Here is a 116,207-nt window from a genome sequence, read left to right on the forward strand (position 1 = left end):
ATTTATTTTATTTATGCATATACAAGAATGTACATAAGGAATGTGAGGATACAAATATGGTAATTACAGTCTTGTAAAGCCACTAGCACGCGCAGCGTTTCGGGCAGGTCCTTAATCTAAGAAAATTTTAAGGAGGTAAATACTTGCAAAAATTATAGACAAAATACTGATGGACAGATGATTGAGAAGCCTCAAGAGTCCCCTTACAGAGGCAGGCACTGGTCCTATCGCACTGGGTAGCAAAGCAAAAACGCGGCCCCCTTCTGAGACGCAAAAAGTCACCCAGTGCTTCCCAGCAGAGCAGAAGCCAGCCGCCCCTGAGGGCACACCGGGAAGCCGTCAAGACCCACCAATTCCCGGCACCTCTCGGCCAAGCCGGCGCCGGACACCGTCACCCCACCCGAAGAGCCGGCTAGAAAACGTTCGAAATTTATCATCTTTCTTGTGTCCCCAGGCGATATATGCGTGAGGCGTCGGACATTCTGGACCGTTGAATATAATGCCAGTCGGCAGTATTAAAACCCTTAGGGTAGAATCTCAAAACTGAACGTGATCCGGTGGCCATCAGGTGGAGCACATGTCTAGACGTCCGCTCGTCAAGGTCTTTGGCTGGACGGAACAGAGCGATGGTCTCGCTTCATGCAGGTCGGCGTTCAATCCCCGATCGTCTAAGTGGTTGGATGCCATTCCTCCCCCCCCCCCCGTCCCATCCCAAATCATTGTCCTGATCCCTTCCAAAGGGCTATATAGTCGTAATGGCTTGGCGCTTTCTCCTGCTAGTTTCCTTCCCTGCGTCGTCAAGATAGCACCAGAAGTCCTCGTGTCTGGTTGGACCTAGAATTTGTTCTCATTGCAGATTTGTAATTATGTGGCAAGTAGCTTTGCTGTCTCATTTTGTTTGGGGTGTTTACCGTGCTGTGTTCCGTTTGGATTTGCCTGCCTTTCTGGTGGGGCCTATTCTTGGTACTCACCTAGTTATGCTTCAGCTCTTTCGCTCTGCTTCTCAACCATCAATCAACTGATGTACAGGTTCCTGAGCCTATAATTGCCTTTTATCATATCTACATTTGAAAGTGTATTTTAATCTATGATCCCCTGCTTTCTACGCCTCTTAACAGAGAAGGGACTATAGGTTGTCACTAGTACCCGGTAGGATTACTGTGTATCAACATATGTCTAAGAAAGTCTCTAAGACAGTTGGTATACTCTCCAAAATCAGATATTATGTTCCTAACTCTGCTCTCCTCTCACTATATTATGCACTAATCTACCCCTATCTTAATTATGGTATCTGTGCATGGGGGTCTACCACTGCAAACCACCTTAAGCCCATCATCACACAGCAAAAATCTGCTATCAGAATAATAACTAACTGCTTTCTGACAACACTCAGTTCCCTTGTTTAAATCCCTAAACTTGCTAAATATTAACTCCATCCACACATTCTCTTGTGTCAACTACGTTTACAAAACCCTGTTCTTAAATGCAAACCATGCTCTGAAACTCTCCCTGGACAGATGTAATAGGACCCATTATCACCACACCAGAAATAAATATCTCTTTGATATCCCCAGGGTCAAACTTAATCTGTGTAAACACTATGCAAATTAAGGGACCTAGTCTATGGAACTCACTCCCTAGTGAATTGAAAAACTGTAAAACTTTTGCCTTATTTAAAAGCAAAACCAAAAAGTACCTAATTTCATCTTCTTAGTTTCCTACACTGAGCTTTAAATTTGCTCTGTACCTAGTGTTACCCAATCTCCTAATTTTTATGTAGTATCAAACAACCTTATCATTGTGTTCATTGCTGTCTTCTTTTATGTGCTAGCCATATGCTGTATTGTGACTACCAATTTTTGTCAACTACCATTCAAGCTGTCATTGCAATCAGTCTTAGCTACCTATGTGCTTTAATATACTGTACCTACAATTTTCTCTCATCTTTTTTTCATTCCAAGTAACTGTTATCATTTTTTTTGTCTATAAATTTTGCAAGTATTTACCTACTTAAAATTTTCTTAGATTAAGGACCTGCCCGAAACGCTGCGCGTACTAGTGGCTTTACAAGACTGTAATTACCATATTATGTATCCTCACATTCCCAATGTACCTTCTTGTATATGCATAAATAAATAAATAAATAAATAAATACATATATGACTCGTAATTAAGGGCCTATGTGGATTAAATTAAATGGAGCTTGCCAGGTAGAAAGAATCAACAGAAGCCACCATTAGGAGGCCTACCAGAACAAATATATTAATGCTGTATCATATATCAATACAATGTAATATAATCGGTGCATATTTGTCTTTATGCATATTATTAGTATTGAGAGAATTGGCGAGTGTGGGTAGACATAGGAAGCTGCAGGCAGCGGTGTCAGGTAATGTAAGAGCAGGAGTCTCAGTGATAGCAGGAGACACTGCTTGGGGAAGAGTAGTAGGGGTTGAATTTGAATTTGGGTGGAGGGTAATTTTTTTTTTTTTTTAATTATCAGGGGAAGTGCCAAACCATTGCAACTTATAGCACTGAGAAGGGATCAGGATAAGGATTTGGGATGGGACTGGGGTAAGGAATGGTGCTCAACCACTTGGATGGTTGGGGATTGAACACCGACCTGCACGAAGCGAGACCGTCTTCTACTGTCCAGTTAAAGTGGCTGGGTGGAGAGTAATTGATGCACAGTTAGAATAGAGGCAAGACAAGCTATACCAGTGCTGCTCCAAGACTAAACCAATTTAGAATCCAGCTTGCCCATATTTATTTCAGACATGATAATGGTGACCTACTAGCAGGCTGTTATTGATTTTCGTTCTTAGTCACCTGGCTGTAGACTGCCTGCACTGCATGTCTGAATTTCAGATGTTCACTGTTGGAGAGCTGGTCTTGTTAAAAGTCCTACATTATACAATCAATAACTTATCCTTGTTCTGGTAAATTGATATTTAAGGGTTCAGGTATAAAGAACATTTATGTGGTGCATATTGGTGACATGACTGCAGAGTCCTTGGTCACAACTCATTGGCTATATTTTGTGGTGCAAAGTGTAAATAATCACTTTCATTAGTTATAAATTAAATTTCAATAAAATTTAACTATTTCATTCATTGGGAAGGCACTATCTGCATATTAACTCTACCTCTTCATTCCTTTTACTGTACTCACCTCTCTCACATTGTCATTTTTGTCATAAATTTATGCCATGAAGTAAAGGGTATCATTCCACTTTTCATTTTCTAAATGTTCAGTTTAAATAAAGACTTCAAATGTCTCTTCCTTCAGCCCTAGGAGTTTTGTTTGTAAACGTGAAATATTAGTTGTGGCTATAACCACACATAACTAATTTATACAATTATTGGCACCAAATATTAAAAAAATACACAAGATGAATGATATCAGATATCCGATTCATGAAGGATTTTATTGAGAGGACATGCGACTCAAAAGAAACATTGGGAAGCAAGATTTCTGATCATCCTGAAAAATCAAAACATTCTACAGTACCAGTACAAGGAAATGCACGACTATTAGCGAGTCTTTATTCCAATCAGTGCCTGAGAGTTAATTTCGTGTGGCCAGTACATAACGTGGCCAGAGAGACTTCCTATTTCCTATTAGTGGCAGGAGTGGAAAGCCACAAGAATAAGTCACATTTAGCAATGTCCAAGTTGATATATTTTATTTTTACAAAAATATAGGATTAGAAGTGTAATTTATGTACAGAACATAGTACTGTATTCATGAAGCCATTTAGCACATGCAGCACTTCAGGCAAACAAGATTAAGGTGTTCATTTGGTTATTATATACAGTATTAGATACTGTACAGTATTAACTTCATATCTCTTAGTGTTTATATAAATGGAAAAAAAATTGTACTGTAGTTTTATAATTATATTATGCTACTTTTAGATTGCTTTTAGACTACTGTTAGATTGTATTATATAGCCTTAGTGTTATATACTATCACACAATTGTTCATTTACAGTATTTCACACTAATAACAACAGCAAACACAGTTGGGATGAAATATGAGACTTATGCTGCTCAGTGTTGTAGACATGTAAATGCCTACAAGACAATTATTACGATTATTAGACATTTCAGACATTCTCCCACACCAGTGCAAAGACCTTTCTCCCTTCCCACCCGTGTGTGGACATTTCGGGCATTCACCCACACCAGTGCAAAGACCCCTTTCTCCCTCTCACCCATGTGTGGACACCCAACCAATCACAATGAGCGGCCCCACATTTGCAACACCTCCAGCAGTTGGTTCATTTACTCGAATGGTAACTCTACATTTCTTCCATTTTGTATATACAACACCTGGAGAAGGGCAAGAGGCAACTTGAGGCAACCCTCTCATTACAACAAAGTGAAACTCTGGAGGGAGTGAGAAAACACTGATGACGGAGATATTTATAATCTAAGTAAGAGCCTCGAGATGCCTGGAACATGTACGATTTGAATATATGCCAATGGGTCACGTTAGTTAACAAGGATTCCAGTACCTAGAATTAATTGCTACAGTATATAGTTTTTAAATAAATTTCCTAGTTTTCATACTACAGTACTTTATCTGCCACCTCAAATTTTTAAGGACTGCCAGATGCCTTTCCTTTGCAATGGGGGTTGATCTTTGACACTAGTTTGTCCTGGTCAGACCATCTCTCACACCTCCAAGGCCCATATCTTACCTAGTCTTGTTCCATACTTCCTGGGGAGCACACACTTTTGCTGTCTAAACTATTATGACTGCTCTGCCTACTCTGCCTTTCCTTCGATTTCTTGGTGCTCTGCACCAAAGTGGGTTATACCTCGGCTATGGTGTCTTTCGTTTGTCCCTTACCCAGTTTTTATGTTAAAACTGGCATTGTCTACAGGATAGTCATGGTCATTAACTGCCTTTACTACCTACAAGGTCCCTGCAACATGCTCTTGCTTGTGCCATGCTTTGATGCCCCTCAGATGTACCCTATTCCTCTTTCACCACCTTTTTCTGTAAGGATGTCTCAAGATTCTGTCTCGATTCATATTTGCTTCCCTCTCCTAGTGTTGTTTCATCCTTGCCCCATAGAGGATTCTGCTCTCAAAGTTTTGCAAGACCTTGTCTCACTCATGCAGGGTATAAGCCCTTATTGATATGAAACTTTTTTTTTTCTTAAACACTTCTTTGCCCAAGTCACAACTGTCAAGGCTGCTGATGGTTTTTATTACTTCATTGTCTTTCCTTATCAAACCTTTGTGCTGCTCACTTCTGGAGACTAACATCTTCACAGGGAAACTTCATGCAATTTTGTTTGCCATTTGTCGACTGCTTTTCCAATGTCAATATTTCTTTAGTTGATTGTGATTGACACACTCTGCCCTCATGAATCTGAAGTCATTTAATCCTGTGGCCATTGAAATCCAATAATGGTCGTTTATCTCTAGCAGGTATAAGATAGTAGTTTAGCTGGGTTTCCAGTTAAGTGCAGTGATAAGCTCTGTACTCTTGGGTAATCCTTGCACCACTGCTCTCGCATCAGATATAGATGAAAATACTAGTTACAGCTTTGTCAATCTTTGAAGACTATAAAATTCAGCATGAAAATTACCTCTGTAGCAGATAATATACAGTAGTCTCTTTTTCAACAAGTTTTTGATTGGCCAATGGAAAATAACTTTCCTGAGGGCCACTAACACTATTGGCCTCGACGAGGACAGGAAACTGGCGGCTTGTCAATAGGTCCCCCTATTTGCCTTTAGAATGTTTTCCAGATAAACCTTGAAATGCAACAGTCTTGGTATTTACAGCTTCAGCAAGTAGGCAGTTCCATGGGTTTATAACACTGTGGGTGAAAAAACCTCTCCTGTTCTCAGTCCTACATTGTGGCTCGTCTAGCTTAAAACTGTTGCTACTTGTTTGCATTACATTTGACCTTTTGAAGAAATTTAATGGATCAACATCAACATCCATAACACATTTAACAGCAAGTTCCGGGTACTTAGGCATGGCACAAATTAAAATACAGGATACAAGATAATCAGACAAATTCATTGAAGGAAAATGTGCAAAAGACCTGGAACTCATGGTGTGACACCTGACATTTAGTAAACTAAGCAAGCAAACAGTGTCGGCCAGGAAAATTATGGGATAAATTTTGAAAACTTTCAGATTTAGGGATCCCAGTGCAGTGTTAATATTTAAATCACTGATGCTGCCCTGCCTCTAATATGGTTTGGTACTCTTGCTCTTTTAGACTAGGAGAGATGATAAAGAACCTAAATTGGGACTTTTCTCAAAGCTCTCAAAATTTATTTTTATGCCTTTAGTCTTTTTGAAAAAAAATGTATATGCAGAAGTCTCAATAACGTGGCTAAAGATATGATGACCAAACTACACCAGAAAATTTGGATATTTTAGTCCATCCTAGACCACTATCGAGTCGAAAATGCAACCTATCTTTCTGAAACGATTGTATTTATAGTAACTATTTGGTTGCAAGTACCATTATGTAGTAATTTACCACCAGTTAACATTGTTAAAAAGTTAATTTTTTGGATGCAAAACTATTCAAAAACTTAACTTTTTAGATGGCCCATTACTACATATAGTAATCATTGTCAAAAATACAAACAAGTATTTTCATTTTTAGGGGGACTGGATGCAAAAGTACTGGAAGGAAATGTCTCAAATTTCCACAGAACATACTGGAGCAAATGATACATAAGGAAATGTAGAATAAGACCAATGAGTAGTGGTGCCTATAGTACTGTATGAACATCAGAAGTCCATTGGCGTCTCATACAGCTATGAGAAATATTGGTACTGTATTACAAAGTGGACCTCAAAGAGCAATTGGATAAGTTCATTGAAGGAGTGCCAGACCAATCAGGTTGTACTGGATACATGGGTTGCTCCTAGCAACATCCTGTTAAACAGCCTGGCTCCAGGCTGGACTCCGATAAGAACTCCTGGTACAAGGCATTACCTTAAATGAACACAGACAACCACTAAGGAGGCCATCTGCTCTTTTTTTACAAGTTTCCCAAAACAGGCATTTTCTTCCAATTTTTACCCATCATTCTTCAATCCGAGAGCACTGGTAATCATTGGTCTGGTTTAGAATCTATTTGTAACAAACTGCACTCAAGTGCTGCAGGCTGTCTGTCTTCCCAATTTCTATTAGTGGTAGGAGGAACTGATCTGGCTAGGATTTTTAATGGCCAATGTATGTTTAACTTTCAGGCAGTTCATGTGTTCTGTACTGTCCAAACTGCATCATCCCATTTCTTTTTACCCTTCAGTGAACCCCGGTTTGGTGCCCTCTTTTGATAATTACTTTGGTGGATCTTGATTTTTCAGATCTATCTTTATGTCCCTCAAGATAGAGAAATCTGACGTTTTAATTAACTCCATGTTTGTTATCTTATTGGCATCCTTGGCAATATTTAGCTCCAATTACTATGGGCTTACCATAGCCTGTGCTTGCCTGGAACTTTGTTCCGGGTAGCGAATCTTAAACAACCTAGAGGGACATGGTGCTCCAGTCTTCCCAGCTTTATGCCTTTTGACAATTACAGTACTTTATTCAATTTTTGGGTTATACCTATAGAACTAGTCAACAATTCTGCAAATTACTTTTCTATTGTATCTTTAAAGCCATTTTATAAAGTTACAGTATATACAGCTGCCAATGTGAACGCTTCCAAACATTTAAACTATTCAACACAATATAAATATGCCTACATGATTTGTCCATTTCAATAAGAACTTTTTAGGCATCCTGATAAGTAATGGCCACACTGGAAACTCACATTTCTAGGAAAAACGTCATCTGAAATCTAACAAATTTACCAACACGTTGTAAAAGTTAATGTGAACGAGTAGAACTGCTATCCAAATCGGCCAGTCTAAAGGTATTGTAATGACACCAATGAATATGCAGTTTCTACAAAAGCTAACAAATCTTTGTATACGCACATTGTACCTACCTGTCCAAGTACTGCGGTAAAGTCATGGTAGCAACAGCTAGGCAAATTTATCAGGGCAGCACACTTCTGCCCTTCAGATAGTCTTTGTGGCTCAGAGGTGAACCCTATTCATTGAACTTTTTATTGTCTACTTAAAACCTTTTACCATCATTCTTACAAGTTCTAACAAAGCACACACTTATATGTATCATTTTTTACAAAAATGAGCATATCCATTAATGTACTGTTAAGTGGCAGTATGCTCAAGCTCATTTCCCCCCCCCCCAGCCTGGGATCTATTTAGGTTTTTGTATAAATGAACTAATTAATGGGCGTCTAAAACTACAACCAATTCCTTGCGTAAATATATGCTCATTTCCCCCCCCCCCCCAGCCTGGGATCTATTTAGGTTTTTCTATAAATGAACTAATTAATGGGCGTCTAAAATTACAACAGATTCCTCGCATCAATATACCATGGCAAAAACTTTCCTTAACACTCCAGTATGTATTGTTAACAATGAGACTTTCCCAGTACTTTATCAGGAATGACCAGGCTTCTGTACACTGATAAAAACAAATCTTCATTCTTTATGCTAGAATTTAAGACTGCTAATTTACACATCTAAGCACTAATGGAATGTCTTGACCCCAATGGAATCTTGTCATCACGTGCAAGAAACTAATGCAAGTTAAGAGTAGCAGCGCCAGAAAGTTTAAACTAATAGAACGTCAGGGTTTTTTTTATTTAAATTTAGAAACTAGATCATGCAATACAGTATATAGTTACACGAATGTAAATTCAGTTGGCCAAGTAGACCAAAATTTGTTAACATGGCAAACAAAAATAAAGACTGGGTAATAAACAATTTTATTATTCACCTGTATGAAATACAGAACCTGTTCCAGGATAATGCATTGCCTACAATATGTTATAAACTTTAAATCATTTAAAATCTTAATGCCTTCAAGCTTTATTTGTTCCCAAAAAATCCTTAAAATTATTTTTGGAAAATTCAGTAAATTTAAACCTGATCCTGAATGAACATTAAAATTTAATAGTTGTCTGCAATCTAATAATCTATCCCACATCCTGGATACAATTCAATACGATCTAAATTTAAATAAAATTTAAGAATCTAGAGTAACTGCAAGGGGATATTTTAAAGAAAAATACTAGATCCTATCCAATTGTGCCCATGAACATAAGTAGTGTTAGTTGCAAAACTTTATAGGCTGTATCTGCAAGAAATCAACACTGCATAATTGTATTAATGATGGCCAAATGATTTTATGCTCAGTATCTATACCTCCCTTAAAAACGGTATTGAAATGCTTCTCAGGAAATTAAAAAGACCAGGAGCCATAAAATTACCAACTCCAGCCTCAGTTATGCCATATGCAAGGAAAGAGCTTAGCGAATTCTTAATAATTATGCCTCGTCTATTCACGAATCCCAGTGCCGTAATTTGCACCTCCGGCCTTCACTAGTTCCTGAAGGAAAGCTTCATGATTCAGTTCACTGGCAGTCTCCACAGTCAGCTCCACTGCAAAGTTCTGTTTGAAGAAAGTTAAAATTTAAAAGAAGGCTAATCAAATTACTAGAGTTTTTTGGAGAGAGCCTCCTGGTGGCTTCCTGAAGCTATCTTGCCAATATTGCTCCATAATAAAGGGGTTACATCAGTCGCATTAGTTCAGTTTGGCTTACCAAGAACCAAAGACATCTACCCTACCTCAGAAGCACGATGAGTGGGTGGGTGACAATTTACAATGCCACAAAAAAAAAAAAAAAAAAAAAAAAAAATTGTGATCAAGAGTCGGGACAACTTTAGAAAACGGGAGGGGTCACAAACTTCAAAATGACTGCAAGCTAGCCACATAGAACAAGGGTTTCATCCAAACAAGTTTTTAGTACAGATTACCACTACCAGGCAGCTATTTCCAAGTTCTATCTACTCAGTTCTGGTGTTTGTCTCACCGTGTAGTGATGCTATTAGTCACTGCTATTCACATATCTCTGGTTCAATGCTGGGCCCCACCTGGTGCCTCTGATTAGTCATTTATCCAAGAGGTTTCCATCCTCCCACCCAGCACCTACTGTGGTCTCTGCCAATTTGCTCCAGAACCTCTTGCAGAGGACTGACTTCCATGATGAACCCAGCCTCCAAGTCCAGACCAGTTTCTGAAATCCAATGGTTCATTCGCCTGGTTCATCCTGGCTAGGCAACCACTTTTCCTTTGTCGGCCCCACAGGCTAGCTTGGCAAAAGGCAAGCTCAGTCTTTCAGGTATTCCTCAGCAGGGCTTTGTTCAGCTTAAGCCATCCATCTGCTCTGGCTTCTGGCACTTTCCAAGGATATGATCAAGTGGCAGCTCAATGTGCAGCTGCCTACATTGGTCATGAGTCTTTATTGTCAAAGACCACAGGGCACATTTGTGCCCGATAGTCATCTTTTATGGCTGGGTCCTCGTGGAGGAGCTCTGAACATCTCTACGAGGATATGGAATCACCGAGGGTCCATTGTTGGGGAGGGTTAGGTCATGTGGTTTACAATTCTGGCTGACTGCCTTGCCCAAATTGCATGCCCCCTTCTTTAGGCTACAGTGACCATTTTTTCAGCCTGTCATGTTAATGGACCTTGTTGACTTCTTACCATTATGGCTGCCTTCCTCTTTCCTCCTGTTTCTGGGTTAGGGGGGACCGGTCTGCTCAGGTTTCTGCAGCAGCTTTCTCCTGGTGCCCTATTTATCAGTTCTCCCTGTTGTGTCCCCATTCAGAGGCAGTCTGGTCGAGTTGGGAGCTTGCCCGTTGGTTGGGCTATGTTTGTGGATGGTTCAGATTCCCAGACTGTTGCTCGTCCTGAGGTAGCTTCCTCTGCTCGACATTGCAATTACACATTGTGGAAGGCTGGTTCTGCTCTGGGTTTGCATCAGTCCTTTTATGTTGCATTTAGGGGGGGGGCCCCCCCCTCTAGGTCTTGCTGGCTCCTAGTCAGGATTTTTTGGGCTTTCAAAGTACCCCTATCCCCCCCCCCCCCATGCCTTTCAGTGGAGCAGGGCAGTTTCTCCGCCCAAATTTGATGTTAGGTCTGTTGGGTCATTGTGGGTCAGATGGCCTCTAGCTTGATAAATGCGATTGTCCCTTTGGTCTGAACCAATCAAGTTTGAACAGCTTCATTCCTGTTTGACCTTACAACCACCTTGGCAAGTTTATCAAAACTAGTTTCGAGCTTTAATGGTGACCCTGGACCTCAAGGATGCAAATTGGCACTTTGCCATACAGCTAAAACTTAGGGATTGGTTAGGTTTTGTTCTGGGGCATCAGGCTTGCCACAAATGGGCTCTTTACTGCTTAAATTTTATCCCTATTTCCCTACATGCAAGTTTACCAAACTGGCACAGGTTATCGAGGCCTGGCTGCATCTGCTAGGTGTTTTTATGTTGGCCTAGCAGGGATCTGGTCCTTTCTCAGATCACTGGGGTCAGGTTTCCTGGCAAACTGTCAGAAGTCCCAATTGGTTTGGTGCCAGATTTGGACTTGGCTGGGCTAGTTTGAGAGACTGCATCCATTTGCCCACCTATGGTGGCTTTACTCTTAACAGTAGCTTCATCGTCATTTGGTGTTCAATCGGCTCCAGGTAGCTTGCCACTCTTACAGTAGTTGTGCAGGAGCCTGAAATTTGCTTGCATTTCCTTTCCCTGGGGATGATTTGGCTCCAGGCATTTGGCTAGTTTCTCTGGTTCTGCTGCTCCCAGGACTGGTAGGTTTGACCTACCACCAGGTAAGTGGTCAGGTTTCGTTCCTTCAGATGCACAAGTTTGTGGCCGTGTAGTACGCCCCAAAGAGCACACCCCTTCCTCTGACTTCGGTGCTCTGGCTTCATTGACTGTTCCCCAATGGTTCCTTGCCTGAACTCAAGAGATGGGTTGCTTTGTCAATTGCCCTGTGGAGCTGCTGCTAGATTCTCATGTTTGGTTCATGATTCACATGTAGATTGTCAAATAGTCATATGGGTTATTTCACTTTTCTCCAATTTCCACAGAGTTGACCACTGACAACACTTCTGTTGGCTCTGCGAGACATTTGATCTTCCCCAGGTGCCGTCCAATCTGTGTTGGTACTCGAGGGTGGTCCTGGGTCATTGGTGGCCAGCTCTGCCCATTTCTGGCACTGCTGGCCTGGTGTCTAAACCCTTACATTTTTTCCAAAGCTCCGCTTCTTCAAGCAGATTGGTCCAGTTGTACACGTCTCTACTTTCTCTGCTTTATACGTCTAGTTTTTATGCATGCCCACTATTTGTGTGGTGACTGGGTGGTTGGGTTGTTTCTGTCCTACCTGCATTTTTCTCTAGTAGCAAGCAGTAGACTTTTGCTCCATTTGCTACTAGATGCCTCTATCTTTAGTCTGTCAGGTCTTTTTATCTTTGTCATGGGCGGTTCCAACTTTACATCTCTTGCCGAATGCCGTTGCCTCTCATTCCGCAATGGAGCCACTTGCTTGTATTGTGTAAACATCGCCATGGCACCTTTTGCAAGTTTCCTTGTGCAACTTTTAATTTGCCACATCTGATTGAGGCTGTTTACCATTTCCTGCATGCCACCAGTTCTGTAGGACACCTTGTTGGTTGACCCTATTTCCTTTGTCCCCAAGGCTCATTTCTCAGGGATGTTTACAGTCATCATTTTGACCATGTCCTTCGCCAACTTCGGGGCCCATGGGAGTCCATTCTAACAGGGTTCAGAGGATCTGGTACTTAATATTCCTGGTCCAAGTTAATTATGTGTTGCTTCAAGCCATGTCTTCTAGCCTGGATTTTCATCAGTGTACCATTTCTCCATTAAGTGTTTTTGTTCCGTGGTTAATTAGCTTCAGGGAGCCACTAGTGCGCTGCAGCAACAAACTTTATCTTTCTGGAGGAACCCCAGTGGCTTCCCATTTCCTTCCCTCATGATTAGTCTCACTGTGGATTCTTCAGTTTTAGAAGAGATCGAGTATGTTGGGGCCAGGGCACCTGGTGGAAGTAATTTTTAAATAGTTTGGGCATACTTTGCAAAACTTTTGCAGAGGCATTTGGCAATTTTGAGGCTCAATATTGTTTATTAACCCTACAGTTTGGAAGGAAGACTTTCTGAAGGATTTTTCCAGCAAGGAGGCAGATTGTCACCTACTCCCTGCAACTTTGAGGAGAGGCGAGGTTCTGGCTCTGGAACCTGGTAGGGCAAACAACTTCAGTGACCAATGTGACCTTTTAGCAATTTTGGCAAAATGATTTCAGGGGGGTTACCAGGGCATCTCTAGAAAGAATTTTCATTACATTCAATAGGGTTTTTCTTTTACATGCCCTTAACATTGAGCATGTCAAGGCATCAGTTATTTTATTTACTACCATTTTCAGATACCAATATCTAGATTTAAGCACAAACATTAAACTTCAAAGTCATTAAATTTAAGCTGAATATCTTAAATTGGCTTTATATTTAACAGTTTCGCAAAGATGCACATATGGTTACAGTAGTTGTGCCAGTAAACACCTTTAGTACCAGTGCAAAATTAAAATTTAGATTTAAAAAATTGTACCTTAAATTAGTTTAAATCAAAAGTTCATTATAATAACTGCTTTATGTCTAAACCTTAATTTAAAATTTTAACTTAATCTATGCAATCTTTTCAACCAAATTAATCTTCTACAGAGTGAATTTGGGAACCATTGTGACAGATCAAATATTGCAAGTGGCAAAAGATTTAAATTTTAAGTTTTATACAAGATTTGTATCGTCTGCGAACACTTACCGACAAAATCTCTTTAACAAGAGCCTTGTCTGTCGACATCTTTGCCTTCTTAATTGGAGATACTCCCGTCCCTACCCAGGTTACCAACAGGAACTTTGACCGCTTGCTCATCTCATCTCCAGTCTTTGGGCAATTCAGACAAAGTATTTACAAATTAATATTGACCATGAACTGTATAGTAAACTATTTAAAAAGGTATCAAGCGAGCAAACCTATCATGCATACATTACTTTGATTATGTAGTTTACTCTTCATACAAATGTTTCAGACTAAATAATGGAACACTAACCTAGCTATTAGACTAAAGCAAAGACAATACTGTATCACTGATAATAGTTATACATTACAATTTCAGCATTATTGCAATGAATAAAAATCATGGAAATCATTCTGAACTATAACTCCCATATTTAAATTTCTCATGCATATACAAATAAAAGTAATCATGTTTCAAGTACTCAGGTTATTTAACAGGTCTCTAATCTATGCCACTTAACCACGACACTGCGCACCTAGTTGTAAAAAAATTCATAGTGCAATTGTCAAGGATATGGTTTTTATAAATCTTCAGGTAAAGTTAATGTCAAAACGTTTCTAAAACCATTTCATTTCAAAACAGCGATTAAAACATTAATATAGCCTAATTAAAATAAAAAAAAGCAACTGTGGTTAAAGGTTCATAGCAGAGGAAACTATAGTTAATTATCACTAAACTTTAAACCAAGACATTGTATATGGACAAAACCTTTTAAACATACCTGCAGGCGAAGATATGCAAAAGCTCTCTCGTCATCACCAAACTGTGCCTTGAAGTCATCAAATGTCTGGCCTTTGGCGGACACTATAACTTGACTCCCATCGTACTTGAAGACTGCCCTGATAACAGCAAGCGCCATTTAACATTATCATTTAAAATGGTAAAATTCAAATTCAAAATTTGTGTGTCATATGCATGGTCAGGTTACATTAACAGATTTACACATTAAATACCCACTAATTTCTCCCTTTAAGCCTACCTATTCCCATCCACTATCTTTACATCAACAGGCTTCCTTCTCTGTATGCAAGATACAGTCCCAAAGTACCCAGATTATTTAGGATCCATGCAAGATGGAGCCAGTAAATGCAGGTAAAGTATGACCTTCAATTTCACACATGATACTGTATTCTGAACTGCCAGATAAGGGGGGCAAGCAATAATAAGTACAGTGATGTTTATAAATTTGCAATTAAACAAAACAGACCAAAACTTTGTATAGGGCTGATGCAACATTACCCAAAATGGTTACAAATCTTTAGATTATATTTATGGAGCAAAACTTAATCAAGTACTGTACAACCAGCTCCATTTAGCCAACACAAGCAGGCCTAGACTTCATGGGGCTATGGGTCTAACTCAAAGCTTACACTACTGAAAGTGAAACGGAATACTGTACTGTACTTCAGCTTCCTACATTTCTAAATAGCATTAATTATTTGTTCTCGTTTGCAAGATGATAGTTTATAATTCCCATCAAGATAACGATCTGAAACAACGCTATTGTAGTTTATAGTGAATAGAGCTCATTAAAGCTAAAGCAGTATTAAAGTCAATCCTGATCAGCTCACTACAATTTAATAATTTTTAAAAAGAGATATGGGCATTATCCTATTTTCCAATGTAGGAAGAAACTCATTTCTGAGTGTTGTCTGTATAAATCTCAATTTGACATTTAAATGTGCTTTCATACCTACAAATACACTACAGTATCTTCTAACTATGCTTTTCTTGCATCATAATTTATTCAAACTTTTCTCTGCATGGGGTTCCACACCTTAAATGTAAAAATTGGATATAGGAATATCCATCATCACTGGAGTGTATTTAAATCCCCAGACAAATTCAAATAAATTTCTTATTCAGGAAAAGTACATGCATTTGCAAACAAAAACAAGATTTGCAAACAAAGTTGCATTTATAGATAGAGCTAGTACATACAATACCTAAAGCCATTAATACGCATAGTGTTTCAGGCAAACTAATCCGAGTACTGTACTAAATGCCATACAGAAACTGTACACTTCAGTGCCTTGTACCTGATGCCACTATATCAAGACCAACTACCATCCTAATTAAAAAAATGAAGTAGAACGCATGAACATTATGAGTGCCATCCTAGGTCTGAAGCTATACAAAAACTACAAATATTCAAGATAAGGAACACCATACCATATTAAAATAAAAACCATTTCCTCACTAGTATCCCACCATTACCAGTTCACTTAGTGCTGTACTATAAGAAAAATATCAATACTGCCACCTACTTAGTACTATGTTATACTACTTGCAAAGTCTTTAATAAGGTACCACATTAAAGACTAGCAAGGAAATTACAGGGTCATTGAATAAATGGTAGAATACTAGAATGGTTGAAATGGAAAAAGGGTCTTACTAAATGGGTCTGAATCTAAAAGCCTGTAGCGAGTAATCCTTATGCTCGCTCCATTATCTCAATAGCGTAACTAATTAGCACTACACAAGCTATAATCTTATCCCTAATTACAGGTAACAGTTCTCACATCCTCCTATCCTAGCAGAGTAAGGCGAGGGGTAGTCACCAAATATAAGGAAGTGATATGAGAATAGAAAACAGCACAATTTCCAGTCAAGAATGTTTTAGTACAGCAAGAAGAGAAGAGGCTCTTAATGTTTCTGCTGCAGAATAGGGAACACATCTGACTTCAGAGGTGTGCTCTGATGATCCAGTATCACAGGCTATATACAAAGCCTTAACATTTAAGCTCAGGGCCTCTTCTATTGCCACTGCACCCAGGTTTTACCATGTTCCTACAAACTTTAGTTGTAGGAGCAGCCGTCATGAAACCAATGTTAGAAAAAAATTATGCAAATTGAATCTTGCTTAAATTAAAAATGTAGGTACATTGCTAGCAGTGTTACTATCAGTCCTTTAATCTTTTGTATCTCTGGCATAATGCTTCCTAATTCATTATCAAGTAGGAGGCTAAATTTTTCCATCCAAGAGCTCCAATGGTCGACGATGATAACTGGCCAATGGGGCTCTGGCGACGTCATCACTTGACAGGTGATGTTGACAGGCGGAATATTTTGTTTAATTTACTAGATTTCATTAATACAAATTATATTTTCTATATTGCTTCACTAATATGTCATGCTCTAACACCGTTATGAACATTATAATTGTTATGTTCAACGAATGTTACCGACCGACATGAAACTGCTCTTTTAAAAAGAGACCAAATATTTCCATATAGTAACTCTTCAGTTATTCTTATTTGTAAATACAAATCAGTAAAAAATGAAGGCAAATTTTACAAGCGTTTCAATAACCTGAAAACCAATTTTTCAAACCAAGTCTTATTTAATTTGCAGCCTTTCATACATTTGTGAATCTTTTACAGGAATATTTTAAATTAACCAACAAGAAAATTCCAGAATTTTAAGAGAAAATTCGGCATCAAATTTAAAGAATAGCAAAATTTAAAGAGGAAAGCGGTTCAAACACCAGGCAATATTCTTCAAACTAGCAAGTTTGCTGCATTAAACCAAGCTTGCTAGCATCTCTAGTTATTTTCAAATTATAGCGTGTAAAGTTGTAATTATCAACTTTACCAGTTGTTCGAACGTTTTTCCATAACGTTTGTGACTACGGAAAGGAACCAATTTTGATAAATATTGCGCCTTTATTATAATCGTCTGTATAATCCTGCATAGACGACCATGCTTACAGAAAATTTCACTAAATTTTAATCTTTTATAGCCGTAGGCTATTACTCTACCGTGTCAAACAAGGCACTAACTACATTTCAAAGTTAATTCGCCAACGGAAAGTTTCATTTTAATCTTGCTTTGAAATATCAGGGCATCAAAATTAGTGAAGGTTGCGCCCTTAACTGTACCTCCACTGTGGAGATGGTGGATAGACAAAACCCAACAGGCTCATCGCCCATCCTAATTCTTAGGAAATGGGAGGAATGTGATAATTTAAATATACCAAGTCTGTATACAACAGACTTTAAAGAACCGAGCTTTAAATACCCTGGAACGAAGTTGCTAGCAATTATCTTTAGTGTCTTCATCTCGGGCGCACAATCTCTTTTCAAGCCTCTTTAATTTGGACTATTGTCCAGCTAAACTTCATCATCGTCACTTTGCAATTTACCATAATCAGTTACAAGCACAACTTAACTGAAAACGCCAATATATAAAATTACGAATCTTGCCAAGTTTAAGAAATTCACCGGCTCAATACGCCATTAAGAGCAAGTATGGAACAGCTGCTTACCAGTTGCATTCAGACTTGTCGTCGCGGACGTCACTGTAAGCATCCCTTAGTCCGTCCCGGTCGACTTGGGTCATAGCCATCACCTGTAACACCAACAATTTAAAATTTATAACATTTAAAAGTTTAATTACCATCCCCCCCCCCCTTTATTTGTCAAGAGCTAAACACTAACACTACATTAAACCAACACTAATATACTGCAGTTAATCCAAATTATAAATGTAAACAATTCCAATGACTAATTTTTAGATTAAATGTAATTTGCACCATACGCTAATACTTTGAGTACTGTACTAGACATGTTGCTAAGTATGAGTTTCCATTATATTTAAAAAAGGTCCGACAACCCATAATTACAGTGCAAGTAATAAAAGTGTGGGGAAGTTTATATTTAATTTCCGATCATTGTATTCATACGATTACCATCCTACCCCATGGTTGTGCTCCAAGAGACGCCACCAGAATGTGCCGTGGAGTGCCACTATAGTGGCACTCCAAGGCACATTCTCCCCCTGGCAAGGGGAGGGGGGGAAGCCCGAGAGGATATTACCTTTGCCTGAACTTTGGTTTCCCTTGAACTTAATCACAATTAATGAAAACCACTTTCCTTTATGAACAAGACTATTGAACTTTCAGATAATTTCCTAGATACAGCTCTTCAGCCCACGCCTGTAAACTAAAGGTCTTCAAGATAAAGTCGCCACCCTGCATGCAACTGACTATTGTTGCGTGCAGGGGCGGGTGGCGTGTCACCTCCCCCCCCCCTTGATCACCGTGACCTTACTAGTTCCGCACTGACCTACTTTACACTACATAACATTTAAAATCATTTGCGACCAGAGATTACCTATTAGTGATCAGAGCCTGGCCTCAAGCTGGGCTCGGTAGAAGAACTAAACCAAGGCATGCCAAATGAACTTACCAAATTCCCCCCATAGTATTTGCACACCAAGTTAACGAGGCTAACAATGTACGCTTGTCATGCTGTTGCAGCATATGTTCATTAATATAGGCACGATTAAACCTACGGGTTAATTATACATGAACCTTAATAGACTTCAACACCCATGTCAACCGCCCTCGCCTTCAACACCAAACGGGTATTTACTAACCAGCACCACAAACTAATATCCACGGGCTCACCATAGCCCGTGCTACTTTGAACTTTGTTCCAAGTAGCGAATCTTAAACAACAACTAATATCAGAATACCTCATTCAATCCTGGCAAGGTATATCAGGCTATGCATCTAACAGTCTTCACATTCAAGTGTAGACGTAAGGCCAATAGGTTCAGGATTCTTTACACTAGTTTACAGTTCAGAGGCGGGACCGAAGCTCACCCCCGCAAGCACAACTAGGCGAGGACAGGTTTTTTTGAGTCTGCAAGTTTTGGCGGCAAAAATAAGCGACGCTGCTGCTCAGCTAAGGGACGATGCAGACACCAGAGAGAGTACATGTTAACCTCAAATTCAGAGCCACTAAGCCACCCTTTTAATGCAGCAAGTATCCTTTAAAACCAAGGTGAACGGTTTATGCTACAGAGCCATCATTACCCAGTTTCCTACTTTGAACAATCTAAAACTAGGCTCGTGAGGGACTTTAAATTTGCGCCATGCCATTCATAAAATTTTTTACCGTTCTGCTAAATTTTGCATGGCTAATTCCATTTGACCAGAGGAAGGTTATGGGGATAATGTTTCTGGGATTCTCAATTTCTTAACTATCTTTTAATCATTCATTACCCTATAGTTTGTTTAACAACTTCTTAATACCACATAAGAAGAGTATCAAGAACGTCGTCTAACCATCTAAATACATCGGATTTTGAAGTAAAAAATCTCCAAAAGACTATGATTTACTATAAATCAGAGAACCACGTTTTCTGTGCGTGGGTCCCTCGTACAGGTCAGGGTCGGGATTTTTTCTCTCCCCCCCCCCCCCCCCCGTGGGGAAAGTTTATTGGACACGCAATATAGTAAATTTTTGTTACTACTTCAGGACTGGCAGCTAAACCCGTGGATTTCTGGTTATAGTAGTGATATTAGTGATCAATTTAAAACTTCATTAAACTTCCATAGAGGAAGTTCAGTGACCGTTTATGAGGATAAACCACGAAATTTGGCAGTGGGAAAAGTAGAAGAACCGGACGTTGGACCAGCCCTTCTGTCAGTCTTTCACAGTGAACACCAGTGTTTAGTTACGACAACCGTCTCTCCCGGACGACACCGGCATTTAGTTTTACACTATTCCCATGATCTAAACGTCACATCACATTTTCACATTACAGGGCTCGCCACAATTCTCGGTTACAAACTGCTGCTTCCAACCTTTTGCCTATCACATCCAGAAATCATCCCCCCCCCCCCGCCACTTTGCTTCATACACCAACATACCATCTTGCCATGCCTCAAATTACCACCGCCACCCTCATACATTTGTTCAACGTTACTTTTATATGCACATCACAGCCACGTTTTAAAATTGGTATAAATAACTATTTCCAATAGATTATATGCTATCCAAGACAGCCGGATCACCGAGTGTTCAAGTGTCGCCATCCATTTGTTTATAATGTGGCATGTCCAACTAATACCCTTCACCAATAAGGCAGCATTAACAACTATTAACGTTTCTTAATCTCTTGTTCAATATGTAGTAAACCAATCGGGGAAATGAGTTACTCTTAAACGCAGATTAACTGGTGCCCAATTCAAAATACCCTTCAGGCAGCTGCAAGGCGTCTTAAAGCCGCTTCAGTAGTCAAGCAAGATAGGCCCATTCAAGTAATGATTCGAGACATTATAATTTTCACCGTAATAAAGTCTTGCCTGCCGTTATTAAGTGCACCACACGACATGCATGGCTATATTTAGAAAATCACTTATTTGCATGTTCAGGGCTTAAGATACCTTAGAGGTTCAACTCCACCTGCCTAATGATTAGCATTCTAAATCATTTGCTCATGGCTTTAGGTCTACTGAATCTGTTACGTGTTCCTGTGCACTTAAGCCCATGGTCCATACAAGTCGTAATCTAGCATTGATTCAGCGATATAAAAACGCAGCCACTGGTAAATAGGGCTCCATAAGGCTTAACATTCGTGTTGTGCGCATTTATAATATTTCAATTCTTGTCATTTATCAAGATTAATCGTCACTACACTTGTTAAAATACGTTTAAGATTTACGTCTATACAGAAACTAGTAAATTATTAGTTTGCTTTAAAATGAACTCACACGAACCAATTTTACCTCTCCCCTCGCCAGAGGGGCACCCAGCCTGCGTCCCCTCACTCCCACCTACCAGACAGAACTCCCTCCCCCGCTGCCTGAGTTAAAGACTATCGACCCTATCAGATAGGCCTAAAGCAACCTGGAAAATGTTGCTTAACTAAGTTATATACTTTGTAGTAAATAATCCCACCATTGACGTTTTCATTAGAAGTACTCTACAGGTTATGCGAAGCTCTGCGACGAACGAATAGAAAACCGCCACAAATTTTGGTGTAGGTCTACACAAACATAGACCCAAAACCTTAAGCCAAATATGTACCATTTTATACATGAAGTGCTAAAAATGGCAAAACCTACTTGCTTGTCAAGAGAAGAAAGCTGAAGGCAGCGCCCTAGTTTCCGTGCAGATAACCCACGACAGGTACGGTCGCTTGCCTGGTAGGCGCCTCCTGACATTTCCCAAACATTTGACTTTTGTATGCAATGTTAACCCCTGCACTAGATTTAAGCCTGTTCTGTAGTTACATCTAAACTCGTGAATGCAAGCCAATACAAACGGGACTGTTCCCACAGTCCATATCACTCGGTCCTTTGTAGAAGGTAAAAAGTTCTTCCAAAAGTAAACTAGCAAACGGTACCTTCACCATATTTGCGAAGATCACAAGATTTCCACAAAACGTAACGAAATATCCGTAGATTAGGAACGACGAGGATCGCTTTCCGTGGCGAGCGTGGGGCGGGGCTGGTAGCTTTAGAGGAGCGGTAGTGTGGCGAGACGCGTGACGCTGGTAGAGCTCGGCGACTATGGCGACGACGCTGGGAGTAGCAGTGGAGGCGATGTGTCGGCGTGGCGGGACGATACTACACTGACTCATACCCGGCTCTCACTCACCCCTCCTTCACCACCTCCCCCAACCCCACATCCCCCCACCTCCTCCCCTCCCTCAACACTCTCTCTGGCCCAGCTCGTCGACAAGTTCTGACTGATCAATTCGACCTCCTCTAAGTACTAGTTTGCTCGTCAAGGTACAGTCGTCGTCTACCTTGTGTGCACTACCTCAAGGCTAATCTCGCAATCAAACACACGATATCAAGAAATTATATATTTATTTACGGCTGCAGAAAAAAAATAAAGGCAGGCTTCATTGATTTTCCGTGAATCCTACGGCTGTTCAGCCTATTGTAGCCGCGAGAACTTGAAATGGTGTATATTATTTTCTAATACCTATTCTATGGCGTCGGAAAAGGAGACAGCGAACCCAAAATAATACACTTTCCTACGAGAATAAGAAAAGAAAGCTGCCACCCCATAGCTACTAGCAATTCCATGTGTTGCACAGTACAGACACGTATGTGCTCACCTATCAGTGACTACGATGGAGACCTTGACGAGAATAGATAAAGTGGATAAAGGAAGCCTGTTTATGTTAAATATAGGATAAGGGGACATTGGTGAAAGCTGAACATACAAATGAGTAGAAGAGATGTAAGCGGGCTCTCGTCCCCTGTACGGGTGGTGGGTGGCCAGTGGAATGCGTTGCAAGAAGAGGTTGATGAAGCAAATGCCATTAAAAAAAATGATGAACACGCTATTATTGATCTCTAGAGGTAGCGCGCCAGATCTAAACGAATAGAAAGTGTGGCACACAGCTTGGGAGTAGTACACAGAGCATAGGTTCGAATCCTCCTTACGGCTCCTACAGATTTTCTCAATGATACATCACGTTAATGTGATTTCTTTGTGTATAGAGCTAGATCTCACTCCATCGTAGCTAGTGATAGGTAACCGCGCATATCTATGCAGCCCTTATCTTACTACTACAGTACTTGGCTCGGGTTCCGCGGTGACTATCTCTGGAAGCTTTACCACATACCTACATAGACAGCAAATCTATTCTCACATTATGTAACTGAATTATATGGGAATCCATGAATTTAGCGACAACTCTTATCACTAATGGTCAATTTGTTTATATTTCATCCAAACTAACATTAGCAAGTCTTAGCAAAGTACCTCATGCTTGCCTACTGTAAGTAGGGCATATACTAGTCTGTAAGCTCGCACTGCATGCAAATTAAATAACATTCTTACTTTGCTGTGTTTCATAACTACTGTATAAAAATTACAGTACTATAATTAGACAAATACCCTTGCAACTTGTATAGTAAATGAACTCACTATCTTCCACATTGTACACTACAAATGTACACCTCCTGCTGACGTGCTTACACCAAACTTTCTATCGTCACTGGGTTAAATGAACGTTTGTTGTTGTTTTAGATTCAGCTTCTCGGAACAAAAGTTGCAACTAGCACCGGCTATGGTGAGCCCGTAGTGGACTTACCTGGCACGGGAGCGGGGCTGTAACTGGGTGAATGAACACGGGTTCAGTTCTTGTGTCCCATTGCGTGACTGTAACCATCCCATCCCCGCCCATGGAAAGGGTGTGGGGTGCATGACACAAATAAAAATAAAATATAATTAGTTTAACATCAGTGTAATTCGTTTAGCTTCAAACCTATGAGGCCAGTCGCGAAACCAATGGATTTCATAATAAACTCAAATATATATTTGTCGAAATACCAACCGTATTATTATTACAACCTTGAGCGGGATCAGAGCTGTGGGAGGAGACTGGGGGGAACTGAATCTACTGCCATGGAAAGAAAGGAGAAACATACAAGATTCAAACATATAAAATGTTCAGGGGTATCGGTGAAATAGATAAGAGGGTATTTAAGTCGAGCAGTAACATAACGAGACGATAAGCATGGAAGCTAGACATTCAGGTGAGGCACAGGGAGGTAAGGAAGTCCTCCTTCCATCCCCCTAGAAGAACAGGACTTAGAGCAGCTATCTGGCTCAACATGCAGATATGGACTGTTGCAGCAAAATGTTCAGGTTTCCTACTTTTTAATTTTATAGAGGACACAAAAAATATGCCAAAATTCAAACTTAAAAATTCTTAGGCCTAATATAGCACATATATGTACCATGTTATGCCCACGATTGTGTATAATAGGCCTAGGATTGCTTGGAAAGGTTAGATTAGGTTGTTTAGTGTGTATTTTACTATTTGTATCTGCAGAATCGAGCTGTTTAGCCCTTGGACCCTTGCCTTTCTAACCAATCTATTTTTTCTCTATTATATCTACTACATATATTTCTCTCTAACACACACACACACACATCCCCAGGAAGCAGCCCGTAGCAGCTGTCTAACTCCCATATACCTATTTACTGCTAGGTGAACAGATACATCAGGGTGATAGAAACTCTGCCCATTTGTTTCCGCCTCCGCCGAGAATCGAACCCTGACTATTAGGACTACGGCCCCCCAAGTGCTGTCCACTCAGCCGTGAGGCCTCCAGGCCTCGTCTGGGGGCCTGTGTGTGTGTAAAACATATGTATTAGATATGATAAAGAAAATTAGATCAGGAGTCAGCATTTTAGACAACCGACGATTAGTAAGGCGAGGTCCAAGTGCTAACAGCTTGATCCTGCAGGCACAAATACTAAATAGGTAGAAAATGGGAAACAGATTCACAGAAAATGAAAATTAAATTTGCAAAACACCACATGAGCAATTCTAAAGTGTGTTTGTGGAAAGTGAGGTTTTCAGAGAGCCAGACACAATACGGATTTCAGAGAACAACATGTAATACATAGAAGTGTCAAGGGATAAAGCGATAAAAATGCTTAAGAGCTAGGTAGAAACAAAATTTTTGGCCCAGATGGAGTCTCACCTTGGGGTCTGAGAGAATGCGCACCCCGAGCCGAGCATTCAACATCAATTGATTTTTCAGGTCTCGTTACATACAGGAGAATCTTAGCAGATACATGGGAAACGGCAAACAGTTCCGATCTACAAAAATGATGGCAGAGAAGACCTTCTATAGACCTGCATCGTTGACAAACGTGGTAGTCAAAACACTAGAAAAATCATTACAAACAAATAGGTAGAATACCGGGAAAGAAATGGCATAATAATCTTACGCCCCTCACCCACACTCTCCCGCCAACACAACCCTCACCCTCCTTCCCACCCACACTCAACAGGCATCTCCGCTAAGGATACCTTATTGTTTTATAAATAATTGTCGTTTTCCAAACGTTTACGACGTTGGTGCAATATCTGGAGAGCGCCTGCGTGTATTCTCAAACATTCATGACGAGAAAGGTCTATTGTTATTGGGTCAATAACCAGTTTTATTGCAAAACTACAGATGGTTCGGTTTACACCCGAGAGTACTGGAGCATTCATCACCAAGACACGTATAAAGAATTTTTGAAACAGTTACTATGCTTATTTCCTTTCGAGATATCGCTTAATGAAACTACAGTAATTGGTGCAAGCCTAGTGCTTGAATTAAGAGGACTAGGCTGCGAGGACAAAGTTAAGGGTGTAACTTAACGAAGCTAGATAGAAGAGCAACAGAGGGGATATGATCACAAGATATCTGATATATTTTAGATAATAGAAAAGATGGTAGAGTCAGTCTCTTTAAAAATTGTAATGCACACTTCCATGGAAATAAACAGTTGATAGAGCGTCGGCCTCACATGCGTGGGGTCCAGGGTTCGAGACTCATACAGCCCAGGTGAATGGAACAGTCTCTTTAAATTGGGAGAAAATATGACGTTAACAATAGGTGGAAGCTGGAAACCTAAGTTAGTCTTACCAAACGTATGGAAGTACACTTATGATGAAAGGGTGGAAAATAAGTGGAATGAACTTACATAAGTTTGTGGAAGCAACTTCCACCCACACCTTCAAGAGTAAACATTATACAGATGAACTCTATCGTCAGGAGAATTAAAGAGCACCACCTCGCTGATAGGTAAGTACTTCACCACCAAACATAACCACATTACCCTAATTCCAACATGACATATCCACCCCACCAGCACCAGCACATGGTCACAACCACCACCACCTCACAATATCATTACCACATCGCCACACAGCCACCATTTCCCGACAACACGACCAAATACTACACCAAAACACCTATCACTCTCTCAAAAAGATCGTCACAACACATTAGAACCACTCACAACACTGCCCCGCTATACCTGGACTATATCTGCAGTGGGTTCTGTGAGTTCTAGTCTCCAAGCCCAGCCGTGATAACTTCGTCTCATAGTCAGTTACTTGGAGTAGCCCGCAGGCTCACATTTATCAAATACCTTTGCAAAGTCCGTGTATACTACATCTGCCTTTTGTTTTTCTTCTAATGCTTCCATGAATTTATCATAATGGTTAATTGCGAAAGACATGATTTTCCCCGCACTAAATCCATGCTGACCTGGGATGTGAAGTTCGTTGTTCTCAATAAAACTGGTTGTTTGACTCCTAAGCACTCTCTCAAGAACTTTAATTGTGTGTGATGTTAGTGCAACCGGCCTAAATTTTTAGCCAACACTTCGCTCCACTCTTTTGGGGTGGAGGTATATCTGCTGATGACTGCAGCAATACTATCACACCACCACAACTCCACTCAGAATATAACAACTTCTCACACTTGCTTGAGCTCATGACAGCATCCTGTACTCATGACAGCACCCTGTACTCATAATAGTACTCTATAATCATGACAGCATCCTGTACTCATGACAGCATCTTGTACTCATGATAGTATGCTCATGACATCACCCTGTACTCATGACAGTATGCTCATGACATCACCCAGTATTCATGACAACACCCTGTACTCATGACACCACTTTTCTCGTGCTCCTAGATATGCCGACCTGGGATTACCTCTTTTTAGTGTCTCTGTGGTTAGTGTCTCCTCCCATGTGTTTATATAGTTGCAAAATGAAACATATATCCTCCCTCCCCCCCCCCCTTGAAGGGTTTCTGTAGTCTCCCTTGTTGGTTAGTTTACCAGAACCTGTAGTTAATTTCAATTAGTTCTACTCTCTAAGCCCGTCCTGGAACTAGGCTTGCATGGTGACAAGTAGCCCCATTAGGCTGTTGCTTGCAACGGCCCGCAGGCCCACATATCCACTACAACCTGGCTGATCCGGCAGTTCCTGAATATTGATTGCGATTGTTATAGAGTATAGCGACCCCTTCTCAATTACGTGTGCTTGAGGTTGACGATAATGGAGGGGAAGTGATGACTGATTGATGATTGATGAAGATTAAACCACCCAAAAGGTGGCACGGGCATGAATAGCCCATAAATGGTGGCCCTTTTGAGCCATTACCAGTATCAATAGATGATACTGGAGATCTGTGGAGGTGCGACTGCACCCTGCGTGACGGGAGATGTCTCCCGTGAGGGGAAGTGTCAGATAGCCTAGTAAAGTATAGCTGATTTACTCTAAATTATGCTTAGCTGTTGCTCTTGACCAAGGAATAATTATATAAAATTGAGATTATGCGAGACATAATGAAGTACTGAATTGTGTTGAAAGTAAAACGAAGATTTTTTATGATTAAATCTACATCAAAATATTAAAAAAAAAATACAATACAAATAAGCCAACGTTTTGTGATGGCACATTCACATTTTTGCCAGGTGAATACAACGGTCCGTGCTGCTTGGAACAATATGTTCCTTGGAACTTTATGTTCCTTGGAACTTTATGTTCCTTGGAACTTTATGTTCCTAGTAGCTGAATCTAAAACAACAACATTTGTGATAGCAGTTATATCTTGTGTCTTTGTTCTCGGTGTCTGTCTCCGGTCTCCTTGATCTTGTTTATTATTATTATTATTATTATTATTATTATTATTATTATTATTATTATTTTGTTTACAAACGTGAGCACAAAAGCGGACTTATGACTCCTGATAGCAGGCTTAGAGCTTTCCCTTCCTACAACTCATCTTAAACCATATACTACTGTTTTCAGTTTTATTTAAAATACAAAAAATACAATATGTACATTACAACAAAGCAAGGAAATATCCTCACCTACAGCCTGACATTACCCTAGCACAACTAACCTCAAACAATAATTACATACAATCAACCTAAGCATCAGTGTACAAACATCGAACCTCGCCAATCATAATTAAAACAAAAAATGCACTGAAAGAGGTACCCATAGGAAGTATACTTTCATTACTGTATGTCCAAGACTCTCAACATTGTAAACGCCTTAATACTGTAAGTTGTGAAACTCTACATTACTCGGCTGCGCCAGCAACCGAGTAATGTAGAGTATATACTGTATATGGTTGACGTTATATATATGGTTCCACAAATTTGGAGAAATACAGGGGTTGAAAGCTAGGATACATAGTCTCCGGGATGGGTTTGTAGAGGGTATTAGGATTCGACTTTAAGCCTTATACTACTAGTTTTCCCCAAGAATACTACTACTACTATTATTATTATTATTATTAGTGCTATTGAGAAAATCAACTGGAGTACTGATAATTACTATAATTATCATAATTATTATTGACGAACGAAACATTCCATGTGTCAAACCAGGCTTACAATATCAACATGTCAGCAAACACATTATTAATAATTCCCTGCGAAACACCACGCCTTTTTAGCGCAAATAACCACGCTCATTTCAGATGAAAGCCACGCCCACATCTAGGACGTTGCCACTCACACGTCTTCATTAACGCCACACCCAGTTTTAGACCACACCCACTTCTAGACCGCGCCCTCTTCAAGACCACGCCTACTTCTGGACCACACCCACTTCTAGACCACGCCCACTTCTAGACCACGTCCACTTCGGAGACCACGCCGTCTTCTTAACCATGCCCACTTCGAGACCACGCCTACTTCTATTTAGACCACGCCCATTTCTAGTCCCTGCCCATTTCTAGACCCCGCCCATTTCTAGACCCCGCCCATTTCTAGATCACGCCCATTTCTAGACCCCGCCCTTTTTAAGACCACGTCCACACCTTGACCATGACAGGTATACACCTTGACCATGAGGTATACACCTTGACCATGACAGTTATACACCTTGACCATGACAGGTATACACCCTGACCATGACAGGTATACACATTGACCGTGACAGGTATACACCTTGACCGTGACAGGTATACACCTTGACCATGACAGGTATACACCATGACAGGTATACACCTTGACCGTGACAGGTATACACCTTGACCGTGACAGGTATACACCTTGACCATGACAGGTATACACCTTGACCGTGACAGGTATACACCTTGACCGTGACAGGTATACACCTTGACCATGACAGGTATACACCTTGACCATGACAGGTATACACATTGACCATGACAGGTATACACCTTGAAAATGACAGGTATACACCATGACCATGACAGGTATACACCTTGACCATGACAGGTATACACCTTGAAAATGACAGGTATACACCATGACCATGACAGGTATACACCTTGACCACCACAAGTATACAATTATGTGTTGTATTTTAGCAAATGTAATCACAAACATTTCTCAAGTGTCTTCAGATCAATTCTCAGTCCCATAACGAAAGCCAATTATTTACAATTATTAAAAACTTTTTTTTTCAGTTTAGAATAAATTTAATCGCGTTCTAATTAGTAAAATAGATTTTACATACAAAATTGCAATGGAATAAAATCAGCTTGCTTCTGGTGCACTGTTTGTTTAATATACAACAGCAATACAAACAGCAGCATTCTGTATGTATATTTCACTGTTTTGTTTTTCTTTAGTATCAACAGGTATCAGTGTAAGGTTCCTAACACTACTTGACAACAACTGGTGTCATCCAACACTTTAACTCTGCAACAATGTTAGAACCGTCGTCCAACACTTTATAACCTCCACTACAACGGACAAAACGTCATGGGCACTTTTGTACAGTAAGTGGGAAAGCCAGACTCAGGCCGGTAGCCTCGTCTAGGACTGGGCTCTCCACAGCTACATCCACTTAAGCGCATAAAAGAAACACGATATCAAAACAGTTACAAAAATAACAGCAAGTAGAAGTCGTGCAAAGGTGCTAAGCTGCTAGGCTAGGCTTGCATTTCGCTGCAAAACTTTGAGGTAAACTAGGTGTGTGTCACGGACAGGCATTAGGATACTCATTAGCTAATCTGGGAGTTGTCACTTGGAGATGTTCACAGTCCTCCACCGTCTTCGAACACTTCCTCGTGATCTTAACTGCTCTGCTAATCCGTTCCGGGAGAACACTTAAGAACAGATGTGCGGGCGTGGCCAGCTTCACCACTGTACCTACAGCCTAAGAGCAGAGAGATAGGTATATCCTAGCAGTAGAGCAAAATACAAGTGCTTTCGAATAATCCTGGGAGTTATACATTCCATACGACATATATCACGAGATAATAAGCGATAAACTAGCAAACACAAGAGCAAGATACGAGCAGGGAAGACAGCGGCGCCGGAGTCTAAGAGGTTTCAAGGCGACGAGTCGTTCGGTAATACTTACGCAAGTAGGCACGAGCACTAGCAGTATTTATAATGTGTAGTATAAGTGAAATATGACGCACGTTGGAGACGGTGGCAGGTGGTTGTGAGAGTTGGAGGCGTCAGGCGAGGAGCCGGAGTGTACGGGTCCAGCTGAGGGATGGTTGTGAAGCGACGCCTCCCGGCCCACCAGGCTCACACCATCACCTGCTGATAACACACACCTCACGCTACCACCGCTACCATCACCCTGGCCTCACGCTACCATCACCCTGGTCTCATCCTACCACCGCTACCATCACCCTAAAACCGCTACCATCACCCTACCACCGCTACCATCACCCTAAAACCGCTACCATCACCCTAACACCGCTACCATCACCCTACCACCTGCTAACATCACCCTACCACCGCTACCATCACCCTAACACCGCTACCATCACCCTACCACCGCTACCATCACCCTAACACCGCTACCATCACCCTGGCCTCACTCTACCACCGCTACCATCACCCTGGCCTTACCCTACCACCGCTACCATCACCCTGGCCTCACGCTACCATCACCCTGGCCTCACCCTACCACCGCTACCATCACCCTGGCCTCACGCTACCACCGCTACCATCACCCTGGCCGCACCCTACAACCAACACCTAGTGTACGAACAAGTAGAAAGTAGAGCATTAACACCTTCCAACTAATGTCTGAAGGAACAAGTTGTCTGAATTCTAATTTTTATATCAATTTTTCTACAGATATTCCTGGAATGAATTTCGGACATGACAACATTCCTGCACAACCGCGAGATAACAGACGGCATTACGTAAGAGGTCTCAGGATTGACATTTAGAATAATATTATAAAATGGGTGAGGTGGGTTGAGAAAACAAAGACCTTGGGCAATTCCAGACGTTTTCTAAAGTTTTATAATCAATTCCGTTGTGTGGTGGCAAGATACAGGGGATTGAGACTGGAGAAGTATCAGTGTCGTAACCGCTCCAGAGTATCACTGTCTAGTGTTATAACTGTCATAGGTGGCTGGGCGAGTACCAATGTTTTAACCGGTCCAGGGTTATATCTGTGTTGTAACCGCTCCAGGAGACTGGGAGAGTGCCAGTGTTATGACCGGTCCAGGGTTATATCAGTGTTGTAACCGCTCCAGGAGACTGGGAGAGTGCCAGTGTTATAACCGGTCCAGGGTTATATCAGTGTTGTAACCGCTCCAGGAGACTGGGAGAGTGCCAGTGTTATAACCGCTCCAGGGTTATATCAGTGTTGTAACCGCTCCAGGAGACTGGGAGAGTGCCAGTGTTATAACCGCTCCAGAGGATTAGGGATGTATCAGTATTGTAACCGCTCCATGGGACCGGAGGAGTACCAGTGTTGTAACCGCTCTAGAGCTAGTAGGGGTTTCGTAAGAACCCTGGAGCTAGTAGGATGCTTTAGGTGTTTCGTAACCGCTCCTGGGCTAGTAGGATGCTCAGAGGGATGGAGATAGGATGCTGGTACTGTATATACATCCGCTCAGCTGGCCCCTCGGCCACACTCACACACTCATCTATTCACTCAACCTCTCCTTGCCACACTTATCAAGTGCTCCTTGCGATTTTGGTAACTTGAAACCACGACATTTACAGAAGCCGGATCTGACATGACTAGTTTTAATATATTTACTAATAACAACTTGTTAATTACACTATGACTATATATATATATATATATATATATATATATATATATATATATATATATATATATATATATATATAATCTTTTACATAGAAGGTGATTTATTAATTTAACTGCCAGCTAAATAGGTAATTAGCATATACGAATAAAGAAGCATTATGCCGTAGTTTTTACTTTGCATGTTCATGGAAGTTGCGATTATCGTTGATTACACACACACACACACACACACACACACACACACACACACACACACACACACACACACACACACACACACACGAAATATGTGTAGCGGACATGGAGGAAACGTAAATTGGTTAGAAAGGCGGGGTCCAAGAACTAATAGCTCGATTCTGCAGATACAAATAGTAAATACAAATACACGCCACAACAACAGGTGTTTCAGACACGAATATTTAACTAATATGTAACGAAATGTGCCCCGTCCCCCTTCCCAGTATAACTGGGATGCAAATGTTTATAGACATGGGTGGGAATCTGACGCATGTAGATGATACCACTATTGAAACAACACGCCAACATGTATCACTGGTGCTACCACAATGCCACCACAAAATTATACATATTTTAAAATTTAAAATTAATGCTATACATGGAATTCCACACACTATACTGACAATACCAGCCAACGCGCCCGTCCTTACAGCAAATTCATTACCATGAGAAACCACATTCCCCTTTCAAACCACCTGGATACTTATCTAGATATTTGTGATGATCTGAAAGTATATTAAGGTTCCTGTAATAATGTACATGTAAATTGGCATGAACCTTTGTTGTAAGATTATTCTCAGGTTATAACGTTAATGTATTAAAAATCGTTGGTTTTAAATATAAAAAGTGTATGCTGAAAACATTTTCTTTGAAGAAATTGGTTTTCAATAAACGAAATTCTCGGGCACACTGAAATGGTTTCCGAAATTACATATTTCACATAAGTGGCAGTGTTATTATCAATAATACCCTGTATTAATGTAAACAAACTTAATGATACCTAACCTAATCAAACCTTAACCTAAAGTAACCTTTACCTAACCTAACCTAACACACCCACACTACACTGACATACATTTATGATGGAGTGAGGTGTGTGAGTGCGTATGTGTATACTAATTTTATACACATGTGTACTCACCTAGTTGTATATATGTATGTATTCACCTAGTTGTGCTTGCGGAGGTTGAGCTCTGCTTTTTCGGCCCACCTCTCAATTGTCAAACAATCAACTGTTACTAATTTAGTTTTTTTTCACAGACACACACACACACCCAAGAAACAGCCCGTAATAGCTGTCTAACGGGTACCTATTTACTGCTAGGTAACAGGGGCATCAGGGTGAAAGAAACTCTGCCCCTTGTTTCTCGCCGGGAATCGAACCTGGGCCACAGGATTACGTGTCCAGCGTGCTATCCACACAGCCACCGGCGCCCCTGGGTGGATAGCACAGGGGCATGTATGTGTGTATATGTGTGCATGTGTGTAATACCTGCTTGTGTCTGCAGGATAGAACTGTTAGCTCTTGGACCCCACCTTTCTGTAGCACCTCTTTGCTACGCCCCTTTCTCACTTAAAACCCCAGCTTAACACAGCTTGCAAGATCACTGTGACCCTCACTGAACTCCCAGGTAACTGTTAAACTGAAATATTAAATGGGGGAAGCAATAACAATAAAGTGTTAAATTTGAATATAATGAATAATAAATAAACTTACAGCTGCTTCCCGCAGGCCCTTTCAACTTCCTTCTCTCCGGAATTAAGAAATTCATGTGTAAAGTACTTTAAAGCACGAATTTCTTATCCTGCACCTACTATAACCATTAACACCCCCCCCCCACAATTTTTTTTTTAACCAAAACAATATTTTAACCCAATGCCTCGAAAAAGGAATTATCTAATCCAACTACTTCAATACAATCACCAATCCACATTAATGACACACAAAAATGCATGACAAACATAATATGAATGAATCACAAATGACAAAATAAAGGAGGATGGAAGACCGTCCCTTTGATCCCTGCTGTCCAACTTGGAGTAGCCTCGCATCCCTTCCAACTCCCTGGAAGACAAAACATCCTATACCTGCCTTGATACAGCAAAAATTACAAAAAAAATTAAAAAAAAATCCTTGCCTATAAACTTAAAACTAGCTAAAACATTGGATGGTCCTCAGCTATCAAATTATTCCTCCATGAATGAAAATCAGACACATAAACATCACATTAACTTAACAATGAAACAAATATCCAAAAACAAATCAAGAGGGGAACACTCCCCCACAAGGTCCTAGTGTACACAAAATTTATTTTTATTACAAAAAATCAATGTCCCCGGACATGTCTAATTTTCGAATCATCAGAAAGAATTGGGAGGAAAGAGTCTATTTCCTCTGGAAGATCGTGTGTGTGTGTGTGTGTGTGTGTGTGTGTGTGTGTGTGTGTGTGTGTGTGTGTGTGTGTGTGTGTGTGTGTGTGTGTGTGTGTGTGTGTGTGTGTGTGTGTGTGTGTGTGTGTGAGTGTGTGTGTGTGTGTGCGAGAGAGAGAGAGAGAGCCGTGCCACACACACCTGCACTTCTCGTCCATTAGAAAGAGATGGGCACACCTGAATACACACACAAACACACACACACATGGAGTACAGTTGGCTTCGTTCTCGACTCACAAGCAGGGATCCCGGATTCGATTCTCGGGCGAAACAGAAATGGTTGTGCACGTTTCCTTTCACCTGATACTTCTGTTCGCCTAACAGTAAATATGTACCTGGGAGTTAGACAGCCGCTACGGGCTGCTTCCTGGGGATGTGTGTGTGTGAGAGAGAGAGAAATATATGTAGATGTGAGAGAAAATTAGGTAGTGAGTCAGCACATTAGACAACCGACGGTTAGAAAGGCGGGGCCCAAGAGCTAAGAGCTCGATCCTGCAGGAACAGATAGTACGTACACACACACACACACACAGTTCATCAACCTCTTCTCCCTTATCACCAATTCACATTGTCCCATCACTCAACAAGGTGGTCCCCCCCCCTCCCTCCCCCCCACACACCCTCCACTCAGCAACAAGAAAACAACTCACAAGTAAAAACAAAAACAAGCCGCAATTACCTAGTAAAAATCAAGTTATATGCAAATATCATTATTAAACAACAGGTAACCAGGACTATGCAACAAGCTATTGAAAACAAAATATCAAATTCCAAATATAAACACGCAAAAAAAAAAAAAAAAAAAAAAAAAAAAAAAACAAGTAACACGTGAGAATATTAAGAAATAAATTATAACAAGTACAGTAACACAAACATCAAGAAGAGCAACAAATGAAAAGAACAAATAACAGAAGGGAATGAGAACAAAATAGAGGGAGGGAATTATTAGGGGAAAATGCCAAGGCATTACGACTATATATCACTGGGAAGGGGTCAGAATAAGGATTTGAGATGGGACTGGAGGAAAGGAATGGTGCCCAACCACTTGGACGGTCGGGGATTGAACGCCATCCTGCATGAAGCGAGACCGTCGCTCTACCGTTCACCCCCAATTGGTTGGGCAACAAAATGGAGAACAAACGTGTTGCAACGCACATAATGCACAACTAAGTAACAAATAAAAGATAGACAAGTAAACATGACACTTAGACCAAGAGATGCCACTAGATGATTGACGTGTGGTTGGGTGTCACCCGTGGAAGGTTGTGTCACCCGTGGCTGTCAGTCTACAGGTGACACAGACGGGATTGTATCAGTGGGTAACACTAACACCCTCACCCCATCCCCTACGTCATATGTAACGCAACCTACAACCACAGCCCATTCCTCCCCCTTACCTATGACGTTAAATCTACATATAACCGTTTGTAACGCGAATCAGTCCGGATACGTGGCAGGCAGCAAGCCTAAAACAGCGAAGAAAACATCTATTCCTGGAAGGCAAATAGAATGCGTCAGATCCTCCCTATCACGTTACGGGGGTCATGGAGGCAGTTCAAGGGGTCCTAGGGTATATAATACTGTGTATTGGTATGTACTGTTAACAAAATAAAAACTAGTTTGTTGAACTGAATGTTTCCTGTTATCATTTACATGCAGTTTTAACTGGGAGTAACAATGCAGGGCTTGTGGAATATGAATGAATGTATTTGTCGCAGCAGTGGTACTGTCAATGATCCTAGTTCTATTGATCTGGTTATCTGGGGTTCATAGGTGAGAATGTGGCTGTCTGGGGTCCACAGGTGAGTGTGGTTGTCTGGGGTCCACAGGTGAGAATGTGGTTGTATGGGGTCCACAGGTGAGAATGTGGTTGTATGGGGTCCACAGGTGAGAATGTGGTTGTATGGGGTCCACAGGTGAGAATGTGGTTGTGTGGGGTCCACATGTGAGAATGTGGTTGTATGGGGTCCACAGGTGAGAATGTGGCTGTCTGGGGTCCACAGGTGAGAATGTGGTTGTCTGGGGTCCACAGGTGAGAACATAAAGGTTGGGAACAGCTGGCTTGTAAACTTCCGTATCGCACAATCATTCTTCGAAAATTGTACAACTATATGCCACAAAGATTCAAGTTGAAAACATAACAATATTTCCATTTTCAATTTAATTAGCCGTATTAACTATGACTGACATATCACCTTAACACGATATAGATAGCCTAAGAAAAAAAGTTTAGGCTTCCCCATCAAAATAAAAATCGTCCGGGGGGCTGTATACCGTTCAATAAATTTCCTTACAAGGCCTCTCCACTCCCAGAACCTGGTGCTCGTCTTGATGAGGCCACCAGGGTCGTGTCTACCCCCATGTCCATATATGTAGCCGGGCTGGCTATGACTAAACCCAAGCCTGTGCGCCGCCATTTGTGAAGAGCCTCCTCTCTATCACGCGCCGCCTTGGGCTAGGTGAAACAGCGCCTGGCATTAGTTCGTCTACAACGCCTGGCATTAGTTCGTCTACAACGCCTGGTATTAGTTCGTCTACAGCGCCTAGCGTTAGTTCGCCTACAGCGCCTGGCATTAGTTCGCCTATAGCGCCTGGCATTAGTTCACCTACAGCGCCTGGCATTAGTTCGCCTACAGCGCCTGGCGTTAGTTCACCTACAGCGCCTGGCATTAGTTTACCTACAGCGCCTGGCATTAGTTTACCTACAGCGCCTGGCATTAGTTCGCCTACAGCGCCTGGCATTAGTTCGCCTACAGCGCCTGACATTAGTTCACCTACAGCGCCTGGCATTAGTTCACCTACAGCGCCTGGCATTAGTTCACCTACAGCGCCTGGCGAGCTAGTTCGGTAGTATCAGGTAGTATTTGATTATAGCTCTTGTTATCTCGGGAAGGTTATCATTATTATATTAAGCTAGATCAGGAACATTTGGCGATATGTCAGTGATAGACGAAGCAACATTTTTCATACAAATAAGGAAGTTAATTTTATAATTGCATAGCAGTTATGACACTTATAAAGCAACTACATTTCATTAAGTGTCAATAAGCATAGCAGCGGGAGCCACCAAAGATATACCACTGCGAGAGGTATACCCAACTTCTCGGTGTATATACACTGAGTTTACTGTAGTCCCGGACTAGGTTCAGGACTAGTGAATAACGACCAGTCATGTTGGCCTCTCCCTCTCTTCTTATCATTCTCCCCTCCTCTCTCTTTCCCTTCTTCCCTTCCTTACATTCCCCTGTCCACCCTGGATATTGGTCTCCTCTTTTGGACAGTCACGAGGGCATGTTTACTACCGTGTCGAGTTACAAGAGGTCTTGTCATGCCCCCCCCCCCCTCTCTCTCTCCAGTTGAGCCAGAAGTCAGTTTATTCCAGTTTCCTGAGAAAACCCCTGTCTCTTGGATTTAAAACTTGTCATTGGCAGAGAGTGCCAGGACCTTATGCCTGGTTTCAGCTGATTGGATGTAGGCCCAGGTGAGAGGTGGATACTATACTTCCTTGAAGGATACTAGACATAAGTGAGTCAGTGTGATCTTGGGAGTACTAGGAAAGGGTGGGGTAATCAGAGGAGCCATAACACCGGCTGAGAAGCAGTATAAAGAGATTTGTTTTGAGTTTCCTGAACAATTTGTAGTCCATTATCCATGCCTCTAGGATAGGATGTCACTAGCTTAGGGTTAATTAATTTTCTTTAAATAAAGTTACTGTTAATTATTCTCCAGTGTATTTTATATATTTCCCTTAATTAATTCTGAGTCATGGATCTTGAATTGATTTGGACTTTACCTGTGATCTTGAGCAGTTTTTGAGTAAATATATTCCCCTTGTAAATCATGAAGTTAATTTCAAAGAAATTCCATTCACCCAGTAAGTATTAAAACATCAAAGTTTCCTAACACTTGGTATTAGTTGACTGGTCTCCTCCAGAGTCAATTAGCTTAATTATTTTTTAAAAGTTCCAGGATTGGTTGACGGCAATATTTGCTTTATGAGTAACATTACCTTCCATCTGGACTGTAAGAACTGTAAAGATATTTTTAATATCTTGGTCATTTCTTCCCAACTCCCCCTGAAAACTGGATGAACATTATCTGCTGCGAGGACGGACTCTTCCCAGTTCTTTGGGGTTATATGAATGCAATTGTTACTACCTACAGGGATACAAGTTATAGCAACCATTACAGTGTTACCATAGTTGTACAATAACAGCTGTACTTGTCAGTGATCGTTACAATGGTGACATTCCAGTCATGTTACAATAGTAGCAACAGTGTTTGTTGCTAGTGTTACAAGAGTATATAATTCCTTGCTGGTCAGTAAATTCTTGTGGCGGCTTTACAAACCTTTCAGAAGTTTATGGACCCTAAGCCCAACACCATACCAGGAACCGCATCATGCCAGACAAGACAAGCTCAGTTCTTGACTAGGGTCACGTTACATTAGCAACGCTAGGCTGCCCTAGCCTAATACCAGGAAAAACATGATAGATTTGGCGACGATCCTTTTAAGCCTGTCTGGAGTTGGATACCAAGTAAGGCAGCGGTGATCCTTCAAGCGTAGCAACCTCACCCCATTGTTAGCTTTACTCAATAGCCTTTACTGCTATTGTGCATTTTCCATTTCTTTGACAAGTCGATCTTGTTCTCGGTGAAAATGTAGAGCTTTTTTTATAAACTATATTCGACTTAGTTTCCAGATCGTAAAATGACACCACACATTTCAGGAGAGCAGTGAGATCTGGGCACGTCCCCATGTCAAACTGTCGAAAGCTATTTTAGACTGCAAAGGGGAGAAAGGTTTCAAGATGCGTGACATCTTGATTAATCACACACTGTGTTGCTCGACTTTAAAAAAATGGTTTAATGTAGAAAGGGAAATCTTGACCCAAGCACGTTCTGTATATCTAACCTAAGGTGTAGAGGACGCGAGGTCTCTGTGGTCTCCACAGAGACTACAGAGGTCTGTGGTCGGGCCTCTGCTACCTTGCCTGTGGCAGTCTGTGGTCGGGCCTCTGCTACCTTGTCTGTGGCACAGTCTGTGGTCGGGCCTCTGCTACCCTCTCGAAGCAGTGACCAGTTGGCCTCCTGGTTGATGACCTGGTTTCTTTAGTTCGGCAGTTATTAACAATGATTTCGCAGCCCATTAGTATGCATATACAGGGCATATGTAAAAAAAAAACAGATTCGGTCCGAAGGCATTATGAGGTGGGGAGGTTGACGGGAGGTTGACTGGGACAGTACAGCTGTCAAATTATACCGCAGAGGTCAGCCTGCGGTATCATTTGCGAGGTTTCTGTCAGCTTAGACAGAAACCTCGCAGAGAGTAAAGAGGCAAATGCTGGCTTGAAATGGTTCACTCTTGGAGCGCGTGTCAACATATGCACGACTTGATACCATCTGTCTGTTTATGCTCCAGTTGTGGCATATAAAGGCTGGCACTAGGGACGAACACACACACACACACACACACACACACACACACACACACACACACACACACACACACACACACACACCTTGAAAAAGTTCAGAGGAATGCCACTAGACTAGTCCCAGAACTAAGAGGCATGAGTTACGAGGTCAGGTTGCGTGAAATGCACCTCACAACACTGGAAGACAGAAGAGTAAGGGGAGACATGATCACTACATACAAAATTCTCAGGGGAATTGACAGGGTAGATAAAGATAAACTGTTTAACACGGGTGGTACGCGAACAAGGGGGGGACAGGTGGAAACCGAGTACCCAAATGAGCCACAAGGACGTAAGAAAGAACTTTATCAGTGTCAGAGTAGTTAACAGGTGGAATGCATTAGGAAGTGATGTGGCGGAGGCTGACTCCAAACAGTTTCAAATGTAAATATGATAAAACCCCAACACACTCAGGAACCTCTACACCTGTAAATTGACAGCTGAGAGGCGGGACCAAAGAACCGCAGATCAACTCCCGCAAGCACAACTAGGCGAGTACACATACACACACACACAAATAACTACCTTATTACGTCCAGAGCCTCAGCCTCGTCACTGGCCCAAATTGCGGAGGTAACGTGCTATAAATTTATGGTTGGTACAATCGTGATAGAATATATCTGCCTCCATGTAGTTTGTAGAGTCAATAGAAGAAGCTAGAGTGTCAGCTGGAGGGCGTGGGCGAAGTAGTGTACTATTACAATCCCTTACTATTCATTACTATTACTGACCCGCGATACACAATCGAACAAATTCATCACAGTGGTGTAACCGCGCCGTCCGACGGGTGTGTTTACATTAAGTAACGTCAACATCTCCCGGGTAACCATTACACATGTTGCTACAGCTGACAGCACAGTGCTGGCTGACACACCAGACAACGGTGCATGCCGGCGACGTCTCGGACAACAGCTGCTGTATCTTGCCAGTATTATCACAGACACTAAGTGCCCACAACGGCATAACAGCTCCGTCGGCTTCCACAGACTGTGCATTTCACCGTCTGCTCTCGCAGGCTCAGGCCGGCAGATGGGGTGCACAGTACCACCAACTGTACAGTCATAACACCATCTGTGTCCCTCCCAGCTCCCATGCCACCCTCACACCACCACCACCTGTACAATCTGTTGCAAGTGCTACATTTTGTCTAGAACACTTCATTGTTTGGTTCCATGATATGAAAGACTTTGATTCACCTCCTTCTCCTAAGGTTTCCCCAACGTCAAGAAACTGTCGTAATAAAGTGGCCATATCTTGACCTACCAGAGGAGCCAAAACAGAAAACGGGACAGAATGTCCATTTCGGGGTCCCCAATCCTGTCTATTTGTTTTTAAGTCTCGCCTCTTATCTCCACCACTGGAAGAAAACAGGTTTGAATTTCGTGGGTGTCACACCGCAAAGACTAAACAAAAACAACAAAACACAAGAATACATTACATGAGCTGCACCTACCAAGAAATTAAAATGCAAAAAGCAAAACCATCTTTTCTAAGACAATGTGTATACACACCTCACCTAATTGCAATTGCGGAGGATAAGCTTCAGCTCCTTGGTGCCGCCTCTCAACGTTTAATATACTGGTGTATCGGTTACAGAAGCCATTGGGACTGTCACATCCACATTTGAAGCTGTGTATGGAGTCTGCCTCCAGCCAGCCCTTCCGCGAAGGTGAAGGTTCACGTGATTCAGCCACGTGTCGCTCGTCAACACAAGACATGAGAGTCAAACGCCGCTGCCTCCACACTCAGAGCAATGTGTTGCCAGTAATGAACTATACCGGTGATTACACCATTGGTGCTATAATGGCGATTACACCATTGGTGCTACACCGGTTATCTTAAGGTTATCTTGAGATGATTTCGGGGCTTTTTAGTGTCCCCGCGGCCCGGTCCTTGACCAGGCCTCCACCCCCAGGAAGCAGCCCGTGACAGCTGACTAACACCCAGGTACCTATTTTACTGCTAGGTAACAGGGGCATAGGGTGAAAGAAACTCTGCCCATTGTTTCTCGCCGGTGCCTGGGATCGAACCCAGGACCACAGGATCACAAGAACAGCGTGCTGTCCGCTCGGCCGACCGGCTCTCCCGGTGACTACACCATTGGTGCTATAATGGTGATTACACTATTAGTGCTACACCGGTGACCACCATTGGTGCTACACCGGTGATTACACCATTGGTGCTACACCGGTGATTACACCATTGGTGCTACACCGGTGATTACACCATTGGTGCTACACCGGTGATTACACCATTGGTGCTATAAATATTGTGTTACAGAGGCGGTTGAAGCCCCAACAACAATATTTACATAAAACAGCCTCATGTGACGTCAGTGTAAGGTACTTACAATGGAATCTCACAGTATTACCTGAATGTTTGAAATATTATCCCATGTTTTGAGAAACAGTTCACTCATTCAGATTTGTTCGAGCAGTCACCCATCTAGTTACTGGCCAGCCCTAATGCAAGGCTATCCACAGTAGCCACAATGAAAAAAAGTCTAATGCACCGTTCTCATTCTCACTCTACTCCTATCCCAGCTATTTACATGTCTTGTATTAAGAAAGCTCCATAACTTAAATTACAGTGCCCTTAGCAAATTAGCGCCCCTAACAAATTTCTGTGGCACTAGCAAATTACAGTCCTTAGGAAATAAAATTCCTCCTAGCAAATAGCAGTGCACCTAACAAATTTCTGTGGCACTAGCAAATTACAGTCCTTAGGAAATAAAATTCCTCCTAGCAAATACCAGTGCCCCTAACAAATTACAGTCCCTAGCAAATAACATTCCCCCCTAACAAATCACAGTGCCCCTAACAAATTACAGTCCCTAGCAAATAACTTTCCTCCTAGCAAATTCTCGCAGAAACCAATTTGTAGCAGTTTAAGAGGAGGTGACCTTGACTGTTGTATAGAATGGAGCTTTTTTTTATTTTTTTTATTATTATTTTCTACCACAAACGTGGCCACACATTTACAATGCTAACCACCATATAAACATTTCCTTCTGTCCTCGGCTATACTGTGTATTTCCCCCACTCAGCAAGTCTGGTCGAAAATGACAAAACAAATTATAATTAATATCACCATTAACACTTCAAATGCGTTATTCAAGCCGCCTGTAAAGAAAGAAATTGAAATTGTTATACATAGGATATATTTTTACCGTTTATGTCCTGAACATAAAGTGACAAAACGCACATAATTGTGAGATGAAGTTACTGATCAAAGTTTTTTTTTTTAAATAGTTACAAGCGCATAGCAAGACATTCTCGGGTTCTTAAGAGTACAGATTGGTCCACACTCAAGACAACACCAAGCAGCACTCAAGACAACACCAAGCAGCACTCAAGACAACACCAAGCAGCACTCAAGACAACACCAAGCAGCACTCAAGACAACACCAAGCAGCACTCAAGACAACACCAAGCAGCACTCAAGACAACACCAAGCAGCACTCAAAACAACACCAAGATAGCACCCTCCTCACCCGCTCTGGCCCCTGGTGCTTTCTCTTCTCTAGTTCTGGTCACTTATGCATGCTCACCTATATGAGCCTGCAAATCCAACTTTAATTAATGAACCACTGCCTTCAGTCACTGGTTGCATAGTGCAATATCTTCCGTTATGAAGTTAGAATTAACTAAGGGGGGTCAATTTTACCTCGTTTCCATTCGAAATCTGGCTAGTTCCATCTCAAAATAGTTCTGAACACCAGTTAAAATACCATTCGCATTCACCAACACGAGAACAAACACGAACTTCTAACTGCGCATGTACCCTCTGACTCGCCAATAACGAGCCTCTCTCAACCTGGTCCCGCGGTGCCTTGAACCCCACCCACTCAACCCCACCAGCCTGGTGACGTGGCCAGAGATGTCTCACAGGAAACCCCACCCACTCAACCCCACCAGCCTGGTGATGTGACCAGAGACGTCTCACAGGAAACCCCACCCACTCAACCTCACCAGCCTGGTGACACGTCTGGTCCGAGATGTGCCCAAGCGCCACGTCTGGCCTTCAGACGAGTCACCAGGCCTTGGGTGTTATGTTGAATCATGAAATAATTTCAGGGCTTAACGTCCCCGCGGTCCGGTCCTCGACCAGGCCTCCTTTTTTCTTAAACATCCCCAGGAAATAGCCTGTAGCAGCTGTCTAACTACCAGGTACCTATTTACTGCTAGGTGAACAGGTGCATCACGGTGAAAGAAACTCTGCCTATTTGTTTCCGCCTTCGCCGGGGATCGAACCTGGAACCTTAGAACTATGAATACCGAGCGCTGTCCACTCAGCCGTCAGGTCAAATATAAAAATATTTTGAATTTTACAGGGAACTGCAGTCTTAATCCATTCGACCAGAGCAAGTGTTGCAGAAAACAGGTCTATAGTAATGTTTGTCAATATTGGAGTAATTATATTGTATCAGTTATTACTGAAACACTAATTCTTACTTTGCTGTTCTTTATAGTGTGGAATATTCACTGCTTTTCTTTAATCTAGCACACACCCACTTACACACTTACCCACTTAACTTGCATTCACTAAAGTCATTCATTTATAAATTTATCTCTTCCCATAACCACTTGATCATTTCCATGTTTCTACCTTAGCAAAAATTTATACTATCTATAAGACATCCCAAGTGAACTAAATCAAATTTACATACACGGGTTAACATTTTTTTACATAAAATAAGCCATAATGAAATGACTTGAGTGGACATAAATATGTAACAAGACAGAGAAGAGAAAAACAAAAGGCCTGGTGACTTACACGTGGGAACTGGAGGTGTGTTAGAGTGAGCCAAGTTCAGTGATAGGCACACATACAGATAAAGATAAATGAGGTTCATAAAGCTTCCTGTGTTTATAACTGAAGGGAGTTGGTTTAGTTAAGCATGAGCAATGATGGCAAAATGTGGAAATCCCTAGAAAAGGAAACAAGTGCATAAAAGTACAGTAATGCAATTTTGAAATATAGATGCACATTACAGGCATGTGTGTAAGTCACAGCTGAACATGTGGCGAGGTTCCAAGTGCCACATCCCAGATCCTGTCCCCAGGCTCCAAGTGACAGCACATCTTGGCTTGGGATGTGTCACAAGACTCCCACGCGGAAATCTACAATAAAGCGAAGTAATTATCCCACGTCTCATCTTAGCCCTAATAATGTACCTCGTCCAGAATGAGAGGAAGAATCTTCAAAGGAAACAAAACAACCACAATACTGCATTTAATCACATTCTTTAGTGTCCTCCAGTGCAGGAAGGCAAGCTGAGTTCCACGGCATAAATATTATTACTCAAATACGTTTTAACGCGTACTTAATTTTTTTTTAATTTTGCCCCGAGGGGCGAGTTTATTGGGCAGCGCCACTCATCCTGTGAGTGGACACACCGCCAAAGCAGCATGTACAACACTCCCCAATAGGAAGAAAACCCGCTGGGTTGTCCATCCTCGTCTGTCCACTCTGCAACGCTTCGTGTCGGTTAACTTGGACAGTCAGCCTACCAGACAAAATGTGCTCTAGTAACGTTAACTCGACGTCACAGCAAACGTTGATTTAATGTTATATAAATGTCGTTTGTCCAGATTTAACCGGGAAGAATGGCCACAAGATCCAAGAGCAACGGTAATTCAACGCTGGTTCAATGTCAAATTAACGTTATTCCTAGATATTGTGGTCTACTGGGTACCCAAAGACGCCAGTGATGCGCCATCTTCACCCAGGAGCACCAGAGGTGCAGAGGGAGGGGAAAGACGGAGACCAGGGAGCTAGAGCACCGAGAACAGAAGGTAGGGCAAACCTTAAAGCCAACAGCTGCAACACCGGAGGGAGAGATTCATTACATATAATAGGAACAGCAGCTTGACATACAGGAGACAGCAGAAACGAAGGGGCAACAGAGTTAAGGGAGCAGAGGAAACTGATATGAAGGAGCAGAGGCAGAAACAGTGAGGAGACGAAGCAGACATAAAAATGGCAGCAGCATCAGGAGAGGTTTAGGTTACGTCGCGGCCATAATGATGTCACCAGGGTACACAGAATGACTTGAGATGACGTGTCTCACTACACGTCTACCTATTTCACCCGTCTGTGTTCGGCATGGGTGTTGGGGGTGTGTTCTCCACCCCACCACCACACAACCTTAATAAACAAACAAACAAACACACCCAAACACATAAGACACTGAGGGACTGCTCCAGATCGGGAGAAAGTTAACAGTAAAGCGGTGCAGACAGCAACATGGGGCCTGAACTGCTTCCGCCAGACAACTCGCCACAGCTGCGGCAGCGTTCTTAACGGTCCCGCAGCTGTTTTGTGGGATGCTGCTGTTCTCTTGCTGTCCTCGTGTTCATTAGCAGCCTTCTGCCAACATGAAAGACCTGTTTCACGAGTGAAGAATTCAACAAAGAGTATGAAGTAAGGTGTAAGGCTGGGTAGAGAAGTGGGAAGGGCAGGAACCGGTCGCTACTCTCTCGGTCCCACGCGCCCACGACCTGCCCATCCTAACCAACCCGCAGCACTATCTCACTCATCTAAGCCCAACACCTCTCTCCCGCCTCCCTCAGAATGCGCAAGCCCCCATTTTCTTCAGGCTTCTCTTCTACAAACAATGTGCCCATGTGTAAACTGATTATGTCCTAATCGGTGGCTAAAAATTGAGTAGTCGAGTTAATTACAAATGCAAACGAAATGTGAACCGACGTAAACAAGAGATGTTATACTTATCTATCGAAGTATCTCAGGCTATCACTACACGAGAAAACACTCAACCCCGAGGAAAAAACTTTACAATTAAAATAGTCAACGTAACAAATATTCCTAAAGCTCTCATAATTATGATTTTTTTTTTCTATCTACGGTCCTTCCCAGCTGTCGTATCCACGAGAAATATTGTTTCCACTACGTTCTTTGGAACTTTTGGGAATTAAATCTTTAAAATGCTTCACGTTCATTGCAGCGTTCTAATATGCTCGTAAAATATGTTCATTTCTGTATTGGACAATTATTATTAAATGCTTATACTAATAATAGTAACTAGAAGCCCGGAGTACGATGATATAACATTCGTCAACTGTTACCAACATTCACCTGTTATCAATCGAACTTCTTTACCAGGTTTCCTTTCCTTTACCCTCTTTATCCACCTTTCCTTACCTTCTCCCTTCGTTCTCCTTCTCTTACCCACTATCCTTCGTTCTCCGCCCTTTTCCTTTCTTTATTCTCCTTCCCTCTTTATCTCCAGCTTTATCATTCTTCACATACCTTCTCCCTCTTTGTTCTCCCCATCTATCCTCTCCCTCACTCTTATCCTCCTTTCCCCCCTCTCTTTACCCCATTTCTCCTATCTTTTTCTCTTAATCCTCTTTTTCCTACCATCCTCCTATTATATATTATTCTTGCAATCACTTGTAATTTATCTTTATCCCCATATATATATATATATATATATATATATATATATATATATATATATATATATATATATATTATATATATATATATATATATATATAATATATATATATATATATATATATATATATATATAAACCATATATATATATATATATATATAAATTAGATTCATGTATTTTCTTAGGTTTCCCAGCTTATGGTGTGCTAGTGAGAAGTGGCAAAAATAGCACTGTTAATGCAATCAAACAATAGCGAGTGGCCAAAATACGTTCTAGACACCTTGACCTTTCCGTTAGCCAGCAGGCGGAAATTAAGAGCAAAGGCCTCAACAAACGATCTGGGAAATTCCATCCCAAGTGTGGCGAGGGAGGGAAGGCCAGTCGAGCGGATGATGTGTGTAACCAAATATTGGTGCAGCGGTTGGCGTGGCCAGCTGCTGCTGCTGCTGCTTCCTAGTGGCAGGTAAACACCCACTGACATCAATACACCTCCATGTTTGCACACCGGCAAGGCAGCTCTTGTGAATAGAGATGTTCAGAGGATGCGTGAAAGTGGGTTAAGTTCCGGAGCTGTTCATGGGTTGTAAAGACAGGAAGGACTCGTGTTGCTAGTTAACATTGACTGCAAAGACAATATTGACCAAGAGAGAAAACCATAACCACCAGATACGTCAATCTCAAGTGGAGCATTAGAGAAAATTGTTGGTTCTCGCGGGCTTCTGTTGTCACGCATGTTCTCTAGGGTTTCTGTTGTCACGCATGATCTCTAGGAGCTTCTGTTGTCAAGCATGTTCTCGAGGGGCTTCTGCTGTCACTCATGTTCTCGAGGGGCTTCTGCTGTCACTCATGTTCTCGAGGGGCTTCTGCTGTCACTCATGTTCTCGCGGGCTTCTGTTGTCACGCATGTTCTAGAAGATTACTGTTGTCACAAATGTTCTAAGTGGCTTCTGTTGTTACTCATGTTCTCGAGGGGCTTCTGTTGTTACTCATGTTCTCGAGGGGCTTCTGTTGTCACGTATGTTCTCGAGGGGCTTCTGTTGTCCCGCATAATGCCAACATGTGAAGTTGAGCACCGTTTTTGTTTACACTTCTCCCGTGTGGTCCCGTTGATCCCTGTATTACTGTAATATTTTGTTACTTTATTTTCGCTGCCATTCGTATGACAATAAATTTGTGACATGATGGAATGCAACACTCAGAGGCTAATCCAGTACCGAGGCCTACAGTCTATGACGCCTCTGGCAACGCCTACTGATACAATGTTCCACCATATATATATCACTTGATTAACCTGCAAGGGACAATACTCCTGAAAGGGATGTGCGATCAATATTTGTCAATACCTTTTATCTGTATCATCTCATGGAGCGATTTTACCTCTTGCCACACTACACACTAATTGAATGATCGATCATAAAGACTAAGACACCCGCATTTCTTACGTTCGTTTCCTACGAATGTCAGGTATCTTCCAGTTCCGTGACATTTACAGCGCAGTTCCCGCCACATACTGCCTACCATGTTACCATAAAACTTTATTCGTCAGATATATATATATATCGTTACATTTCAAGCTGGGCTGAACAGGCATCCACCAGTGTAAAATATTGGCTACATAGTAGTAATCATGGTAATATTGCCACCTGTTTTGTATACAATAATTTTGTTCATAACCTTACCCTAATTTACAGTTACATCTATGACCTCCACAGGGAATACTGAGGCCACTCTCTCCAATTACTAGCTGACAAGGTCATGTTGCCTCCTGGTATACGAACCTTCAAATAAACGAACATCGTGTTCGTATTGTAACGAACTGGGCTGAACATTGTCACAAGTCACAAGTTTTGATCATTGTAACATCAATGATCAAAATCTGATCACAATGATCATAATCAAAACATACCGAATACAGCCAGTGAATCGTTAGGCCTGTAGTGAGTTTCACTATGTATTTATATCCATCTTTAAAACATGATAGACTGTATAGCTATTATAAATGGAATGTACAAAATGTGGACTGTTGTACCAAAGAAAAAACAACTTCTGAACATTGGAATTCTAAAAGGCAATCAAAAGGAAAATAGGCTAACCATTAGCCTAACCTGCCCTAAGCCTAAATAACCAATCCTAGGCCTAACATACGCATTTTTAGTCCTAATATATGTACTATAATAGGCCTAGGAAACGCTAGAACCAAATCTAGTTAACATTTGGGGTTTACGGCGCATGCTCGGTGATGATACGGAAAATTTGTTTACTGAGAATTATATAAAATATATATAAATGTAATAATTTTACCTGTAAATTAATGTAAATATAATCTCCAATTTTTGTAAATCATTTAAAGAAAAATAAGTATAACATTCAGAGGTTTTAAAGATCATGTTCTGTGATAATGAAACACTTGTTCACTGAAAATTATAATGTAGTATTGCCTTGTATAACTTATGTATATATGATTTATATTGTATTTTCTTAAATAAAGAAAAAAAAATCTAGTTACCTAAAAACTTTAGGTATGTTTAAGTTAACGTGTGACAATTAGTGAACGTTTTAAAGTAGCCTATGTTATGCAAATATAACATACATCAGAACTTTGATTAGTTACCACAACGAAAATAAGTAAAGCTAACTAATCTGCATCAAATATTCAATAAACAAGGCCACATTGAACCTAACATAAACTAGCCATTCACATTCAGGTCATTTTAAGCCTAGCCTTGCAACATCGAGCCTAGTCTAACTTAGCAACATTGTAAGACAAAGATAAGTCTTTTCGATGTAGAATTATCATAAAAGTTGCATGTAATCGAATTTTTAAAGTGAGAGGCAATAGAACTTGACACAATAGTTATTTGCTGTGAAGTTTGTGAAGGTATGAAGCAGAGCGAGAGCTGGGTATCACATTCCTGACTTTTGCCAGATGTACCCTGACAGCTGAGTAGACAGCGCTCGGCATTCGTAGTCCTAAGGTTCCGGGTTCGATCCCAGGTGGAGGCAGAAACAAACGGGCAGAGTTTTTTCACCCTGATGTCCCTGTTCACCTAGCAGTAAATAGGTACCTAGGAGTTAAACAACTGCTACTGGTTGCTTCCTGGGGATGTGCGTAACAAAAAGGAGACCTGGTCGAGGACCGGGCCGCGAGGGACGCTTAGCCCCGAAATCATCTCAAGATAACCTCCTGATACACCCTCATCAAAATTCATTTAAACTTCCCTAACCACATCGAAGCTAGCCAAATTTATCCTACCCACATCAAAGCAAATCTGAACTAATATAGCCAACTCCGGCAATGTTTTACTGCAAAAGAATGCAATTTCACCTCTGAACGGCTCATTTTGCTATTACCCCCCATGATTACAGGAGGTGGAGGGGGCTGTGGGAAGACTCTCCCGAGGGGGGGTTAAGAATTACTCATCTTCACAGCAACTTTCATAAAACGTCACGCTTACCCACCATTCATGGGCGTTGCGACGTCATGAGCAGCCGTTCTTATGGTTGGTGGAACAACTGATCAATCCATACTGTGCGAACAATGACTGGGTGGTATTTCCGTTGTATGCATGTGAATATATAAAATGAATTCTCTCTCACTCTCTCTCATTCTCATTCTCTCTCTCTCTCTCTCTCAACTGAGAGTACAATATTGCACTAATAAAAAGTGCAAGTAAAATATAGTTTAATATATATTTTTATTAATATTGTTATTTCTTTCTTGTCCATATATTCTTAGTTCCAAGACACCAGTGTATCCCAGACCTTGGCCTGCACACAACCCACAACACGAGTATACTCTGTGTATTACAGCATAGTTGAGTATAACACAGTATGACGTATACTGCCGGAAACCATTTTCTCAAGAGGATCCATGACTCTACGGGGAGAGATAAAAACTCTTATATCCAAATGAATATCATGTTATGCTTTTTAAGTGCACATTGGTGTTTGGGTCATATTCCCATGTCATGTTATTATGACGATAACTAGAGAGATTGTTAGTGTAATAATAATATTATTTATAGTTTTTGCGTAGGGATACGGCGAACCGATCGGCCATTAGCATGTGGTTTTATTTAAACTCGCGGCATAGGTGTACACCTAACACACTGAGAATACACCTATTCAGTGTATGTATAGGTGTACACCTATACATACACTGAGAGGTGTATTCCACTTCTCGGTGTATATACATTGAGTTTACTTTTATCCTGTTGGTCAGTTTCCTTAGGATAATAGGCTATACGCCCAACACTAGTCAAACCTCGCATTCCCGTCGCTAGCATAGGGAGAGGTGTGACGCTTGGGACTCATCTTACCCAAAATGTCTTCCAACTAAGGTTAAAATAGCCTCAGATCTGGGACCTATGCCTCTCCAGGCCCCCCAAAAACGAAGGCAAATTCATATGGCTGTGTGTAATGTGAGATTAATTAATCTGGAACAGAAGAAAATGGACATGACTTTTTTTTTTTTTAGACAAACTATAATCAAGTGAACCTTGGTGTAATGTGGGATATATTCAAGAAATGCTTAAGAATACCAAGGAGGTGTGTAGAGTTGCGCAAATTGGTAGAAGAATAAGAGGAACTGCTTGTGGGATAGAAGGATAACAAGAGCAGTTGATAAAAAAAAGATAAATATTTTATGGATACAAGAGAGGCGAGAAGTATTATGAGAAAATGTATGTATAACGACAAACTTGCGAATAGTTGTGGTACCAGTGATAGCGGGTGTAGAGGATGAAGAAGCGACGTAGTGGTGGTGACAACTGTAGCAGTGGACATAGAGGTTGTGACAGCAGTAGTAACATAAGTAGTGATAGCAGAGGAAGTGGAGGAAGAAGCAAAACCTTCCCCTCCATTACAGTGCCACCAGTCTTGCCACTGTGAATATCAACCTCCACCACTTAAAAGGTGTGGGTCACCAGGCGCTCGAATCCAACCTTTGTCAACTCGATCAACTTTCACTTGGCAGCAGACAACCTCAGTAGTGATCACACCAAGGTTTCTATTACCAGACGTTCTTGCTTTATTAATATTAGTGCGGTTATAATTTGGATCAAGGTGAGTATGTGTGTGTATGTATGTATGTGTGTGAGTGTGTTTACTCGCCTAGCTGTATTCAGAGGGTCGAACAATAGCTCCCTAACCCGTTTTTCATTGCAAGTAATTTTAAAACTACTTATTGAATTTGCTTCAATGATCTCGTGAAACCAGTTCCCACATATTTCCTACTCTTACGTTGAATTAGTATTTTCTGACGTCTCTGGTTGATCTGTCTCCAGCTTCCACTTGTATGTCCTCTGGTCCTACCGTTTCTAATTTTGAACACTGTCTCTTTGTCCAAGCCTATCAGTTTCCTTTAATATCGTGTACGTTGTTACCATATCCCCTCTCCTGATTCGTCTTTCCTTCAATATGGTGAAATTGAGCTCGATCAGCCTTTTATTGCGAAGGGAGTTTCTCTCTTCTTATGCCCTCATACTCGTTCAGTTTTCTCTTGTTTCTCTATTCTCATCTGATTTGTTTTTCTATTACTTTTTCTGTGCTTTCTTGCGTATAGCTTTAGCTTTCATGTATTTCCTTTTTAACCAAAGTCTGTGCTGCCTTTTCTTATTGATTAATATACCTGCCTTTTGCCTCTCATCTTGTTTTCCCTACTTTGTTTTCACCACTTTCTCCTCTTCACTATTTATTAGTGTTTCATGTATTCCACCACATCTCACACTGATTTGTAGTAACTATTGGAGTCTTGCTAAATACTTCATTATTATTCTTTCAGAGTTCCCCTCTCGATATTGTGTATTTAATATTTACACCTATACCTACCTAGCGAGATGAGTCACCCAGCTTACCATTCCTCTCTACCCACCCACCCCCACCCCCCTCCATCCCAGAACCATCCCGGGGCACCTGTCTAGGTGAGTCAGCCCGTCTCAGCCCCTATACCCTTCCCTGTCCCCCTTTTTATATACCAGGGAAGGAGGAGGGGAGAGTACATCAAGCCGACCATTTTCGCATCTGCTCTTGTTCAACGCTGCGACCGGGTGTCTGTTCCTGTTCAAGGTCACACACCTGTCATTAGTATCACACACACCTGTCATAAGGATCACACACCTGTCATAAGGATCACACACACCTGTCATAAGAATCACACACCTGTCATAAGTATCACACACACCTGTCATAAGGATCACACACACCTGTCATAAGGATCACACACCTGTCATAAGGATCACACACACCTGTCATAAGGATCACACACCTGTCATAAGGATCATCCCTGAGGTATTCATATCTACGGGGATTTTTTAAGATAACATTGAACGGTAAGCAATATGAATCCACAAATTATTGTATCTCAATTTTTTTTACTGTACTTTTATCAGTTTAGCCTAAACTACCTCATTAAGATTAGTTTCTAGTCGGTAATACAGCACTGTCATTTCCTGGGTTGAACAGCAAACGTTAAGCATCTATCAATATGTAGAAAAACTTCCGGAACGGTCAAGAAATAAGATCATTCAATTATATGTTTGCAGATGAAGTTAATAAGAACAGTTGGAACACGGAGACTGCTGGGGACTGTGAGAAGACCCAGACGCACTTCAGAGATGATCAGAAAGGTGGCTGTTTGACTTTAACGCATACAAATGCAAAGTTATGAAGAGAGGACCAAGAGCGAGAAGGTCCTTGGACCAATACAAGATAAAGGTGAGACAACATACCCAATCAGAGAAAGATAATAATCTGTGAGCAGATATGCTCCAAAGCCCTGACATCAGTGGCACACATAAGAATAATGGCTTCAGTATGCACAAAACTTGCCTGTTTCCAAATATACTTTCAGAACCTTTATAAAGAAGCCTATATAACACGAGACAACTGACGTGAGACTCACTCTCAAAACTGAAATTCTGGCCTGAAATTAAAAACAAAAAATGTAGAAATAAGCAAGAAGACTTGTTGTAGATCTGAGGATATTGAATATCTTAACGTGTAACACAATCTTTACTTCTAGAAGAGGTCGAGAGGGGCAAGTGATCGACGAACTCATGGTAGCCACTTGAAGGGCACTTTAGGTAACTGTGTCCACATAAACACAGCAAGTGCCAGCGAGCTAGTGATAACAGAGTGCCACAATTAATATCATATAAAGTGAATATAAATATAAACCAATCCACACACAAGAAATTAAACACGATAAATAAAGAGGGACCTGTCCTCTTACACATTTCGTCTCAAATTGTCCGTTTGCCCGTATGGCCGAAAATGGACGTAATTTGAAAATGAAAAATAATAAAAAATAAATTTTAGATTTTTTTTCACCAAAACAGCAAGTTAAGGGTTCTCTAGTAGGTTAGGAGGGCAAGAAGTTCTCCTATGGTTTCAAAACTTCATGAAAACCGTTAATTGAAAGTTTCCTCTCCTAACCTATCCGAGTAAGCCGGAGGACTCAAAACAGAAAACGGGACAGTACGTCACTTTCGTGAGCCGATTTCATGTAAAATTACGTCCATTTTTGGCCATAACGCATACGGGCGAAAAGCGACGTAATTTCAAGAGGACGGGTTGGGGGACGAACCGAATCGTGCCACTAAAATTCCATTGCATTGGTGTGGGTTTTAGATATCCGTTTCACCCATTATTTTCACTTATCCTTTGAACATAGAAATACAAAAGATGCTAAACATGAACCAAAGAATATTGTGAGCCGAACTAGTGTCTATGCTGGTGAAGCGACACTGTGACAAGGCCGGAACCGTGGGATAGGCTTTCATTTGGAGGGAAACACGTGTTTAACTCCAAAATAACATGTTTTGTAGAGTGTTTTATGTACCAAAATGTACCAATGTGCCAAGTGTACCAAAATGAAAGATAGTGTTTCCCTCCCGTGGGTTCAATATTCAAAAGTAACATGAATTCCACGTTTTATCAACGAAAATTCAACGTTGAAGTAACGTTACTCTTGGATATTGTGGCCACTGGGTAGTTAAAACTGATATTCAGAGGTCTATATGCAAAGTCCCTCATTGGTTAATATAGGAATTATACAAAGGGATAATTCAGTATGAACGCGGAGAGGGGTCGGAGCTTGGAGTGTGGTCTGGTTCTTGAGTCTGTGTGGGGAGGAAGTGGGTGGAACGTGAGTCATGGTGATAAGAGTGGTGAGTGACAGAACGGTATGGTGAGTAAAATTGATATGCTAATGTGTGGTGAGTGACGATGAATGGCATATACAGTGAACACCGGATGATAGCGACAGATGTGTTAAAACAGTGACACGAATAGCGATATGATTTTGCTACAGTGATTTCAGTAGCAGCATCAGTAACTTCAACCAGTAGAGGTCAAACGAAACCACAATCTAGCAATTAACTGCTTCCGCATTCCCCTCCCTTCCCCAACCACATCCTCCCTCTCCCCCCTTACCCTTAGGGGGTGAGGGAGGGTAAGGGGAGTTTGGTGGATTCCCAGCTGGCTCTTCCTGTTGGGTGTCACAACAACATGGGGTCAACACCACACTTAATCAGATTGTACCAGAATCCCAGCAGCCTTTACTGCGCAAAAAGTTACCTATCCAAAACCGCGAATTAGGTCACCATCACTACGGATATAAGGACTCACCCCCACCTCAACAACCACAACTACTTTCTCCCCCAACAACCACAACCATTCTCTCCCCCAACAACCACGACCACTCTCCCCACCAACACATCCAAAATCAGAGCCTGTAACCACGGTGGCCAAGCGTACAAAAGAGTACAGACTGACAACAAAAAATCGTGTGAACACCTTTAAAATCTGAATGTTAAGAGTGTTAATATCAACATCTGTATGTATGTTAAGGGTATTAATATTAACATCTGTATGTTACTATAGTAGCATGCCCTTTCGAGTCGTGAAGAGAACCAACATACAATTTCAGCACACTTATAGTCCTGATTTCATCCACGTTATTACCCATGTATACCTAGCAGAGAAACATAAATACACTAGAGATTAACTACCACTCCTGCTATCCCACAAACAGGAACTACAGCATTGCTTCCAATTACCTTGCTAACCCCCGTGAACACCTGTCACAAATGGCTCATTGATGACAGGCTATTCGTCCAGTCTCCCGTTCTCCAGCAAGTCAGCCATTCGACAGGGGGCAATGAGAACGAGTAATTATTAAAAGAAACTGTCAAGGACAGTACGTGCCAATTCCAGACGGTGCGCAGACAGACGGCGCCGGTGACACCAGTGCCTTAAAGAGCCTAAACACGAGGCCTAGTGCCGGATTATCCTAAAATGTTAGGCTAGCCCAGACATACTTATTCATGTTTACGCTACGTCACTCCTTGAACTCCAGTACGTCAATGAATATATCTTTATCAACTCCGGGACCACTCACGCGAAGCCACAAGTTATGAAATATTAATTATAGACTCAGTGGCGCCTGGCATACCCGCTATACCAAGGGTAAGCAACGCTAGAGCCCCGTGCCCCTCCCTCACTCTCTCCTGGACAGTCATCGAGGTAATGTAACGTAGGCGTTCAGTGCTAAACAGAGGGGAGTCAGGTAGGGGTAATATTTAGTTTCCCTAATGGCCATAATTATCATCATCTACAGTGACCCCCCTTTTTATTTCCAACCCTCATAATAGGTTGCCACTTTGAGCCCGAGCCTGGATTTAAATTGGATCTTATGATTATTTCATACACGCTGGTGATGAATCTAGCGGTACCCAGGCGAACCCGTACATTGAATTCCACTTGTTAGGTAAAATAGGGCGTAACTCACCACACCCGCTACATCCCCCTCTCGCTCAGGTCCGCGCGGCGTTAGTACGGGCCTCAACCACCCCTTTGTTTACAAAGACTCCCATAGACAACGCCATTAATGACTACGCCTCGACAGGCGTCTTCAGGGACGTAGCTTCTTTTATGCCTCATTCTTCCAGCTCCTATCCTGTCCTCACATCCCAGCTTCTATCCTGTCCTCATATACCAGCTCCTATCCTGTCCTCATATACCAGCTCCCATCCTGTCCTCATATACCAGTTCCTATCCTGTCCTCATCTAACACCTATCCTGTCCTCATCTAACACCTATCCTGTCCTCATATACCAGCTCCTATCCTGTCCTCATATAACACCTCCTATCCTGTCCTCATATACCAGCTCCTATCCTGTCCTCACACCCCCTTCCATGTCCTATATAGGATACAGGGTTAACACTTTCTCCTCACAGTTTACCTTATATAATTATATCATTTATATATATAATTTTACCTTTTAAACATCACCGACCACTATTATAAAAACCATCAAATGGATGTTCACGTTGGCGTGTCTCACACCAACTTGTCCTTTTACAAAGAACGTCGCATTTCGATCGTATGCGTTACCTAAGGCCAAAAAACTGTCGTACTAGATCAATGGAAGCGACTCGCGAAAGTGATGTAACTGTCCCGTTTTCTGTTTTGGGTCCTCTGGCTTAGTTTGGTAGGTTAGGGGGAGACCACTTTAAATTGACCGTTTTCTTGACGTTGGGAAACCTTAGGAGCTTACCCCCATAACCAACTACAATATCACCACCCCCCATAACTATCCACCAACATCACCCTCCCCATAATCAACCACAACCATCCCCCATCATAACCACATCAATCATCAACATCCCAACCAACCACAACCATCACCCAATAACCAACCACCAACATCACCCCCATAACCAACCACAACCATCCCCATCATAACCACATCAATCATCAACATCCCAACCAACCACAACCATCAGCATCACTAACACAACCATCACCATAGCCAAGCCCAACCATCACCGTAGCCAAGCCCAACCACCACCAACAACACAACCAACCACCATCACCACCACCCTAACCACTATCACCACTATAACCAACCCTCCTCCGCCATCACCAACGTCTCTGCACAAGGAGAAACCCATAAAGCAAAGCTTTACAGAGCTTCCGATGTCAAAATCAATAATACGGAGCATTATGGGTGGACTTATATCACGCAATCCTAAGAACGGGTGCTGGCACCTTCCCTCAGATAAAACTATTGACCACTATATCCCTACACGGCCGACTACGTTCGAATGGGCTGTTTTGGTTCTAGAAATGCTACCAAATATTAAACGGGTTTGGAATATTGGAATATTATTCCAATAATGTTCTAATATTTTGGAATATTCAATAAAAACATTCAAGTTTTCTTTTTAGTTTTGCGGTTTTGGAATACTCTTAATAGTTTTGGTAATATTTAACCTAACCTAACCAGTCTAAGGGAATCTAAGTCAACCAATCTTAATTAACCTCGTTATTTTTGTTAGGCAAAGTCTGGATAGAATTGGCCGATTTGATAGGCTAGATTTGAATTAGGTATAACTAAATACAGGGTGGCGCAAAAGTTATTTTTTTATTGCCAATCATATTTAAACATAACAGAATAACAAATTAATAAAAATGTATGAATTAAAAAACTAAAATGCATACGTATTACTTTTGTTAGTTTATTTATTAAATTTTGTACATATGACTGAGTTAATAAATTTGTTTGATTGTCAAGTTCTTTTTGGGCCACTCCGTACGTATATTTAAATATTGGTAACATCTCCATTACTAGTATACTTGATTCTAATTTAGTCACTGGCGTACATACATGGTTATCTTGAGGTTATCTTAAGATGATTTCGTGGCTTAGCGTCCCCGCGGCCCGGTCCTCGACCAGGCCTTCTTTTTGTTATGCTGTCCTATTCGACAAACAGCTTTCCATCAGACTGAAACCGGAATCTGGTTAAGACTTATCCGCCGGATAACACTTCCACAGAATGCAACCCACAACAATCGCCTAACTCCCAGATTTACTACTAAGTGAACAGGTGCATCATGTGCAAAGAAACGTGCCCAAACGTTTCGCTATGGCAGAGATTCGAGCCTGGTTAAGAGTCGACTGCGCTGACCACTGCGCTACGGGTCACTTCACCAATTCCTAAAGAAGCTTGTCTTTTGTATTATCATCCCACTGTCCTTGCTCTTTACACGCGAAAGTTTTACCTTGACAAAATTTAGGCTGTGTAGATTAGAAACTAAATAAACTATAGCTAAGATTGTTAGGAAGGGAAGGGAATTATCGGGGGAAAGCGCCAAGCCACTACAACTATATAGGATTATGTTAGGAATGCAAATTAATTTTGCATTCCTTAACAACCCACGCAAATTATACCTGACAGCATCCAGTGCAAAATAACTTGATATTTGCTACAGGTAATCAGTTGTTAATGACACATAATTAGCCTAGTCATGCTACTTGATTTATCAACTCTTTAGCTACTAAAACTTTAGTTACTATAACCTTGCATATCTTAGCTATTAATTTTGTGTGCTTAAGTTTACAAAAATTTTTTGTCGTCCGACTTAACCTAAAAATTGTAGTTGCCAAGTATGATACTGTTACATGTACAGTAGGCTGCTACCTCGCTATAATAAAATAGTTTGGGCTCAAACGTGAAAAGTAAACTGAAACTAGGATTATGGCTGGATCGTGGGCGTATCCAGTTTTAAAGTGCATTCAGAGTTCACTGGCCATCTGGACGGTCGGTCATCCATCAGCACCTGCCTGCACTCCCTGCTTAGCTCATTTTCCTGTCTATCTCCCCCGTCTGCATTCCCTGCCTATCTTCCCTGTCTGCATTCCCTGCCTATCTCCCCCGTCTGCATTCCCTGCCTATCTTCCCTGTCTGCATTCCCTGCCTATCTCCCCTGTCTGCATTCCCTGCCTATCTTCCCTGTCTGCATTCCCTGCCTATCTTCCCTGTCTGCATTCCCTGCCTAGCTCACATTCACTTAACTATCTTCCTTGCCTTCATTCCCTACATGGCTCATTCTGCTTTCTATCTATCTGCCTGCATTCCTTGCTTGGCTCGTTTTCCTGTCTATCTCCCTGGCCGGCATCCCCTTCCTGGCTCACTCTCTTGTCTACATTACATGCCTTCTCGTTGTCCTATCTATCTCCCCTGCTTGCCAGTATCTATCTCCCCTACAGTCCTTGCCTGCTGGCTCATTCTTCTATCTCCCCTTATTAGCTCATTCTCTTGTCTATCTCCCTTGCCTGCAATCCCTGCCTGGTTTATTGTCTCTATCAACCCACTCTGGCATATTCTCCTGTCTGCATTCCCTGCCTAGTTCTTTCTCATGTCTACCCTGCATAGTTCATTCTCCTGCCTCTCTCCCCTTCCTGGTTCGCTTTCCAGTCTATCTCTCCTGCATCGTTCTATCATGTCTATCTCTTCTCTCTGTGGTTCGCCCTCCTGACTATCTCCCCCGTCTGGTTCGCTCTCCTGTCTATTTCCCAAACCCGTCCAACTCTCCAACAACCACAATGACTTTTCAGACAATACAATGACCTCGCTGGACTTTTTTGTTTATCTTATTTTTAATGAATTAACGGTTCTTGTCTTCCTCCTTTCTTGTATACTGGGACCAGCCGTTTTCCAGCGGTCTGGAAGTTCCATTTCCAGGGGGAATTTAAAGTTTTTTTTTTACTGTACATGATCTTTACAACATTAAACCATTACGTTTTGCAGTTACAACTCGCAGGTTTGGTCAAACCTTAACAAAATGTCTGTTCAGAATATAGGAATGACAATAGTTTCATCTTCAGTTACATGTAGACAATGCAGATGTTTATTTCCCAGCTGTATTTTGCGTTTTTTTTTTTTGTGATGGATCAAGGGAATACTTTCTCCTTCGCTTGGTGCTCGAGGTCTCCCGTTGTCTTACCCACCGCTCAATACCCACTGTTAAGTTCACAAGTTATCTCAATATTCAATAACCTCGAATATTTACTGAAAATATGAACTCTTCTTATTGGAAATATTTTTATCAGATTTTTTTTGTTTTCCTATCTTAGTCGACCCAAGTATTTTTGACTATACTGTATTTTGGTTTTATTGTGTTATCAAACATTATATGCACAAAAGTACCATTTGAGTTATTTTCTATATTTATTTATGATTCACCCCGTGTGAGAGACAATGCAGGTCCCTCCCTCCCTCCCTCTCCAAATAGTCTCTTAACAGTGTGGTGTTTACGTAACACCTGATTTCGACATCGCTTTATTGCTTCTGATTATTGATTTTCCAAAGTTAACTCGTCACCATTTTCACTTTGGACAATAATTGGAATTTAATCTTTGTTTTAAATATCAAAAGAGCAGTTTTTTCAGTCAATATTGCCTAACTCAACTGTTGCATATTATCTTACAATAAATATTAAAATAAGAATAATACTAAATGACCAATAACTATATATTTTACAATCCTAAACATTCTTATGATAAATGACCCGTGGGCTTCTTTTGGTCATGTTCAAGCCTCAACTCGTGAAATTTACATTGGTCGTAGCCTACTTTCCTTGACTCTTTACCTTCTCTCTCTCCCCACCACAGGAACCTCTACTTTTTCTTCTTGTCCTTCCTCATGCTAGTTTTTGCTACAGTAACTCTTCAAATGCCGAGCATCTCCGAGTATCCAGTTTCCTGGACTTTAAAACAAAAAAATATATTTATACTAAATCTCTATTTGACCTTTCACGCGTTGGTGACCTGTTTTCCCCGCAAGATAACCTTCGCCACTGTGGTTATCTCTCCGTTATGCCGGGAAGGACGCCAGCTCCATGCAACGCCCCTATTAGGAAAGGTGCCCGTTTCACTTTATTACTGACTACAGATGAAACGGGCAAAAAAGAAAACAGTCATTCATGGCGATACAGACATGTATAATAGTTGTGGGTACAGTTTAAGGACGAAGAGTTGGTACCACTCACGGAGGCACACCTGCGCACATGCTAAATGACTTGACGAAAAAAAAATATATATAGGGGGTATATATAATTATATACACACGCCACTGTAACGTGGAGTCCGCCGGATGGGTGTGTGGTGCATGACTTGCAGTTGAATTGAGCTCTAATAAACTAACTCGGCTAGGCTAAATGTTCATGTGAATATGTTATAAAGGTTTGTAACCCGTTCATCTGTGTTTTACTTACTTAGTTTAGAAACGAATCAATTCATGAGACCATATATATGGAACCTTTCCACCGTCGCTCAGTATGGGTATGGTGGCGTCTGTAACCTTTTCAAGTCGCTCAGTATAGGTATGAGGGCATGTGTAAAATTTCCACCGCCATATGTATGTGTTTATAAAGGGAGAAATGTATATGTGTATCACTCAGAATGTTCGGTGTATGCTTATTGTTTGTAATGCGTGTCGAACACGTTGTACTGAACGGGGTGAGAATAGCTTGAGTTACCTCATCCCTTTGTGTGTATTTATACCTCAATAAACTTATTTGAATATGAATGGGTATGGTAACATTTACATCGCCGCTCAATGTGTATGGGGGGGGGGGTCTTTGTAACCTTTCCTTACGCCCACGGGATGGATATGAGGCTATTATGTAACTTTTCCATCACCTCTCACGGAATGAGTATGGGGTAAATATACTAAATTAAATAAACTAACTAAACACACACACACACACTTATGTTGTCTAAATATAGTACATGGTTACTTTCTCTAAAATTGATTTCACTTTACGAGAGAACTTTCTCTGATTTCTCCTGTTCCCTAAACAATTTTTTTTTACAACACCACTTCCAATTAATTTTTTAACAGTACTTCCCGCAGGTTTAAACTAAATTATATACAATGCTGTCATCAAATTTAATTTGACTAATTGGAAGTGGAATTTTTTTTACAAAAACTGTAACCACTTTTTTACTGTAAGTACTTTTACAAAGTACTAACAGATAAACAAACAAGTTATTTATTTCCTGGTAGGTAATTATCAGGAGAAAGCGTCAAGCCATTACGACTATATAGCACTTTGATAGGATCAGGATAAGGATTTGGGATGGAAAGGGGGGAAGGAAGGAATGGTGCCCAAACCACTAGGACGGTCGGGGGGCATGGGGCTAAAAATTAATATGGTGCCCATTGCTTTCACCGGCTTGTGAAGCCCCCTCCCCCATGTGTCCACCCCCAGCGGTAGTGACCACCCTCCACCCGTTCTCCGCGCCAGTACTAACCTTGCGGACCACCTCCTCCTGCACCTGCACATCTGCCGTCATCGTCCCTCTGTTGGATGAACACCAAAAGTGGTTCACACAATACAATAACTAGCTCCTCGTTTAGGGCCTCCTTCAGTCGGTTCCGTATAAGCTTGATCTTGTCCCGTTTCGGTGAATCTGGTCGCAATGTCCTGATTCTCTCAGTGGAACCTCAGCCGTAGTTTATATCCGGGGAAGGGAAGTTGGTGGTGACGGCGCGTGTTCGGTGCCTGGAGGAGAAGAGCACGGTAGTTGATACTCCGACGATGGCTGTGGCGGGCTAGCAACTGAGACTAGGGGAGGGATGGAGTGCTGGACGCGACACACGCCTCCCACCACCCTCTACCCGCCTCCTAATATCTCTCCCCCACTACCAACCTCAACCTCCCCGTCCATAACCCTACTAAAACTCATCCTCGCTTCAACAATACCGCACTAGTTGATTGATTATCCCTTCAAATAGCCTGTTGAGTTAACTGTTGGTCGTTAGCGTTGTGGTGGGTGGTGGGTATGGGGGATGGTGAGAGAGGAGGGGGGTGAAGAGGGTGCTTTCTGGAGAAGTTTGGGCCCAACCTGATGCGAGTTTCTCCCGTGACGTCATGTGTCGCAGGCCGGACTTGGAGGAGCCGGCCGGCATCCCACAAACACGCAACGGTCTGCCCCCTCCCTCTCTCACGAACACTGCAATTAACATGCACCCCTGCCACCGCAATATAATGTCAAGCCATGTCAAAGTGTCAGTTGAGTGTCAGCGGGGGAGTCTGGTTTCATCTCATAAGGCGGGCGGGCAGCAGACTCACTCCCCGTGGCTCGCTCCCTCCCTCACCCAGCTGCCTGACCTACTCCCAACACCGGCTGGCTCTTTAGCTTTCTTTTGATTTTCTTCTCGATGTGGTGAAGAACCGGGTTGGGAGATAATGTGGCAGTGTTGAATGTGGTGGAAGGCCAGGAATGGAGATAATGTAGTATATTACTACAACGCTTGCCCGAAACGCTACGCGTACTAGTGGCTTTAGGTATTGTATGTACTATCTATCTATAAATCCAACACTATGTTTGTAAATCAACTATGTATGTACTTTCCTAAATAAAATTTACTTACTTTACTGTATTGGTGAGCGAGGTGCAACACTGGACTATAACATCTGGTAGTGTGGTGGAACAACGGATGTGATGTTCAAACTCTTCATGATATTTGACTTTAAAGTCGTGGAGAGAAGTGACTTCCACGACTTCTATTGGTGCATTCTACCTGCTGACTACCCGTGTACAGCGGAAAAGATAACAGAGGCACTGAATAGGCTCAGGAACTGTACTCCAGTATGTTATGAGTATTTACATTTCTTCGACTAATTTGCATTTCTATACTTCCACATAGGACCTTTTATCTCATTTTATCTCACTTTAGAGAGGCTGTCCTTGTCCAACTTGTCTGTTCCCCTCAGTATCTTGTATGAAATAATCATGTCCCCCCCTCAGTATCTTGTATGAAATAATCATGTCCCCCCCTCAGTATCTTGTATGAAATAATCATGTCCCCCTCAGTTCCTTCTTTCTTCTCGGTAGCTGTAAGATTGAATTTCCTTAACCTGTGTTCGTAGCTTAGTTCTCTTAATTCGAGCACTAGTCTGGTGTGTGTAGGAGTGTGTGAAGAGCGGGTCAAGCGGTAAGTGTTGCGTTGTGGTAGTGTGTGTTTCATGTTATAGATTCAGCTACTCGGAACAAATTCCAAGTAGCACGGGCTATGGTGAGCCCGTAACTTACCTGGCACAGGCGCGGTGCTGGGTGTGTTTGAGCAGCAAGGCAGGATATAAATGTGGTGGTGGTGTGTATTCACCTATTTGTGCTTGCGGGGCTTGAGCTCTTGCTTTTTCGGCCTGCCTCTCAGCTGTTAATCAACTGTTACTAACTACTATTTTTTTTCACTCCACACACACACACACACACACAGCAAGCAGCCCGGGACAGCTGACTAACTCCCAGGTACCTATTTACTGCTAGGAAACAGAGGCATTAGGGTGAAAGAAACTCTGCCCATTGTTTCTCACCGGCGTCCGGAATCGAACCCGGGACCACAGGATCACGCGCCCAGAGTTCTGTCCACTCAGCCACCGGCCCCTGAACCACCGTGTGTGTGTGTGTGTGGAGCCACGAGGCAGGATTTAAGTGTGGTGGTAGTGTGTGTGTGTGGGGGAGCAACGAAGTAGGAGATAAGTGTGGTGGTAGTGTGTGTGTGTGGGGGAGCAACGAAGTAGGAGATAAGTGTGGTTGGTGGTCGGCTTAAGGGCCATGACACTGCTAAAACAAAAGACACTCAATTACTTGAATTATAAGACGCAACCCTTGTCTGCTAGGAACTGGGCCCGACCCTGCCGGTGGCTGGGGCAGGACAGAACACTAGACGCGTGATCCTGTGGTCCCGGGTTCGATCCCGGGCGCCTGTGAGAAACAATAGGCAAAATTTCTTTCACCCTGATGCCCCTCTTACCTAGCAGTAAATAGGTACCTGGGAGTTTAGTCAGCTGTCACGGGCTGCTTCCTGGGGGTGGAGGTTTAGTCGAGGAGCGGGCCGCTGGGGCACTAAAGCCCCGAAATCATCTCAAGATAACCTCAAGGTAGCCCTCCGCTCTAGCACTCTCCTCACCTGTACATCGTTATGTTACTTGCTACATCAGTTACATAGCTCGCCCTAGAGTCACACCAACAGGTCAAATCACTTGAGAACTATGAATGCCTCTATTATACATATGAAGGGTTTCGTAGTTTTCAACTCTCAACTAGAAATTCAGGGTTCGATTCCCTGGTTGGGCACGTTTCCTTTCACATAATTCCTCTGCTCGTCTAGCTGTAAATAGGTGGTTAGGCACTAGTTGTGGGTTTGGAACCTGAGGAAAGGTTAGTAGCTCGACCTTGGGGTGGGGGGAGGGGGTGAGGACCTCGATGCTGTATATACACAGGCTTCCTGTCCCCGACAACGGGAATTACATCAGTTACACCTATTATCTAGCATAAAAATATAACAATTACAACTGCATTAACTCAGGTTCTTTCATGTATCATATCATATTTAATCTTGAAACTTTTGTATAGATTTCCCTTCAGGGTTCTGTCCCTGAGCCTCTGTAACTCTGTAACCCTGTATGTGCCTCTGTAACCCTTTCCACTACCGCCCACGAGATGGGTATGGGGTGCATAATAATAAATGAACGATATTATCTTTTATTTCCTTCCAAGTCTTACATTTTGTTATCTTTATTAAATAATACTGAATGATAATATATATGATGATGGTCATATATACATCAATTTACAGGGGGAAAATTACTACATTTATATAATTCTCAGTAAACCAATGTTTCATATCACAGAGCATGAACCGTAAACCCCAAATGTTATACCTGCTCCTGCCTCGCAAGAGCTTCAATATTTTGTCTATTGAGTAACCCTCCTGCCTGTCTATCCACGCACACAAAAAAAATGTAATCAGAAAGAAGCATAATTATTGTATTCTTAATTTTCTTGCATGTTGTCAATATGAAACATTAAAATCCTCATTAAATCCCACTCTAATGCTTTAAGAGTGTCAATAATCCAGTTTACAAGAACAACTTTCTGCTTACAATGATGAAATACAGTATATGCATATTATGGTGATGTTACGCTAATAGACTGGGAGGAGTGTGATGGTGGTGCTAGAGTGATGGTAGTGTGGTGAGGGGGTGGTAGACAGGTTGTGTTGTGGTGGCTGCAGAGGCAGTGGTGCGCTCTCAGTACTGACAATAGGGGCCAGCCGGCACCATCCTCAACATTCCTGGTAGTTGTTGTGGAAGAAGGGACGTGTTAGCAGTCATTGGTGGCCCTGTGTGCGTGTTTAGAGAGCGGGGCGAGCACTGGAGATAAAGATGGAACGAACGGTGGGGAAGAGAAGGGAGGTAGTAGAGATAAGAAGGTAGGGAAGATACGAATGAGATCAATTATATGGGTGAGGATAGAAGGTGGAACTGACACAGAGGCTGCGAATGATGGGAGGGAAGAATGATTTTACTAATTAATGGATAGACTGAGTGCACATTACCCGCCGCCCTATCAGAGGAGTGTGCTGGTAATGTGCACTCGGAAGGGAAGGGTCAAACGTGGAAAGGGATGAGAGGAGGGCGTGTGGGAGGGGAGGGGAGAGAGCACTAAGGATGGTGGTAGGGGAGCGAAGGGAGCTAGGAAGGGTAGGATGAGAGGGGAAGGAGTAGAGAGAGGCGTTGAAGATATAGAAGAGAGGGGTCGTGAGGAAGTAATGGATGGTGATGAGACAGAATGTTAGGAGGATAAAGAGTGAGAAGTGGAGAAGAAAAGGAGACAGTGGAGGATGAGAACAGGTGATAGTGGTGGAAGGGGAACAGGAGGCAGTGGAGTAAAGATAGGTGTGATACATAATGAATGGGAGGAACTTGCCAGTGTCAGTGAGAGAGAACGATCTAGGAGCAGACATGACACCAAATCTACCTCAGGAAGTGAACATAAAGAAGCAAATTAGAAGCATATGCTAAGCTGACGAACATTACGACAACCTTAAGGAACCTAGACAAGCATTCTTTCAAAGCGTTATATAAAACATACTCCCTATCATTGCTAAACCTTGAAGCACCAACCTCAAAACAAACCCACAGAACACAGACTGAGATACCACAGAGGTTTGCTAAAGATTAGTTCCCGAATTGATAGAACTGATGTTGACCAGACCACACACTAGGAGGTGAAGGGACGACGACGTTTCGGTCCGTCCTAAACCATTCTCGACTTGAGAATGGTCCAGGACAGACCGAAACGTCGTCGTCCCTTCACCTTCTAGTGTGTGGTCTGGTCAACATACTTTAGCCACGTTATTGTGACTCATCGCCTGCTGATAGACCTGAGCTGTGGGACTGAAAGTTTAATCAAATGTCACTAGAAGAAAGGAGGTATATACGGGACGTGATACCGACATATAAAATATTCAGGAGTATTGATGAAGCAGATCAAATATATTTAGATTGAAAAGTATCATAAAGAAATTGTCCTTGTCCAACATTGAGTCTAGCCTTGAAGCTAGTCGTACAAAAGAGTCACAGCGATGTAAGAAACAACTTTTTCATAAGGCCAGTAAACAAGAGGAACGATCTACAAGGAAAAACGGCTACCTTTATCCACAAAATATAAATACAGAAAATATTATAATAAACAAGGGAGTTGAGAGCTATTACATCAGACAGCAGGAGAGGCGGGGCCCAATAGCAGAACCTCGGTGTTGCAAACTCTAAGTGACCACACCCGCCGCGCATGCAAGTGGCACCCCCCCCCCCTGCCCCCACACACCCACCCCCCACACTGATGTGTACACTGTTCCACCACTTGAGGCAAGAACCACTTCATGACATTTGCATCGTCTATAAATCAAATATCATAAGTGACGCCTTCTGGAACCCAAAAGGAACACATTTTGGATCTCATAACACACCATCTAGAATCTAGAAGACACCATCTAGACTACATAGGACACCATCTAGAACTCACAAGACACCATCTAGAGTCCACAAGACACCATCTAGACCTCACAAAACACCATCTATAATCTACAAGGCACCATCTAGAACTCACAAGACACCATCTAGAACTCACAAGACACCATCTAGAGTACACAAGACACCATCTAGAACTCACAAGACACCATCTAGAGTACACAAGACACCATCTAGAACTCATAAGACACTATCTAGAATCTACAAGACACCATCTGGAATCCACAAGACACCATCTAGAGTCCATAAGACATCATCTAGAACTCACAAGAACCTTATGGAACTCCCAAAACACTATTTAGACCTCACAAGACACCATCTGGAGCTCATAAATCAACAGAGAGATCCGCGAAGAAGTTCAGAAATATTAAGCCTGTGGTGTCCATGTGTGAGGCGGGAACACAGGACTTCTAGGATACCAAGTAAAGAGTTGTTCTGGAGACAGTCGTGAGGCTACCAAGGTGAGAAGGGCACAGCTTACCTCTTACTTTTATTTTCTTGTTTTGTGAGTTTTCAATTTTCCTCACCCCAGCAGGAGGCTACGTTTCTCTGGTGATCACAAGAATAGAAAGTTAATGCTGCATGCTATCCTTCATAACTTGGAAGATCAGGCACCATCTGTCCGAATGTGTCTAGTTTCTTCTTGACACTGTATCATTCCGGCAATATTTCTTATATATACTGATGGAATTTTGAAGATTCGTCAACCTTTGGAGGTGGATAAGCACCTCCAAAGAATACCTGATCAAACAGGCTGTGACTCATACGTCAGGCTGCGAGCAGCCGCGTCCAACAGCCTGGTTGATCAGTCCAGCAACCAGGAGGCCGGTCGACGACCGGGCCGCGGGGACGCTAAGCCCCGGAAGCACCTCAAGGTAACCTCGGATGTTGACAAAGGGTTTTACAATTATGTTTATTGCGCCAATACTTTGCCACGGGGTTCATTCTACTCCTGGTCATTTAAGTGATACTGTTACATTACCATCAAAATCCAGTTTAGCAAGTGGGATTGGGACGTTTTGGATGAGTGGGGGGGAAAGAGTACGGGAAAGGAAAGGGTGCTGGGAAGTGCGGAGGAAAAGGAGTTTGGTGGAGGGGTGATACTGGTTAGACAAATTCATGGGAAATTTGGAAAAATAAAATTAGAAGGGCAGCAGGAAATGAAAGAAAGTTAAGAAAACTGGAAGAGACGGATGTAGATGGTTGAGTGAGTGAGAGAGAGAGAGAGAGAGAGAGAGAGAGAGAGAGAGAGAGAGAGAGAGAGAGAGAGAGAGAAAAGAGAGAAAATAGAGAGAAAATAGAGAGAAAAGAGTGTGTGTGTGTGTGTGTGTGTGTGTGTGTGTGTGTGTGTGTGTGTGTGTGTGTGTGTGTGTGTGTGTGTGTGTGTGTGTGTGTGTGTGTGTGCGTGTGCGTGTGTGTGTGTAGTTTACACATCACAATCCCAGCATTTGCACACAACCACCATCACCACAAACACCACCACCACACACCCACTACCACCAGTGCTGAGGGTGTGTTCACCTCTCCACAACAATGTTAATACTTTTTTTTTATTAAATAATATACAGTATAAATGTCATATATGCATCAAGTGATAAGGAAAATACTACATTACATATAGTTTATAGTTTACTGAGAATGTCAATACTAGATAAATGTGTATCTTCTGATTCTATTAAACTTATCGTTTACTGTAAACTAAATAAACGACACAGATGATTATTTGGCATATTTCTAATTGTTTTTACTTTCATTCCGGCTTCAACTTTTTTTTCTCAGGCGCTAAAAAGCATTTAGCTAGGTGCGCTGTCATTCGGGTTAAGCACTGTTGAGTCTGGCCAGGAACTAGGCGGGTGAGGCTCATGGATACACGTTAGTACATGGTTAGGGATTCTGAATGCCAGTCAAGACATTTCGTTGCCATGATCATGAAAGCTGTCGTGTAATGGCATCAACCATAGCCTAATCCAAACTCTACTTTTACACGACAAAATCTGTAGGAGCAACAAGGTGGATTCGAACCCGCTCACTTGGTATTCCCAAGCTAGAGCCCTAGACCACGACATGGTAAAAAAAAAAAAAAGCACTGCAACCTGGGATTCCACAGAATCCTCTATGATTCTTGAGGCAAACAACTTTTATACGTCCTAATAAAACTTGTGTCAAACTAATCTAACCTAACTTAACTAACTTGAAACCAAACTAGACTATCACAATCAAAACTAGACTTACCAATCTCAATCACACTCTTTAAATATCTCGATTTGTAATATAAACAAAAATGAATCAAATAATTCAGTCATAGCCTAACCTTTACTCAATCTTACCTAACTAATCTAGCTCACCCGGGACCAAAGACCATCAGCGGGGGGGTAAACGCCCTCATTATCTGGGTCACGGTTGTCATGACTGGTCGCCATTCCCGTCTGAAGTTCAGAAATAGAAAGTCAGGTTTCGTACGGGTCTTGTACCAGAATTATCAGAGATAATGTGTTTATGTGTGTGTGTGTGTGTGTGTGTGTGTGTGTGTGTGTGTGTGTGTGTGTGTGTGTGTGTGTGTGTGTGTGTGTGTGTGTGTGTGTGTGTGTGTACTCACCTAGCTGTGCTTGCGGGGGTTGAGCTCTGATTCTTTAGTCCCGTCTCTCAACTGTCAATCAACTAGTGTACAGGATTCTGGTGTGTTTGTGTGTGCTTAAAGTATAATTTTTATTTTATATATAAAATATATATACGGGTATATGCTTAAAATATATTCAACACATCAAATATATACTGCGCTCAGAAATTGTAAATGTAATTTTTTTGTAAAAATGTATGTAAAATGTATGAAATAAAATGAAATAAAATATGAAAAGAAATAAAATAAAAAAATGTATGTAAAAATGTAAAAAATGTAAAAATTTGTAATTGTAAATGTAAATACACGCAATATCTGACTAATTCCTGTATGCAACAATATTATTGAAAGAAAATATAACCGAATCCTACTGTATTAAAAAAAATAATAATTTAGTTTATATATAAGCACACGCCTATATATAAGACAGTTTTATAATTGGTATAGATATATGTGAGAAATTTAAAGCTGTGCAAATAGCAAACATGAGTCAGCTCATCTAGTATTTCAGTCTTGTCATCTCTTGAAATTCATATTTAAGAAGCTAAATATAACAGGTCTTCCTGTTTTAAGTCTTTCCTGGGCGTCTGGAAACGATAAATGTTAAAAAAAAAGTTTACATGAACAAATGTTCTCACCACTGTATAGAGTTCGCGGGATTTAGAGTGCCACTGTTAATACAAATGTCTGGAACTGTACACTCCAATTTAACGTGAGCAGCAATAACTGAATGTAGGGTAATTATGAGGCGAAAGCGTAGAACCAATGCGAGTACATAGCACATGAAAATGACACAGGGACAGGGAGACTGGGTCAGGAGCATGGGGTGAAGTGCCGAACAATTTGAACCAACGGAGATCGAACATAGATCTTGCAAGAAGAAAGGTTATGTCAACCGACCACAAAAGTGGATTGCACAAAGAGAAATACTTTACCGAGCTACTACGCTCCTCAACACCATGCCCACAGTTACACCTCAGTGGCCAGGATCTGGAGCAATTCTTAAGACAACAAATAACCTTTTAACATCTTACGGGCTATTCGTCCCCGTGCCACCTCTTGAGTGGCTTAATCTTCCTCAATCAATCAATCCCTTAACGTCACAAAAGGCGAAAGCGCACGTTCATCAAATGTATCTTCACCGCAGAAGCACTCGTTGTGAATCTACCAGTTGGAGGCCGGGTAAGTACCTCTTGAAAGATCATTCTGGAACATATGACTGGCTCTGACGCAGAGAGAACAACACTGGTTTGTAAGCTTAACCGTTAATGAGAATTTTATGCATCTCAATGTAAACTATTTAAGTAAATATATCTTCCAGATGTTGGCCTGTGTCTATTTCTCTCGTCTGTGTCTATTCTGTAGAGTTCACTACTGCTTCTCTCAAACTTTCTCTCAAGAACAAACTACTAAACAAGAAGTGCGCTGTGACAACCAAATGGTCAATTTGCACCAAGAGTACAATATTGGTGTTCCTATCACCATAATAAGCAACATTATGTAATGCGCTTTGCAACAAACTGGCGACCAAAACACACTGACACTTAACACTTTACAAATATAAATGATGTATAAAATGTAAATGATGTATAAAATGTAAATGATGTATAAAATGTAAATGATGTATAAAATGTAAATGATGTATAAAATGTAAATGATGTATAAAATGTAAATGATGTATAAAATGTAAATGTATAAAAATATAAATGATGTATAAAATGTAAATGATGTATAAAATATAAATGATGTATAAAATGTAAATGATGTATAAAATGTATATGATGTATAAAGATATAAATGATGTATAAAATGTAAATGATGAATAAAAATATAAATGATGTATAAAATGTAAATGATGTATAAAAATATAAATGATGTATAAAATGTAAATAATGAATAAAAATAAGAAATATATAATACGCAACAGTATTTATCAACATTATAGAAACCCCGCAGTGTTGCAAATAACTACAGTATACTTAAAATGATTAAACTTCGAAGTAAATTTCAACTAGTGACGTAAAATAATAATCATTATCATTATATTTGTCATAATTAGACATTAATATGTAGAATTACTCAAGACTATACACAGAGATAACAACACAAGTGCCCAAATGAGCCACAGAGATATTAGAAAGAACTTTTTTAGTGTCAGAGTGGTTGACAAATGTAATGCATTAGGAAGTGACGTGGTGGAGGCTGACTCCATACACAGTTTCAAGTGTAGATATGATAGAGCCCAGTAGGCTCAGGAATCTGTACACCTGTTGATTGACAGTTGAGAGGCGGGACCAAAGAGCCAAGGCTCAACCCCTGCAAACACAACTAGGTGAGTACAAGCAGCCAGAGGAGCAACGCGCACCTCACTACATCATCCAACTAAATGCAATTCATCACAGTTATTAACAATATGATTTGTTTAATAACATAAAATAAAATTTCGCTGTTGCGAGGAACATGATTATAGCGGTACATTACAGTAATGGGGGAGGAGCACACCACTAGGCCATCCATAACAACTGGTGTTTACTAATGTTTGTTAATCCAATCATCCAGGAGAGGCTGCTGAATAACGGATAATTATGTTAGTCCAAGACTCGCCTCTCGACCATGGAACAGGTGTGATCAATGGTTACCGCCTGCCTGGCCAGTTACAGCCCCGTTCCTATGCCAGGTAAGTCCACTACGGGCTCACCATAGCCCGTGCTACTTGCAACTTTTTGTTCCCAGTAGCTGAATCTAAAACAACAACAAGGCTGCCTTATAGATATTTTCACAATGTTTTACCTAGTAAAAGGCGGGTCACTTATTTCTCAGCGTTTTAGGATGCCTCATAGTTTAACCCAGACAACAGAGGTATTCAGTAAATTTTAATTGGTAATTGAGTTTGGCTGATGAATCGTGTCAGGCAGCGGCGGCCAGCTCGCCATGCATGACGCTGCCAGACGTACAGTCATCATCCCTGGTGATCATGCACAGGTGTTGCCCAGATGTGAAATGCTACCGATAGTGACACACCTGTAGAATACATATCAAACATCTGCACACTCTTAAAAAGACTCGTGCAATACTGAAAACTGCGTATGTATGATCATATGGTCTGAGCAATACCAACGGTCTTTTGAAAGCTTAGAGGTAAGGTATCTACGGTAAGGTAAGGTATCATACAGTATCTACGTCACTGTAAACCCCTCCACCGCGTCTAAATTTATCACATTTCTAGATACATCTGACCGATTCAAGTACCAGTAATTATTACTAATGTTAGTACGATGCTACAACTTGAAAAAACAACTTTACACGTGTATTGAGTCCACTGACAGACTTATGTTATCTCGCCCCAGTTGTGGAGGCACGATTGCCACACACCCAGTTAGAAGACATGTCAGATCCATAATCTGTAGATGTACCATATCTACGAGGAAGTAGATATAGTACGCTAGGCTTATGAGGTACCAAATCAGGATATAAGGTACTATATATTCTGGCATACAGTACCGTTCACTTAGAATGAATGTACTTCATCTAAAAATTATGTAGATGGCCTGCTATTATTCACCTATATTATTGATATCATTCACCTAGACTAGTGGTACCAGTCATCTAGATTGTACCAATTCTAACACGTATATATCTCTCAGGGGATCCCCTATAATGTGGGTATGTGGGTCAGCGTGGGTTTAGTCATGCACTCTGACCCCATTCTCACTTATTCCCTCTAACATAGAGACGAGGAGAAGAGGAACAGCAATACAAGGAAAACGACCAGGTATACGATTAAGAGGAGCAGGTGCCAAATACAGAAGAAGGAAAGTGGAGAAATAGGAAACAGCTGAGCACTAATTTGATGGATTACTCAGCTCAACCCAAGTGAACAGCTCAGTCTTTTTGACGAAGCTCACGGGGCCAGGTCTGGCCGAGCGTGACTTATCGCTCGACACAGTCATCATTATATACAGTATTTCTGTTGCTGCAACACTGGGGGGTTAGTGATTTTATATCACAAGTATCCTTGGGCTGGTCTTAAACCCGTGGCTGGCTGTATTACTCTCGTGTGGGGGTAAGAGATACTTACTATAAGGTGGTAAGTATTTATGGCGTGTGGTGTTACAGAGATGCAACCAGTGTTTCACCATGATCAGGCGCAGGTAGATAAAGGTGGGCCCAGGTACGGGAGCAAGTCACTGCCACTCTTCTGGTCAAAAAAAGGTGTCCAGCAGCTAGACACCCTCATAAATACTGTCAAGCAGTATCCTTCCCCGCGATAGCAACCTGACGATTAAATGCGACCTCAGCAAATTGTATAGATTTATTGAAGGCGATGAGTCACAATAACGTGGCTGAAGAGTGTTGACCAGACCACACACTGGAAGGTGAAGGGACGACGACGTTTCGGTCCGTCCTGGACCATTCTGAAGTCGATTAAGAATGGTCCAGGACGGACCGAAACGTCGTCGTCCCTTCACCTTCTAGTGTGTGGTCTGGTCAACAGATTTACTGAAACAAAAATTTTACCACTTACAGGCTATTTATGCCCGTAAGTGGTAAAATTTGCCACCACTTGGGTAGCTTAATCTTCATCAATCAACCAATCAGGGAGCAACAGCAAGGTGTGATGTTATGGTGGACTGTTCTACGTCTCATGAGTCCCCACGACTTTGAGATACTCCATATATGAGACACCGATCAACTCTGCAGGACTAAGAAGAGGCAAGCACAAGATCAAACACCATGCTTCATTCATAATAAATCCAGTATCAATTACAAGGGAAAAAATTAAACATTTTGCTGTCATTCAGGCCATTTCAGCACTGAAGACTTCCTAAGTAAACAAGTACCTCAGAGATTAGATTTCAAACCTAGGGATCGCCCTTATTCAACAACAAACACCTAGGGAGCAACGCAGGCTTTCAAATTACGTCAAAAGTGGTTTTTATATATAATGCATATTCTGTACCAAAGTAACATATTCCTTTGTATATTTATGAATAAAATATTATTATTACCAAAGCCTGTTCAGGGAGTCGTGCAGCACGCATACCTCTCCTGTTATATCCCTCTGGCAATCACACTTTCCCCGTGATTTTAGACTCACTTTTTTTACGAACTATCTCTTCCAGGGACAGGGGCTCCAGGGATAGGGGCACCAGGGACAGGGGCTCCAGGGACAGGGACTCTAGGGACAGGGGTGCTGGTTACGATGGTCAGGACCCTAAGAAGAGCCCAACTAGACTTACAGGGGAACATGTTGCCGCTAGAAGGGCACGTACTCTCAAGTCATACACAGGTGTTTGGCCAGCCTCGTCCTCTCTCCAGCGTTCACGTCGCTAAACTGTTGCACTAACTTGCACGAACCTAACCTAATCGAGGGCCCACGAATAGTAAACAGCACGTCACATCAATTATGTGAGCCGCTGTTCTTTTTTAGTACATCAGTTTTTGGCCTTAGGGGATCTACACGTCAAAAATGCGATGTACATAATGTCCGCGGTACGAAGTATGTTTGTACAAAGAACCTAAGATTAGATATAGGAGTCACTGTAGCGGGCTTGTTGACCCATTCTGGGCTGTGTCCAACTAGATCCGATCCCTCCCACTCCCCCAATGTATCTATCGTTACTGTTCTTAAAGATAGTTATACCATGTGCCTCAATGGCTACCCTGTTGATAAACCAGTATTTCCCTATGTTCTGACTTTAAACTTCTCCAGCAGCTTGTAGCCATTGTTACTGGTTCTGACGTGGTCTGATAGTTTCAAGACCCTGTTGATATTCCTTATCCACTGGAAGACCTCGACCGAGTCTCCATCCATCCTCCGCCACCACAGAGTGCTGGACGAGCTCCCTTAACCTCCTCGTACTCAAGGTCCCGAGCACCAGGCTGGTCATCCTACGTTGGGGTTCCTCGAGGGTATGATGTCCACTCTCTAATACGGTGACCAGAATTGTATGGCGTAGTCGAAGTGGAGCCTCACTACAGCATTTATTGCTGACGTTTCTGGTTACAATTCGAACGAAGCATTCGGTTTAGTATGGTCGCTAATGCACTAGACACCCACCTGCACATCTGAAAGTAAAAGAATTGACGTTTCGGCCCGTCCTAGACCAATATCGTGACCTTATAATGGTTCAGGACGGATCGAAACGTTGCAAATTCTTGAATTTTCAGATGTGTGGCTGGGTATCTAATTTTTAGCCCCGTTATTGTGACTTACTGTGTCCCGCATACGCTGCTGCCTAGGTTTCAGGTTACGTATAGTTTCTTCCGCAACTAGATTTGCCCAAATCCGTATCATTCATGTGATGGACGTGCCTCTGTTATTTCCCACGTTGAAGACTTTGCCCTTATAGGTTCCTGATGTAGGGAACAGACAGATATATGCTAACCGACGTTTGCTTAGGCCAAGTACTGACCGTCCTTCAGGCTGCAACCCACAACAATTACGTGGGTCAAGCAGGATATCCCCCCCACCCATCTTATTATAAGCGGATAAATGGCATCTAGGTGCACCTATTGATAGAACGAAGCAAGACATTAATGTGTGTTACAAAAAATAGTTAAGTATATAAAACAATGCTTATTTACTAAATAGCTAAATATTTTTTTTACGCTCGGTTCCAGAGTCCATGATGGGGTTTTGCAACCTTTTTCAACGAGCACCCACAATACAGTTGGCTTCGCTCTCAACTCACAATCAGGGATCCTAGGTTCGATTTCCGGGAAGAAAGAAAGGGTTGAACACTTTCACCTAATGCACCTGTTCACCTAGCAGGAAACATGTACCCGTGAGTTAGGCAATTGTTGTGGGGACGCATCCTGGGAAAGTCAGTAAGTAGTTCGACCTTGGGGAGGGGGGGGGAGGTACCTTGATACAAGCCTAAATTATATATACACAGGCTTCTTGTCCCCGACAAAACGAATTAATATTGCTAATAAATGAAGGAAACTTAAAAAAAAATACTAAATAATGTTTAAAGAAAAATCATTTACCTCAAAGATCACCTACAGATTCCAGTGGCGGGTTTTCTCCTACGCCGCCAGGTGTCTCCACTATAACCCACAACAATTAGCCGGCAGCCTCCCCCCAACCCCCAGCTGTTATTAAACTCCCTTTCTATTTCTCTCCGGTTACTGCTTGAAGCCCATCTCTCACGTTTCATCTTTTCTAAACGATGATAGTAATGATGCTAAGCTTTCACTAAAGGAAAACATCTATCGTCACCAGATGCTTGGTTGCTTGCTGTGAGGTAACAGAAACGAGAGCGTGATCTGTGGAGAGCCGTTCAGGTGTGAATGCTCAGGTAAATTGAGGGCGACTTGTGTTGGTGTGAGTGTACGTCTTGAGATGCAGGAGCAAGTGAGGAACGTCTTGAAGTGCACAAGGGACAGTGATGAATTAAGGGAACTGTTGTTGTTCCGTGGGCGCACGAATGGGGAGGGATGATGGGGGTGGGGAATGGGGGGGCATGCTGGACCTACCCACCTTCCCATCCGTCTCCTAACCAGCGGTAAATCCCGTAACGCCACCCAATGACACGATCTCTTCACGCCATCTCATCGCTTCAGCTTCGACCATCTACAGCTAAGAAATTAACCTTCTGACGGTTAACATGCTGTTTCCAGAATGTTTAAGGCACTTTCTTCTCCCCGCAGTAGGGGATTTATTTTCCCTATCATCGCAGTTATGTTGAAGTTTACGTCATTAGCAGTATTAATAGAAGGAAACAATGCCAGGATACCTATAACAATTTTTATCATCTGTTAAACAATAGGCGGACTATACTCTAAGGACCAAAAGTGTGATTGACCACTGTGCTTACATTCAGAAAAAATATTCATCGATGAACGAAAAGGAAGACAGATGGGAATATTAGGAGGCTGTTTTTATTAGGAATATTAGGAGGCCTCCTAATATTACGAGGGAATATTATTAATATTCCCATGTGATATTAGATGGGAATATTAGGAGGCTGCCAAGCGAGCCCAAACCAAATCTAACCGTTTCCAAGCCTATATTTTATTAATTGTATCTGTTATAGGGGAAGGGGAGAGGGTACCAGGCGTTACCCGGGTTTGTCTGTTTTCCCGCCCCACCCTCTCTTATGTCTTCCTTTCTACCTCTCTCGCAGTTTCTATCTCTCTCCATATATCTCATCTCAATCCCATTATGTATCTCTAAAATATTTATCTTAATCTTACAGAGCTATTTTCATCACTAACCATTTTCTCAACTCAAAATATTTTTCAAACATAGACACTATTCTTGAAATATTTCCACTCTGCGCCCGCAAGATATCGCAAGTTCAGGGAATGGTAAATGAGAAGGCTCCCGGAACTACAGTCCAGTTCGTTCTCGACTCACAATTGAGAATTCTGAGTTCGAATCCCGGACAGGACAGAAATGATTAGGCACAGGAGTTCGTCAGCTTGTGGGGGTTGCATCCTGGTGAGGGTCAATATTTCAACTCTGGGATTGGGGGGGGGGGACCTCTGTATAAGACTAACATGCACGGTATATATAAACTGGCTGCCTGTTCGACACAATAAGTGATTGCCTAATAAACTCGTCCCTTGGGGGTAAAAAAAAAAAATAATAATAAAATAGTTAGGCATATCAAATGTTTTCTGTGGACGCTTCCCTAAAGTTTCAAAAGAAAACCTTACATATTCCTGGCGAATTTAGTCTTTGATACACACTATATACGTCTCTTAATAGTCAATGATGGGATATATAATGTGGATCAAAATTCATCTAAAGTTTCCATCTCACTAGCCTGTTTCACTAGTAAAGGCTAATAGATCTGCCTAACATTTCATGTTCTCTCCTGATTTTTTTAGTGAGTTGATTTGTTTTTGTATTGAGGCTGGTATTTGCTCCTGTGACTCCATGTATGACTAACCATCCTGTGAAATGGGAATATTAGATGAACTTATATCTAGTTCTTTATCTACACTGTGTAATCTTTCATATTGAATAGGGTAGCAGCACATTGTTGTGTATACCTAAGTCCGTTAAATATAAAAGAAAAAACTAGTACAAAATTTTTTTCGGGAAGAGTATGGTAATGAGGTTATCTTCTCCGAAACGCTATGCATGTTAGTGGCTTTACAAAAATGTAAAACTCATCAATGATATGTACTTTCTTAAACCCAATGGCTGCCTGTCATTGCCTACCGATTATATATGTTTATATTGTATTCTACATTTAGAATATAATAATATTATATATGTAGACTAATTATATTCTACATATAGAAAATAATTTTTCACATCTCACCTGAGATGAGGTGTGAAATATATGAGGTGACCTCATATATTTGTGAGGTCACATATATCTCATGAGACGGGATAACCATAGCCCGTGCTACTTGGAACTTTTGTTCAGAGTAGCTGAATCTAAAACAACATCTCATGAGATGTCGACCATTCAAGTTTCAGCCCCGCTCCTGTGCCAGGTAAGTCCATTACGGGCTCACCATAGCCCGTGCTACTTGGAACTTTTAGTCCCCAGTAGCTGAATCTTAAACAACAACAATCTCACGAACTAATATATATATGATATGACCGTGTGGAATTTAGCATTAATGGACTAAATGGAATAACAAACCTATCTCATTATCTAAACATAAGCTAATTAGAGTTTGGAGCAAGTATATTACTGACATAATTTACTTGCTACACCTTCTAGATCCCCATACAAGTTGAAATTTTCACACTTATATCCAAGTCGTATTCGACTGTGACAACATCTGTCAATCTACTGATTTTGTTACTTGCTCCATACAAAGGTTTTGTTTTACAAACGTCTTGTAATAAACAATAAATCTTATGGATCCTGTTCGCAATCTTCTGTCTTTTTCATAATTCATCTAAGAGTTTTCGTCACTTAAAGTTTCCAGATTTATTGAGTGATTATGTAACAAGATGGCAAGCCGCCGGCTTCCTGCCCCCGTAGCAGCCCCAAGGTGGCCCTCAGGTAAAGGGTCATCTGTGTTTCCCAGCATACCTGACCTGACGTCATGTAAGCAGCTACCGCTGTTATTCTTGCACACTGTTGAAGACGCTCCCACAGGAATATATTTATCAAAGTGGTGTAACCCGTTTCTCAGTGTATATACGGTGTATATACAGTGTATATAGTGTATATATCAGTTCAGTATATACACTGAATTAACTTTAATCCTGGAATATGTTCATGGCTAAAGTATTCTTGCTGGTTGGTCAGGACGCTGTTGTTGTTGCCTTAGAATAACATTCTATAGGTTGATAGTCGTTAAGCTGAACACCGAACCAAGACGGTTCCGGCTTGGGACCAAGATATCCAGTCTACATTTCCCGTGACTTGTCAATCGTGGATCACGTCTGTATTCAGAGACAAGCATGTTTCATTTTCATTGAAAAAAGAATTTTGAGCTAGTAATGAGGAAAAGGAGTCGGAGATAATCAAGAGCTACTGCAATATTTTCAACAACTTTGAACGCAAAATTAACAGTCAACAACAACAAAGTGGAAAGTGAAAATGATATAGAGAATTTTCAGACATATCCATGAGCTGCACAAATGGTCAGAAGACTGACAAATGCTTTTTAATATTGATAAATGCAAGTTTTTTTATGTGTGGCATAACAATTCACGTCACAATTACCAAATTAACAGCATTACCTTGCAGAAGATTGATGAAGAAAAAGACCTTGGAGTCAGAATTCATCATTCACTGAAAGTTGCATAACAAGTGAGAGCGTCAGTAAAAAAAAAGCTAACCAAACCCAAGGAATAATCAGGCGTACCTTTAGCTTTAAGGAAAAGAAGGTAGTCATTCAATTGTATAAGTCTTTGGTGCGCCCCCACCTGGATTATTGCATCCAGGCATGGACGATACCTCATCTTCAAAAAGATAGCTGCTCTGGAGAAGGTACAACACCGGACAACAAAAATCATTCCAGAGTTAAGACAATTCACAGTATCAGGAACGGTTGATGGCCACAGGTCTAACAACCCTTCAAACCAGGCATGCCAAGGTGGATCTCACTGAAACTTTTAAAATACTGAACAATTTGGAGGATGGTGATCTGGACAATTTCTTCAAAAGGTCAGATGTAACGCAAACAAGGAACAACGGTGTCAAGCTCAACAACCCACGATGTAGGACTGAGAAAAGTAGATGTTTTTCACACACAGGGTTATAAGCCCACGGAACCGACTACCCGCCGAAGCCGTAAATGTCAAAACTCTGTTAAATTTTATAATTAAACTGGAAAAGCTCGTAAGGAGCAAATGGGGAACATTTGGCAAGCCGCCGCCTTCCTGTCCTCGTCGAGGCCACTAGAATTAGTGGCCTCGACGAGGCCTAATGCCGACGAGGAATTATTTACCCTCAGGTAAATATTATCTGTGGGAATGTTCTTTCAGTACAGTATGTATATTGTTTGTGTTCAAGGATACTTAATTTAGCAGAAAATTAAATATGAAGGTTGTGAGTTATTTGTTTCTTGGTGGGGTATATATTGACCATGACTGACGTTTGGTTTTCTTTGACTTCCTTCATAATCACTAGTTGAACTGCATACAGTATGTTTTAATAGTTCAATTTATACAATGTTATTTTCATTATATTTATTTCAAATATTATACCTGCAATGATAGGAATTCTTAGTTCTTTTCGTATATTAAGAACTTTGGTAATTATTGAAGAGCCCAGTATAATTCTTAGGGCTTTATTTTGAAGTTTGTCCATTCAAAATTTCTGCAATGAAAATGTATTGTCTTAACCGGAATCGAATTCTGTTACAATTATTTGCCGACTCTTGACTGTTTTAACTACTGCACTACAAGCTCCATTAAAACGACGAAAAGACTGGTGCCAGTTTGAACATTTTTCCTGACGAAAGCTGACAACTCCTAATTACTATAATTTCCATTGTCTGGGACAGGAAGCCTGTACTTGTGCATATCAAACTTCCCCCCCCCCCTTAAGTTAACCCACCTTTAAAGTCAAGACTTTCCCCAGGATGCAACCCACAACATTGATTGTTGACGCTGGAGGTGGCTAGTTTATTGTGCACCCCATACCTATCCTGTGAGCGGTAGCGCAAAAAGCATTACAGAGGGCACAAAAGGTCTTTATCAGACCTGATCTTAGATTATTACATAAACAATTTCATCTATCCTTCACACCTTATAGTTACAATGTCAGCTAGTTACAGAGAAAGTGCTATTTCAAGAGCTATATATTTACAGTAAGTCATTATACATTAATGTTAGGTCTTATCGCTAATACATAATAGTATGACCAATGGAGAAACCCACAACAGTTGCCTAACTTCCGGGTACCTATTTTAGCGCTAGATGAAGAGGCATCAGGTGAAAGGAAATGTACCCATCTATTTCTCTCCTGCCCAGGGATTGAACCCACTCCCTTGGTTGCAGGCCGCTGGAGTGTATGAAGATCGCATAGTTCGTCTCCATTCCCCACAGGAATATGTTAGCTGTCTTCCATACTAACATTATAAGGACTCGTGGCCATACTCGGAACTTTCATTTGTTCTCTGATTGACATTCACTTTCCCTCTACCAACAGGGACATTCACTTTCCCTCTACCAACAGGGTCATTCACTTTTATTTAGAATATGAGTGCTGTACAGGATAAAATATTTGTACTGAATTGTACTTCATTGTGGTACGTTCACTCACAGATTGAGTGGCCACACTAAACACTCGCTTTTCGGAGCAAACTTCAAGTTTGATATCCATGACCGAGACGGGACATGACTATAAGTGATCGCAAGACAATGGTGTTAAGTTTTTTTTAATAGAAAGTAACACTGTAGAATATAACACTATTATATGTCTTTAACTTTTTAGTAAGCCTCTAGCCAATACAAACTTTCCCATTTTAAACAAGAACCATTAAATTGTCCAGTTGATCATATAGCGATAAGACCAAAGGTGAGAGGCTTGACACATTTTTTTTATAATCTTTTTTTCAGAGAACAAAATTGGCTTTGGGATTATTTTCTGAGACGTATTTTGTCTGAGACGTATTTGGTGCAAAACTGTCTAACGCTAGAATAATAGTGTTTAGGTTAAATATACTCGTGCTGGTAGACTAAGTTAGACAAGAGATACTGATACGGAGTTAATAATTAATGTTTTATGTGGTAAAGTTTGCACAAACGCTTTTTGAAGCCTCATCTAGGTGAAAGTGTTTGTGAAATACTTATCCACAATGCTGAATATATATAGTCTTCTTTATTAATTGTTTTATGAACAAGATTTTACATATTAACAGGTTTATACATATATAATGCAAAATTACTAACAAACGCTGGGTCTACCTACATTAACATAAATATGTTCTATATCACAGGGAAAATATTTTGCAGTAGGCCAACATATATTTGACGCGACACAGTAATTTCCAGCACATATAAAGGTATTACGAAGAAACAAGTATAATAACATAAGACACAACTTTGAGAAAAGTAGCGTTTAAAACAAAATAATAACTAGTATAATATACAATCCCAGCGTTGGGCATTAGTGTGCAAGAAGGCTAGAGTGGAGCTTACAAGAAGGCTAGAGTGAAGCTAAAGAAGACTCAAGAATGAAGACACCACCAAAAGACAGGTTGTCAAAACCTAGTTTGAAGAACCACTGCCACAGCCGCCCTTCCTGGCCCAACTCAACGCCTATTTAGTTATGGATTTGTTTCAGCATCGACTCTAGACACGCAGCCTGGTTCAGCGCTGGCTCTTTTTCTACAACTTCAGCACTTCCTCTCACCGACTTCTCTTCAGCTGTACCCACGTCAAGCTCGCCCAATGGGTATCTTAGTCCTGTATCTAGTCTTAAGTCTTCAGACGGGGGTAGCTAGATGGAGAGCTGCTCGGAGATAACGTCTACCAGCAGGGTTGTGGGTGCTACTGGTATGTGGCTCACGGTGATTGATTGATGAAGATTAAGTCACCCAAAAGGTGGCACGGGCATGAATAGCCCGTAAGTGGTGGCCCATTTGAGCCATTACCAGTATCAAGAGCTGATACTGGAGATCTGTGGAGGTGCGACTGCACCCTGCGTGACGGGAGATGTCTCCCGTGTCCTGGCTCACGGAAATATGACTAACTCTAATGGAGTGAAACACTAGAGTTCAACAACCGCCAGTATAATCAGAAATAACCAACAACAACGTTAAAACATATAAGAAATAATTTCCCTAACTCGCTGGTTACTCAATCATTAATAAACCGGCTAATAAGCGTGTAACATTATTATCTGCACACATTAAGTTCACTAGACGCTCCAGTTATTTACTGAATTAATTAACATATCCACACAGACAGGTTGTTCCACCCACACGTCTAAACAAAAAATAATACTTATCTGAGAGAGCAGCGTGTCCTCTACCCATGACGTTCCAGCAGCTACTGCAGACTGGGCATGAATGTGCTTCACGCCGCACCAATTCAAAGTGGCCAACCCTACTTCATATGACCCAACAGAAAAAGTCTAATATACTCGCAATTGGCTAACAATGTTATTAATAACGAGAACAGTAATTATTAGTTCCAATCAATTAACACTCGATACTCCTTACCAATTATCTACATAACAGTGGTGCATAATATTACATTAAGGTAACCTCTACCGTTGGTAGCTCTGATAGTCCCAGCCACCTTAATAAATACAATGTTATTCCAACGCGTTACAGACCTGTATGTGCACCTTAACTCGTATGAACAACTCGTTCATACGAGTTACATAGGAACAAACATACGTAACTCCCCTTCACCTCACTAATAACCATATAGAATGTTTATAATTAATAATACAAGCATGCTACATCATTAAACAATATATCACTACACTGCTACTTGAAAGTACCATTGCATGATCAATAATTATAATTAATACTACCATAGGCCGAAAACATGAATCTAGAGGGTTAAAGTTAGATAATATTAAATAGTTATGATCCACTGGGTCATAACCGTGGAATCGCTACGAATCGCTACGGACCTCCACCAGTTTCCTCTGGCTTCATCCTGGCCAGGCATAGTTCACCATCTTTCGGGTCCCAACATGTCTGCTCATGGTACTTGCCGACTGCACGCATGACCCGCTGATCGGCCCTGGAGCCTCACAGCAAAGTGACAGTCTCGTGGCGTCCTGGCAAGTCCCTAGGCTAGCTAGAAGGAGAGGTGCTCGGAGAGGACGTCCATCCAGTAGGTGGTGTAGGACTCCACCACTGTCGCCCTGTGCTTACCCAAGATATCATAATTTCTGAATTGTAACCACTTTTAAACATACTGAAACGAAATATTATATATAATTTCTCAGTTATCAGCAATCTCGACATAGTCCTATCAGCCTTTTGTGACTTCAGAAAACTTTATAAACTCCTAGAACTACATATAACGTTTATTGAGTAATAATAATAATTATGAATAAGCTCTACTAATTAAGTTCGTACATTACTTTAGTTCACTTGCTTAGATTCTTCTAAAGTCTTAGAAACAAAAACTTCACTTTATTTTGCCTATTATGATTTTGTAACGATTCTGAGTCTACATATTATTATTAATATATACATCTCTATATTATATATATATATATATATATATATATATATATATATATATATATATATATATATATATATATATATATATATATATATATATATATATATATATATATATATATATATATATATATATATATATATATTGCAGAATGCTTAAAAATATAACGAGGTGGGTCATTCCAATGATGAGTCGGCCAAGTAGAAAATTGATACATGAGCGTTCTGTGGATTAATATTGTTTGTGATTTTGCAAGAACGCAAGTTTCACTCACCAAAATTTCAAAATACATTGTTTCATTGTAAATATTAAAATAAATTATTAAATTAAATAGGTTGGTATTTACGGTTGACCCAACTCTAGATGCGACAAATACATAGACCTTCATGCTCAACTCACCATATTAACAAAGTAAAAGCGAACACTGGTGTTCTACCTGTCAAAATAATCAAAATAGGGTTTATCCCACACAGATGGGTGCTGTCCTATTTAGATTGACTCAAGGAGTGGGGCGCATTTAGGGAAGAAGATAACACATTCTCCACCTCAACGGGAAAATGACGTTTGCAAACAGTTTACTTAACGTTTACCAAACAGTGGCTACGGGGGAGTGAGGTATACCTATTACAGTCCAACCTATAGCCTTGTACCTATTTATTTGTTTTTGTTTTAACTTTACCGACGTTTGAGTTCCTTATCACAGATCATGTTACACTAGGCTTCGCGCCAGGTTCCATGCAAACTCTTCTGGATTAATCTACATATATCAATAGCTAACGACGCATGTGAGAGTACATCTTGGTGTCTAAATGTGTACCAGTGAGAACACCAAGGTGAGGGTTTAATCTTGACCTTACCTGAACTGCATCTGACCCTTGAAGCCTTGAGGTTCCCACCTGGCCGTCACTTGGGTCTTGGAGTCCCCTCTCCTGTGCTGGACGGCGCCCTGAACAACCCAACCATTTATGATAGTAACCAATAACATGTTACAAATTACCTACAGGTGCACTTTAATATGATGTAAAGCAATTAAAGTAGGTCGACTCATAATATATTCATCCAAAATGTAATTAATTAACATACAATTCAACAATTTATCGTTATTTATTGCTTGGAAAATTAATTACGGCTTAAACTTTACTAATAGTTTTAAAGATTAATGCATAAACATGGGTCAAAGGGCACGGTGGTGGTGCTGCAAATTAAATAATTTATCTTAAAGACTACATATGGTCGTTCTCGAACCCATTGTTGATATATACATTAAGCTATATAACCAGTTTAGCAAGACTATATAACTTGTTAAGCTAAATGAGTTTTGATGTTCGGTTCCTGAGCCCATCATGTGCCTCTGTAGCCTCTTCCTCTACTGCCCACAGAATGGATAAGGGGCGTATAATAAATGAACTAAACTCAAAAGACAGTAAATTTAATTTAATTTCGGAAATAAAACACAGAAAACGAATCAAAGGGGATACCAAAATTGAGTTGTCGAGAAAGGAGGACCGTTCTTGCAAGTCAAAGGAACATCCCTATTGACCTCATCGAAGGAACTTTTATTGTGTGGCTATACTCACCTCGTCGAATCATTCTAAATGGAACAATTTTACTCATCCCGTTCAAGGATTCTCTCTGGAGCGACTTTACTCATCCCGTCCAAAGATTCTCCCTGGAGCGACTTTACTTACCCCGTCGAAGGAACACTCGATGATTCTGCCGGGCTTCTGCACCTTAGTGAAGCGACCTACACGCTGGCCCTTCTCGTCCCTGGCTTGCAGTAGGAACCCCTTGAACTCTCGGTTTCCCTGTCCATACACCGTCACTGCAGGATGTCGTCAATCACATTATGTTTTGTTATCATTACTGTCCTTATTATTGTTGTTAGTGATAGCCTACTAGCATTATTATTAAAAATACTTCTGTTTACTAAAATTGTATATCAATTGCCATACTTATATGTACTGTATTTTATGCTTTATATTAACAATATTATACTATCATTTATCATTATTATTATTATTATTAACAGTAGTAATAGTAGGTGTATAACAGTATGCAGCAAAAACAGTAGTAATTAATATATGAATCGGTAGAAGCAGCAGGCAGCCTCACCATAATAAGAAGTATTTCTGGGAGTGATGAAGATGCCGTAGGGAGGCGAAGAGGTCTGGGCGCCCAAAGACAGGTGGCCCGGCTGCATGGAGTCACATGCCACGCCCACACTTGCTCCACTGAAGGTCCGCCCACTGGACACGGCAACCGCCGCCCACACCGCCACTCTCACCCACACTGTCATCCACCTCATCTTGATGAATCTGCATCACAAATACGTATGATATTATACATTTATTCATCACAATCTCTTATGTTATGACCTCGGAGATCGTCGAGGACAACGATGATACTATTTGATCTCTTATATCCCTTCGATAAAAGTAAATATACATATTTATCTGTAAATAGTAAATATAAAATATATATATTCTCAGTCATGGTGACTGAGAAATTATAAATCAATCAATCATTTATCTGTCATAATGTGCGGTTGAAGCTGCGTCTACATGAGTCTTCCACAGCTTCTTTTCTTGTATTCCCCTTGCTGCTGTCCGCTCAGGAATACAAATATTTTCTTACGACTCATTTGCTGCGTGTTCCATGTTTTCCTGCCCTATTTTCTTTCACTTTAAAAAGGTTGTCCTTGTACACCTTGTCTATTCCCCTCTGTAGTCATAGTCTGTATGTAGCTATTATTATTATCCCCTTTGGTCATTCTTTCCTCGAGAGCTCTTCCAAACCTTTGGATTCTTTCAGTTACCTACTTTTGTTTTCCACAAGATGCGAAATCAATATTTGTGGGGGATTGACCTTAATCATTAAAAGACTGGGGCCAGATTCACGAAAGCATTTACGCAAGCACTTACGAACCTATAAATCTTTTCTCAATCTTTGGCGGCTTTGTTTCCAATTATTAAACAGTTTACAAGCATGAAAACTTCCCAATCAACTGTTGTTATTGTTATAAACAGCCTCGTGGTGCTTCGGAGCTCATTAACTGTTTAATAATTGGAAACAAAGCCGCCAAAGATTGAGAAAAGATGTACAGGTTCGTAAGTGCTTGCGTAAGTGCTTTCGTGAATCTGGCCCCTGGTGTTTATCCTTCGCAACCACACGGCATTTGTATTTTAATCCGTGTACGGAGTTTGCCTTCACTTCTTCAGAAATCTGGTTCATTGTGCTCGCTCGCTACCATCATACTAATGAATATTATGCAATGTAGGTAAGACCCCAACGGGGTGAGAAGGAAGTGGATGACCTGTAGTTTAGGAGCAAGCACATTGGGTTCACAGCCGCTTGGTCCAGGGTTCGATTCGCGGGCAAGATGAGATTTGATGTCTGAATTCATGTAGCAATAAATTTCTGCGACAGAAATGACCAGTTGATTGCTAGGGGAATTGATGTCTAGCAGGCTTCTTATCCCCGATCAAGGAAAACTATTTTTATGAGCAAGTGCGAGGCTGAACCTAGCTTGGACCTCCGGCTCCGGGGCACAGAGTCCTCCTCGACTTACATGCTTCCATAAGCGACCGTTACATGCCCTGATTAACACATCAACATACGTGAATGACAAGATCAGCAACCACACATTCATTCGGGTGTTCAGCTTCCAATTATGTATACTCAACTGTGCGGAATAGAGCTGCAGTGCCTGGACTCTGCCTCTTACCCATAACTGCCTAGTTCGTGTATGCTTTGACTTCCAATTGTCGAGGACATGAAAACTGTTTGGGATTATCGAGGTCTTCTGAAGAGGTTTTATTTTATTTCGATGAATTTATCTGTCTGTCTTTTATAGTCTAATTCTTCCAGACGACTGTTCATCTCGTGTACCTGCGACAACCCGTCCTCCAAATAAAGCGTCGCATTTTGACGTATACTTTACCTAAGACCAAAAATTGTCGTACTAGAAAATAGCAGCGGCTCGCGAAATTGACGTACTGTCCCGTTTTCTGTTTTGGGTCCTCTGGTAGGTTAGGATAATGGCACTTTAGTACGACAGTTTCTTGACGTAGGGGAATCTCAGGAGGACGGGCTGGAGCATCAGCATCTGTCATCATTACCTTGCAGTTATTCACGCGTGGCTGAGTATTCATGTGTGTATATATGTATAAGCTTGGTAGACATGTGTCACCTGGAGCACTTCACCACTGTGATCTATACGGAGATTTTGACAGTGGTCGTAAAGGTTGAGTCACTGTAAAAACCCTTCGGAGAAACTTACTTTCACCAGCTTAAACAAACTGACTTATTTATTCGTCTCTTGAGCAATGATTTAATTGTTGATTTTTTGAGTGCTTTCTCACTAGTGAAGATCACTCAAGACTCCTATATAGTTTGAGACTTAATTACTTTAATCCCTTATACTAATGACCATGGGGTGGCTTGAACCTAACTTGTCTAACAAGTAGACCAAGGTTTTGCAACCCAGTTTTTTTGTTTTTTTGCGATCTGCTACAGTCAGGATACGACCAGTTACATGTTTTTGTACTTATGTAAGTTGGTAAGAGAGTCTGCTTATGTAAAAGGTGAGTTTCCTTATATAAAAGGTTATGTAAAAGGGAGGTTTACTTTTTAAGGGGAGAATTTCCTTGTTAGGGGGGCTTGCTTACGTAAGGATAGAGTTTTCTTATGTAAGTTGGGTTTACTTACCTAAAGGAGATAGTTTATTTATGTAAGCTGGGTTTATTTATCTAATAGAAAAGTTTCCTTGCGTAAGGGGAGAGGTTTACTTATGTAAGGAGAAAGTTTCCTTACGCAAGAGGTTAATTTGCTAATGCAAAAATAAAGTTTGCTTACGCAGGACGCGTTAACCTAGACCCACGTATACATTAATTATGAAAGCTAACTGTTCAGGCTACTCTTTTCCCTACAACCAATGTTAAGACTAGTAAGAATTGTGCAGTAAACATTAAGCTGCTGAAACACTTATAAGCGTTTAAGCATTAGGCTCTCGTCAAATTCCCACGTATGAAATCATTGATTCCCACGAATTAATGATTTCTTTTTCTGATCAAGGCCATTGAACCGGCAAACTTTCGCTAAGATTGTGACAATTCTTAAGATAAGACTCATTGGACGCCCAGGAAAATAATTGGATAGCTAACGTGTGTGTGCGTTTATTGCCGGGTAAGTTACCTACAGGAGTGTAGGGGAGGCGGGCAGGTGGGCAGCTGCAGTAACTGGCTTAAACCAGTCATCGTCTCCCTTAACAAGTTGAGGTGAACCCCCTTAATTATACGAATATCTTACACTCACAAATCTGATATTGCTTTATTATATTCTTTGCTAGAAGTTAGTATAATTTTCTTTATCATATTACAACTTTATTGATATATCTATCATTTGGTGTGAAAGCGTGTAAGGAATTTTAAGGTATTGTTTATCAATATGAATAACGGCAGACTTTAGTTTAACTAAAGTCTGCCGTTATTCATATTGATAAACAATACCTTAAAATTCCTTACACGCTTTCACACCAAAGCAACGTTCACTTCAGATGGTGGGCAATATTTGTTTATTTTTTTAGGCTATGTGTGAAATTTACCACAGCCATATAAAGAGGATTCCTAAGCACATGCGAACACACAGTGAAAGTTATCAAGGTTATTGACTCTGACGTGGATGAGAGCTGTCACACACACTCAAGCTGAATCCTGGCGTTTTATATTAGAAATTAGGGTGCTGCATCTCAAATAACATATATGCGCCGGCCGGTTCAAACTGGTCCAATTCCACGTTAGTTCCGAGTGTTCATAGTATACATGGACGTACAACCTCATCTCTCAAGGTATACAGGGTTAATATAGGCGAGGTTGGTTAACAAATTCCATATATTACAAACACGAATTTCCTAAACTTGGTCCCGGATGTGCTGTGTCAATAGCAATGATTGCGCAACTCACTGTATTGAGGCATAGTCATACAATGCTGGCCATACAATCCAGATCATACAGTCTTGGCCATGCAATTCCGATCATACAATCCTGGCCATGCAATCCAGATCATACAGTCTTGGCCATGCAATCCATATGATACAATCTTGCTATGCAGTTCAGATCATACAGTATTAGCCATGCAATCCGGATCATACAGTATTAGCCATGCAATTCAGATCATACAATCTTGCCATGCAATCTAGATCATGCAGTATTAGCTATGCAATCCGGATCATACAGTCTTGCCATACAATCCAGATCATACAGTCTTGCCATACAATCCAGATCATACAGTCTTGCCATACAATCCAGATCATACAGTCTTGCCATACAATCCAGATCATACAGTATTAGCCATGCAATCCAGATCATACAGTCTTGCCTTGCAATCCAAATCATACAGTCTTACCATGCGATCCAGATCATACAGTCTTGCCATGCAATCCAGATCATACAATCTTTGGCCATGTAATCCAGGTCATACAATTTGAGTCATATTACACTGACTTAATTACCGTACTTGCCGATGGATTCGTCTCATTGTTAGAACAAAGTTTAGGCGTCATGCCCCCATTGAGCACAATATCCATGAGCAACTCTAGTTCAACGTTGAAATAACGTTGAATTAACGTTAACACTTTGATATTGTGCCCATTAGGTCGTAGCTCACACGAAAGAACATGCTAATAGGGAAGCTGAGCTTTAAAATCACTTTCAGTAAATGCATGATGAAATATACTCAAATTCTTGATTCCACCCCAAAAAAAATCCTAATGAAACTGGGATTTAAACGGAGGTACGCCTTATACGACAGCAAATATAATCTCGTAAAACTATCCAGATGTATTATAACACTTACCGTAGGTTTAGACCCGTCACCCAAACACCAGGGGACCTCAACGCCAGCGAGGTGCAAGTAAATCTGAGAAGCGGAATAAGACACTGGTGGCCCCGGAGCACGGGAGAGAGTGGTGCGGGACCCAACACTGACTACGCTCTGGTGAGGGGCCCCTGGTGTCTCCTTACTACCCCGGGTCATGCTGCTGCTGGATGCGCACGCGTACGTACACACAAACACGTACACGTGCGTAGATAAACACGTACACGTGCGTAGATACAAACACGTACACGCGCGTAGATACAAACACGTACACGTGCGTGGATACAAACAGGCACGCGTACGTACACACAACCTGTTGATTGCCGGTTGAGAGGCGGGACCAAAGAGCCAGAGCTCAACCCCCGCAAGCACAATTGGGTGAGTACAAACACGTACACGTTCGTAGATACAAACACGTACAAACGAACACACAGCAAATAGAGTGGTAGACGGTTGGAACAAGTTAAGTGAGAAGGTGGTGGAGGCCAAGACCGTCAGTAGTTTCAAAGCGTTATATGACAGAGTGCTGGGAAGACGGGACACCACGAGCGTAGCTCTCATCCTGTAACTACACTTAGGTAATTACATGCACACACACACACACAATAGTAATCAGCGTCTGCGACTTACAATACAGGGGCCCGGGTTCGATTCTCGGCCAAGACATAAAAAAAAATCGGACCGTTTCTTTAATCTGATGCCTCTGTTCACCTAGCAGTAAATAAGTACCTGGGAGTTAGACAGTTGTTGTTTGTGGCATCCTGGGGATGTGTATATGAGATAAATATATAGTAGTTTTTGGTAGATAAAAATTGGTTGCGAGACAGTATCTAAGAACTATAACAACTCGATCCTGCTGGTACAAAAATGTTTTTTTTTTGTTTTGTTTCTTGGCTGGCTCACTAAGTGTTGCTTGTTTCTGTTTTACATAGGCGGAGTATGGGTATTTATGACTCGTATGGTCGCTTCACTAAGATTTTGCCCCATGTGATTAACAACTTCTGCTCTGTTGAATCTAAGTTAAAATCTTAATGGGTTTGTAACTGCATTAATACATCTATACATACTAAAGCAGACATACACATTTACATATCGACACAGAATGCAAAAAAAAGGGGGGAGCCATGATGGCCACATACAAAATTCTACGGGGAACTAGTAGGGCAATAAAGACATACTATACTATGATGGTGATAGGGCAATAAAGACATCATATCTTCAGTCACGTTATTGTGACTCATCGTCTGCAAACACATACTATATAGCATGGAGACAGATATAGTAGACATACCATACAGCATGTTCAAACATACATGAACACGGAGACAGCTGGAAACTGAGTACCCAAATGAGTCACAGAGACATTTTAAAGAAGTTTTTCGTGGTCAGAGTAGTGAATTAATGGACTGCATTAAGAAATGAGGAATAGGCAGATTCTATACAGTTTCAACTATAGATATGATAAGGTCCGATAAGTTAATGGAACCTATACACCAGTTGACTGAAAGTTGAGAAGCACAATTACACACACAAACCCCAAACTTTTACCATAGGAGGAAAACAACAGTTAAGTAATAAAACTGAAGATAGGGTTGGATACGGTTACAGAGAATGATATACGAGTCTCTCAACAAGATATTTCAGTTCGTCTTCACAATAGAATAAGGAGACATGCCAGGTGGGACAGTGTCAGGTTAAGCAGAACTGGAGGACTTTGAGGTGATCAGAAATGAAGTAAGAAGGCATCTGCTGGAACTGGAAATGGCTAAGGCAGTGGGACAAGACCTCTCCATGGATACTTATAGAAGAAACCTTTTGCAGGCTGCTTACTATGACAAAATAACAAGTCACTAGAAATAGTAGAACTACTAGAATGTTGGAAGACAGCCAATGAAGCACTGTGGAAAAATAGGGGACAAACTACAGAATAGATGTTTTGTTGAACAAGTATTATATAATTAAATGAGTTAAAATGCTTTGGAGTTAGGTAATGTAGCTTTATAAATAAACTAGTAATAATTTAATTTGCTAATTATTCATTAACTAAAAAATAAAATAGAAAATTTAATTTTGAAAACATCGTCTATCCAGGATCTTGTATAACAGTTGGCTAATCGCGAAATGTAAATTTGAGTACAGTATTCTGTTTACAAAGTAGCAGGAGCACAATAAATTTAAACAAGAATTAAATCAGTATAGAATGAATACCCTCTGAAAGATCACTTGCAAAATATACAGTATAGGGAAGAAGATAGGTATTAATACTGACTTGTAAGACTTTTGCTGGTCACCTTCCTGAAATCTATCCTCTTGTTGTCGTCTTTGTCTTGGAAAGACTTATTCACTGGAGCAACCTTCATCATTCCTTATAAATTTGTCTTGCGTGGGGTCCTGTGTAGCTCTCTTGACAATCCAAAAACATGTCTGCACATCATGCTCGTGCGTAAATAATCTTGCTGGCTTTGTGCCGCCTTTTGATAATTGGTTGCTTGCTTGCCCACCATTCTGTCTTGTTTATTTTATCATCCTGTCATAGACGAATTATCAGGCTTGTTATGCAAAGTTTATCATCCTTGTACCCAGGCAAGATTTATCATTCATTAAGATAATCTCTTTTGAACAGTGGCTCCCTAGATTTACTAAGCTGCCCCACTAAATTCCAAACAGCCTTTCAGCAAAATCACTAATTCAGTCTATATAACCCTTGCAGCTCTTTCAATAATGAACATCTTGTCAGCAATATGCCACCTTAATTTTGAATTACTTTCTTTCTTTTTTTTTTAACCTTTAGAGATGAAGTTCCCATAACTTTGGGCTGTGTCCCTGCTAAACAATTTCAGATTGTTTAAAAAATTCCAGTGTTTAACACATTTCCTTTACTTTCTGAATACTATTTGACTATTAAATAAGTGGAGAAGCTTTAAATACAAAGATTTTTTATAAATTGTTTTTCAGATGTCCCATTACTTGTAAAGCACCTAGCGTGAATAATTAAAACTGATCACTATCGGCTGAAATATGTACAGCTGTTATAGGGTAGATTCAAATCGCCACTCGTCATTCCCAAGCTCAGTTTAAATTGAATTTAAACAAGTTTATCGAGGTTTAAATATACACAAAGGAATGAGGTAGCTGAAGCTATTCTTACCCCGCTAAGTACAACGTATTCATATACTGTATATAGATACACATCACAAACACTTGATATATAACCGAACATTCTGGTTGATAACATACACTTCTTCCTATACAGATGCAGTATGATTCCAGACTTGTACACGAATACTTTTATGACTAGGTACATAGATATTCAGACAATTCAACAAAAAGGTTACAATCTAGGTACAAAATTTTTATCTTCAGACAAGAGTTCAAACACTGGCGGCACATCTCCTGTGCCAGGTAAGTACGACGGGCTCACCTTAGCCCATCCTGCTACATGGAAATTTTGTTCAAAGTAGTTGAATCTAAAAACAACATGAGGTCAACAGGTATCTATCATGGGCAACGTCTTAGTACAGCAGCCCGTCCTCTACACAAAGTCCATTCCATGAACCCACCAAACCCTGTATGAATGAAAAAGGGATTACACACGACTCAACTGATGACGTCCGAAAACTTCGGGAACAAGTGCTACACTGACGAATTTTGTTCGAACTACAACGCAGCAAATACTTTACCCACGTACTACAAATAATCGGTAACAGAACCTAAACACCTAACCTAACCAGTGCCTAAATATGTATGATGTGCTAATATATAATAATATTAATTTATATTCGAGAAAAGTTATGTTTTGAATGATCAAAATGTTAAAATTGATGAATGCGTCTTTGGGTTCGACCGCTGGTTAGAATGAACTTGGTCTGAGGACGGGTTGTAGTACTGTGTAGGTAAGTTGCTAAATTCATCTTGGAGATTAATGAGTGACAAATGAATTGCGTAATGCTTTGAGAGCAGGTGTGCAAGTTATACAAGGAAGTAAAGCTGTTGAGGAAACACGAATCTCCACAAGACAGGACATCGGGCAGCTTCAACACATCTACTTGCAGTATTAAATCATAGGTGGACTATGAGAGCCTGTCATTCTTATAGTAAAGACCGCCAATGAATTGTTTTAGGTAGGTAATAATTTACCTGCAAGGTATGACAAGCACAAAATGGAGGAACGAAAATCTAGTGTTGGAGATTCACAAGTTTGAAACGTGGAGTGAGTTGTGTTAGGGATATGAAAATTTTATTAAGGTCTTACTTTCCAGTAGCGGGAATTTGGGATATTAATAGTATGGGTAATATTTTGGCTGGTAGTGAGAAACCCATTATTCGTCTTGCTGCCACTAAAAATACCAGAATACGAAAACCTTGGAGTCACTAATGCGAAAGGACAGGACAGAGCTAGTCAGGAATGATGGAAGAAGTCTAATCATACCTGGTATTTTTCCTACAAGTGGTTGAAAGTGATTGGAATTGAAATTGGATAACTGTCGAGGGCAATTTTGTAAATTGCAGACTAGAAATTGAAACGGTAGTGTCATTCATCAATAAACTGGTACCCCTATGGATATGAAACTAAGGATTGGGGCTCACTCATGTAAGGCAGCTGCTAAACTTGCAATGTTGTATGCCCCTGACTTGGACAAAGCCTTTGATGGTGTACGTCATAACACGAGTAACGGAGTATATTGAGAGGCTTATCCCAAGATGGATTAAGGCATAGTTATACAGAAGGAAACAGGGTACTGTAAGCCATGGAGTACAGTGCGAATGGGGAAACTGTTGCAAGTAATGCCCTCTTGCGGTTACCTGGCCCCAGGGTAAGATTGAACAGACGAGTTCGCAGTCTTTCAAGACTACTTCCATAACCTGCCCAAAGCAAAGTTAACAGAACTTTTCTATACTTCTGGAGGCATAAGCAGTTAGAAAATAATGCTTATTACCCAGGGACAGTTATCAAAGGCAGGCATCAGGCCGATAAGACTTGGTATGGTGGGAAGAATAAGCAAATCATGTAGATCTAACAGCACACTTGGTATTCTGAGCACATGTTAATGTGGTTTCTTTGTGTACTTTATGCAGTACTGCTGCAGGATATTCTGTCACAAATTACTCCCTAGTCCAATTCAAGAAAAAAAGTCAAAGGCTAATGAGCCTTTAGTACTTTTCCACTTACCATGGGCAAACATTAGGGTGTCTTTAAACATATGTTAGCCAGTGGAGTTAATTTGTGCGCCCCTTGAGGGACTAAGTAGAGGGGGGGTAGAAATAGCCTAAGCTACTCTATCCCTTTGAGATGTATTTATTGCTTATCTCAATAAACATACTTGAACTTGTTAGCCAGTGGATGATCTGTAATTTAGCAAGCCATTTAAAGACTTTGGTTACCAGCAAATTTTTAGACAAAATAGCTTTTTGTTGACTACACAATTTAATACCTTTAAATTTTATAGGGAAATTTGCTTGCAGTTTATAAATTCAGCATTTTGAATGTGGAATTGTGCAACCCATCCTCAGGCTGCACTCAAAGCTGTAGCATACTTTCCACGCATTTAGTGTTTTGTAACCCAAATTATTTAGAATCTTGCGTATAGCTTGGCTCGACACTTTGGCTCCATTTGTAGTTATTTTCAGGACAGTTAAAACATTTGGATTATGGCATTTAGGTATCAGCATCTACTTTTTAACATTACAGTACTGTACTCTAATCCACCAGCTACTTAATAGAAAAGTTCTCTACTATCTAAGTAACCTTTTCTCGAATAGCGTTTCCCCCACTACCTATGTTTGGATCTTCAAAAAATATTAATCCATGAGAAATCTTCAAAGATTCATCCATGGCAAACAAATGACTGCAAAACATTTAACATACCTCGGGCAAAGTTGTACAGAAAACCACACTACAATGAATTTGGAACCAAAGAAACAGACTTCCATGAGGCTGGAGGTTAAATATTTTGTACTAGGCAAAAATCTACTAACATTTTGATACGACCACAACCCACTTTTAGTGCTCAATTTTTACTTTTCACCAACTACATGGCTTTCCACATTATTTGCTTAAGTATCTGAAACAACCTCTAAGCTACACACCTTTAAAGACTTGCTATTTGACAATTTAGCTTGGGATAAAAAATTACAAGCTTTACTCTACCCATTTGCCTGCATGTGACCTTGTGCCCTACTTCACCATTCTCACATACTACACCTATTTAAACCATATCTGCTACATTTAATATCAAATTTAATAAATCAGAATGTTACTATACAATTTTAGTAGTTGTTTATACATCTGTTTTCAAGCAATTCTATATGCCTTGCCAAAGACATGTTTAAGTGGTTTGCTCCCCATGTTAACAGGTTTTCCTGGTTGCAGTAAAATCTAATGACCATTTATGAATGGCATTCAAAGCTTCCCTGTATTCATTACAACTTCCTCCGACACTTTCCCCTCGCAGCATTAACCATTCCATGACAAATGCAGGCAGGCACTGGGTTGTCAGTAAATGATTTCAAAGGTGAGAATTTTAGGAGAGTAATATAGACTCACTACATGAAATTCAGGCACTCACTTTTTCTGTAGTTTTAGAAGATCATTTATGATCGTTTTTCTTAAGTGTTTAAAATCAAGAACAATTCAAGATCAATAGAGCAAGTTTTCTTTACTTGTATCAAGGACAAATTGCAAAGTAAAAATAATCTTTCTGGTTTTATTGGAAAAGTCACTGCTACAGTTCATACACTGCTCAAGGACCCTCAGAACCTCCCAACACACACACGCGCGCGCAACACACTGCGACAGGAAGCATTGTGCCTAGTACAGGGAGAACACTGTCCGTGGAAGACAACATTAAAGCTATCATTGATGTACATAACCACATGTCTGTGCAACACTGATTGGCATTTATTAGTTATCATCCACTGACTACTTGACACAGCCAGTGGCTATGTTGCCACCTGATCTTGTGGTTACAATTCCCCAAATTAACTAGATTTGTACCTTTCCCTATTCCAGTCACAAGGGTTAAATTTACCACGTAAAAAAATTAAGGAATGTGATCAAAATACATCAAAGCATAGAAAAAATAGTCTTTGCATACCACTTTGCTCATACATTACAATTTAAATGAAATAAAATTAACATTTAACATTAATACGAGAGGTTACCTGGAACGTAACTTCTTAGGATAGGTACCCCCTAATTTTAGGTTCACTGGATTCTTAGGTCATGATTAGAATCGATTAACTTTCATAGCCTCTGCTATTTTTTAATAAGGCAATATACAATTTGTAATACTGTACTGGGGGTTCCTTATGATGGTTTATAACATTTACAATGCAGATAAACACTAGTCAACCCGCTGGTCGGACTTCAGGGACTACTGTTCACCTTCATTGTCGGCACCAAAATAAACTTAAAGTTCATCTTTAGCAGGCACATCACCCTCTTCATCGACCTCCTCTTCATCCTGCTAGGAAAAAGAACATTAGTTATTATTCAACTACACAAATTATATATTGTATAGCAATAGCAACTTAAAACAATTTGGGTAAGTAAAGGCATGAAGCAATTCATTAATGCCTGTTGTAAAAAGGTTAAGCAGGTATGAATAAAGCAAGGGATGTATAGTTAAATTAAAAAAATTAAAAGGATAAGTCATGCAAGATGGGGGAAGTTATCTATTAGACATGCTCTTTAATTCAAAAGGTTATGTACCTCCTCAGCAGTGCTTTTGCCCTCAAGGAAATCAGTTAGGGCCTCCAGAGTCCGTGCTCCATTGTAATCTACAACCTATGGAAGGAAAGCCAAAATGAAGTTGGTAAGTTACAAGCATAGATAGAACAGTGCATACGAGACTTGTCTAGCTAAAGTTCCAGCACACACGCACACTGTACTTTAAACCTTTGAAGCAATACTGTCTAAAGTCTGCTATAAAGTCTGGAACTCTTGCTAGACAGGTCAACCTACAAGGAGCGAGACCAAGAGCAACACCGCTGGCTGGCTGCATGCATCCATCTGATATTGTTACAGTTTCCTACCTCCATGTCTTCTGGGGGAGCCTGGCCATATACACCCCCACTTTCCAAGAACTTGGAAATTCCTTCCAAAGTGCGTTCTCCATTGTATTCAACAACCTATGATTTTTATACATGGTTAATTTAAGTACCTGTAATATTCCTTATGACTAAGTTACTCTAAAAGGTAACACTAACTTAGAAACACCAAAAACTGAAAACTGACAAGTCTACCTTTTACATTAACATTATGTTTAATTATCAAAGCAATTTAAATTAACAACTATAATTGCACTTACATTGGCCAAAATCTAAAAATTTCATTAATAAATTTTTAAATCTTTAATTTACTACACCACTAACCTACAAATACACTTTCAGTATTTTATAAATGTATGTGGAAAGAAAAAAAAAAAAAAAATTCTAAATACTAATAGTACTGTATTTAAAAGATTATGTAATAAAACCAATGTTTTTCGGTAGAGATGTGGATCAACAATGTGCGACTATTGCATACAGCATTCTACCAGCACATTTTACTCAATTACCATCAATTTTTTTTAAATAGTGTATTATGATCTCCAGTCTTGCAATAAACTTGGCAAGACAATTGCATTAATTTGGCAGAAGTGACCTTATTTGTGCACCATTTTCTGAAGGCACCCAGAACACTTTCTGTAAAGTACAGGTGAACCTTGTTTGCCCCAATCAACCCAATTTCCTTTTTACAGCATCAAATTTATTTATCAGGTAGTCAGTCCCCCTTTTAATGTTCCCCAATGTAGGATACTGAAAATCTTTAAGCTTATGGTACATACAGAAAAAGTCTTGTACCATATTAAGAGTACTAACAAACAATATTGATGAACACTACACTGAAACCCAAACTATTTACTGAATAAAAATCATTATATACACATTGTACTGTAATAATCACACGGCAACATCAAATAAAGTAAATTTAACTGCTGTCAAAACAAATACATCTTGCCAGCCGATCATGGACAAACATGGCTTGGCGTTTTCAAACACCAAGCTCTATTCTTGCAAAAAAATTTCCTTTGACAAAGTAACTAGTAAATGGTCTGTAACATACTAGTGAACGGCCAAAGGAAGACACCATCGCTAGAAACAAAGCCAAGGGTGCTAGGTAGGTACAACACTCGTGTAAATGAATGCCCCAAACAAGTTTCCCCAATACCCTAGCAATATAACCCTTTTAGTACCAAGCCTTCGATTTTTGGTTTCACAACCAGAAAGTTGTGACTTTCAGGGACCTACCCCAATGTTAAATGAGGTTAGATAGTTCATATTAACACCTTTACACTGTCCAAGAAGTTAGGTGCCCTTTGCCTTCCTAAGTGACTTTGATGTTATAATTATGAATTGTCAAAATGTTGAGAATGAACCTTCTATAATGAACTAGTAAATTTTCTATTAAATGTTTTATTGCCATTGCCAAACAGTAAACATTTAACCATATCATTTGGCATCATCAAGTAATCAAGAATTCAGAAATTGTCTATACACATAAAAGGAAACCAATGCTAGCACATCACAAGGTAATGTGGAAAAACTATAAAATAGACAGAGCCAGAGCAACTATAGGATTTGATTATGTGGTTGGCCGAGGTGAAATAACATATGACCACCAACAGTCACAGACATTTTGCAAAAGTCTTTAGCTTTTTGCTTTAATCTATTTCAAACCCTTCAAAGACGAGCATTGGGTGTACCAAAAACCACAATAGGTTCAAGAAACGCCGATTTATACAGAAACTGCTTTCAAAAAAGAAAACATTCCTCCATTTTATACTTTGTACCTCAATCTATTTACATCACTGGTTCCCAAACTAGAGGGTCCCATGGCCCCCTGAGGACCTTTTTGCAATATGTAGAGGACCACAAGTCGAGTTAATGTACAAGTTATACCAGAAGGTAAAACTTATTAACAGAGTGTAGGGGACACTGAAAAATGGGTAAGGCCTGTAAAGTGTTTGGGAACCACTGCTTTAATGCAATCATTTGAGCAACCGTTTCTTTGCTTAGTTCCTGGGTAGACGATAATACCACCACCGCTAACTGCGATAAAACATGGCAAGGTGTCGGAGTGAGACTCCACTACTGCTTCCTAAGAATGCCCAGGGGGGCAACCAAATTTCCCAGCCTGTGGCTCCAGGAAGCTAGTGCACACTGATGTCACGTACCCGGCACACTTCTGTCTACAATCTTTCACCCACGAGACACTTTGCTAGAAGAATGTGGCACCTCGATCAGGGGAACACATGCGTACACACAGTAGGTCAAAATTTTGTTGAAGCTTATCAGAAATGCATTTCACTTGTAAATGCACATTAATAAAATGTATAAATGAACATATCTGAAATGCACTATATGACAAATGTAGGCATTTGTAGTTATGTATGTAGGCTAGATTTACATTTTAACAGCACTGCAATCACCTTTTGTGGTCAATTGTTCAGTAGCTCTCATATGTACGATAGATCTAACACTGCCCACGGTGGGACAAAAGATACACATGTGCTGGTTAGCATTGTATATGGCAAGTCTATACATTTTGCCTTCATAACTATTACTGGTTGCTAATACTTCTAGCCAAGATGCTTTCATGCTCATGGTTCAGTCTGGTGCATGTGCCTCCTATGTCTAGGGATGTGGGTTCAATCCCACCATATGGTAACATCATCTTGCTGCAATTTATTCATTACTAAACTTTAACCACCACAAATGAATGTGGCAAAACGGTTAAATTAGCACAAATAGATTAAGAATAAGGCAAGAAGGTTTTCCATTATCCAATTCATTTCAGCACTACCAAATCTTAAACAAGCTACCATTTTTTTGTAAGAAAACTCCCGAAAGATTATTATGTTTTCACTTACCTCGTTAGTTTCTTTTTTGTATAATTTAAGGGTAGGGAATGACTGGATCTTCGTATGCTCCAGCTCGTTCGCAGTTGCATCCATTTTAGAAATAACAATGGTCTCGTGGTCCTTGTATCTTTCTCCCAGTTGGTCATAGATAGGAGCCAGCTGCTTGCAATGGCCACACCATGGTGCATAGAACTCTACCAAGACATCCTTCTCTTTATTAAGTACTACTTCGTCAAAGTTTGATGCTGCCAGAACCTGTTTAAAAAAGTCCAAACATGGTAAATAATCCAAGAAAATGCCATTCTACATTTGAAGACCTTAGCAGCACCCTAGTATAGGAAATTACCACTTATGGATACTGTGAAGTCAAGCACACAATTTTCCATAATGTTTAGACCCAGCCAATTTTGATAGGACCAATATAGATTATAAAATTGCAGGGTAGTGTATACGCTTAACCAAAGTGAAAACTTTTAAATTTACATTTTTACTCCATTTCAATATACCCAATATAAATAGGCATTTACACTGCAAAACTTTCTGTACAAAATATTGTAAACCCTTTTATCTAATGTAAGTTAACCGACACCTGTTACCTTACACCAAGGAAACAAGTTGGGTGGGAAGGGAGGGATGTCTCTTTAATGATCTACAAATTGGCAGAAATCTCCTTTATGGGAAATTCTGAAAAAATGGAAAAAAAAAATTTGCAGAGTTTATACAAGTACAAACCAAGTGCTTAAAAATAACAATTTAAATTTTATATTATTGCATTTCTAGACATTAACTGCATGGACAACTACACGAGAAATTAGCATTTCACAGAAAAGTCACTACAAATTTAAATTAAAACTAACCTTGACAGGTTCTTTGTCCCAGTCATCATTGAGCTCCTGAGATAGGAGGTGCTGCTTCAGCTTTCCTTCCAAGAAGCTCTGTACGAAGCTGACCAATGCACTCTCGCTCAGGTCGTATGTCTCGGGTTTGTACTTGGCCATATCTTCCTCCAACTTGATTATGCGGAGGCCTGGTACCTAAACAACACCAACAATATTAAGTCATATCAACCCCAAAGTGGCTTGCTATTCAACATTCTAGATTTACTCAATTTTATAAATATAAATCACTTATGCTGTACTGTCAAATTACAGTACAGTATAGCAATACTGAGTAATCAAATGGAACACCATTTTAATACAATTTTAATTGCTTTCCAATTTTAAAATCTGGCAAATTCATAATGAAAATTACCTCTTCCTTCTTCATGCCGAAGAACTCCAAGATGCGCGAGTGATCCTCTTCATCAGTGTTTATTGTCACAAACAAAACTTGGCCCTTGAACCCTTTAGCAGCATTCTTACAAGCCTCCAAGTGACTATCATAGTGGCCAGCTTCCTTAGACAGGAACACTAGGAGATGGGATTTTATTTCGCCGCCAAAGATCTTTGAAGCAGTCTCATGATTGAAGTCTACAACTAGGGGCAATGAGTTAGCAGCAACAAATTTGGTTACTCCTGCTTCTGTCACCTCTCCTTCATAAACATTCTTTCCTTCATCGAAGTTCTTGAACAGAATCACACCATCGGCTTCCAAACCATATTCTGAGAATACCTTGGCATCAGATGTAATACCGAAAGGAATGTCATCATTGGCAGATGCTGCAGCTAAGAACTCCTTGGCTGCAGCAGATCCCTGGTCATTAAAGAATCCAATGATGACAACTGGTTTTTCACCAATAAATGCCTTTGCTTCCTCCACAGATGTAACAGACTTTGCAGGAGGACCAGTCTTTTTTAAAAGCCAATTAACTATATCATCAGCTTGGCGGCCACCATTGTATTCTATAGGCTTGCCAGAGCGGAAGAATTTTAGGGTGGGATAGCCACGAACACCGTGCTCTTCTGCAAGCTCCGTTTCTTCCGTTGCATCAACCTTTCCCAATTTAATCTCCGACTCCTGTTCAACCAATTTTGCTGCAGCTTTTACATATTCAGGAGCCAGGGCTTTGCAGTGTCCACACCATGGGGCATCTGAAAAATGATAAATGGTCATCTAATAAACCAATTACAGTGTCTTATCACCCCTTATAAAAGACAGTGGGAATAAAGTGTACAAGTGCAAAATCCACAAACCAATTTCAGCCTGGGTGAACTAATGCTTAATTAGCTTAACCTAAAAATTTCTTCTAAAGCTAGGTAAATCCAGAAGCCAGTGTACACAGTACTGTGTATTAAATACTATACTGGAATATATTAAGGATCCTGGAAGTGAAGTCAGATTCGTTCTCTACGCACAATCAAGAATTCCAGGTTCGAATCCCAGGCGGGACAAATGGATGGGCACATTTCCTTTCACCTAATAAAAGGCAAAAGCTACCTGTTCACCTAGCAGTGAGCAGGTACTCAGGAGTTAGTCAGCTAGTTGTGGGGTTGCATCCTGGGGGGGGGGGGTCTCAATAAAAATGAAACTAGTATGAATACACTCCTGCTCGTCTCTCCTAACAGTGAATGATTATCAATTTTTATACCAGTTTCATGCCATTTCAATTCAACATGCTATAGTACTATTTTCATGTACAGTATAATGAATAATGACTTATTTTAAAGTAAAATATTAAGTTAATATACCAAAATAACTTTGAAATTCCTGAAATACTACAAATTTTCTTTAAATTTTCTAACTGCTGAACCTACTTCACCCAACATGCAGAACTAAGTGATGATCATGCAAATCCAATTAGGTTCACTGGGGGGTCTAGTTGCCATTAACTAAACCCCCCACTATTTAAATTAGGGATGAAAGCGAAGTGGCCTGCGAGTTTAAGAGGTGGAATAACTAGTACAGTACAGTATTAAAATTAAACTTGCAAATTGTGTAAATAAAGAAAATTACTTGTCTAGTATAATTGTACACGTTGGGCTAGATGTTCAAAGTGGCAAGTGGCAAAGGTACTTTACTGTAATTGCTAGCAAGAATGTATTTTAATATTCATGATAGAATGAAAAGCTTTTATTAATGTAAAGGCCAGGAAGGGTACTGTGGCATTTTGACTTATTTGTAAAGGGTGATCATTTATTCCAAACAATCACCAGTACAAGTAGCAGTGTTAAGACACTATATTCAGTTATGTGGGGTGCTGGTTGTGGCTGCAGGCTTAATTTTTAATGTATTCCAAGTACCCTTCTGTAACTATACCCACTGGTAGTCCTTGGTATTACTTTCATGGTACAGTAGTATGCAAATGTTTATATGCTTTAGTAGTTATTTGGAAAACCAGTGGTCTTAAATATTTAGCAATAGCTGCTGTCAAAGTCTAATAGTGTAATCCTGTGTATTCACTTGACTTTGGAATTATTTAAGAACTAATGTCCTTATTAAACACTTTACAAGTTGCTAACTGGTACTGTAAAGGCTCAAGCGGAGGGCCAGAATTATTGATGGCTTTAGAAAATTTTAACAAGAACTGGGGTCTTTGATTAACTCAAGAACAAGATAATAGCATTAATACCATACTGTAATTGTTGCTCTAACTTTTCTCAACTTTAAACACATTGTCCTATTAACTAGTTAATGCCCTTGCCCAAGTATAAAAAATAAAAAAAAATTTAAGTCTTTGCACTGCTAGAAAAGAAGCTGCTTTAAAAAAGCTATTGAAACCAACAGTCCCATTCACCCCCATAAAGAATTATGGCAAACCACTAGTAGCAAGATGATCTTTTACAGATTTTATTAGCTAAAAAGTATTAGTTACCTTCAATGTCTAATTCCAGTTGTCAGGAGAGAACCCTGTGTATATGCACGCTTTAGGCTTTTATAGTAGCCAAGTATTTTAGGTTTATATAGGTCTCCCCAGGTCAAACTGACCTTACCCAGGATGCAACCCCACAGCAGTTGAACTTCTGCGTACCTATTTACTAAAAGTAAACAGTCACATATTGAGGGACATGCCCAACCATTTCTGTCCCACTAGGGAATTGATCCCGATCAACCAACAGTTATGAACAAAGTCTACTGGAAGACCCATTATGGTAACATGCATCTCATTCAATTTTTTATGTATTTCACTCGAGAACTTTACTTTTGTAGAAATGGAACTTTCTTTCCTAAATCCTGCAAGGACATCAAGAAATCATAAATGTGTAATATAATAAAGCCCACAGAGTTAGGAAAGCACATAGATAGTCCTCGAATAGGATCCCCCCCCCCCCCCCAAGTTTGCAACTGCAAGCTAAACTTTTAATTTTAAGATTTGATTAAGTTTCACAGTCTTGTATTAGAACTACATTCTGATTTGGCAGCATTTTCATTCTTTATTGACAGCCCATTAAACTACCCCCTCTAGGTAAAATATTTAAAAAAATTACAATATATAAAATATCCCAAATCAAATGCTTCATGTAATACATGTACTCTTACAGTGGAGAAACTTTCTACAATGCTGTAGTGCTGTAATGAATGAAGCCAAGACCCAACTTTTGTAAACTAGTAAATGAAAATTTATGATGCAACCTACATCCTTACTGAAGGTATTGTAAAAGTTATGAGAAAGGAAAAGAGGAGATGAAAGAAAGGCACCGATTATGAAAATCAGCACCTTCAGTAAGGATGTAGGTTGCATCCGAAATTTTGGTTCAACACTTTCACATCTACACCATTATACAAAATACTGTGCATTAATAACTAATATATGCACATTATTAGTGTCCAAGACTTTGGAGTCTGCCTCAAACAGGACTACCACTATGTCAATTCGGTGAAAGATGGTAGCTTCACTGCACGCCTCGAGGGACTTCAACCACAAACTATGAATTTATTTTTAATACAGTGTATATTTTTTTAATCTAGTACAGCCACTAGCATGCATAGCATTTTGGGTAGGTCTGTAATTTTAATTTTCCCCAGAATATGAACCAAATCTTAAACAGGTACCCATTCACTGCTGGGTGAATGGAGGCTACAGTTGAGGATTGGCACCCTGTCGATCTTCCCCGGCCATGATATGAGCCAAAGCGCATGCAAAATGCCGGGATAGTTTTACCACCGCACCACGCAGACTCCATGTTGTATAGTTACTCAAACCCTGCCTACTTTTTAAGTAATACAGTATAGCTTTAAATCCTCCACCAAACATCTAGAGGATGTATCTACGCGATATCTGGTGTAGATGGCGATTCGTGTAGTTTAATGCCATTCAGTGTTAAAATAAACACTGATACAGTACATATGAGCAACATTAAAGGGAATTTTAGTGCAAGTGTGGCATTTATTAAGAATGTCCATCAGTCGTTCCGAAGAAAAGCAACATTGATGGAGCATCGAGTTAACTGTTGTGGTTGGGTGGTGTAGGTGAAGCAAGTGGCCGCCGCTGGGTGGGTGGGGTGAACGGCCGGACCTTCACCACACCCGCACCCCATCCATCCATCCGGCCACACCATCTTCACAACTACCTTCACCACACCCACAATCCATCCATCCGGCCACACCATCTTCACAACTACCTTCATAACTTGCTATACAAGCAGAACCTAAAAAATGACTTGCCTAAAGAGCATTAACTTTCATCGAGAAAATAAGGAGATGTCTTTGTGCATTAACTTTCATTATGTTAATCGCGCAACCAGTCCAATCCGACTGGTTGCGCTTACTATAACACGAGTTGAAGCTGTAACTGAACTGAGACGAAAGCCTAAAATGGGGCTAAACCATTTAACAATGAGTTATTACAAACTAAGCATGAAAGTTACCATCTGCCAGTCATATGGCCGTCAGTACTATGCGCGCGACCATGAACTTGCCGGCTACCCCCCCCCCCCCCCACACCACATCCCCTTGTGTACGGAACTAGCCGGCTACACCCCCCCCCCCCCTTTCCCATATTTTGTGTACTAGTGTGTGGAACCCACGTTCCTCCATCTTAATCTACACCGTCTTTATTTAAATTACCGATTTTCACGCCATAAGACGCAATGACTAAAGCATGTAACAACAGGTCTTTATCCACCATGCTGGTGAAGGTGCTACACCAGTGTACGCCCACATCTTTAATTTTAACTAACAGTCAAGTTAAAATTTAAATTCGTTAAGTTAGTTCTCTTAAAACACTTCCAATAATCCGAAGTGGCTTTAACTAGTTACATATCTGCGCTATTTCGAAAAAAATAAATTTTTTACCTCTTGAAACTCGTATTATTGGAATAATTAACCATTATCTATTGCGGGTTGCCAGCTTAAACGTAAATTCTCTTATCGAGATCTTAACTCCGTATGTAAAAACACGTCGAACAAGTGCGCATCTTGCATGATTGTGAAAATAGCAGATAATGAAAAATCTGCTAGTCATTAGTAATGAAAATGTGACAAGTTTTTCACAAGTACTGTATATACAATTCTATCTTCTAATGTACCATATGTCTGCCTGTTAACGTGTCCTGGTATTTCCATGTTAGGCCAACGTGGGCGGGACCCCGCAATTATATTCTACGGCTCGTCATCTTTGATACAAATTAATCTATTTGGAGAATTGAAACTTTAGCTTAAATGAGCTATTTAATTCTTACCAACATTCTAGATTTTTTCTGTGCAGTAGACCAACAATTTAAACGTGTGACGTGTACATCTTAAAGGGCGATATTTGTTAGTTATGGTCATGATATCCCCATGTTAACAGCGATCTTGGTACAATTTCATTATGATAAAAATCCACAATTAGTGAAGATCGGTGTGGTTATGTAGTGTCAATCTTGAACCTATAATGTCTACATTGATTCCTCAGTCTACACTTGAGACTTCGATCCCGAGAAGCAGACATCCTCTTTCACCCCTAACCCCCCGCTATCCGTAGCCAGTACCAGCCGTCTCCCATATGGTAAAAATACCTACACTCAAGATAGCCATGTTGATAATCAGTTTTATACCCTGCAAGACGGCAGACACCAACACCCCCTCCATCCCCTGAATGATTCACTACACCCCCTTCCCCACCCTTTCCATTCACCCCCTCCAACCAGACCGCCACGTCGCATCTACCTCCAGTCATCTTTTTAATTATCTTAATTATCCTGCCATCTTACATAGCTTGGAAGCACGCATGTAACCAGGATGTCATTACCTAGTTATCTATCCTGAGACGTACCAAACCAATCGCCTGCACCGTCTTAACCATATGTTAAAACCATTCATCTGGCCCACGACGCTGACACGAACCATTCAAATTCACGATAGTCTTCTGCTCCACATCCTTAAATACGGCCTATTTAAGCCTTAAGCTACACCTACAGTCACCCAAGGAGGCCCCAAGTACCGGTTCCAGCCACCCACAAGCACGGCGGGAGAGAGAAAAAAAGAAGCCGCCCGGAGCAAACATCACCATACTCACAGAACTCTACGAGGATGAACTCGTGATCTTCCGTGGCCTTCTTGAAGTTGTCTTTGGTGAGCACCAGCACACCCTCGTCCTTGGTGATGTCCTCGTCAGCGAAGACCGCCAAGACCAGGGTGGCCAGTAGGACAGAAAAAGACACTCCCACCCTCATGGTTCAAGTTGTTGATACCGACTGGTGGAGTGAATATAGGAAGCGGCGCGAGGCGCAGACGTGGCCATTCGTGGGCCGTCCTCATTGGCCCCCTCACTCCTGATACCTGCACTCCTGTTTATCCCCATTTTCCACTTCTCCTGTCCCATAACCCTGCTAAATAACCACATACGTAGTAGAATCATGTGTATGGAGTACCGGGCGCGTAGAATTTTTAGAGATAACAGACTCCCAAGAAGGAGAAAAAGAGAATATAAGAGCTAAAGTGAGATGAGGGAGGTGGCGGTGTGAGGCATGTGGGGTGACGTCACTGTGATGTGTCAGGGGTGGTGGAGGGATTGTGGGTAGCCGGGCAGGACCCGCCACTTTCAACCTCCACACTAGGAAAATACCACACCTTCTCCACCTCTCCTCCCACCTTTAAAACTCACTTTGACAATATTTCAAGCAGGTGCATAGACATTTGCTATATAGTTATACTCATTTACTGTTTCGCCTCATGCTCACTGTTCCCCATATCATATACAATATTTAAAATATATGTATGAAGTGAAAACTCCCCAAAAAAATAATCGTTATTTTTTCTCGAAAGGTAAAATATCCATATTGTTTAAATTTATTTTTATATATAAAAGTCCTTATGGGGCAGAAGTAGCACCACCACTGGCCTCCCACCTCACAATATATTTCAGCAAGGTTTTGGTCTGCTAAGCTAAGGCCTACCAGTCGCTGGAGGGTTATTAGAGTTATCACAATAGCTTACTAACAAAAATTATACTTTAGCCAAGAAGTAGGTCAGTTCTCAGTGTGTACATATGGAAGAGCAAGGCACACCTCTCGGTGCAAATATTCCTTGTTCCGACTGGGTTTGAGCCTTGCTCAAGGCGGCCACCGATCCTTAACCCTTAATAATAATTAAAATAATAATTTTTATTAATAAGAATGTACCAACAAAGAACATAAGAGGAAGGGACAATTGTGGGGACAGGTGTTACACATACAAATGAATTAGCCACTACTATGCACAGCGTTTCGGGTAAAACTTAGAATAATTTAGATGCAAAATTATTTATAGGTGCAAAGGGGTAAACACTTAATACTGAAAGAGAAGTAAGATAGCATAAGTGAGAATGTTCAAGAAATATTACAAATTATATACAGTATAGAGGTGATGCTTAATGACAGGTAAAGTAAAGACTTACATTATTGTCTTTAGTTCTACTAACAGTAGTCATTGTTCAACATTAATAACAAACAGAATACAAAGGTATAATTTAGTAAAGCTACTATAACATTTGTAGCATTTCATAATAACATATAATAAATGAGTAAAATGTAACTGTTTAAGGGGACAAACACTAAAAATATACAAGATCATTTAAAATTGTTTGCATAAGTAAGTTTATCAATGAAGATACAATAATTTGATGACAATGAAGCAAGGACATAAATTTTAAATAAAATTTAAAATGACAGTAACACAAAAATTCCGATGGAAAATGTGAGTGAAATCAGTTATATAATGTTAAGCAAATATTTCGTAGCCTCTTTCTCTTAAACTGCTGCTAAACTGAGACACACACACAGTTATTAATTCCATTTGGGAGGTCATTCCACAATTTGGGACCCTTGATTTGCATAGCATTTCTGCCTCGGTTTAGTCTCACTCATGGAATATCAGAGATACTTGTTTCTCGTGTGGTGACCGTGAGTTCTATTTCAACCCTCGAGGAAGCGATTGGGCTCTATTCTGCACAGAATAGAGATTCTGCACCTTCCTGCACAGCGTCTTTCAAGGCTGTGCAGGAAGGATGAGCCGTGGGAAGGAACAACTAAGTCTGCTGACAAGAGTCACATGTTGTCTGCTACTGTACCCACCTGTGAAAAAAAAAACATACAAATCATAGTTTTAAATATAGAAATTCGATGGATAATTAATCATAAACTTGAATTGTTAGTTGCAAAAGGAGAATTGGAATGGCATATTCTCAATGCAATAAAAACAATCATTCAAAAACACTGAAGAAATGGAATGATTCAGTCTATAAACTGAGTCGGGCTTTAACAGGTGAGGATTAGCAGGATTAGAGAGAGCGTTTGTGAGGTCAGGACCATCTGCTCCAGGTAGATCGCCCTCGCCCGTACTCATCAACAAGGTCTCATCCATTGAGCAAGGCACATATAATATTATACCCATCTCTGTTTTCTGGGCATATTCCTACCCATGCGTGTCGGTTTTCGCTTGTGTGTTCTCACCTAGAGAAGAGGTATCTTCTCGCACTGTGACTCTTGGTCTTCTGTCGCAGAGGTACACCTTTATCCTTTGGAGTATCTTCCTAGTTACTCCTGTCAGTTTCTCTATTTTGTCCATCAATTTCCTGTGGGGTACTGTGTCGAAGGCCTTCTGACAGTCCAAGAATATACATTCCACCCACCCGTTTCTATTTTGCCTGATCTCAGTCATATGAAGGTGTTGTGTTATAAGGTCTCATCTCTCCAGATGTTCTACCAGCATCTTATGATATTTTCCAATATTTTGCGTGATATGCAAGGGATATGCGGGGACATAGGTCTGTGGTTTAATGCCTCATGTGCGCGCGCGCGCGTGTGTGCCAAGCTATTTGTACCTATACGGCCAGGTCTCAGCTGTCGGCTGTTTTATGCAAAGACTTTCTACCTAAATTTCTAACCCGTCCTCAGATCAAGTTCATTCCATCCAGCGGTCGATCCCAAATACGCATTCGTCAATTTTAACATGTTGTTCATTTGAAATAGGAATTTTCTCAAATATATATTAATATTATTTTATATTAAGCATATTGTGCATATTTAGGCACTGGTTATGTTAGGTGTTTAGGTTCCGTTGGAGATTATTTGTATTTGTAGTACAGTATGTGGGTGAAGCATTTACAGCGTTGTGGTTCGAACAAAAGTCGTCAGCGAAGCACTTTTCGAGAAGTGTTCGAACGTCATCAGTTGTGAATCGTGTGCAAACCGCTTTTCAGTCATAAACAGAGGGCTTGGCGGGTGTCTGGAATCATTTTTGGGTCTTTGTTTGGAGGATGGGGTGAAATTTCTTCTGTTTTATCTTATTTTAATAATAGTGAAGAGTTGGCATATAAAACTTGTTCGTTAATTTCAGTCTACTTTTCTTCTACTTTTTGCGATAATGAAGCATGAAAAGAGGAAAGAAGAGTTATGATAGAGACATAACAGGTCAACCCGTCCTCGCATTAGGCTGTTTAGAGCAGCGGCCGACTCCCCAGACGTATTCATCAATGTTAACATAGTGCGTATTAAAAATTGGG

At 40.8% G+C, this 116,207-nt stretch overlaps 3 protein-coding genes across 11 annotated transcripts; all 3 read right to left on the minus strand.

Moving 5' to 3' along the window:
- Positions 1–8,818: 8,818 nt before the first annotated feature.
- Positions 8,819–64,136, minus strand: LOC123770649 (coactosin-like protein). 6 transcript variants are annotated; one of them, XM_045762693.2, is made up of 5 exons: positions 63,818–64,136; positions 18,058–18,140; positions 14,512–14,629; positions 13,754–13,876; positions 8,819–9,520 (listed from the first exon to the last, which is right to left on the minus strand). In XM_045762693.2, exons 1-5 carry the CDS (start codon positions 63,857–63,859, stop codon positions 9,407–9,409), a joined length of 480 nt encoding a protein of 159 aa, XP_045618649.1. In that variant the 5' UTR covers positions 63,860–64,136; the 3' UTR covers positions 8,819–9,406. The 6 variants fall into 6 exon arrangements, with proteins under 6 accessions (XP_045618649.1, XP_045618652.1, XP_045618651.1 ...); XM_045762696.2 differs by lacking the exon at positions 63,818–64,136 and adding an exon at positions 30,698–30,922; XM_045762695.2 differs by lacking the exon at positions 63,818–64,136 and adding an exon at positions 30,759–30,907.
- A 21,102-nt stretch (positions 64,137–85,238) lies between these two features.
- LOC123770651 (defense protein l(2)34Fc) lies at positions 85,239–94,585 on the minus strand. Its single transcript, XM_045762700.2, has 5 exons — positions 94,443–94,585; positions 89,703–89,905; positions 89,279–89,412; positions 88,448–88,536; positions 85,239–87,261 (listed from the first exon to the last, which is right to left on the minus strand). The coding sequence occupies exons 2-5, from the start codon at positions 89,893–89,895 to the stop codon at positions 87,195–87,197; spliced, it is 483 nt and encodes a 160-aa protein (XP_045618656.1). The 5' UTR covers positions 89,896–89,905; positions 94,443–94,585; the 3' UTR covers positions 85,239–87,194.
- A 6,568-nt stretch (positions 94,586–101,153) lies between these two features.
- Pdi (protein disulfide isomerase) lies at positions 101,154–112,989 on the minus strand. Of its 4 annotated transcripts, none has more exons than XM_069305769.1 (6): positions 112,743–112,989; positions 106,619–107,397; positions 106,225–106,401; positions 105,377–105,622; positions 102,498–102,593; positions 101,154–101,926 (listed from the first exon to the last, which is right to left on the minus strand). In XM_069305769.1, the coding sequence occupies exons 1-6, from the start codon at positions 112,897–112,899 to the stop codon at positions 101,873–101,875; spliced, it is 1,509 nt and encodes a 502-aa protein (XP_069161870.1). In that variant the 5' UTR covers positions 112,900–112,989; the 3' UTR covers positions 101,154–101,872. The 4 variants fall into 4 exon arrangements, with proteins under 4 accessions (XP_069161870.1, XP_045618639.2, XP_045618641.2 ...); XM_045762683.2 differs by having other exon boundaries at positions 101,154–101,929; positions 112,743–112,980; XM_045762685.2 differs by lacking the exon at positions 102,498–102,593 and adding an exon at positions 102,175–102,249 and having other exon boundaries at positions 112,743–112,971.
- Between the last annotated feature and the right edge of the window lie 3,218 nt (positions 112,990–116,207).

Source organism: Procambarus clarkii, chromosome 56 (genome assembly GCF_040958095.1).
Source record: "Procambarus clarkii isolate CNS0578487 chromosome 56, FALCON_Pclarkii_2.0, whole genome shotgun sequence".
NCBI lineage: Eukaryota > Metazoa > Arthropoda > Malacostraca > Decapoda > Cambaridae > Procambarus > Procambarus clarkii.

Coding starts and splice junctions, on each gene's coding strand:
- LOC123770649 (XM_045762692.2), bottom strand. CDS start 22,166: ATGAGTCAGTGTAGTATCGTCCCGCCACGCCGACACATCGCCTCCACT. Junction 18,141..21,929: donor TCTTCGCAAATATGGTGAAG/GTACCGTTTGCT, acceptor TTGGTGTTACAG/GTGATGGCTATGACCCAAGT. Junction 13,877..14,511: donor TTGCATATCTTCGCCTGCAG/GTATGTTTAAAA, acceptor AATTGCCCAAAG/ACTGGAGATGAGATGAGCAA.
- LOC123770651 (XM_045762700.2), bottom strand. CDS start 89,895: ATGAGGTGGATGACAGTGTGGGTGAGAGTGGCGGTGTGGGCGGCGGTT. Junction 88,537..89,278: donor TCGAGTGTTCCTTCGACGGG/GTAAGTAAAGTC, acceptor TGGGTTGTTCAG/GGCGCCGTCCAGCACAGGAG. Junction 87,262..88,447: donor AAGGGTCAGATGCAGTTCAG/GTAAGGTCAAGA, acceptor GGGTAAGCACAG/GGCGACAGTGGTGGAGTCCT.
- Pdi (XM_045762683.2), bottom strand. CDS start 112,899: ATGAGGGTGGGAGTGTCTTTTTCTGTCCTACTGGCCACCCTGGTCTTG. Junction 102,594..105,376: donor ACAAAAAAGAAACTAACGAG/GTAAGTGAAAAC, acceptor TAAAAATCATAG/GTTGTTGAATACAATGGAGA. Junction 101,930..102,497: donor CTCCCCCAGAAGACATGGAG/GTAGGAAACTGT, acceptor TCTTTTTCCTAG/CAGGATGAAGAGGAGGTCGA.